The following is a 144,179-nucleotide window of genomic DNA, read 5'->3' as shown; positions in this document are numbered from 1 at the left end:
AACCCCCATACACACCTGGCAGGATCATGATGCACAGTGAAAACCCCATCACACCTGGCAGGATCCTGATACACTGCGAAAACCCCTTACACACCTGGTAGGATCCTGATTCACTGTGAAACCCCCATACACACCTGGCAGGATCCTGATCCACTGTGAAACACCATACACAACTGGCAGGATCCTGATACACTGTGAAAACCCCACACACACCTGGCAGGATTCTGATAGACTGTGAAAACCCCATACACACCTGGCAGGAACCTGATACACTGTGAAACCCCCATACACTCCTTGCAGGATCCTGATCCACTGTGAAACCCCATACACACCTGGCAGGATCCTGGTACACTGTGAAAAACCCATACACACGTGGCAGGATCCTGATACCCTGTGTAACCCCCATATACATCTGGAAGGATCCTGATGCACTGTGAAAACGCCATACAAATCTGGAAGTATCCAGATGCACTGTGAAAACCCCATACAGACGTGGCAGGATCCTGATACTCTGTGAAACCCCATACACATCTGGCAGGATCTTGATGCACTGTGAAATCCCCATACACACGTGACAGGATCCTGATCCACTGTGAAACCCCATAGACACCAGGCAGGATCCTGATGAACTGTGAAACCCACATACACACCTGGCAGGATCCTGATACACTGTGAAAACCCCATGCACACGTGGTAGGATCCTGATAAACTGTGAAAACACCATGCACACCTGGCAGGATCCTGATAAACTGTGAAAACACCATACACACCTCGCAGGTTCCTGATCCACTGTGAAAACCCCATACACACCTGGCAGGATGCTGATGCACAGTGAAAACCCCAAACACACCTGGCAGGATCCTGATAAACTGTGAAAACCCCACATACACCTGGCAGGATACTGATCCACTGTAAAAACCCCATACACACCAGGCAGGATTCTGATAAACTGTGAAACCCCCATACACACCTGGCAGGATCCTGATGCACAGTGAAAACCCCATGCACACCTGGCAGCATCCTGATACACAGTGAAAACCCCATAAAAACCTGGCATTATCCTGATACACTGTGAAACCCCCATACAGACCTGGCAGGATCCTGATACACTGTGAAAACCCCATACACACCTGGCAGGATCCTGATTCACTGTGAAACCCCCATACACACCTGGCAGGATCCTGATACACTGTGAAAACCCCATACACACCTGGCAGGATCCTGATCCACTGTGAAAACTCCCATACACGCCTGTCAGGATCCTGATACACTGTGAAAAGCCCAAACACACCAGGCAGGATTCTGATAAACTGTGAAACCCACAAGCACACCTGGCAGGATCCTGATGCACAGTGAAATCCCCATACGCACCTGGCAGGATACTGATAAACTGTGAAACCCCCATACACACCTGGCAGGATCCTGATACACAGTGAAAACCCCATCACACCTGGCAGGATCCTGATACTCTGTGAAAACGCCTTACAAACCTGGCAGGATCCTGATACACTGTGAAACCCCCATACAGACCTGGCAGGATCCTGATAAACTGTGAAAACCCCAAACACACCTGGCAGGATACTGATAAACTGTGAAACCCCCATACACGCCTGGCAGGATCCTGATGCACAGTGAAAACCCCATCACACCTGGCAGGATCTTGATACTCTGTGAAAACGCCTTACAAACCTGGCAGGATCCTGATTCACTGTGAAACCCCCATACACACCTGGCAGGATCCTGATACACTGCGAAAAACCCATACACACCTGGCAGGATCCTGATCCACTGCGAAACCCCGATACTCACCTGGCAGGACCCTGATACACTGTGAAAAACCCATACACACCTGGCAGGATCCTGATCCACTGTGAAACCCCCATACACACCTGGCAGGATCCTGATACACTGTGAAAACCCCATATACAACTGGCAGGATCCTGATCCACTGTGAAACACCATACACAACTGGCAGGATCCTGATACACTGTGAAAACCCCACACACACCTGGCAGGATTCTGATAGACTGTGAAAACCCCATACACACCTGGCAGGAACCTGATACACTGTGAAACCCCCATACACTCCTTGCAGGATCCTGATCCACTGTGAAACCCCATACACACCTGGCAGGATCCTGGTACACTGTGAAAAACCCATACACACGTGGCAGGATCCTGATACCCTGTGTAACCCCCATATACATCTGGAAGGATCCTGATGCACTGTGAAAACGCCATACAAATCTGGAAGTATCCAGATGCACTGTGAATACCCCATACACACGTGGCAGGATCCTGATACTCTGTGAAACCCCATACACATCTGGCAGGATCTTGATGCACTATGAAATCCCCATACACACGTGACAGGATCCTGATCCACTGTGAAACCCCATACACACCAGGCAGGATCCTGATGAACTGTGAAACCCACATACACACCTGGCAGGATCCTGATACACTGTGAAAACCCCATGCACACGTGGTAGGATCCTGATAAACTGTGAAAACACCATACACACCTGGCAGGATCCTGATAAACTGTGAAAACACCATACACACCTCGCAGGTTCCTGATCCACTGTGAAAACCCCATACACACCTGGCAGGATGCTGATGCACAGTGAAAACCCCAAACACACCTGGCAGGATCCTGATAAACTGTGAAAACCCCACATACACCTGGCAGGATACTGATCCACTGTAAAAACCCCATACACACCAGGCAGGATTCTGATAAACTGTGAAACCCCCATACACACCTGGCAGGATCCTGATGCACAGTGAAAACCCCATGCACACCTGGCAGCTTCCTGATACACAGTGAAAACCCCATAAAAACCTGGCATTATCCTGATACACTGTGAAACCCCCATACAGACCTGGCAGGATCCTGATACACTGTGAAAACCCCATACACACCTGGCAGGATCCTGATTCACTGTGAAACCCCCATACACACCTGGCAGGATCCTGATACACTGTGAAAACCCCATACACACCTGGCAGCATACTGATCCACTGTGAAAACTCCCATACACACCTGTCAGGATCCTGATACACTGTGAAAAGCCCAAACACACCAGGCAGGATTCTGATAAACTGTGAAACCCCCATACACAACTGGCAGGATCCTGATGCACAGTGAAATCCCCATACGCACCTGGCAGGATACTGATAATCTGTGTAACCCCCATACACACCTGGCAGGATCATGATGTACAGTGAAAACCCCATCACACCTGGCAGGATCCTGATACACTGCGAAAACCCCTTACACACCTGGTAGGATCCTGATTCACTGTGAAACCCCCATACACACCTGGCAGGATCCTGATACTCTGCGAAAACGCCTTACAAACCTGGCAGGATCCTGATTCACTGTGAATCCCCCATACACACCTGGCAGGATCCTGATACACTGCGAAAAACCCATACACACATGGCAGGATCCTGATCCACTGTGAAACCCCGATACTCACCTGGCAGGACCCTGATACACTGTGAAAAACCCATACACACCTGGCAGGATCCTGATCCACTGTGAAACCCCCATACACTCCTTGCAGGATCCTGATCCACTGTGAAACCCCATACACACCTGGCAGGATCCTGGTACACTGTGAAAAACCCATACACACCTGGCAGGATCCTGATACACTGTGAAAACCCCATGCACACCTGGCAGGACCCTGATACACTGCGAAAACCCATACACCCCTGGCAGGATCCTGATCCAATGTGAAAACACATACACACCTGGCAGGATCCTTATACACTGTGAAAACCCCATGCACTCCTGGCAGTATCCTGATGCACTGTTAAACCCCATACACACCTGGCAGGATCCTGATGCACAGTGAAAACCCCAAATTCACCTCGCAATATCCTGATGCACAGTGAAAACCCCAAACACACCTGGCAGTATCCTGATACACTGTGAAATCCCCATACACACCTGGCAGGATCCTGATCCACTGTGAAACCCCCATACACACCTGGCAGGATCCTGATCCACTGTGAAACCCCATACACACCTGGCAGGGTCCTGATACACTGTGAAAACCCCATACACAACTGGCAGGATCCTGATCCAATGTGAAACACATACACACCTGGCAGGATCCTTATACAGTGTGAAAAACCCATACACTCCTGGCAGTATCCTGATACACTGTGAAACCCCATACACACCTGGCAGGATCCTGATGCACAGTGAAAACCCCAAATTAACCTGGCAGGATTCTGATGCACAGTGAAAACCCCAAACACACCTGGCAGTATCCTGATACACTGTAAAAACCCGATACACACCTGGCAGGATCCTGATCCACTGTGAAACCCCCATACACACCTGGCAGGATCCTGATCCACTGTGAAACCCCATACACACCTGGCAGGATACTGATACACTGTGAAAACCCCATACACAACTGGCAGGATCCTGATACACTGTGAAAACCCCTTACACACCTGGCAGGACCCTGATATACTGTGAAACCCACATACACACCTGGAAGGATCCTGATACACTGTGAAAACCCCATGCACACGTGGTAGGATCCTGATAAACTGTAAAAACACCATGCACACCTGGCAGGATCCTGATACACTGTGAAAACACCATACACACCTAGCAGGATCCTGATCCACTGTGAAAACCCCATACACACCTGGCAGGATGCTAATGCACAGTGAAAACCCAAAACACACCTGGCAGGATCCTGATAAACTGTGAAAACCCCATATACACCTGGCAGGATACTGATCCACTGTGAAATCCCATACACACCAGGCAGGATTCTGATAAACTGTGAAACCCCCATACACACCTGGCAGGATCCTGATGCACAGTGAAAACCCCATACACACCTGGCAGGATCCTGATACACTGTGAAAACCCCAAACACACCTGGCAGGATCCTGACCCACTGTGAAAACTCCCATACACACGTGTCAGGATCCTGATACACTGTGAAAACCCCATATACACCAGACAGGAATCTGATAAACTGTGAAACCCCCATACATACCTGGCAGGATCCTGATGCACAGTGAAATCCCCATACGCACCTGGCAGGATACTGATACACTGTGAAAAACCCATACACACCTGGCAGGAACCTGATACACTGTGGAAACCCCCATACAGACCTGGCAGGATCGGGATACACTGTGAAAACCCCATACACACCTGGCAGGATCCTGATTCACTGTGAAACCCCCATACACACCTGGCAGGTACCTGATCCCCTGTGAAAACCCCATACCCACCTGGCAGGATCCTGATCCACTGTGAAACCCCCAAACTCACCTGGCAGGACACTGATACACTGTGAAAAACCCATATACACCTGGCAGGATCCTGATCCACTGTGAAACCCCCATACACACCTGGCAGGATCCTGATCCACTGTGAAAACCCCATACACACTTGGCAGGATCCTGAACACTGTGAAACCCCATACACACCTGGCTGGATCCTGATACACTGTGAAACCCCATGCACACCTGGCAGGATTCTGAAAGACAGTGAAATCCCCAGACAAACCTGGCAGGAACCTGATACGCTGTGAAAACCCCATACACTCCTTGCAGGATCCTGCTCCACTGTGAAACCCCATACACACCTGGCAGGATCCTGATACACTGTGAAAACCCCATACACACCTGGCAGGATCCTGATACACTGTGAAAACCCCAAACACACCTGGCAGGATCCTGATCCGCTGTGAAACCCCATAAAAGCCTGGCAGGAACCTGATACACTGTGAAAACCCCATACACACCTGGAAGGATCCTGATCCACTGTGAAACCCCCATACACACCTGGCAGGACACTGATACACTGTGAAAAACCCATATACACCTGGCAGGATCCTGATCCACTGTGAAACCCCCATACACACCTGGCAGGATCCTGATCCACTGTGAAACCCCCATACACATCTGGCAGGATCCTGAACACTGTGAAACCCCATACACACCTGGCAGGTTCCTGATACACTGTGAAAACCCCATACACACCTGGCAGGATTCTGATAGACAGTGAAATCCCCAGACAAACCTGGCAGGAACCTGATACGCTGTGAAAACCCCATACACACCTTGCAGGATCTTGCTCCACTGTGAAACCCCATACACACCTGGCAGGATCCTGATGCACTGTGAAAACCCCATACACACCTGGCAGGATCCTGATACACTGTGAAAATCCCAAACACACCTGGCAGGACCCTGATACACTGTGAAAACCCCATACACTCCTGGCAGGATACTGATAAACTGTGAAAACCCCTTCCACTCCTGGCAGGATACTGATACATTGTGGAAATCCCATACACACCTGGCAGGAGCCTGATACACTGTGAAAACCCCAAACACTCCTTGCAGGATCCTGATCCACTGTGAAACCCCAGAAACCTCTGGCCGGATCCTGGTACACTGTGAAAAACCCATACACACCTGGCAGGATCCTGACACACTGTGAAAAACACATACACACCTGGCAGGACCCTGATACACTGTGAAACCCCCATACACATCAGGCAGGATTCTGATAAACTGTGAAACCCCCATACACACCTGACAGGATCCTGATGCACAGTGAAAACCCCATACACACCTGGCAGGATCCTGATACACTGTGAAAGCCCCATGCACACCTGGCAGGATTCTGATCCACTGTGAAAACACCCAAACACACCAGTCAGGATCCTGATAAACTGTGAAAACCACATACACAACAGGTAGGATTCTGATAAACTGTGAAAACCCCATACACACCTGGCCGGTTCCTGATGCACAGTGAAAACCCCATACACTCCTGGCAGGATCCTGATCCACTGTGAAACCCCAGACACCTCTGGCCGGATCCTGGTGCACTGTGAAAAACCCATACACACCTGGCAGGATCCTGACACACTGTGAAAAACACATACACACCTGGCAGGACCCTGATACACTGTGAAACCCCCATACACACCTGGCAGTATCCTGATACACTGTGAAAGCCCCATGCACACCTGGCAGGATTCTGATCCACTGTGAAAACACCCAAACACACCAGTCAGGATCCTGATAAACAGTGAAAACCACATACACAACAGGTAGGATTCTGATAAACTGTGAAAACCCCATACACACCTGGCCGGTTCCTGATGCACAGTGAAAACCCCATACACACCTGGCAGGATCCTGATACACTGTGAAAACCCCATACACACCTGGCAGGATCCTGATACACTGTGAAACCCCCATACAGACCTGGCAGGATCCTGATGCACTGTGAACACCCCAAACACACGTGGCAGGAACCTGATACACTGTGAAACCCCAAACACATCTGGCAGGATCTTGATGCACTGTGAAAACCCCATACACACGTGACAGGATGCTAATCCACTGTGAAACCCCATACATACGTGGCAGTATCCTGATGCACTGTGAAACCCCCATACACACCAGGCAGGATCCTGATAAACTGTGAAACCCACATACACACCTGGCAGGATCCTGATACACTGTGAAAACCCCATGCACACGTGGTAGGATCCTGATAAACTGTGAAAACACCATACACACCTGGCAGGATCCTGATACACTGTGAAAACCCCATACACTCCTGGCAGGATCCTGATCCACTGTGAAACCCCAGACACCTCTGGCCGGATCCTGGTGCACTGTGAAAAACCCATACACACCTGGCAGGATCCTGACACACTGTGAAAAACACATACACACCTGGCAGGACCCTGATACACTGTGAAACCCCCATACACACCTGGCAGTATCCTGATACACTGTGAAAGCCCCATGCACACCTGGCAGGATTCTGATCCACTGTGAAAACACCCAAACACACCAGTCAGGATCCTGATAAACAGTGAAAACCACATACACAACAGGTAGGATTCTGATAAACTGTGAAAACCCCATACACACCTGGCCGGTTCCTGATGCACAGTGAAAACCCCATACACACCTGGCAGGATCCTGATACACTGTGAAAACCCCATACACACCTGGCAGGATCCTGATACACTGTGAAACCCCCATACAGACCTGGCAGGATCCTGATGCACTGTGAACACCCCAAACACACGTGGCAGGAACCTGATACACTGTGAAACCCCAAACACATCTGGCAGGATCTTGATGCACTGTGAAAACCCCATACACACGTGACAGGATGCTAATCCACTGTGAAACCCCATACATACGTGGCAGTATCCTGATGCACTGTGAAACCCCCATACACACCAGGCAGGATCCTGATAAACTGTGAAACCCACATACACACCTGGCAGGATCCTGATACACTGTGAAAACCCCATGCACACGTGGTAGGATCCTGATAAACTGTGAAAACACCATACACACCTGGCAGGATCCTGATACACTGTGAAAACACCATACACACCTCGCAGGATCCTGATCCACTGTGAAAACCCCATACACACCTGGCAGGATGCTGATGCACAGTGAAAACCCCAAACACACCTGGCAGGATCCTGATAAACTGTGAAAACCCCATATACACCTGGCAGGATACTGATCCACTGTGAAAACCCCATACACATCAGGCAGGATTCTGATAAACTGTGAAACCCCCATACACACCTGACAGGATCCTGATGCACAGTGAAAACCCCATACACACCTGGCAGGATCCTGATACACTGTGAAAACCCCATACACACCTGGCAGGATCCTGACCCACTGTGAAAACTCCCATACACACCTGTCAGGATCCTGATACACTGTGAAAACCCCATACACACCAGGCAGGTTTCTGATAAACTGTGAAACCCCCATACATACCTGGCAGGATCCTGATGCACAGTGAAATCCCCATACGCACCTGGCAGGATACTGATACACTGTGAAAACCCCATACACACCTGGCAGGAACCTGATACACTGTGGAAACCCCCATACAGACCTGGCAGGATCGTGATACACTGTGAAAACTCCCAACACAGCTGGCAGGATCCTGTTTTACTGTGAAACCCCCATACACACATGGCAGGATCCTGATCCCCTGTGAAAACCCCATACACACCTGGCAGGATCCTGATCCGCTGTGTAACCCCCAAACACACCTGGCAGCACTCTGATACACTGTGAAAAACCCATATACACCTGGCAGGATACTGATCCACTGTGAAACCCCCAACCACACCTGGCAGGATCCTGATCCACTGTGAAACCCCCATACACACTTGGCAGGATCCTGAACACTGTGAAACCCCATACACACCTGGCTGGATCCTGATACACTGTGAAAACCCCATGCACACCTGGCAGGATTCTGATAGACAGTGAAATCCCCAGACAAACCTGGCAGGAACCTGATACGCTGTGAAAACCCCATACACTCCTTGCAGGATCCTGCTCCACTGTGAAACCCCATACACACCTGGCAGGATCCTGATACACTGTGAAACCCCATACACACCTGGCAGGATCCTGATACACTGTGAAAACCCCATACACACCTGGCAGGATCCTGATACACTGTGAAAACCCCAAACACACCTGGCAGGACCCTGATACACTGTGAAAACCCCATACACTCCTGGCAGGATACTGGTACACTGTGAACACCCCTTACACTCCTGGCAGGATACTGATACATTGTGAAAATCCCATACACACCTGGCAGGAGCCTGATGCACTGTGAAAACCCCATACACTCCTTGCAGGATCCTGATCCACTGTGAAACCCCATACACACCTGGCAGGAACCTGGTGCACTGTGAAAATCCCATACACACCAGGCAGGATCCTGATTCACTGTGAAAACCCCATACACACCTGGCAGGACCCTGATACACTGTGAAAACCCCATACATACCTGGCCGGTTCCTGATGCACAGTGAAAACCCCATACACATCTGGCAGGATCCTGATACACTGTGAAAACCCCATACACATCTGGCAGGATCCTGATACACTGTGAAAACCCCATACACATCTGGAAGGATCCTGATAAAGTGTGAAAACACCATACACACCTGGCAGGATCCTGATACACTGTGAAAACACCATACACACCTAGCAGGAACCTGATCCACTGTGAAAACCCCATACACACCTGGCAGGATGCTGATGCACAGTGAAAACCCCAAACACACCTGGCAGGATCCTGATAAACTGGGAAAACCCCATATACACCTGGCAGGATACTGATCCACTGTGAAAACCCCATACACACCAGGCAGGATTCTGATAAACTGTGAAACCCCCATACACACCTGGCAGGATCCAGATGCACAGTGAAAACCCCATACACACCTGGCAGGATGCTGATACATTGTGAAAACCCCATACACACCTGGCATTATCCTGATACACTGTGAAACCCCCAGACAGACCTGGCAGGATCCTGATACACTGTGAAAACCACATACACACCTGGCAGGATCCTGATTAACTGTGAAACCCCCATACACACCTGGCAGGATCCTGATACACTGTGAAAACCCCATACACACCTGGCAGGATCCTGACCCACTGTGAAAACTCCCATACACACCTGTCAGGATCCTGATACATTGTGAAAACCCCATACACACCAGGCAGGATTCTGATAATCTGTGAAACCCCCATACACACCTGGCAGGATCCTGATGCACAGTGAAATCCCCATACGCACCTGGCAGGATACTGATACACTGTGAAAACCCCATACACACCTGGCAGGCACCTGATACACTGTGGAAACCCCCATACAGACCTGGCAGGATCGTGATACACTGTGAAAACCCCATACACACCTGGCAGGATCCTGATTCACTGTGAAAACCCCATACACACCTGGCAGGATCCTGATCCCCTGTGAAAACCCCATACACACCTGGCAGGATCCTGATCCACTGTGAAAACCCCATACACACCTGGCAGGACACTGATACACTGTGAAAAACCCATATGCGCCTGGCAGGATCCTGATCCACTGTGAAACCCCCATACACACCTGGCAGGATCCTGATCCACTGTGAAACCCCCATACACACTTGGCAGGATCCTGAACACTGTGAAAACCCCATACACACCTGGCAGGATTCTGATAGACAGTGAAATCCCCAGACAAAGCTGGCAGGAACCTGATACGCTGTGAAAACCCCATACACTCCTTGCAGGATCCTGCTCCACTGTGAAACCCCCATACACACCTGGCAGGATCCTGATCCCCTGTGAAAACCCCATACACACCTGGCAGGATCCTGATCCACTGTGAAACCCCCATACACACCTGGCAGGACACTGATACACTGTGAAAAACCCATATACACCTGGCAGGATCCTGATCCACTGTGAAACCCCCATACACACCTGGCAGGATCCTGATCCACTGTGAAACCCCCATACACACTTGGCAGGATCCTGAACACTGTGAAACCCCATACACACCTGGCAGGATCCTGATACACTGTGAAAACCCCATACACACCTGGCAGGATTCTGGTAGACAGTGAAATCCCCAGACAAACCTGGCAGGAACCTGATACGCTGTGAAAACCCCATACACTCCTTGCAGGATCCTGCTCCACTATGAAACCCCATACACACCTGGCAGGATCCTGATACACTGTGAAAACCCCATACACACCTGGCAGGATCCTGATACACTGTGAAAACCCCAAACACACCTGGCAGGATCCTGATCCGCTGTGAAACCCCATAAAAACCTGACAGGATCCTGATACACTGTGAAAACCCCATACACACCTGGCCTGACCCTGATACACTGTGAAAACCCCATACACACCTGGCAGGAACCTGATACACTGTGAAAACCCCATACACTCCTTGCAGGATCCTGATCCACTGTGAAACCCCATACACACCTGGCAGGATCCTGGTACACTGTGAAAAACCAATACACACCTGGCAGGATCCTGATACACTGTGAAAACCCCATACACACCTGGCAGGACCCTGATACACTGTGAAACCCACATACACACCTTGCAGGATCCTGATACACTGTGAAAGCCCCATACACACCTGGCAGGATCCTGATCCACTGTGAAAACACCCAAACACACCTGTCAGGATCCTGATAAACTGTGAAAAGTACATACACAACAGGTAGGATTCTGATAAACTGTGAAAACCTCATACACACCTGGCCGGATCCTGATGCACAGTTCTTCTTTTCTTTTGGGCCTCCTTATCTCGAGAGACAATGGATACGCGCCTGGAGGTGGTCAGTGGTTTGTGAAGCAGCGCCTGGAGTGGCTATAAAGGCCAATTCTGGAGTGACAGGCTCTTCCACAGGTGCTGCAGAGAAATTTGTTTGTTGGGGCTGTTGCACAGTTGGCTCTCCCCTTGCGCCTCTGTCTTTTTTCCTGCCAACTACTAAGTCTCTTCGACTCGCCACAATTTAGCCCTGTCTTTATGGCTGCCCGCCAGCTCTGGCGAATGCTGGCAACTGACTCCCACGACTTGTGATCAATGTCACACGATTTCATGTCGCGTTTGCAGACGTCTTTATAACGGAGACATGGACGGCCGGTGGGTCTGATACCAGTGGCGAGCTCACTGTACAATGTGTCTTTGGGGATCCTGCCATCTTCCATGCGGCTCACATGGCCAAGCCATCTCAAGCGCCGCTGACTCAGTAGTGTGTATAAGCTGGGGATGTTGGCCGCTTCAAGGACTTCTGTGTTGGAGATATAGTCCTGCCACCTGATGCCAAGTATTCTCCGAAGGCAGCGAAGATGGAATGAATTGAGACGTCGCTCTTGGCTGGCATACGTTGTCCAGGCCTCGCTGCCGTAGAGCAAGGTACTGAGGACACAGTGAAAACCCCAAACACACCTGGCAGGATCCTGATAAACTGGGAAAACCCCATATACACCTGGCAGGATACTGATCCACTGTGAAAACCCCATACACACCAGGCAGGATTCTGATAAACTGTGAAACCCCCATACACACCTGGCAGGATCCAGATGCACAGTGAAAACCCCATACACACCTGGCAGGATGCTGATACATTGTGAAAACCCCATACACACCTGGCATTATCCTGATACACTGTGAAACCCCCAGACAGACCTGGCAGGATCCTGATACACTGTGAAAACCACATACACACCTGGCAGGATCCTGATTAACTGTGAAACCCCCATACACACCTGGCAGGATCCTGATACACTGTGAAAACCCCATACACACCTGGCAGGATCCTGACCCACTGTGAAAACTCCCATACACACCTGTCAGGATCCTGATACATTGTGAAAACCCCATACACACCAGGCAGGATTCTGATAATCTGTGAAACCCCCATACACACCTGGCAGGATCCTGATGCACAGTGAAATCCCCATACGCACCTGGCAGGATACTGATACACTGTGAAAACCCCATACACACCTGGCAGGCACCTGATACACTGTGGAAACCCCCATACAGACCTGGCAGGATCGTGATACACTGTGAAAACCCCATACACACCTGGCAGGATCCTGATTCACTGTGAAAACCCCATACACACCTGGCAGGATCCTGATCCCCTGTGAAAACCCCATACACACCTGGCAGGATCCTGATCCACTGTGAAAACCCCATACACACCTGGCAGGACACTGATACACTGTGAAAAACCCATATGCGCCTGGCAGGATCCTGATCCACTGTGAAACCCCCATACACACCTGGCAGGATCCTGATCCACTGTGAAACCCCCATACACACTTGGCAGGATCCTGAACACTGTGAAAACCCCATACACACCTGGCAGGATTCTGATAGACAGTGAAATCCCCAGACAAAGCTGGCAGGAACCTGATACGCTGTGAAAACCCCATACACTCCTTGCAGGATCCTGCTCCACTGTGAAACCCCCATACACACCTGGCAGGATCCTGATCCCCTGTGAAAACCCCATACACACCTGGCAGGATCCTGATCCACTGTGAAACCCCCATACACACCTGGCAGGACACTGATACACTGTGAAAAACCCATATACACCTGGCAGGATCCTGATCCACTGTGAAACCCCCATACACACCTGGCAGGATCCTGATCCACTGTGAAACCCCCATACACACTTGGCAGGATCCTGAACACTGTGAAACCCCATACACACCTGGCAGGATCCTGATACACTGTGAAAACCCCATACACACCTGGCAGGATTCTGGTAGACAGTGAAATCCCCAGACAAACCTGGCAGGAACCTGATACGCTGTGAAAACCCCATACACTCCTTGCAGGATCCTGCTCCACTATGAAACCCCATACACACCTGGCAGGATCCTGATACACTGTGAAAACCCCATACACACCTGGCAGGATCCTGATACACTGTGAAAACCCCAAACACACCTGGCAGGATCCTGATCCGCTGTGAAACCCCATAAAAACCTGACAGGATCCTGATACACTGTGAAAACCCCATACACACCTGGCTGGACCCTGATACACTGTGAAAACCCCATACACACCTGGCAGGAACCTGATACACTGTGAAAACCCCATACACTCCTTGCAGGATCCTGATCCACTGTGAAACCCCATACACACCTGGCAGGATCCTGGTACACTGTGAAAAACCAATACACACCTGGCAGGATCCTGATACACTGTGAAAACCCCATACACACCTGGCAGGACCCTGATACACTGTGAAACCCACATACACACCTTGCAGGATCCTGATACACTGTGAAAGCCCCATACACACCTGGCAGGATCCTGATCCACTGTGAAAACACCCAAACACACCTGTCAGGATCCTGATAAACTGTGAAAAGTACATACACAACAGGTAGGATTCTGATAAACTGTGAAAACCTCATACACACCTGGCCGGATCCTGATGCACAGTTCTTCTTTTCTTTTGGGCCTCCTTATCTCGAGAGACAATGGATACGCGCCTGGAGGTGGTCAGTGGTTTGTGAAGCAGCGCCTGGAGTGGCTATAAAGGCCAATTCTGGAGTGACAGGCTCTTCCACAGGTGCTGCAGAGAAATTTGTTTGTTGGGGCTGTTGCACAGTTGGCTCTCCCCTTGCGCCTCTGTCTTTTTTCCTGCCAACTACTAAGTCTCTTCGACTCGCCACAATTTAGCCCTGTCTTTATGGCTGCCCGCCAGCTCTGGCGAATGCTGGCAACTGACTCCCACGACTTGTGATCAATGTCACACGATTTCATGTCGCGTTTGCAGACGTCTTTATAACGGAGACATGGACGGCCGGTGGGTCTGATACCAGTGGCGAGCTCACTGTACAATGTGTCTTTGGGGATCCTGCCATCTTCCATGCGGCTCACATGGCCAAGCCATCTCAAGCGCCGCTGACTCAGTAGTGTGTATAAGCTGGGGATGTTGGCCGCTTCAAGGACTTCTGTGTTGGAGATATAGTCCTGCCACCTGATGCCAAGTATTCTCCGAAGGCAGCGAAGATGGAATGAATTGAGACGTCGCTCTTGGCTGGCATACGTTGTCCAGGCCTCGCTGCCGTAGTGCAAGGTACTGAGGACACAGTGAAAACCCCATAAACACCTGGCAGGATCCTGATACACTCTGAAAACCCCATACACACCTGGCAGGATCCAGATACACTGTGAAACCCCCATCCAGACCTGGCAGAATCCTGATAAACTGTGAAAACCCCATACACACCTGGCAGGATCCTGATTCACTGTGAAACCCCCACACACACCTGGCAGGATCCTGATCCACTGTGAAACCCCCATACACACCTGGCAGGATCCTGATCCACTGTGAAACCCCCATACACACCTGGCAGGATCCTGATCCTCTGTGAAACCCCAGACACACCTGGCAGTTTCCTGATGCACTGTGAAACCCCATACACAACTGGAAGGATCCTGATATACATTTAAAACCCCATACACACCTGGCAGGATCATGATACACAGTGAAAACCCCATACAGTCCTGGCAGGATCCTGATCCACTGTGAAACCCCCATAAACACCTGGCAGGATCCTGATCCACTGTGAAACCACATACAAGCCTGGCAGGATCCTGATACACTGTGAAAACACCATACACAACAGGCAGGATCCTGATGCACTGTGATAACCCCATACACACCTGGCAGGATCCTCATCCACTGTGAAACCCCATACACACCTGGCAGGATCCTGATAAACTGTGAAATCCCCATACACACCTGGCAGGATACTGATAAACTGTGAAAAACCCCATACACTCTGGCAGTATCCTGATACATTGTGAAAACCCCATGCACACCTGGCAGGACCCTGATACACTGTGAAAACGCCATACACTCGTTTCAGGATCCTGATCCACTGTGAAACCCCATACACACCTGGCAGGATCCTGCTACACTGTGAAAACCCCATACACACCTGGCAGGATGCTGATACACTGTGAAAACCAGATACACACAAGGTAGGATTCTGATAAACTGTGAAAACCCCATACACACCTGGCAGGATCCTGATGCACAGTGAAAACCCCATACACACCTGGCAGGATACTGATACACTGTGAAAACCCCATACACACCTGGCAGGATCCTGATACGCTGTGAAAAGCCCATACACACTTGGCAGGATCCTGATCCACCTTGAAACCCCATACACAACTGGCAGGATCCTGATACATTCCGAAAACCCCTTACACACCTGGCAGGGCACCGATACACTGTGAAACCCCCATACACACCTGGCAGGATCCTGATACACTGTGAAAACCCCATACACACCTGGCAGGATGCTGATACACTGTGAAAACCCCATACACACCTGGCAGGACCCTGATACACTGTGAAAGCCCCTTACACTCCTGACGGGATCCTGATCCACTGTGAAACCCCAGACACAACTGGCAGGATCTTGATACACTGTGAAAGACCCTTACACACCTGGCTGGATCCTGATGCACTGTGAAAACCCCATACACACCTGGCAGGATCCTGACACACTGTGAAAACCCCTTACAAACCTGGCAGGACCCTGATACACTGTGAAAACCCTATACAAACCTGGCAGGTTCCTGATCCACTGTGAAACCCCATACACATCTGGCAGGATCATGATACACTGTGAAAACCCCTTACAAACCTGGCAGGACCCTGATACACTGTGAAAACCCCATACACACCTGGCAGTACCTTGATACACTGTGTAACCCCCATACACACCTGGCAGTATCCTGATACACTTTGAAAACCCCAAACACACCTGGCAGGATCCTGATCCACTGTGAAAACACCCATACACACCTTTCAGGATCCTGATGCACTGAGAAAACCACATACACAACAGGTAGGATCCTGATACACTGTGAAAACCCCATACACACATGTCAGGATCCTGATACACTGTGAAACCCCCACACACACCTGGCAGGATCCTGATACACTGTGAAAACATCATACACACCTGGCAGGATGCTGATACACTGTGAAAACCCCATACACACCTGGCAGGACCCTGATACACTTTGAAAACCCCTTACACTCCTGGCAGGATCCTGATCCACTGTGAAACCCCATACACAACTGGCAGGAATCTGATACACTGTGAAACACCCATACACACCTGGCTGGAACCTGATACACTGTGAAAACCCCATACACACCTGGCAGGATCCTGATACACTGTGAAAACCCCTTACAAACCTGGCAGGACCCTGATACTCTGTGAAAACCCTATACACACCTGGCAGGATCCTGATTCTCTGTGAAACCATATACACATCTGGCAGGATACTGATGCACTGTGAAGACCCCATACACACCTGGCTCGACCCTGATACACTCTGAAAACCGAATACACCCCTGGCAGGATCCTGATACGCTGTGAAAAGCCCATACACACTTGGCAGGATCCTGATCCACCTTGAAACCCCATACACAACTGGCAGGATCCTGATACATTCCGAAAGCCCCTTACACACCTGGCAGGGCACCGACACACTGTGAAACCCCCATACACACCTGGCAGGATCCTGATACACTGTGAAAACCCCATACACACCTGGCAGGATGCTGATACACTGTGAAAACCCCATACACACCTGGCAGGACCCTGATACACTGTGAAAGCCCCTTACACTCCTGACAGGATCCTGAACCACTGTGAAAACCCCATACACACCTGGCAGGATCCTGATACACTGTGAAAACCCCATACACACCTGGCAGGATCCTGATACACTGTGAAAACCCCATACACACCTGGCAGGATCCTGATACACTGTGAAAGACCCATACACACCTGGCTGGATCCTGATACACTGTGAAAACCCCATACACACCTGGCAGGATCCTGATACACTGTGAAAACCCCTTACAAACCTGGCAGGACCCTGATACACTGTGAAAACCCTATACACACCTGGCAGGTTCCTGATCCACTGTGAAACCCCATACACATCTGGCAGGATCCTGATACACTGTGAAAACCCCTTACAAACCTGGCAGGACCCTGATACACTGTGAAAACCCCATACACACCTGGCAGTACCCTGATACACTGTGAAACCCCCATACACAACTGGCAGTATCCTGATACACTGTGAAAACCCCAAACACACCTGGCAGGATCCAGATCCACTGTGAAAACACCCATACACACCTTTCAGGATCCTGATGCACTGAGAAAACCACATACACAACAGGTAGGATTCTGATAAACTGTGAAAACCCCAAACACACCTGGCAGGATCCTGATGCACAGTGAAAACCCCATACACACCTGGCAGGATCCTGATACACTGTGAAAACCCCTTACAAACCTGGCAGGACCCTGATACACTGTGATAACCCCCATACACACCTGGCAGTATCCTGATACACTGTGAAAACCCCAAACACACCTGGCAGGATCCTGATCCACTGTGAAAACACCCATACACACCTTTCAGGATCCTGATGCATGAGAAAACCACATACACAACAGGTAGGATTCTGATAAACTGTGAAAACCCCATACACACTTGGCAGGATCCTGATGCACAGTGAAAACCCCATACACACCTGGCAGGATCCTGATACACTGTGAAAACCCCATACACACATGTCAGGATCCTGATACACTGTGAAACCCCCATACACACCTGGCAGGCTCCTGATACACTGTGAAAACCCCATACACACCTGGCAGGATGCTGATACACTGTGAAAACCCCCTACACACCTGGCAGGACCCTGATACACTGTGAAAACCCCTTACACTCCTGGCAGGATCCTGATCCACTGTGAAACCCCATACACAACTGGCAGGAACCTGATACACTGTGAAACACCCATACACACCTGGCTGGAACCTGATACACTGTGAAAACCCCATACACACCTGGCAGGATCCTGATACACTGTGAAAACCCCTTGCAAACCTGGCAGGACCCTGATACACTGTGAAAACCCTATACACACCTGGCAGGATCCTGATCCACTGCGAAACCATATACACATCTGGCAGGATACTGATGCACTGTGAAAACCCCATACACACCTGGCACGACCCTGATACACTCTGAAAACCGAATCCATCCCTGGCAGGATCCTGATACGCTTTGAAAAGCCCATACACACTTGGCAGGATCCTGATCCACCTTGAAACCCCATACACAACTGGCAGGATCCTGATACATTCCGAAAACCCCTTACACACCTGGCAGGGCACCGATACACTGTGAAACCCCCATACACACCTGGCAGTATCCTGATACACTGTGAAAACCCCATACACACCTGGCAGGATGCTGATACACTGTGAAAACCCCACACACACCTGGCAGGACCCTGATACACTGTGAAAGCCCCTTACACTCCTGACAGGATCCTGATCCACTGTGAAACACCATACACAACTGGCAGGATCCTGATACACTGTGAAAACCCCATACACACCTGGCAGGATCCTGATACACTGTGAAAACCCCTTACAAACCTGGCAGGACCCTGATACACTGTGAAAACCCTATACACACCAGGCAGGTTCCTGATCCACTGTGAAAACCCATGCACATCTGGCAGGATCCTGATACACTGTGAAATCCCCTTACAAACCTGGCAGGACCCTGATACACTGTGAAAACCCCATACACACCTGGCAGTACCCTGATACACTGTGAAACCCCCAAACACACCTGGCAGTATCCTGATACACTGTGAAAACCCCAAACACACCTGGCAGGATCCAGATCCACTGTGAAAACACCCATACACACCTTTCAGGATCCTGATGCACTGAGAAAACCACATACACAACAGGTAGGATTCTGATAAACTGTGAAAACCCCATACACACCTGGCAGGATCCTGATGCACAGTGAAAACCCCATACACACCTGGCAGGATCCTGATACACTGTGAAAACCCCAAACACACATGGCAGGATCCTGATACACTGTGAAAACCCCATACACAGCTGGCAGGACCCTGATACACTGTGAAAACCCCTTACACTCCTGGCAGGATCCTGATCCACTGTGAAACCCCTTACACAACTGGCAGGAACCTGATACACTGTGAAACGCCCATGAACACCTGGCTGGAACCTGATACACTGTGAAAACCCCATACACACCTGGCAGGATCCTGATACACTGTGAAAACCCCTTACAAACCTGGCAGGACCCTGATACACTGTGAAAACCCCATACACACCTGGCAGGATCCTGATACAATGTGAAAACCCCTTACAAACCTGTCAGGACCCTGATACACTGTGAAAACCCTATACACACCTGGCAGGTTCCTGATCCACTGTGAAACCCTATACACATCTGGCAGTATCCTGATACACTGTGAAAACCCCAAACACACCTGGCAGGATACAGATCCACTGTGAAAACACCCATACACACCTTTCAGGATCCTGATGCACTGAGCAAACCACATACACAACAGGTAGGATTCTGTTAAACTGTGAAAACCCCATACACACCTGGCAGGATCCTGATGCACAGTGAAAACCCCATACACACCTGGCAGGATCCTGATACACTGTGAAATCCCCATACACACATGGCAGGATCCTGATACACTGTGAAACCCCCATACACACCTGGCAGGATCCTGATACACTGTGAAATCCCCATACACACCTGGCAGGATGCTGATACACTGTGAAAACCCCATACACACCTGGCAGGACCCTGATACACTGCGAAAACCCCATATACACCTGGCAGGATCCTGATACACTGTGAAAACCCCTTACAAACCTGGCAGGACCCTGATACACTGTGACAACCCTATACACACCTGGCAGGATCCTGATCCACTGTGAAACCATATACACATCTGGCTGGAACTGATGCACTGTGAAAACCCCATACACACCTGGCACGACCCTGATACACTCTGAAAACCGAATACACCCCTGGCAGGATCCTGATACGCTGTGAAAAGCCCATACACACTTGGCAGGATCCTGATCCACCTTGAAACCCCACACACAACTGGCAGGATCCTGATACATTCCGAAAACCCCTTACACACCAGGTAGGATACTGATAAACTGTGAAAACCCCATACACACCTGGCAGGATCCTGATACGCTGCGAAAACCCCATACACTCCTTGCAGGATCCTGCTCCACTGTGAAACCCCATACACACCTGGCAGGATCCTGATACACTGTGAAAACCCCATACACACCTGGCAGGATCCTGATACACTGTGAAAACCCCAAACACACCTGGCAGGATCCTGATCCGCTGTGAAACCCCATAAAAAACTGGCAGGATCCTGATTCACTGTGTAAACCCCATACACACCTGGCAGGACCCTGATACACTGTGAAAACCCCATACACACCTCTCAGAATTCTGATAGACAGTGAAATCCCCAAACAAACCTGGCAGGAACCTGATCCGCTGTGAAAACCCCATACACTGCTTGCAGGATCCTGCTCCACTGTGAAACCCCATACACACCTGGCAGGATCCTGATACACTGTGAAAACACCATACACACCTGGCAGGAACCTGATACACTGTGAAAACCCCAAACACACCTGGCAGGATCCTGATCCACTGTGAAACCCCCAAAAAAGTGGCAGGATCCTGATACACTGTGAAAACACCATACACACCTGGCAGGACCCTGATACACTGTGAAAACCCCATACACTCCTGGCAGGATACTGATACACTGTGAAAACCCTTTACACTCCTGGCAGGATACTGATACATTGTGAAAATCCCATACACACCTGGCAGGAGCCTGATACACTGTGAAAACCCCATACACTCCTTGCAGGATCCTGATCCACTGTGAAACCCCATACACACCTGGCAGGATCCTGGTACACTGTGAAAAACCAATACACACCTGGCAGGATCCTGATACACTGTGAAAACCCCATACACACCTGGCAGGACCCTGATACACTGTGAAACCCCCATACACACCTGGCAGTATTCTGATACACTGTGAAAGCCCCATAGACACCTGGCAGGATGCTGATACACTGTGAAAACCCCATACACACCTGGCAGGACCCTGATACACTGTGAAACCCCCATACACACCTGGCAGTATTCTGATACACTGTGAAAGCCCCATAGACACCTGGCAGGATTCTGATCCACTGTGAAAACACCCAAACACACCTGTCAGGATTCTGATAAACTGTGAAAACCACATACACAACAGGTAGGATTCTGATAAACTGTGAAAACCCCATACACACCTGGCCGGATCCTGATGCACAGTGAAAACCCCATACACTCCTGGCATGATCCTGATACACTGTGAAACCCCCATCCGGACCTGGCAGGATCCTGATACACTGTGAATCCCCCATACACACCTGGCAGGATCCAGATCCACTGTGAAACCCCAGACACACCTGGCAGGATCCTGAGACACTGGGAAAACCCCAAACACACCTGGCAGTTTCCTGATGCACTGTGAAACCCCATACACACCTGGAAGGATCCTGATATACATTTAAAATCCCATACACACCTGGCAGGATCCTGATACACTGTTATAGCCCCATACACACCTGGCAGGAAAATGATACACTGTGAAAACCCAATACAGTCCTGGCAGGATCCTGATCCACTGTGAAACCCCCATAAACACCTGGCAGGATCCTGATCCACTGTGAAACCACATACAAGCCTGGCAGGATCCTGATGCACTGTGAAAACACCATACACAACTGGCAGGATCCTGATGCACCTTGATAACCCCATACACACCTGGCAGGATCCTCATCAACTGTGAAACCCCATACACACCTGGCAGGATCCTGATAAACTGTGAAATCCCCATACACACCTGGCAGTATCCTGATACACCGTGAAAACCACATACACTCCTTGCAGAATACTTATAAACTGTAATAAAACCCATACACTCCTGGCAGTATCCTGATACATTGTGAGAACCCCATGCACACCTGGCAGGAGCCAGATACACTGTGAAAACGCCATACACTCATTTCAGGATCCTGATCCACTGTGAAACCCCATACACACCTGGCAGGATCCTGCGACACTGTGAAAACCCCATGCACACCTGGCAGGATCCTGATACACTATGAAAACCACATGCACACAAGGTAGGATTCTGATAAACTGTGAAAACCCCATACACACCTGGCAGGATCCTGATGCACAGTGAAAACCCCATACACTCCTGACAGGATCCTGAACCACTGTGAAACCCCATACACAACTGGCAGGGCCCTGATACACTGTGAAAGACCCATACATACCTGGCTGGATCCTGATACACTGTGAAAACCCCATACACACCTGGCAGGATCCTGATACACTGTGAAAACCCCTGACAAACCTGGCAGGACCCTGATTCACTGTGAAAACCTTATACACACCTGGCAGGTTCCTGATCCACTGTGAAACCCCATACACATCTGGCAGGATCCTGATACACTGTGAAAACCCCTTACAAACCTGGCAGGACCCTTATACACTGTGAAAACCCCATACACACCTGGCAGTACCCTGACACACTGTGAAACCCCCATACACACCTGGCAGTACCCTGATGCACTGTGAAAACCCCAAACACACCTGGCAGGATCCTGATCCACTGTGAAAACACCCATACACACCTTTCAGGATCCTGATGCACTGAGAAAACCACATACACAACAGGTAGGATTCTGATAAACTGTGAAAACCCCATACACACCTGGCAGGATCCTGATGCACTGTGAAAACCCCATACACACATGGCAGGATCCTGATACACTGTGAAACCCCCATACACACCTGGCAGGATCCTGATACACTGTGAAAACCCCATACACACATGGCAGGATGCTGATACACTGTGAAAACCCCATACACATCTGGCAGGACCCTTATACAACGTGAAAACCCCTTACAGTCCTGGCAGGATCCTGATACACTGTGAAAACCCCTTACAAACCTGGCAGGACCCTGATACTCTGTGAAAACCCTATACACACCTGGCAGGATCCTGATCCACTGTGAAACCCCATACACAACTGGCAGGAACCTGATACACTGTGAAAACCCCATACACACCTGGCAGGATCCAGATACACTGCGAAAACCCCTTACAAACCTGGCAGGACCCTGAAACTCTGTGAAAACCCTATACACACCTGGCAGGATCCTGATCCACTGTGAAACACCATGCACATCTTGCAGGATACTGATACACTCTGAAAACCGAATACACCCCTGGCAGGACCCTGATACGCTGTGAAAAGCCCATACACACTTGGCAGGATCCTGATCCACCTAGAAACCCCATACACAACTGGCAGGATCCTGATACATTCCGAAAACCCCTTACACACCTGGCAGGGCACCGATACATTGTGAAACCCCCATGCACACCTGGCAGTATCCTGATACACTGTGAAAACACAATACAAACCTGGCAGGATACTGATCCACTACGAAAACACCCATGCAAACCTGTCAGGATCCTGATACACTGTGAAAACCACATACACACCAGGTAGGATACTGATAAACTGTGAAAACCCCATACACACCTGGCAGGATCCTGATGCACAGTGAAAAACCCATACACATCTGGCAGGATCCTGATACACTGTGAAAACCCCAAACACACCTGGAAGGATCCTGATGCACTGTGAAACCACATACACACCTGGCAGGATCCTGATAAGCTGTGAAAACCCCATACACACATGGCAGGATCCTGATACACTGTGAAAACCCCACACACACCTGGCAGGACCATGATGCACTGTGAAAACCCCATACACTCCTGGCAGGATCCTGATCCACTGTGAAACCACATACAAGCCTGGCAGGATCCCGATACACTGTGAAAACCCCATACAGACCTGCCAGGACCCTGATACACTGTGAAAACGCCATACACTCCTGGCAGGATCCTGATACATTGTGAAAACGCCATGCACTCCTGGCAGGATCCTGATCCACTGTGAAACCCCATACACACCTGGCAGGTTCCTGATACACTGTGAAAAACCCATACACACCTGGCAGGTTGCTGATACACTGTGAATACCACATACACACCTGGCAGGGCCCTGATACACTGTGAAAACCCCTGACACTCCTGGCAGGATCCTGATCCACTGTGAAACCCCATACACAACTGGCAGGATCCTGATACACTGTGAAACTCCCATACATACCTGGCTGGATCCTGAAACACTGTGAAAACCCCATACACACCTGACAGGATCCTGATACACTGTGAAAACCCCTTACAAACCGGGCAGGACCCTGATACACTGTGAAAACCCTATACACTCCTGGCAGGATCCTGATCCACTGTGAAACCCCATACACATCTGGCAGGATACTGATGCACTGTTAAAACCCCATGCACACCTGGCAGGACCCTGGTATACTCTGAAAAGCCCATCCACCCCTGGCAGGCTCCTAATACACTGTGAAAAGCCCATACTCACTTGGCAGGATCCTGATCCACCTTGAAACCCCATACACAACTGGCAGGATCCAGATACATTCCAAAAACCCCTTACACACCTGGCAGGGCACTGAGACACTGTGAAAACCCCATATACACCTGGCAGGATCCTGATGCACATGAAAACACCAAATACACCTGGCAGGATCCTGATGCACAGTGAAACCCCAAACACACCTGGCAGGATCCTGATACACTGTGAAAACCCCATGCACACCTGGCAGGCTCCTGATCCACTGTGCAACCCCATACAATCTGGCAGGATCCTGATGCACTGTGAAAACCCCATACACACCTGGCAGGATCCTGATCCACTGTGAAACCCCATACACACCTGGCAGGATTTTGATACTCTGTGAAAACCCCAATCAGACCCAGCAGGATCCTGATACACTGTGAAAACCCCATACACCCCTGGCAGGACCCTGATACACTGTCGAAACCCCATACACTCCTGGCAGGATCCTGATACACTGTGAAACCCCAAACACACCTGGCAGGATCCTGATACACTGTGAAAACCCCAAACACACCTGGCAGGATCCTGATACACTGTGAAACCCCCAAACATACCTGGCAGGATTCTGATTCACTGTGAAACCCCATACACACCTGGCAGGATCCTGATACACTGTGAAAACACCAAACACACCTGGCAGGACCCTGATGCACTGTGAAAACCCCATGCATTCTTGGCAGGATACTGATACACTGTGAAATCCCCTTACAAACCTGGCAGGAACCTGATACACTGTGAAAACCCCATACACACCTGGCAGGATCCTGATCCACTGTGAAACCCCATACACACCTGGCAGGACACTGATACACTCTGAAAACCCCATACACACCTAGCAGGATCCTGATTCACTGTGAAAAGCCCATACACACTTGGCAGGATCCTGATCCACCTTGAAACCCCATACACAATTGGCATGATCCTGAGACACTGCGAAAACCCCTTACAGACCTGGCAGGGCACTGATACACTGTGAATACCCCACATACACCTGGCAGGATCCTGATGCACACTGAAAACCCCAAATACACCTGGCAAGATCCTGATGCACAGTGAAAACCCCAAACACACCTGGCAGGATCCTGATACACTGTGAAAACCCCATGCACACCTGGCAGGATCCTGATACACTGTGAAAACGCCATACACTCCTGGCAGGATCCTGATCCACTGTGAAACGTCATACACACCTGGCAGGTTCCTGATACACTGTGAAAAGCTCATATACACCTGGCAGGATGCTGATACACTGTGAATACCCCATACACACCTGGCAGGTTCCTGATACACTGTGAAAAGCTCATATACACCTGGCAGGATGCTGATACACTGTGAATACCCCATACACACCTGGCAGGACCCTGATACACTGTGAAAACCCCTTACACTCCTGGCAGGATCCTGATCCACTGTGTAACCCCAGACACAACTGGCAGGATCCTGATACACTGTGAAACACCCATACACACCTGGCTGGATCCTGAGACACTGTGAAAACCTCATACACACCTGGCAGGATCCTGATACACTGTGAAAACCCCTTACAAACCTGGCAGGACGCTGATACACTGTGAAAACCCTATACACTCCTGGCAGGATCCTGATCCACTGTGAAACCCCATACACATCTGGCAAGATACTGATGCACTGTTAAAACCCCATACACACCTGGCAGGACCCTGATACACTCTGAAAACCCCATCCACCCCTGGCAGGCTCCTGATACACTGTGAAAAGCCCTTACACACTTGGCAGCATCCTGATCCACCTTGAAACCCCATACACAACTGGCAGGATCCAGATACATTCTGAAAACCACTTACGCACCTGGCAGGGCACTGATACACTGTGAAAACCCCATATACACCTGGCAGGATCCTGATGCACATGAAAACACCAAATACACCTGGCAGGATCCTGATGCACAGTGAAACCCCAAACACACCTGGCAGGATCCTGATCCACTGTGAAACCCCATACAATCTGGCAGGATCCTGATGCACTGTGAAAACCCCATACACACCTGGCAGGATCCGGATCCACTGTGAAACCCCATACACACCTGGCAGGATTTTGATACTCTGTGAAAACCCCAATCACACCCGGCAGGATCCTGATACACTGTGAAAACCCCATACACCCCTGGCAGGACCCTGATACACTGTGAAACCCCATACACACCTGGCAGGATCCTGATACACTGTGAAACCCCATACACACCTGGCAGGATCCTGATACACTGTGAAAACCCCATACACACCTGGCAGGATCCTGATACACTGTGAAACCCCCAAACATACCTGGCAGGATCCTGATCCACTGAGAAACCCCATACACACCTGGCAGGATCCTGATACACTGTGAAAACACCATACACACCTGGCAGGACCCTGATGCACTGTGAAACCCCATACACTTCTGGCAGGATACTGATGCACTGTGAAAACACCATACACACCTGGCAGGACCCTGATACACTCTGAAAACCCATGCACACCTGGCAGGATCCTGATTCACTGTGAAACCCTCATACACACCTGGCAGGATGCTGATCCACTGTGAAAACCCCTCACACACCTGGCAGGGCACTGATACACTGTGAATACCCCACATACACCTGGCAGGATCCTGATGCACACTGAAAGCCCCAAATACACCTGGCAGGATCCTGATGCACAGTGAAAACCCCAAACACACCTGGCAGGATCCTGATGCACACTGAAAACCCCATACACACTTGGCAGTATCCTGATCCACCTTGAAACCCAATACACAACTGGCAGGATCCTGATACACTGCGAAAACCCCTCACACACCTGGCAGGGCACTGATGCACTGTGAATACCCCACATACACCTGGCAGGATCCTGATGCACACTGAAAACCCCAAATACACCTGGCAGGATCCTGATGCACAGTGAAAGCCCCAAACACACCTGGCAGGATCCTGATACAATGTGAAAACCCCATGCACACCCGGCAGGATCCTGATCCACTGTGAAACCCCATACACATCTGGCAGGATCCTGATACACTGTGAAAACCCCTTACACTCCTGGCAGTATCCTGATCCACTGTGAAACCCCAAACACAACTGGCAGCATCCTGATACACTGTGAAACACCCATACACACCTGGCTGGATCCTGATACACTGTGAAAAGCCCATACACACCTGGCAGGATCCTGATTCACTGTGGAAACCCCTTACAAACCTGGCAGGACCCTGATACACTGTGAAAGCCCAATACACACCTGACAGGATCCTGATCCACTGTGAAATCCTATACACATCTGGCAGGATACTGATGCACTGTTAAAACCCCATACACACCTGGCAGGACCCTGATACACTCTGAAAAGCCCATACACAGTTGGCAGGATCCTGATCCACCTTGAAACCCCATACACAACTGGCAGGAACCTGATACATTCCGAAAACCCTTTGCATACCTGGCAGGGCATCGATACGCTTTGAAAACCCCATGCACACCTGGCAGGACTCTGATACACTGTGAAACCCCATACACACCTGGCAGTATCCTGATACACTGTGAAAACCCCAAACACACCTGGCAGGATATTGATCCACTGTCAAAACACCCATACACACCTGTCAGGATCCTGATACACTGTGAAAACCACATCCACACCAGGTAGGATACTGATAAACTGTGAAAACCACATACAGACATGGCAGGATCCTGATGCACAGTGAAAACCCCATACACACCTGGCAGGATCCTGATAAACTGTGAATCCACCATACACACATGGCAGGATCCTGATACATTGTGAAAACCCCATGCACACCTGGCAGGATCCTGATACACTGTGAAACCCACATACACACCTGGCAGGATCCTGATACACTGTGAAAACCCCATACACACCTGGCAGGATCCTGATACACTGTGAAAACCCCATACACACCTGGCATGATGCTGATCCACTGTGAAAACCCCATACACACCTGGCCGGATCCTGATGCACTGTGAAAACCCCATGCACACCTGGCAGGATCCTGATCCACTGTGAAAACCCCATACACACCTGGCAGGATCCTGATACACTGTGAAACCCCCATACACACCTGGCAGGATCCTGATACACTGTGAAAACCCCATACAGACGTGGCAGGATCCTGATCCACTGTGAAACCCCATACACACCAGGCAGGAGCCTGATACACTGTGAAACCCACATCGACACCTGGCAGGATCCTGATGCACTGTGAAAACCCCATACACACGTGGCGGGATCCTGATACACTGTGATACCCCATACACACCTGGCAGGATCCTGATAAACTGTGAAACCCCCATGCACACCTGGCAGTATCCTGATACAGTGTGAAAAACCGATACACAACTGGCAGGTTCCTGATCCTCTGTGAAAACCCCATACACACCTGGCAGGATCCTGATACACTGTGAAAAACCCATACATACCTGGCAGGATCCTGATGCACAGTGAAAACCCCAAACACACCTGGCAGGATTCTGATACACTGTGAAAACCCCATACAAACCTGGCAGCATCCTGATACACTGTGAAAACCCCATTCACACCTGGCAGGATCCTGATGCACCGTGAAAACCCCAAAATCTCCTGGCAGGATCCTGAAAAACTGTGAAACCCCATACACACGTGGCAGGATCCTGATAAACTGTGAAACCCACATACACACCTGGCAGGTTCCTGATACACTGTGAAATCCACATACACACCTGGCAGGTACTTGATACACTGTGAAAACCCCATACACACCTGGCAGGATGCTGATACACTGTGAAAACCCCATACACCCCTGGCAGGGCCCTGATACACTGTGAAAACCCCAAACACACCTGGCAGGACCCTGACACACTGTGAAAACCCCTTACACTCCTGGCAGTATCCTGATCCACTGTGAAAGCCCAAACACAACTGGCAGCATCCTGATACACTGTGAAACACCCATACACAGCTGGCTGGATCCTGATACACTGTGAAAACCCCATACACACCTGGCAGGATCCTGATTCACTGTGAAAACCCCTTACAAACCTGGCAGGACCCTGATACACTGTGAAAGCCCAATACACACCTGGAAGGATCCTGATCCACTGTGAAACCCCATACAAAGCTGGCAGGATACTGATGCACTGTTAAAACCCCTTACACACCTGGCAGGACCCTGATACACTCTGAAAAGCCCATACACACTTGGCATGATCCTGATCCACCTTGAAACCCCATGCACAACTGGCAGGAACCTGATACATTCCGAAAACCCTTTACATACCTGGCAGGGCATCGATACGCTTTGAAAACCCCATGCACACCTGGCAGGACCCTGATACACTGTGAAACCCCCCTACACACCTGGCACTATCCTGATACACTGTGAAAACCCCATACACACCTGGCAGGATATTGATCCACTGTGAAAACACCCATACACACCTGTCAGGATCCTGATACACTGTGAAAACCACATCCACACCAGGTAGGATTCTGATAAACTGTGAAAACCCCATACAGACATGGCAGGATCCTGATGCACAGTGAAAACCCCATACACACCTGGCAGGATCCTGATAAACTGAGAATCCCCCATACACACCTGGCAGGATCCTGATACATTGTGAAAACCCCATGCACACCTGGCAGGATCCTGATACACTGTGAAACCCACATACACACCTGGCAGGATCCTGATACACTGTGAAAACCCCATACACACCTGGCAGGATCCTGATGCACTGTGAAAACCCCATACACACCTGGCAGGATGCTGATCCACTGTGAAAACCCCATACACACCTAGCAGGATCCTGATACACTGTGAAACCCCCATACACACCTGGCAGGATCCTGATACACTGTGAAAACCCCATACAGACGTGGCAGGATCCTGATCCACTGTGAAACCCCATACACACCAGGCAGGAGCCTGATACACTGTGAAACCCACATCGACACCTGGCAGGATCCTGATGCACTGTGAAAACCCCATACACACGTGGCGGGATCCTGATACACTGTGATACCCCATACACACCTGGCAGGATCCTGATAAACTGTGAAACCCCCATGCACACCTGGCAGTATCCTGATACAGTGTGAAAAACCGATACACAACTGGCAGGTTCCTGATCCTCTGTGAAAACCCCATACACACCTGGCAGGATCCTGATACACTGTGAAAAACCCATACACACCTGGCAGGATCCTGATGCACAGTGAAAACCCCAAACACACCGGGCAGGATCCTGATACACTGTGAAAACCCCATACAAACCTGGCAGCATCCTGATACACTGTGAAAACCCCATTCACACCTGGCCGGATCCTGATGCACCGTGAAAACCCCAAAATCTCCTGGCAGGATCCTGAAAAACTGTGAAACCCACATACACACCTGGCAGGTTCCTGATACTCTGTGAAATCCCCATACACACCTGGCAGGTTCCTGATCCACTGTGAAAACCCCATACGCACCTGGCAGGATCCTGATACACTCTGAAAACCACATACACACCTTGCAGGATCCTGATACACTGTGAAACCCCCATGCACACCTGGCAGGATCCTGATACACTGTGAAAACCCCATACAGACGTGGCAGGACACTGATACACTGTGAAAACCGCTTGCACTCCTGGCAGTATCCTGATCCACTGTGAAACCCCAAACACAACTGGCAGCATCCTGATACACTGTGAAACACCCATATTCACCTGGCTGGATCCTGATACACTGTGAAAACCCCATACACACCTGGCAGGATCCTGATTCACTGTGAAAACCCCTTACAAACCTGGCAGGACCCTGATACACTGTGAAAGACCAATACACACCTGACAGGATCCTGATCCACTGTGAAACCCCATACACATCTGGCAGGATACTGATGCACTGTGAAAACCCCATACACCCCTGGCAGGACCCTGATACACTGTGAAAACCCCAAACACACCTGGCAGGACCCTGACACACTGTGAAAACCCCTTACACTCCTGGCAGTATCCTGATCCACTGTGAAAGCCCAAACACAACTGGCAGCATCCTGATACACTGTGAAACACCCATACACAGCTGGCTGGATCCTGATACACTGTGAAAACCCCATACACACCTGGCAGGATCCTGATTCACTGTGAAAACCCCTTACAAACCTGGCAGGACCCTGATACACTGTGAAAGCCCAATACACACCTGGAAGGATCCTGATCCACTGTGAAACCCCATACAAAGCTGGCAGGATACTGATGCACTGTTAAAACCCATTACACACCTGGCAGGACCCTGATACACTCTGAAAAGCCCATACACACTTGGCATGATCCTGATCCACCTTGAAACCCCATGCACAACTGGCAGGAACCTGATACATTCCGAAAACCCTTTACATACCTGGCAGGGCATCGATACGCTTTGAAAACCCCATGCACACCTGGCAGGACCCTGATACACTGTGAAACCCCCCTACACACCTGGCACTATCCTGATACACTGTGAAAACCCCATACACACCTGGCAGGATATTGATCCACTGTGAAAACACCCATACACACCTGTCAGGATCCTGATACACTGTGAAAACCACATCCACACCAGGTAGGATTCTGATAAACTGTGAAAACCCCATACAGACATGGCAGGATCCTGATGCACAGTGAAAACCCCATACACACCTGGCAGGATCCTGATAAACTGAGAATCCCCCATACACACCTGGCAGGATCCTGATACATTGTGAAAACCCCATGCACACCTGGCAGGATCATGATACACTGTGAAACCCACATACACACCTGGCAGGATCCTGATACACTGTGAAAACCCCATACACACCTGGCAGGATCCTGATGCACTGTGAAAACCCCATACACACCTGGCAGGATGCTGATCCACTGTGAAAACCCCATACACACCTAGCAGGATCCTGATACACTGTGAAACCCCCATACACACCTGGCAGGATCCTGATACACTGTGAAAACCCCATACAGACGTGGCAGGATCCTGATCCACTGTGAAACCCCATACACACCAGGCAGGAGCCTGATACACTGTGAAACCCACATCGACACCTGGCAGGATCCTGATGCACTGTGAAAACCCCATACACACGTGGCGGGATCCTGATACACTGTGATACCCCATACACACCTGGCAGGATCCTGATAAACTGTGAAACCCCCATGCACACCTGGCAGTATCCTGATACAGTGTGAAAAACCGATACACAACTGGCAGGTTCCTGATCCTCTGTGAAAACCCCATACACACCTGGCAGGATCCTGATACACTGTGAAAAACCCATACACACCTGGCAGGATCCTGATGCACAGTGAAAAGCCCAAACACACCGGGCAGGATCCTGATACACTGTGAAAACCCCATACAAACCGGGCAGCATCCTGATACACTGTGAAAACCCCATTCACACCTGGCCGGATACTGATGCACCGTGAAAACCCCAAAATCTCCTGGCAGGATCCTGAAAAACTGTGAAACCCACATACACACCTGGCAGGTTCCTGATACTCTGTGAAATCCCCATACACACCTGGCAGGTTCCTGATCCACTGTGAAAACCCCATACACACCTGGCAGGATCCTGATACACTCTGAAAACCACATACACACCTTGCAGGATCCTGATACACTGTGAAACCCCCATGCACACCTGGCAGGATCCTGATACACTGTGAAAACCCCATACAGACGTGGCAGGACACTGATACACTGTGAAAACCGCTTGCACTCCTGGCAGTATCCTGATCCACTGTGAAACCCCAAACACAACTGGCAGCATCCTGATACACTGTGAAACACCCATATACACCTGGCTGGATCCTGATACACTGTGAAAACCCCATACACACCTGGCAGGATCCTGATTCACTGTGAAAACCCCTTACAAACCTGGCAGGACCCTGATACACTGTGAAAGACCAATACACACCTGACAGGATCCTGATCCACTGTGAAACCCCATACACATCTGGCAGGATACTGATGCACTGTTAAAACCCCTTACACACCTGGCAGGACCCTGATACACACTGAAAAGCCCATACACACCTGGCAGGATCCTGATCCAACTTGAAACCCCTTACAAACCTGGCAGGACCCTGATACATTGTGAAACACCCATATACACCTGGCAGGATCCTGATCCACTGTGAAAACCCCATACACACCAGGCAGGATCCTGATAAAATGTGAAACCCGCATACACCCCTGGCAGGATCCTGATGCACTGTGAAAACCCCAAACACACCATCCAGGATCCTGATAAACTGTGAAACCCACATACACACCGAGCAGGATTCTGATAAACTGTGAAAACCCAATACACACCTGGCAGGATCCTGATGCACTGTGAATACCCCAGACAGACCTAGCAGGATCCTGATAAACTGTGAAACCCCATACACACGATGCAGGATCCTGATACACTGTGAAACCCCCATACACATCTGGAAGGATCCTGATGCACTGTGAAAACCCCATACACATCTGGCAGGATCCTGATGCACTGTGAAAACACCATTCACATCTGGCAGGATCCTGATAAACTGTGAAAACCACATACACACCTGGCATGATCCTGATGAAATGTGAAACCCCCAGACACACCAGGCAGGATGATGATAAACTGTGAAACCCCCATACACACGTTACAGGATCCTGATAAACTGCAAAACCCCAAGCACAACTGGCAGGGTCCTGATAAACTGTGAAACCCACTACACACCTGGCAGGATCCTGATAAACTATGAAACCCCCATGCACACCTGGCAGGATCCTGATAAACTGTGAAACCCCCAACAACACCAGGCAGGATCCTGATGAACTGTGAAACCCACGTAAACACCTGGAAGGATCCTGATAAACTGTGAAACACCCATACACACGTGGCAGTATACTGATACACTGTGAAAACCCCATACACACCTGGCGGGATCCTGATACACTGTGAAACCCCCATACACACCTGGTAGGATCCTGATAAACTGTGAAACCCACATACACACCTGGCAGGATCCTGATACACTGTGAAACCCACATACACACCTGGCAGGATCCTGATACACTGTGAAACCCACATACACACCTGGCAGAATCCTGACAGACTGTGAAAACACCATACACACCTGGCAGGATCCTGATACACTGTGAAACCCACATATACACCTGGCAGGATCCTGATGCACTGTGAAAACCCCATCCACACCTGGCAGTCTCCTGATCCACAGTGAAAACCCCATACAAACGGAGAAGGATCCGGATACACTGTGAAAACCCCCGTACACACCTGGAAGGATCCTGATACTCTCTGAAAACCCCCATCCCACCTGGCAGGATCCTGATCCACAGTGAAAACCCCAGACACAACTGGCAGGATCCTGATACACTGTGAAACCCCCTTCACATTTGGCAGGATCCTGATACACTGTGAAACCCCATACACACATGGCAGGATCCTGATCCACTGTGAAACCCCGTTCACATCTGACAGGATCCTGATACACTGTGAAACCCTTGTTCACATTTGGCAGGATCCTGATGCACTGTGAAACCCCATACACAGCTGGAAGGATCCTGATACACTGTGAAACCCCCATGCACAACTGGAAATATCCTGATACACTATGAAAACACCCATACACACCTGGAAGGATCCTGACCCACTGTGAAAACCCCATACACAACTGGCAGGATCCGGATACGCTGTGAAACCCCGTTCACATTTGGCAGGATCCTGACCCACTGTGAAAACCCCATACACAACTGGCAGGATCCGGATACACTGTGAAACCCCGTTCACATTTGGCAGGATCCTGATACACTGTGAAAAGCCCAAACACACCTGGGAGGATCTTGATACACTGTGAAACCCCCATACACACCTGGAAGGATCCTGATACACTGCGAAAACCCCAAACACATCTGGCAGGTTCCTGATACACTGTGAAAACCCATACACACCTGGCAGGATCCTGGTCCACTGTGAAACGCCCATACACACCTGGAACGATCCTGATACACAGTGAAAACACCAAACACATCTGGCAGGATCCTGAAACACTGTGAAACCCCATACACACCTGGCAGATCCTGATACACTGTGAAAAACCCATACACACCTGGCAGGATCCTGTTGCACTGTGAAATCCCCATACACATCTGGCAGGATCCTGATGCACTGTGAAAACCCCAAACACACCTGGCAGGATCCTGATACACTGTGAAAACCCCATTCACACCTGGCAGGAACCTGATGCACTGTGAAAACCCCAAAATCTCCTGGCAGGATCCTGAAAAACTGTGAAACCCCATACACACGTGGCAGGATCCTGATAAACTGTGAAACCCACATACACACCTGGCAGGTTCCTGATACACTGTGAAATCCCCATACACACCTGGCAGGTTCCTGATCCACTGTGAAAACCCCATGCACACCTGGCAGGATCCTGATACACTCTGAAAACCCCAAACACACCTGACAGTATCCTGATACACTGTGAAAACCCCAAACATACCTGGCACGATCCTGATACACTGTGAAAACCCCATACACACCTGGCAGGATCCTGATACACTGTGAAAAACCCACACACACCTGGAAGGATCCTGATGCACAGTGAAAACCCCAAACACACCTGGCAGGATCCTGAACCACTGTGAAACCCGCATACACACCTGGCAGGATCCTGATAAACTGTGAAACCCACATACACACCTGGCAGGATCCTGATCCACTGTGAAAACCCCATACACACCTGGCAGGATCCTGATACACTGTGAAAAACCCACACACACCTGGAAGGATCCTGATGCACTGTGAAAACCCCAAACACACCTGGCAGGATCCTGATGCACTCTGAAAACCCCATTCACACCTGGCAGTCTCCTGATCCACAGTGAAAACCCCATACACACGGAGAAGGATCCGGATACACTGTGAAAACCCCCAACCACACCAGGCAGGAACATGATAAACTGTGAAACCCCCACACACACCTGGCAGGATCCTGATAAACTATGAAACATCTATACACACCTGGCAGGATCCTGATGAACTGTGAAACCCACGTAAACACCTGGCAGTATCCTGATAAACTGTGAAACACCCATACACACCTGGCAGTATACTGATACACTGTGAAAACCCCATACACACCTGGCAGGATCCTGATACACTGTGAAACACCCATACACACCTGGCAGGATCCTGATACACTGTGAAACCCTCATGCACACCTGGCAAGATCCTGATAAACTGTGAAACCCCCAACCACACCAGGCAGGAACCTGATAAACTGTGAATCCCCCACACACACCTGGCAGGATCCTGATAAACTATGAAACCCACATACACACCTGGCAGGATCCTGATACACTGTGAAACCCACATAAACACCTGGCAGGATCCTGATAAACGGTGAAACCCCCATACACACCTGGCAGAATCCTGACACACTGTGAAAACACCATACACACCTGGCAGGATCCTGATAAACTGTGAAACACCCATACACACCTGGCAGTATACTGATACACTGTGAAAACCCCATACACACCTGGCAGGATCCTGATACACTGTGAAACCCCCATACACACCTGGCAGGAACCTGATACACTGTGAAACCCTCATGCACACCTGGCAAGATCCTGATAAACTGTGAAACCCCCAACCACACCAGGCAGGAACCTGATAAACTGTGAAACCCCCACACACACCTGGCAGGATCCTGATAAAATATGAAACCCACATACACACCTGGCAGGATCCTGATACACTGTGAAACCCACATAAACACCTGGCAGGATCCTGATAAACGGTGAAACCCCCATACACACCTGGCAGAATCCTGACACACTGTGAAAACCCCATACACACCTGGCAGGATCCTGATACACTGTGAAAAACCCACACACACCTGGAAGGATCCTGATGCACAGAGAAAACCCCAAACACACCTGGCAGGATCCTGAACCACTGTGAAACCCCATACACACCTGGCAGGATCCTGATAAACTGTGAAACCCACATACACACCTGGCAGGATCCTGATCCACTGTGAAAACCCCATACACACCTGGCAGGATCCTGATAAAATGTGAAACCCGCATACACCCCTGGCAGGATCCTGATGCACTGTGAAAACCCCATACACACCTGGCAGGATCCTGATGCGCTGTGAATACCCCAGACAGACCTGGCATGATCCTGATAAACTGTGAAACCCCACACACACGATGCAGGATCCTGATACACTGTGAAACCCCCATACACATCTGGAAGGATCCTGATGCACTGTGAAAACCCCATACACATCTGGCAGGATCCTGATGCACTGTGAAAACACCATTCACATCTGGCAGGATCCTGATAAATTGTGAAAACCACATACACACCTGGCATGATCCTGATGAACTGTGAAACCCCCAGACACACCAGGCAGGATGATGATAAACTGTGAAACCCCCATACACACGTGGCAGGATCCTGATAAACTGCGAAACCCCCAAGCACAACTGGCAGGATCCTGATAAACTGTGAAACCCACATACACACCTGGCAGGATCCTGATAAACTATGAAACCCCCATGCACACCTGGCAGGATCCTGATAAACTGTGAAACTCCCAACCACACCAGGCAGGACCCTGATAAACTGTGAAACCCCCACACACACCTGGCAGGATCCTGATAAACTATGAAACACCCATACACACCTGGCAGGATCCTGATGAACTGTGAAACCCACGTAAACACCTGGCAGTATCCTGATAAACTGTGAAACACCCATACACACCTGGCAGTATACTGATACACTGTGAAAACCCCATACACACCTGGCAGGATCCTGATACACTGTGAAACCCCCATACACACCTGGCAGGATCCTGATACACTGTGAAACCCTCATGCACACCTGGCAAGATCCTGATAAACTGTGAAACCCCCAACCACACCAGGCAGGAACCTGATAAACTGTGAATCCCCCACACACACCTGGCAGGATACTGATAAACTATGAAACCCACATACACACCTGGCAGGATCCTGATACACTGTGAAACCCACATAAACACCTGGCAGGATCCTGATAAACGGTGAAACCCCCATACACACCTGGCAGAATCCTGACACACTGTGAAAACACCATACACACCTGGCAGGATCCTGATACACTGTGAAACCCCCTTCACATTTGGCAGGATCCTGATCCACAGTGAAAACCCCAGACTCAACTGGCAGGATCCTGATACACTGTGAAACCCCCTTCTCATTTGGCAGGATCCTGATACACTGTGAAACCCCATACACACATGGCAGGATCCTGATCCACTGTGAAACCCCGTTCACATCTGACAGGATCCTGATACACTGTGAAACCCTTGTTCACATTTGGCAGGATCCTGATGCACTGTGAAACCCCCATGCACAACTGGAAATATCCTGATACACTGTGAAAACACCCATACACACCAGGAAGGATCCTGACCCACTGTGAAAACCCCATACACAACTGGCAGGATCCGGATACGCTGTGAAACCCCGTTCACATTTGGCAGGATCCTGACCCACTGTGAAAACCCCAGACACAACTGGCAGGATCCGGATACACTGTGAAACCCCGTTCACATTTGGCAGGATCCTGATACACTGTGAAAAGCCCAAACACACCTGGGAGTATCTTGATACACTGTGAAACCCCCATACACACCTGGAAGGATCCTGATACACTGCGAAAACCCCAAACACATCTGGCAGGTTCCTGATACACTGTGAAAACCCATACACACCTGGCAGGATCCTGGTCCACTGTGAAACGCCCATACACACCTGGAACGATCCTGATACACAGTGAAAACACCAAACACATCTGGCAGGATCCTGAAACACTGTGAAACCCCATACACACCTGGCAGATCCTGATACACTGTGAAAAACCCATACACACCTGGCAGGATCCTGTTGCACTGTGAAATCCCCATACACATCTGGCAGGATCCTGATGCACTGTGAAAACCCCAAACACACCTGGCAGGATCCTGATACACTGTGAAAACCCCATTCACACCTGGCAGGATCCTGATGCACCGTGAAAACCCCAAAATCTCCTCGCAGGATCCTGAAAAACTGTGAAACCCCATACACACATGGCAGGATCCTGATAAACTGTGAAACCCACATACACACCTGGCAGGTTCCTGATACACTGTGAAATCCCCATACACACCTGGCAGGTTCCTGATCCACTGTGAAAACCCCATGCACACCTGGCAGGATCCGGATACACTCTGAAAACCCCAAACACACCTGACAGTATCCTGATACACTGTGAAAACCCCAAACATACCTGGCACGATCCTGATACACTGTGAAAACCCCATACACACCTGGCAGGATCCTGATACACTGTGAAAAACCCACACACACCTGGAAGGATCCTGATGCACAGAGAAAACCCCAAACACACCTGGCAGGATCCTGAACCACTGTGAAACCCCATACACACCTGGCAGGATCCTGATAAACTGTGAAACCCACATACACACCTGGCAGGATCCTGATCCACTGTGAAAACCCCATACACACCTGGCAGGATCCTGATAAAATGTGAAACCCGCATACACCCCTGGCAGGATCCTGATGCACTGTGAAAACCCCATACACACCTGGCAGGATCCTGATGCGCTGTGAATACCCCAGACAGACCTGGCATGATCCTGATAAACTGTGAAACCCCACACACACGATGCAGGATCCTGATACACTGTGAAACCCCCATACACATCTGGAAGGATCCTGATGCACTGTGAAAACCCCATACACATCTGGCAGGATCCTGATGCACTGTGAAAACACCATTCACATCTGGCAGGATCCTGATAAACTGTGAAAACCACATACACACCTGGCATGATCCTGATGAACTGTGAAACCCCCAGACACACCAGGCAGGATGATGATAAACTGTGAAACCCCCATACACACCTGGCAGAATCCTGACACACTGTGAAAACACCATACACACCTGGCAGGATCCTGATACACTGTGAAACCCCCTTCACATTTGGCAGGATCCTGATCCACAGTGAAAACCCCAGACACAACTGGCAGGATCCTGATACACTGTGAAACCCCCTTCACATTTGGCAGGATCCTGATACACTGTGAAACCCCATACACACATGGCAGGATCCTGATCCACTGTGAAACCCCGTTCACATCTGACAGGATCCTGATACACTGTGAAACCCTTGTTTACATTTGGCAGGATCCTGATGCACTGTGAAACCCCATACACAGCTGGAAGGATCCTGATACACTGTGAAACCCCCATGCACAACTGGAAATATCCTGATACACTGTGAAAACACCCATACACACCAGGAAGAATCCTGACCCACTGTGAAAACCCCATACACAACTGGCAGGATCCGGATACGCTGTGAAACCCCGTTCACATTTGGCAGGATCCTGACCCACTGTGAAAACCCCATACACAACTGGCAGGATCCGGATACACTGTGAAACCCCGTTCACATTTGGCAGGATCCTGATACACTGTGAAAAGCCCAAACACACCTGGGAGTATCTTGATACACTGTGAAACCCCCATACACACCTGGAAGGATCCTGATACACTGCGAAAACCCCAAACACATCTGGCAGGTTCCTGATACACTGTGAAAACCCATACACACCTGGCAGGATCCTGGTCCACTGTGAAACGCCCATACACACCTGGAACGATCCTGATACACAGTGAAAACACCAAACACATCTGGCAGGATCCTGAAACACTGTGAAACCCCATACACACCTGGCAGATCCTGATACACTGTGAAAAACCCATACACACCTGGCAGGATCCTGTTGCACTGTGAAATCCCCATACACATCTGGCAGGATCCTGATGCACTGTGAAAACCCCAAACACACCTGGCAGGATCCTGATACACTGTGAAAACCCCATTCACACCTGGCAGGAACCTGATGCACCGTGAAAACCCCAAAATCTCCTGGCAGGATCCTGAAAAACTGTGAAACCCCATACACACGTGGCAGGATCCTGATAAACTGTGAAACCCACATACACACCTGGCAGGTTCCTGATACACTGTGAAATCCCCATACACACCTGGCAGGTTCCTGATCCACTGTGAAAACCCCATGCACACCTGGCAGGATCCGGATACACTCTGAAAACCCCAAACACACCTGACAGTATCCTGATACACTGTGAAAACCCCAAACATACGTGGCACGATCCTGATACACTGTGAAAACCCCATACACACCTGGCAGGATCCTGATACACTGTGAAAAACCCACACACACCTGGAAGTATCCTGATGCACAGAGAAAACCCCAAACACACCTGGCAGGATCCTGAACCACTGTGAAACCCCATACACAACTGGCAGGATCCTGATAAACTGTGAAACCCACATACACACCTGGCAGGATCCTGATCCACTGTGAAAACCCCATACACACCTGGCAGGATCCTGATAAAATGTGAAACCCGCATACACCCCTGGCAGGATCCTGATGCACTGTGAAAACCCCATACACACCTGGCAGGATCCTGATGCGCTGTGAATACCCCAGACAGACCTGGCATGATCCTGATAAACTGTGAAACCCCACACACACGATGCAGGATCCTGATACACTGTGAAACTCCCATACACATCTGGAAGGATCCTGATGCACTGTGAAAACCCCATACACATCTGGCAGGATCCTGATGCACTGTGAAAACACCATTCACATCTGGCAGGATCCTGATAAAATGTGAAAACCACATACACACCTGGCATGATCCTGATGAACTGTGAAACCCCCAGACACACCAGGCAGGATGATGATAAACTGTGAAACCCCCATACACACGTGGCAGGATCCTGATAAACTGCGAAACCCCCAAGCACAACTGGCAGGATCCTGATAAACTGTGAAACCCACATACACACCTGGCAGGATCCTGATAAACTATGAAACCCCCATGCACACCTGGCAGGATCCTGATAAACTGTGAAACCCCCAACCACACCAGGCAGGAACCTGATAAACTGTGAAACCCCCACACACACCTGGCAGGATCCTGATAAACTATGAAACACCCATACACACCTGGCAGGATCCTGATGAACTGTGAAACCCACGTAAACACCTGGCAGTATCCTGATAAACTGTGAAACACCCATACACACCTGGCAGTATACTGATACACTGTGAAAACCCCATACACACCTGGCAGGATCCTGATGCGCTGTGAATACCCCAGACAGACCTGGCATGATCCTGATAAACTGTGAAACCTCACACACACGATGCAGGATCCTGATACACTGTGAAACCCCCATACACATCTGGAAGGATCCTGATGCACTGTGAAAACCCCATACACATCTGGCAGGATCCTGATGCACTGTGAAAACACCATTCACATCTGGCAGGATCCTGATAAACTGTGAAAACCATATACACACCTGGCATGATCCTGATGAACTGTGAAACCCCCAGACACACCAGGCAGGATGATGATAAACTGTGAAACCCCCATACACACGTGGCAGGATCCTGATAAACTGCGAAACCCCCAAGCACAACTGGCAGGATCCTGATAAACTGTGAAACCCACATACACACCTGGCAGGATCCTGATAAACTATGAAACCCCCATGCACACCTGGCAGGATCCTGATAAACTGTGAAACCCCCAACCACACCAGGCAGGAACCTGATAAACTGTGAAACCCCCACACACACCTGGCAGGATCCTGATAAACTATGAAACACCCAGACACACCTGGCAGGATCCTGATGAACTGTGAAACCCACGTAAACACCTGGCAGTATCCTGATAAACTGTGAAACACCCATACACACCTGGCAGTATACTGATACACTGTGAAAACCCCATACACACCTGGCAGGATCCTGATACACTGTGAAACCCCCATACACACCTGGCAGGATACTGATACACTGTGAAACCCTCATGCACACCTGGCAAGATCCTGATAAACTGTGAAACCCCCAACCACACCAGGCAGGAACCTGATAAACTGTGAAACCCCCACACACACCTGGCAGGATCCTGATAAACTATGAAACCCACATACACACCTGGCAGGATCCTGATACACTGTGAAACCCACATAAACACCTGGCAGGATCCTGATAAACGGTGAAACCCCCATACACACCTGGCAGAATCCTGACACACTGTGAAAACACCATACACACCTGGCAGGATCCTGATACACTGTGAAACCCCCTTCACATTTGGCAGGATCCTGATCCACAGTGAAAACCCCAGACACCACTGGCAGGATCCTGATACACTGTGAAACCCCCTTCACATTTGGCAGGATCCTGATACACTGTGAAACCCCATACACACATGGCAGGATCCTGATCCACTGTGAAACCCCGTTCACATCTGACAGGATCCTGATACACTGTGAAACCCTTGTTCACATTTGGCAGGATCCTGATGCACTGTGAAACCCCATACACAGCTGGAAGGATCCTGATACACTGTGAAACCCCCATGCACAACTGGAAATATCCTGATACACTGTGAAAACACCCATACACACCAGGAAGGATCCTGACCCACTGTGAAAACCCCATACACAACTGGCAGGATCCGGATACGCTGTGAAACCCCGTTCACATTTGGCAGGATCCTGACCCACTGTGAAAACCCCATACACAACTGGCAGGATCCGGATACACTGTGAAACCCCGTTCACATTTGGCAGGATCCTGATACACTGTGAAAAGCCCAAACACACCTGGGAGTATCTTGATACACTGTGAAACCCCCATACACACCTGGAAGGATCCTGATACACTGCGAAAACCCCAAACACATCCGGCAGGTTCCTGATACACTGTGAAAACCCATACACACCTGGCAGGATCCTGGTCCACTGTGAAACGCCCATACACACCTGGAACGATCCTGATACACAGTGAAAACACCAAACACATCTGGCAGGATCCTGAAACACTGTGAAACCCCATACACACCTGGCAGATCCTGATACACTGTGAAAAACCCATACACACCTGGCAGGATCCTGTTGCACTGTGAAATCCCCATACACATCTGGCAGGATCCTGATGCACTGTGAAAACCCCAAACACACCTGGCAGGATCCTGATACACTGTGAAAACCCCATTCACACCTGGCAGGATCCTGATGCACCGTGAAAACCCCAAAATCTCCTGGCAGGATCCTGAAAAACTGTGAAACCCCATACACACGTGGCAGGATCCTGATAAACTGTGAAACCCACATACACACCTGGCAGGTTCCTGATACACTGTGAAATCCCCATACACACCTGGCAGGTTCCTGATCCACTGTGAAAACCCCATGCACACCTGGCAGGATCCGGATACACTCTGAAAACCCCAAACACACCTGACAGTATCCTGATACACTGTGAAAACCCCAAACATACCTGGCACGATCCTGATACACTGTGAAAACCCCATACACACCTGGCAGGATCCTGATACACTGTGAAAAACCCACACACACCTGGAAGGATCCTGATGCACAGAGAAAACCCCAAACACACCTGGCAGGATCCTGAACCACTGTGAAACCCCATACACACCTGGCAGGATCCTGATAAACTGTGAAACCCACATACACACCTGGCAGGATCCTGATCCACTGTGAAAACCCCATACACACCTGGCAGGATCCTGATAAAATGTGAAACCCGCATACACCCCTGGCAGGATCCTGATGCACTGTGAAAACCCCATACACACCTGGCAGGATCCTGATGCGCTGTGAATACCCCAGACAGACCTGGCATGATCCTGATAAACTGTGAAACCCAACACACACGATGCAGGATCCTGATACACTGTGAAACCCCCATACACATCTGGAAGGATCCTGATGCACTGTGAAAACCCCATACACATCTGGCAGGATCCTGATGCACTGTGAAAACACCATTCACATCTGGCAGGATCCTGATAAACTGTGAAAACCACATACACACCTGGCATGATCCTGATGAACTGTGAAACCCCCAGACACACCAGGCAGGATGATGATAAACTGTGAAACCCCCATACACACGTGGCAGGATCCTGATAAACTGCGAAACCCCCAAGCACAACTGGCAGGATCCTGATAAACTGTGAAACCCACATACACACCTGGCAGGATCCTGATAAACTATGAAACCCCCATGCACACCTGGCAGGATCCTGATAAACTGTGAAACCCCCAACCACACCAGGCAGGAACCTGATAAACTGTGAAACCCCCACACACACCTGGCAGGATACTAATAAACTATGAAACACCCATACACACCTGGCAGGATCCTGATGAACTGTGAAACCCACGTAAACACCTGGCAGTATCCTGATAAACTGTGAAACACCCATTCACACCTGGCAGTATACTGATACACTGTGAAAACCCCATACACACCTGGCAGGATCCTGATACACTGTGAAACCCCCATACACACCTGGCAGGATCCTGATACACTGTGAAACCCTCATGCACACCTGGCAAGATCCTGATAAACTGTGAAACCCCCAACCACACCAGGCAGGAACCTGATAAACTGTGAAACCCCCACACACACCTGGCAGGATCCTGATAAACTATGAAACCCACATACACACCTGGCAGGATCCTGATATACTGTGAAACCCACATAAACACCTGGCAGGATCCTGATAAACGGTGAAACCCCCATACACACCTGGCAGAATCCTGACACACTGTGAAAACACCATACACATCTGGCAGGATCCTGATACACTGTGAAACCCACATATACACCTGGCAGGATCCTGATGCACTGTGAAAACCTCATACACACCTGGCAGTCTCCTGATCCACAGGGAAAACCCCATACACACCTGGAAGGATTCGGATACACTGTGAAAACCCCCGTACACACCTGGAAGGACCCTGATACATTCTGAAAACCCCCATCCACACCTGGCAGGATCCTGATCCACAGTGAAAACCCCAGACAAAACTGGCAGGATCCTGATACACTGTGAAACCCCCTTCACATTTGGCAGGATCCTGATCCACTGTGAAACCCCGTTCACATCTGACAGGATCCTGATACACTGTGAAACCCTTGTTCACATTTGGCAGGATCCTGATACACTGTGAAACCCCATACACAGCTGGAAGGATCCTGATACACTGTGAATCCCCCATGCACAACTGGAAATATCCTGATACACTGTGAAAACCCCCATACACACCTGGAAGGATCCTGACCCAATGTGAAAACCCCATACACAACTGGCAGGATCCGGATACACTGTGAAACCCCGTTCACATTTAGCAGGATCCTGATATACTGTGAAACCCGATACACACCCAGCAGGATCTTGCTCCACTGTGAAACCCCGTTCACATTTGGCAGGATCCTGACCCACTGTGAAAACCCCATACACAACTGGCAGGATCCGGATACACTGTGAAACCCCGTTCACATTTGGCAGGATCCTGATACACTGTGAAAAGCCCAAACACACCTGGGAGGATCTTGATACACTGTGAAACCCCCATACACACCTGGAAGGATCCTGATACACTGCGAAAACCCCAAACACATCTGGCAGGTTCCTGATACACTGTGAAAACCCATACACACCTGGCAGGATCCTGGTCCACTGTGAAACGCCCATACACACCTGGAACGATCCTGATACACAGTGAAAACACCAAACACATCTGGCAGGATCCTGAAACACTGTGAAACCCCATACACACCTGGCAGATCCTGATACACTGTGAAAAACCCATACACACCTGGCAGGATCCTGTTGCACTGTGAAATCCCTATACACATCTGGCAGGATCCTGATGCACTGTGAAAACCCCAAACACACCTGGCAGGATCCTGATACACTGTGAAAACCCCATTCACAGCTGGCAGGAACCTGATGCACCGTGAAAACCCCAAAATCTCCTGGCAGGATCCTGAAAAACTGTGAAACCCCATACACACGTGGCAGGATCCTGATAAACTGTGAAACCCACATGCACACCTGGCAGGTTCCTGATACACTGTGAAATCCCCATACACACCTGGCAGGTTCCTGATCCACTGTGAAAACCCCATGCACACCTGGCAGGATCCTGATACACTCTGAAAACCCCAAACACACCTGACAGTATCCTGATACACTGTGAAAACCCCAAACATACCTGGCACGATCCTGATACACTGTGAAAACCCCATACACACCTGGCAGGATCCTGATACACAGTGAAAACCCCAAACACACCTGGCAGGATCCTGAACCACTGTGAAACCTCATACACACCTGGCAGGATCCTGATAAACTATGAAACCCACATACACACCTGGCAGGATCCTGATACACTGTGAAACCCACATAAACACCTGGCAGGATCCTGATAAACGGTGAAACCCCCATACACACCTGGCAGAATCCTGACGCACTGTGAAAACACCATACACACCTGGCAGGATCCTGATACACTGTGAAACCCACATATACACCTGGCAGGATGCTGATGCACTGTGAAAACCTCATACACACCTGGCAGTCTCCTGATCCACAGTGAAAACCCCATACACACCTGGAAGGATTCGGATACACTGTGAAAACCCCCGTACACACCTGGAAGGATCCTGATACACTCTGAAAACCCCCATCCACACCTGGCAGGATCCTGATCCACAGTGAAAACCCCAGACACAACTGGCAGGATCCTGATACACTGTGAAACCCCCTTCACATTTGGCAGGATCCTGATCCACTGTGAAACCCCGTTCACATCTGACAGGATCCTGATACACTGTGAAACCCTTGTTCACATTGGGCAGGATCCTGATACACTGTGAAACCCCATACACAGCTGGAAGGATCCTGATACACTGTGAATCCCCCATGCACAACTGGAAATATCCTGATACACTGTGAAAACCCCCATACACACCTGGAAGGATCCTGACCCACTGTGAAAACCCCATACACAACTGGCAGGATCCGGATACGCTGTGAAACCCCGTTCACATTTGGCAGGATCCTGATATACTGTGAAACCCGATACACACCCGGCAGGATCTTGCTCCACTGTGAAACCCCGTTCACATTTGGCAGGATCCTGATACACTGTAAAAAGCCCAAACACACCAGGGAGGATCTTGATACACTGTGAAACCCCCAAACACACCTGGCAGGATCCTGATACACTGTGAAAACCCATACACACCTGGCAGGATCCTGGTCCACTGTGAAACGCCCAAACACACCTGGAACGATCCTGATACACAGTGAAAACACCAAACACATCTGGCAGGATCCTGAAACACTGTGAAACCCCATACAGACCTGGCAGATCCTGATACACTGTGAAAAACCCATACAAACCTGGCAGGATCCTGTTGCACTGTGAAATCCCCATACACATCTGGCAGGATCCTGATGCACTGTGAAAACCCCAAACACACCTGGCAGGATCCTGATACACTGTGAAAACCCCATACAAACCTGGCAGCATCCTGATACACTGTGAAAACCGCATTCACACCTGGCAGGATCCTGATGCACCGTGAAAACCCCAAAATTTCCTGGCATGATCCTGAAAAACTGTGAAACCCCATACACACGTGGCAGGATCCTGATAAACTGTGAAACCCACATACACACCTGGCAGGTTCCTGATACACTGTGAAATCCCCATACACACCTGGCAGGTTCCTGATCCACTGTGAAAACCCCATACACACCTGGCAGGATCCTGATACATTCTGAAAACCCTTTACACACCTGATAGTATCCTGATACACTGTGAAAATCCCAAACATACCTGGCATGATCCTGATACACTGTGAAAACCCCATACACACCTGGCAGGATCCTGAGACACTGTGAAAAACCCACACACACCTGGAAGGATCCTGATGCACAGTGAAAACCCCAAACACACCTGGCAGGATCCTGAACCACTGTGAAACCCCATACACACCTGGCAGGATCCTGATAAACTGTGAAACCCACATACACATCTGGCAGGATCCTGATCCACTGTGAAAACCCATACACACCTGGCAGGATCCTGGTCCACTGTGAAACGCCCATACACACCGGGAACGATCCTGATACACAGTGAAAACATCAAACACATCTGGCAGGATCCTGAAACACTGTGAAACCCCATACACACCTGGAACGATCCTGATAAACTGTGAAACCCACATACACACCTGGCAGGATCCTGATCCACTGTGAAAACCCCATACACACCTGGCAGGATCCTGATAAAATGTGAAACCCGCATACACCCCTGGCAGGATCCTGATGCACTGTGAAAACCCCATACACACCTGGCAGGATCCTGATGCGCTGTGAATACCCCAGACAGACCTGGCATGATCCTGATAAACTGTGAAACCCCACACACACGATGCAGGATCCTGATACACTGTGAAACCCCCATACACATCTGGAAGGATCCTGATGCACTGTGAAAACAGCATACACATCTGGCAGGATCCTGATGCACTGTGAAAACACCATTCACATCTGGCAGGATCCTGATAAACTGTGAAAACCACATACACACCTGGCATGATCCTGATGAACTGTGAAACCCCCAGACACACCAGGCAGGATGATGATAAACTGTGAAACCCCCATACACACGTGGCAGGATCCTGATAAACTGCGAAACCCCCAAGCACAACTGGCAGGATCCTGATGCACTGTGAAACCCACATAAACACCTGGCAGGATACTGATAAACGGTGAAACCCCCATACACACCTGGCAGAATCCTGACACACTGTGAAAACACCATACACACCTGGCAGGATCCTGATACACTGTGAAACCCACATATACACCTGGCAGGATCCTGATGCACTGTGAAAACCTCATACACACCTGGCAGTCTCCTGATCCACAGTGAAAACCCCATACACACCTGGAAGGATTCGGATACACTGTGAAAACCCCCGTACACACCTGGAAGGATCCTGATACACTCTGAAAACCCCCATCCACAACTGGCAGGATCCTGATCCACAGTGAAAACCCCAGACACAACTGGGAGGATCCTGATACACTGTGAAACCCCCTTCACATTTGGCAGGATCCTGATCCACTGTGAAACCCCGTTCACATCTGACAGGATCCTGATACACTGTGAAACCCTTGTTCACATTTGGCAGGATCCTGATACACTGTGAAACCCCATACACAGCTGGAAGGATCCTGATACACTGTGAATCCCCCATGCACAACTGGAAATATCCTGATACACTGTGAAAACCCCCATACACACCTGGAGGGATCCTGACCCACTGTGAAAACCCCATACACAACTGGCAGAATCCGGATACGCTGTGAAACCCCGTTCACATTTGGCAAATTCCTGATATACTGTAAAAAGCCCAAACACACCAGGGAGGATCTTGATACACTGTGAAACCCCCAAACACACCTGGCAGGATCCTGATACACTGTGAAAACCCATACACACCTGGCAGGATCCTGGTCCACTGTGAAACGCCCAAACACACCTGGAACGATCCTGATACACAGTGAAAACACCAAACACATCTGGCAGGATCCTGAAACACTGTGAAACCCCATACAGACCTGGCAGATCCTGATACACTGTGAAAAACCCATACACACCTGGCAGGATCCTGTTGCACTGTGAAATCCCCATACACATCTGGCAGGATCCTGATGCACTGTGAAAACCCCAAACACACCTGGCAGGATCCTGATACACTGTGAAAACCCCATACAAACCTGGCAGCATCCTGATACACTGTGAAAACCGCATTCACACCTGGCAGGATCCTGATGCACCGTGAAAACCCCAAAATTTCCTGGCATGATCCTGAAAAACTGTGAAACCCCATACACACGTGGCAGGATCCTGATAAACTGTGAAACCCACATACACACCTGGCAGGTTCCTGATACACTGTGAAATCCCCATACACACCTGGCAGGTTCCTGATCCACTGTGAAAACCCCATACACACCTGGCAGGATCCTGATACATTCTGAAAACCCTTTACACACCTGACAGTATCCTGATACACTGTGAAAACCCCAAACATACCTGGCATGATCCTGATACACTGTGAAAACCCCATACACACCTGGCAGGATCCTGATACACTGTGAAAAACCCACACACACCTGGAAGGATCCTGATGCACAGTGAAAACCCCAAACACACCTGGCAGGATCCTGAACCACTGTGAAACCCCATACACACCTGGCAGGATCCTGATAAACTGTGAAACCCACATACACATCTGGCAGGATCCTGATCCACTGTGAAAACCCATACACACCTGGCAGGATCCTGGTCCACTGTGAAACGCCCATACACACCGGGAACGATCCTGATACACAGTGAAAACACCAAACACATCTGGCAGGATCCTGAAACACTGTGAAACCCCATACACACCTGGAACGATCCTGTTGCACTGTGAAATCCCCATACACATCTGGCAGGATCCTGATGCACTGTGAACACCCCATTCAGACCTGGCAGGATCCTGATAAACTGTGAAACCCACATACACACCTGGCAGCATCCTGATAAACTGTGAAACCCCCAGACACACCATGCAGGATCCTGATAAACTGTGAAACCCCAATACACACCTGGCAGCATCCTGATAAACTATGAAACCCCCATCCACACCTGGAGGATCCTGATACACTGTGAAACCCACATACACACCTGGCAGGATCCTGATGCACAGTAAAATCCCCATACACACCTGGCAGGATCCTGATAAATTGTGAAAACCCCATACACACCTGGCAGGATCCTGACACACAGTGAAACCCACATACACACCTGGCAGGATCCTGATACACTGTGAAAACCCCATAGACATCTGGCAGGATCCAGATGCACTGTGAAAACCCCATACAAACCTGCCAGGATGCTGATCCACTGTGAAAACCCCATGCACACCTGGCAGGATCCTGATACACTGTGAAAACCCCATACACACCTGGCAGGATCCTGATCCACTGTGAAAACCCCATACACACCTGGCAGGATCCTGATACACTGTGAAACCCCCATACACACCTGGCAGGATCCTGATACACTGTGAAAACCCCATACACACCTGGCAGGATCCTGATGCACCGTGAAAACCCCAAAAACTCCTGGCAGGATCCTGAAAAACTGTGAAACCCCATACACACGTGGCGGGATGCTGATAAACTGTGAAACCCACATACACACCTGGCAGGTTCCTGATACACTGTGAAAACCCCAGACACACCTGGCAGGATCCTGATACACTGTGAAAACCCCATACACACCTGGCTGAATCCTGATCCACTGCGAAAACCCCATACACACCTGGCAGGTTCCTGATCCACTGTGAAAACCCCATACACGTCTGGCAGGATCCTGATACACTCGGAAAACCCCATACACACCTGACAGTATCCTGATACACTGTGAAAACCCCAAACATACCTGGCACGATCCTGATACACTGTGAAAACCCCATGCACACCTGGCAGGATCCTGATACACTGTGAAAATCCCACACACACCTGGAAGGATCCTGATGCACAGGGAAAACCCCAAACACACCTGGCAGGATCCTGAACCACTGTGAAACCCCATACACACCTGGCAGGATCCTGATAAACTGTGAAACCCACATGCACACCTGGCAGGATACTGATCCACTGGGAAAACCCCATACACACCAGGCAGGATCCTGATAAAATGTGAAACCCGCATACACACCTGGCAGGATCCTGATGCACTGTGAAAACCCCATACACACCATCCAGGATCCTGATAAACTGTGAAACCCACATACACACCTGGCAGGATTCTGATAAACTGTGAAAACCCCATACACACCTGGCAGGATCCGGATGCACTGTGAATACCCCAGACACACCTGGCAGGATCCTGATAAACTGTGAAACCCCATACACACGATGCAGGATCCTGATACACTGTGAAACCCCCAGACACATCTGGAAGGAACCTGATGCACTGTGAAAACCCCATACACATCTGGCAGGATTCTGATGCACTGTGAAAACACCATTCACATCTGGCAGGATCCTGATACACTGTGAAACCCCCATATACATCTGGAAGGATCCTGATGCACTGTGAAAATCCCATACACATCTGGCAGGATCCTGATGCACTGTGAAAACCCCAAAACATCTGGCTGGATCCTGATCAACTGTGAAACCCCCAGACACACCAGGCAGGGTCCTGATAAACTGTGAAACCCCCATACACACCTGGTAGGATCCTGATAAACTGTGAAACACACATACACACCTGGCAGGATCCTGATACACTGTGAAACACACATACACACTTGACAGGATGCTGATAAACTGTGAAACCCCCATACACATCTGGCAGGATCCTGATACACTGTGAAAACCAAATACACACTTGGCAGTATCCTGATTCACTGTGAAATCCCATGCACACCTGGCAGGATCCTGATAAACTGTGAAACCCCATGCACACGTGGCAGGTTCCTGATACACTGTGAAAACCCCATACACACCTGGCAGGATGCTGAAACACTTTGAAAACCCCATACACACCTGGTAGGATCCTGATAAACAGTGAACCCCCATACACACCTGGCAGGATCCTGATAATCTGTGAAACCCCCATACACACCTGGCAGAATCCTTATACACTGTGAAAACACCATACACACGTGGCATGATCCTGATCCACTGTGAAACCGACAGACACACCGGGCAGGAGCCTGATAAACTGTGAAACCCACATACACACCTGGCAGGATCCTGATACACTGTGAAAACTCCATGCACACCTGGCAGGATCCTGATAAACTGTGAAACCCCATGCACACGTGGCAGGTTCCTGATACACTGTGAAAGCCCCATACACACCTGGCAAAATGCTGAAACACTTTGAAAACCCCATACACACCTGGTAGGATCCTGATAAACAGTGAACCCCCATACACACCTGGCAGGATCCTGATAATCTGTGAAACCCCCATACTCACCTGGCAGAATCCTGATACACTGTGAAAACACCATACACACGTGGCATGATCCTGATCCACTGTGAAAACCCCATACACACCTGGCAGGTCCCTGATCCACTGTGAAAATCCCATACACACCTGGCAGGATACTGATACACTGTGAAATCCCATACAAACCTGGCAGGATCCTGATCCACTGTGAAACCCCCATACACACCTGGCAGGATCCTGATACAGTGTGAAAACCCCATGCACACGTGGCAGGATCCTGATCCACTGTGAAGCCCCACACACACCAGGCAGGATACTGATAAACTGTGAAACCCACATACACACCTGGCAGGAGCCTGATACAGTGTGAAAACCCCATACACACCAGGCAGGATCCTGATAAACTGTGAAACCCACATACACAGCTGGCAGGATCCTGATGCACTGTGAAAACCCCCCACACACATGGCAGGATCCTGATAAACTGTGATACCCCATACACACCTGGCAGGATCCTGAAGCACTGTGAAACCCCCATGCACACCTGGCAGGATCCTGAAGCAGTGTGAATTTCCCACACACCTGGCAGGTTCCTGATCCAGTGTGAAAACCCCATACACACCTGGCAGGATCCTGATATACTGTGAAAAACCCATACACACCTGGCAGGAACCTGATGCACAGTGAAAACCCCAAACACATCTGGCAGGATCCTGAGACACTGTGAAAAGCCAGTACACACCGGGCAGAATCCTGATACACTGTGAAAACCCCATACACACCTGGCAGGATCCTGATGCACATTGAAAACCCCAAACACACCAGGCAGGAACCTGACCCACTGTGAAACCCCATACACACCTGGCAGGTTCCTGATAAACAGTGAAACCCACATACACACCTGGCAGGTTCCTGATACACTGTGAAATCCCCATACACACCTGGCAGATTCCTGATCGACCGTAAAAACCCCATACTCACCTGGCAGGATCCTGATACACTTTGAAAACCCCAGACACACCTGGCAGGATCCTGATACACTGTGAAAATCCCACACACACCTGGCAGAATCCTGATAAACTGTGAAACCCCATACACACGTGGCAGGATCCTGATAAACTGTGAAACCCCCATACATACCTGGCAGGATCCTGAACCAACGTGAAACCCCATACACACCTGGCAGGATCCTGATAATCTGTGAAACCCACATCCCCACCTGGCAGGATACTGATCCACTGTGAAACCCCATGCACACCAGGCAGGATCCTGATCAACTGTGAAACCCACATACACACCTGGCAGGATCCTGATACACTGTGAAAACCCCATACACACCTGGCAGGATCCTGATACACTGTGAAAACCCCATACACATCTGGAAGGATCCTGATGCACTGTGAAAATCCCATACACATCTGGCAGGATCCTGTTGCACGGTAAAAACCCCATTCACATCTGGCAGGATCCTGATAAACTGTGAAACCCCCAGACACACCAGGCAGGATCCTGATAAACTGTGAAAGCCACATACACACCTGACAGGATCCTGATTAACTGTGAAACCCCCAAACACACCAGGCAGGATCCTGATAAACTGTGAAACCCACATACACACCTGGCAATATCCTGATACACTGTGAAACCCACATATACACCTGCCAGGATCATCATAAACTGTGAAAAACCCATACACACTTGGCAGGATCCTGATAAACTGTGAAACCCCATACACACGTGGCAGGATCCTGATACACTGTGAAAACCCCATACACACCTGGCAGGATCCTGATAAACTGTGAAAACCCCAAACACACCAGGCAGGATCCTGATAAACTGTGAAACCCACATACACACCTGGCAATATCCTGATACACTGTGAAACCCACATACACACCTGCCAGGATCCTCATAAACTGTGAAAAACCCATACACACCTGGCAGGATCCTGATAAACTGTGAAACCCCATACTCACCTGGCAGGATCCTGATACACTTTGAAAACCCCAGACACACCTGGCAGGATCCTGATACACTGTGAAAATCCCACACACACCTGGCAGAATCCTGATAAACTGTGAAACCCCATACACACGTGGCAGGATCCTGATAAACTGTGAAACCCCCATACATACCTGGCAGGATCCTGAACCAACGTGAAACCCCATACACACCTGGCAGGATCCTGATAATCTGTGAAACCCACATCCCCACCTGGCAGGATACTGATCCACTGTGAAACCCCATGCACACCAGGCAGGATCCTGATCAACTGTGAAACCCACATACACACCTGGCAGGATCCTGATACACTGTGAAAACCCCATACACACCTGGCAGGATCCTGATACACTGTGAAAACCCCATACACATCTGGAAGGATCCTGATGCACTGTGAAAATCCCATACACATCTGGCAGGATCCTGTTGCACGGTAAAAACCCCATTCACATCTGGCAGGATCCTGATAAACTGTGAAACCCCCAGACACACCAGGCAGGATCCTGATAAACTGTGAAAGCCACATACACACCTGACAGGATCCTGATTAACTGTGAAACCCCCAAACACACCAGGCAGGATCCTGATAAACTGTGAAACCCACATACACACCTGGCAATATCCTGATACACTGTGAAACCCACATATACACCTGCCAGGATCATCATAAACTGTGAAAAACCCATACACACTTGGCAGGATCCTGATAAACTGTGAAACCCCATACACACGTGGCAGGATCCTGATACACTGTGAAAACCCCATACACACCTGGCAGGATCCTGATAAACTGTGAAAACCCCAAACACACCAGGCAGGATCCTGATAAACTGTGAAACCCACATACACACCTGGCAATATCCTGATACACTGTGAAACCCACATACACACCTGCCAGGATCCTCATAAACTGTGAAAAACCCATACACACCTGGCAGGATCCTGATAAACTGTGAAACCCCATACACACGTGGCAGGATCCTGATACACTGTGAAAACCCCATACACACCTGGCAGGATCCTGATGCACATTGAAAACCCCAAACACACCAGGCAGGAACCTGAACCACTGTGAAACCCCATACACACCTGGCAGGTTCCTGATAAACAGTGAAACCCACATACACACCTGGCAGGTTCCTGATACACTGTGAAATCCCCATACACACCTGGCAGATTCCTGATCGACCGTAAAAACCCCATACTCACCTGGCAGGATCCTGATACACTCTGAAAACCCCAGACACACCTGGCAGGATCCTTATACACTGTGAAAATCCCACACACACCTGGCAGAATCCTGATAAACTGAGAAACCCCATACACACGTGGCAGGATCCTGATAAACTGTGAAACCCCCATACATACCTGGCAGGATCCTGAACCAACGTGAAACCCCATACACACCTGGTAGGATCCTGATAATCTGTGAAACCCACATCCCCACCTGGCAGGATACTGATCCACTGTGAAACCCCATGCACACCAGGCAGGATCCTGATCAACTGTGAAACCCACATACACACCTGGCAGGATCCTGACACACTGTGAAAACCCCATACACACCTGGCAGGATCCTGATACACTGTGAAAACCCCATACACATCTGGAAGGATCCTGATGCACTGTGAAAATCCCATACACATCTGGCAGGATCCTGTTGCACGGTAAAAACCCCATTCACATCTGGCAGGATCCTGATAAACTGTGAAACCCCCAGACACACCAGACAGGATCCTGATAAACTGTGAAAGCCACATACACACCTGACAGGATCCTGATTAACTGTGAAACCCCCAAACACACCAGGCAGGATCCTGATAAACTGTGAAACCCACATACACACCTGGCAATATCCTGATACACTGTGAAACCCACATACACACCTGCCAGGATCCTCATAAACTGTGAAAAACCCATACACACCTGGCAGGATCCTGATAAACTGTGAAACCCCATACACACGTGGCAGGATCCTGATACACTGTGAAAACCCCATACACACCTGGCAGGATCCTGATAAACTGTGAAAACCCCAAACACACCAGGCAGGATCCTGATAAACTGTGAAACCCACATACACACCTGGCAATATCCTGATACACTGTGAAACCCACATACACACCTGCCAGGATCCTCATAAACTGTGAAACACCCATACACACCTGGCAGGATCCTGATAAACTGTGAAACCCCATACACACGTGGCAGGATCCTGATACACTGTGAAAACCCCATACACACCTGGCAGGATCCTGATAAACTGTGAAAACCCCAAACACACCTGGCAGGAGCCTGCAACACTGTGAAACCCACATACACACCTGGCAATATCCTGATACACTGTGAAACCCACATACACACCTGCCAGGATCCTGATAAACTGTGAAAAACCCATACACACCTGGCAGGATCCTGATAAACTGTGAAACCCCATACACACGTGGCAGGATCCTGATACACTGTGAAAACCCCATACACACCTGGCAGGATCCTGATACACTGTGAAACCCCATGCACACGATGCAGTATCTAGATACACTGTGAAACCCCCATATACATCTGGAAGGATCCTGATGCACTGTGAAAATCCCATACACATCTGGAAGGATCCTGATGCACTGTGAAAACCCCATTCACATCTGGCAGGATCCTGATCAACTGTGAAACCCCCAGACACACCAGGCAGGGTCCTGATATACTGTCAAACCCCCATACACACCTGGCAGGATGCTTATAAACTGTGAAACCCCCATGCACACTTGGCAGGATCCTGATAAACTGTGAAACACACATCCACACTTGACAGGATCCTGATAAACTGTGAAACCCCCATACACATCTGGCAGTATCCTGATCCACTGTGAAATCCCATACACACCAGGCATGATCCTGTTAAACTGTGAAACCGACAGAAACACGGGGCAGGAGCCTGATACACTGTGAAACCCACATACACACCTGGCAGGATCCTGATACACTGTGAAAACTCCATGCACACCTGGCAGGATCCTGATAAACTGTGAAACCCACAGACACACCTGTCAGGATCCTGATAAACTGTGAAACCCCATGCACACGTGGCAGGTTCCTGTTACCCTGTGAAAACCCCATACACACCTGGCAGGATGCTGAACCACTTTGAAAACCCCATACACACCTGGTAGGATCCTGATACACAGTCAACCCCCATACACACCTGGCAGGATCCTGATAATCTGTGAAACCCCCATACACACCTGGCAGGATGCTGATCCACTGTGAAAACCCCATACACACCTGAAAGGAGCCTGATACACTGTGAAAACCCCATACACAACTGGCAGGATCCTGATGCACAGTGAAAACCCCAAACATACCTGGCAGGATCCTGATACACGGTGAAAACCCCATACACACCTGGCAGGATCCAGATACACTGTGAAAAACCCATACACTCCTAGCAGGATCCTGATGCACAGTGAAACCCCAAACACACCTGGCAGGATCCTGAACCACTGTGAAACCCCATACACACGTGGCAGGATCCTGATAAACTGTGAAACCCACATACACACCTGGCAGGATCCTGATACACTGTGAAAACCCCATACACACCTGGCAGGTTCCTGATCCACTGTGAAAAACCCATGCACATCTGGCAGGATCCTGATACACTGTGAAAACCCCATACACACCTGGCAGGATCCTGATACACTGTGAACAACCCAAACACACCTGGCAGGATCCTGATACACTGTGAAAACTCCATACACACCTGGCAGGATCCTGATACACTGTGAAATCCCCGTACACACCTGGCAGGATCCTGATGCACAGTGAATACCCCAAACACACCTGGCAGGATCCTGAACCATTGTGAAACCCCATACACATGTGGCAGGACCCTGTTAAACTGTGAAACCACCAAACACACCTGGCAGGATCCTGATAAACTGTGAAACACACATAGACACCTGGCAGGATCCTGATCCACGGTGAAACCCCAAACACGCCAGGCAGGATCCTGATAAACTGTGAAACCCACATACACACCTGGCAGGATCCTGATGCAATGTGAAATCCCCATACACACCAGGCAGGATCCTGATAAACTGTGAAACCCACATACAAACCTGGCAGTATCCTGATTCACAGTGAAAACCCCATACACACCTGGCAGGATCCTGATACACTGCGAAAACCCCATACACACCTGGCAGGATCCTGATGAACTGTGAAAACCCCATACACACGATGCAGGATCCTGATACACTGTGAAACACGCATACACATCTGGAAGGATCCTGATGCACAGTGAAAACCCCATACATATCTGGCAAGGATCCGGATGCCCTGTGAAAACCCCATTCACATCTGGCAGTTCCCTGATAAACTGTGAAACCCACATACACACCTGGCAGGATCCTGATGAACTGTGAAACACCCAGACACACCAGGCAGAAACCTGATGAACTGTGAAACCCCCAGACACACCTGGCAGGATCCTGATAAACTGTGAAACCCCCATACACACCTGGCAATATCCTGATACACTGTGAAACCCACATACACACCTGCCAGGATCCTGATAAACTGTGAAAAACCCATACACACCTGGCAGGATCCTGATAAACTGTGAAACCCCATACACACGTGGCAGGATCCTGATACACTGTGAAAACCCCAGACACACCTGGCAGGATCCTGATAAACTGTGAAACCACATGCACACGATGCAGGATCTAGATACACTGTGAAACCCCCATATACATCTGGAAGGATCCTGATGCACTGTGAAAATCCCATACACATCTGGAAGGATCCTGATGCACTGTGAAAACCCCATTCACATCTGGCAGGATCCTGATGAACTGTGAAACACCCAGACACACCAGGCAGAAACCTGATGAACTGTGAAACACCCATACACACCTGGCAGGATCCTGATAAACTGTGAAACCCCCATGCACACTTGGCAGGACCTGATAAACTGTGAAACCCCCATACACACCTGGCAGGATCCAGATGCACTGTGAAAACCCCATACACACGTGGCAGGATACTGATCTACTGTGAAACCCCATACACACCAGGCAGGATTCTGATAAACTGTGAAACCCACATACACACCTGGCAGGAACCTGATACACTGTGAAACCCACATACACAACTGGCAGGATCCAGACACACTGTGAAAACCCCAGACACACCAGGCAGGATCCTGATAAACTGTGAAACCCACATACACACCTGACAGGATCCTGATAAACTGTGAAACCCCATGCACACGTGGCAGGATCCTGATACACAGTGAAACCCCCAGACACATCTGGAAGGATCCTGATGCACTGTGAAAACGCCATTCACATCTGGCAGGATCCTGATAAACTGTGAAACACCCAGACACACCAGGCAGGATCCCGATAAACTGTGAAACCCCCATACACATCTGGCAGGAAACTGATAAACAGTGAAAACAACATACACACCTGGCATGATCCTGATAAACTGTGAAAACCCCATAAACACCTGGCAGGTTCCTGATAAACTGTGTAAACCCCAGACACACCTGGCAGGATCCTGATAAGCTGTGAAACCCACATACACACCTGGCAGGATCCTGATAAACTGTGAAACCCCCAAACACACCTGGCATGATCCTGATAAAATGTGAAACACACATACACACCTGACAGGATACTGATACACTGTGAAAACCCCATACACACCTGACAGTATCCTGATGGACAGTGAGAACCCCATACACACCTGGCAGGATCCTGATAAACAGTGAAAACCCCACACACACCTGGCAGGATCCTGTTGCACAGTGAAACCCCCAAACACACCTGGCAGGATCCTGATACACTGTGAAACCCCCATACACACCTGGCAGGATCCTGATAAACTGTGAAACCCACATACACACCTGGCAGGATCCTGATGCACTGTGAAATCCCCATACACACCAGGCAGGATCCTGATAAACTGTGAAACCCACATACAAACCTGACAGTATCCTGATTCACAGTGAAAACCCCATACACACCTGGCAGGATCCTGATACACTGCGAAAACCCCATACACACCTGGCAGGATCCTGATGAACTGTGAAAACCCCATACACACGATGCAGGATCCTGATACACTGTGAAACACGCATACACATCTGGAAGGATCCTGATGCACTGTGAAAACCCCATACATATCTGGCAAGGATCCGGATGCCCTGTGAAAACCCCATTCACATCTGGCAGTTCCCTGATAAACTGTGAAACCCACATACACACCTGGCAGGATCCTGATGAACTGTGAAACACCCAGACACACCAGGCAGAAACCTGATGAACTGTGAAACCCCCAGACACACCAGGCAGGATCCTGATAAACTGTGAAAGCCACATACAGACCTGACAGGAGCCTGATTAACTGTGAAACCCCCAAACACACCTGGCAGGATCCTGATAAACTGTGAAACCCCCATACACACCTGGCAATATCCTGATACACTGTGAAACCCACATAAACACCTGCCAGGATCCTGATAAACTGTGAAAAACCCATACACACCTGGCAGGATCCTGATAAACTGTGAAACCCCATACACACGTGGCAGGATCCTGATACACTGTGAAAACCCCAGACACACCTGGCAGGATCCTGATAAACTGTGAAACCCCATGCACACGATGCAGGATCTAGATACACTGTGAAACCCCCATATACATCTGGAAGGATCCTGATGCACTGTGAAAATCCCATACACATCTGGAAGGATCCTGATGCACTGTGAAAACCCCATTCACATCTGGCAGGATCCTGATGAACTGTGAAACACCCAGACACACCAGGCAGAAACCTGATGAACTGTGAAACACCCATACACACCTGGCAGGATCCTGATAAACTGTGAAACCCCCATGCACACTTGGCAGGACCTGATAAACTGTGAAACCCCCATACACACCTGGCAGGATCCAGATACACTGTGAAAACCCTATACACACGTGGCAGGATACTGATCTACTGTGAAACCCCATACACACCAGGCAGGAATCTGATAAACTGTGAAACCCACATACACACCTGGCAGGAACCTGATACACTGTGAAACCCACATACACAACTGGCAGGATCCAGACACACTGTGAAAACCCCAGACACACCAGGCAGGATCCTGATAAACTGTGAAACCCACATACACACCTGACAGGATACTGATACACTGTGAAAACCCCATACACACCTGACAGTATCCTGATGGACAGTGAGAACCCCATACACACCTGGCAGGATCCTGATAAACAGTGAAAACCCCACACACACCTGGCAGGATCCTGTTGCACAGTGAAACCCCCAAACACACCTGGCAGGATCCTGATACACTGTGAAAACCCCATACACACCTGGCAGTATCCTGATGCACTGTGAAAACCCCATACACACCTGGCAGGATCCTGATACACTGTGAAAACCCCACACACACCTGGCAGGATCCTGATCCACTGTAAAAACCCCATACACACCTGGCAGGATCCTGATCCACTGTGAAAACCCCATCCACACTTGGCAGGATCCTGATAAACTGTGAAAACCCCATACACACCTGGCAGGATCCTGATACACTGTGAAAACACCATGCACAACTGGAAGGATCCTGATCCACTGTATATTCCCCATACGCACCTGGCAGGATGCTGCTAAACTGTGAAACCCCCATGCACACCTGGCAGGAGCCTGATGCACTGTGAAATCCCCATACACACCTGTCATGTTCCTGATGTACAGTGAAACCCCATTCACATCTGGCAGGATCCTGATACACAGTGAAACCCCATTCACTTCTGGCAGGATCCTGATACACAGTGAAACCCCCATACACACCTGGCAGGATCCTGATCCACTGTGAAAACTCCATACACGCCTGGCAGGACCTTGATAAACTGTGAACACCCCATACACACCTGGCAGGATCCTGATACACTGTGAAATCCCTGACACACCTGGCAGGATCCTGATCCTCTATGAAAACCCCAATCACACCTGGCAGGATACCGATCCACTGAGAAAACTCCATACACATCTGGCAGGATCCTGATCCACTGTGAAAACCCCTTACACACCTGGCAGGATCCTGATCCACTGTGAAACCCCATTCACATCTGGCAGGGTCCTGATAAACTGTGAAACCCACATACACACCTGGCAGGGTCCTGATACACTGTGAAAACCCCATACACACCGAGCAAGATCCTGATGCACAGTGAAACCCCAAACACACCTGGCAGGATCCTGAACAACTGTGAAAACCCATACACACGTGGCAGGATCTTGATAAACTGTGAAACACACATGCACACCTGGCAGGATCCTGATACATTGTGAAAACCCCAGACACACCTGGCAGGATCCTGATACACTGTGAAAACACCATACACACCTGGCAGGATCCTGATACACTGTGAAACCCCATACACACCTGGCAGGATCCTGATACACAGTGAAACCCCCATACACACCTGGCAGGATCTCTGATCCACTGTGAAAACTCCATACACGCCTGGCAGGACCTTGATAAACTGTGAAACACACATGCACACCTGGCAGGATCCTGATACACTGTGAAAACCCCATACACACCGAGCAGGATCCTGATGCACAGTGAAAACCCAAGCTCACCTGGCAGGACCCTGAACCTCTGTGAAAACCCATAAACACGTGGCAGGATCTTGATAAACTGTGAAACACACATGCACACCTGGCAGGATCCTGATACACTGTGAAATCCCCATACACACCTGGCAGGTTCCTGATCCACTTTGAAAACCCATACACATCTGGCAGGATCCTGGTACACTGTGAAAACCCCATACACACCGGGCAGGATCCTGATACACTGTGAACAACCCCGTACACACCTGGCAGGATCCTGATACACTGTGAATACCCCATACACACCTGGCAGGATGCTGATACGCTGTGAAAACCCCGAACACACCTGGCAGGATCCTGATGCACAGTGAATACCCCAAACACACCTGGCAGGATCCAGAATCACTGTGAAACCCCATACACATGTGGCAGGATCCTGATAAACTGTGAAACCCCCAAACACACCTGGCAGGATCCTGATAAACTGTGAAATCCACATAGACACCTGGCAGGATCCTGATCCACTGCGAAACCCCATACACACCAGGCAGGATCCTGATAAACTGTGAGACCCACATACACACCTGGCAGGATCCTGATGCACTGTGAAAATCCCATACACACCAGGCAGGATCCTGATAAACTGTGAAACCCACATACACACCTGGCAGGATCTTGATACACTGTGAAAACACGATACACATCTGGCAGGATCCTGATGCACTGTGAAAACCCCATCCACACGATGCAGGATCCTGATACACTGTGAAACCCCCATACACATCTGGAAGGATCCTGATGCATGGTGAAAACCCCATACACATCTGGCAGGATCCTGATGCACTGTGAAAACCCCATTCACATCTGGCAGGTTCCTGATGAACAGTGAAACCCCCATACAAACCTGGCAGGTTCCTGATAAACTGTGAAACCCACATACACACCTGGCAGGATCCTGATAAACAGTGAAACCCCCATACACACCTGGCAGGATCCTGATACACTGTGAAAACCCCATACACACGTGGCAGGATCCTGATCCACTGTGAAACCCCATACTCACCAGGCAGTTTCCTGATAAACTGTTAAATCCACATACACACCTGGCAGGAGCCTGATACACTGTGAAACCCACAAACACACCTGGCAGGATCCTGACACACTGTGAAAACCCCAGACACATCTGGAAGGATCCTGATGCACTGTGAAAAACCCATGCACATCTGGCAGGATCCTGATGCACTGTGAAAACCCCATTCACATCTGGCAGGATCCTGATAAGCTGTGAAACCCACATACACACCTGGCAGGATCCTGATAAACTGTGAAACCCCCAGACACAGCAGGCAGGATCCCGATAAACTGTGAAACCCCCATACACACCTGGCAGGATCCTGACAAACTGTGAAACCCCATACACACCTGGCAGGAAACTGATGAACTGTGAAACCAACATACACACCTGGCAGGATGCTGATAAACTGTGAAACCCCCATACACACCTGGCAGGATCCTGATAATCTGTGAAAACCCCAGACACACCTGGCAGGAACCTGATAAACTGTGAAACCCACATACACACCTGGCAGGATCCTGATACACTGTCGAACCCCCATACACACCTGGCATGATCCTGATAAACTGTTAAACCCGCATACTAACCTGGCGGGATCCTGATACACTGTGAAAACCCGATACACACCTGGCAGGGTCCTGATGAACAATGAAAACCCCATACACACCTGGCAGGATCCTGATACACTGTGAAAACCCCACACACACCTGGTAGGATCCTGATGCGCAGTGAAACCACAAACACACCTGGCAGGATCCTGAACCACTGTGAAAACCCATACACACGTGGCAGGATCTTGATAAACTGTGAAACACACATGCACACCTGGCAGGATCCTGATACACTGTGAAATCCCCACACACACCTGGCAGGTTCCTGATCCACTGTGACAACCCCATACACATCTGGCAGGATCCTGATACACTGTAAAAACCCCATACACACCTGGCAGGATCCTGATACACTGTGGAAACACCATACACACCTGGCAGGATCTTGATCCACTGCATATTCCACATACGCACCTGGCAGAATGCGAAAAAACTGTGAAACCACCATACACACCTGGCAGGATCCTGATATACTGTGAAAACCCATACACACCTGGCAGGATGCTGATCCACTGTGAAAACCCCATACACACCTGAAAGGAGCCTGATACACTGTGAAAACCCCATACACAACTGGCAGGATCCTGATGCACAGTGAAAACCCCAAACATACCTGGCAGGATCCTGATACACGGTGCAAACGCCTTACACACCTGGCAGGATCCAGATACACTGTGAAAACCCCATGCACTCCTAGCAGGATCCTGATGCACAGTGAAACCCCAAACACACCTGGCAGGATCCTGAACCACTGTGGAACCCCATACACACGTGGCAGGATACTGATAAACTGTGAAACACACATACACACCTGGCAGGATCCTGATACACTGTGAAAACCCCATACACACCTGGCAGGTTCCTGATCCACTGTGAAAAACCCATACACATCTGGCAGGATCCTGATACACTGTGAAAACCCCATACACACCTGGCAGGATCCTGATACACTGTGAACAACCCAAACACACCTGGCAGGATCCTGATACACTGTGAAATCCCCGTACACACCTGGCAGGATCCTGATGCACAGTGAATACCCCAAACACACCTGGCAGGATCCTGAACCATTGTGAAACCCCATACACATGTGGCAGGATCCTGTTAAACTGTGAAACCACCAAACACACCTGGCAGGATCCTGATAAACTGTGAAACACACATAGACACCTGGCAGGATCCTGATCCACTGTGAAACCCCATACACGCCAGGCAGGATCCTGATAAACTGTGAAACCCACATACACACCTGGCAGGATCCTGATGCACAGTGAAATCCCCATACACACCAGGCAGGATCCTGATAAACTGTGAAACCCACATACAAACCTGGCAGTATCCTGATTCACTGTGAAAACCCCATACGCACCTGGCAGGATGCTGCTAAACTGTGAAACCCCCATGCACACCTGGCAGGAGCCTGATGCACTGTGAAATCCCCGTACACACCTGGCATGTTCCTGATGTACAGTGAAATCCCATTCACATCTGGCAGGATCCTGATACACAGTGAAACCCCATTCACTTCTGGCAGGATCCTGATACACAGTGAAACCCCCATGCACACCTGGCAGGATCCTCATCCACTGTGAAAACTCCATACACGCCTGGCAGGACCTTGATAAACTGTGAACACCCCATACTCACCTGGCAGGATCCTGATACACTGTGAAATCCCTGACACACCTGGCAGGATCCTGATCCTCTATGAAAACCCCAAACACACCTGGCAGGATACCGATCCACTGAGAAAACTCCATACACATCTGGCAGGATCCTGATCCACTGTGAAAACCCCTTACACACCTGGCAGGATCCTGATCCACTGTGAAACCCCATTCACATCTGGCAGGGTCCTGATAAACTGTGAAAAATACATACACAACTGGCAGGATCCTGATACACTGTGAAAACCCCATACACACCGAGCAAGATCCTGATGCACAGTGAAACCCCAAACACACCTGGCAGGATCCTGAACAACTGTGAAAACCCATACACACGTGGCAGGATCTTGATAAACTGTGAAACACACATGCACACCTGGCAGGATCCTGATACACTGTGAAAACCCCATACACATCTGGCAGGATCCTGATAGGCTGCGAAAACCCCATACACACCTGGCAGGATCATGATACATTGTGAAAACACCATACACACCTGGCAGGATCCTGATGCACTGTGAAACCCCATACACACCTGGCAGGATCCTGATACACAGTGAAACCCCCATAGACACCTGGCAGGATCTCTGATCCACTGTGAAAACTCCATACACGCCTGGCAGGACCTTGATAAACTGTGAAACACACATGCACACCTGGCAGGATCCTGATACACTGTGAAAACCCCATACACACCGAGCAGGATCCTGATGCACAGTGAAAACCCAAGCTCACCTGGCAGGACCCTGAACCTCTGTGAAAACCCATAAACACGTGGCAGGATCTTGATAAACTGTGAAACACACATGCACACCTGGCATGTTCCTGATGTACAGTGAAACCCCATTCACATCTGGCAGGATCCTGATACACAGTGAAACCCCATTCACTTCTGGCAGGATCCTGATACACAGTGAAACCCCCATACACACCTGGCAGGATCCTGATCCACTGTGAAAACTCCATACACGCCTGGCAGGACCTTGATAAACTGTGAACACCCCATACACACCTGGCAGGATCTTGATACACTGTGAAATCCCTGACACACCTGGCAGGATCCTGATCCTCTATGAAAACCACAAACACACCTGGCAGGATACCGATCCACTGAGAAAACTCCATACACATCTGGCAGGATCCTGATCCACTGTGAAAACCCCTTACACACCTGGCAGGATCCTGATCCACTGTGAAACCCCATTCACATCTGGCAGGGTCCTGATAAACTGTGAAACCCACATACACACCTGGCAGGATCCTGATACACTGTGAAAACCCCATACACACCGAGCAAGATCCTGATGCACAGTGAAACCCCAAACACACCTGGCAGGATCCTGAACCACTGTGAAAACCCATACACACGTGGCAGGATCTTGATAAACTGTGAAACACACATGCACACCTGGCAGGATCCTGATACACTGTGAAAACCCCATACACATCTGGCAGGATCCTGATACGCTGCGAAAACCCCATACACACCTGGCAGGATCCTGATACACTGTGAAAACACCATACACACCTGGCAGGATCCTGATACACTGTGAAACCCCATACACACCTGGCAGGATCCTGATACACAGTGAAACCCCCATACACACCTGGCAGGATCTCTGATCCACTGTGAAAACTCCAGACACGCCTGGCAGGACCTTGATAAACTGTGAAACACACATGCACACCTGGCAGGATCCTGATACACTGTGAAAACCCCATACACACCGAGCAGGATCCTGATGCACAGTGAAAACCCAAGCTCACCTGGCAGGACCCTGAACCTCTGTGAAAACCCATAAACACGTGGCAGGATCTTGATAAACTGTGAAACACACATGCACACCTGGCAGGATCCTGATACACTGTGAAATCCCCATACACACCTGGCAGGTTCCTGATCCACTTTGAAAACCCATGCACAGCTGGCAGGATCCTGGTACACTGTGAAAACCCCATACACACCTGGCAGGATGCTGATACGCTGTGATAACCCCGAACACACCTGGCAGGATCCTGATGCACAGTGAATACCCCAAACACACCTGGCAGGATCCAGAATCACTGTGAAACCCCATACACATGTGGCAGGATCCTGATAAACTGTGAAACCCCCAAACACACCTGGCAGGATCCTGATAAACTGTGAAATCCACATAGACACCTGGCAGGATCCTGATCCACTGCGAAACCCCATACACACCAGGCAGGATCCTGATAAACTGTGAGACCCACATACACACCTGGCAGGATCCTGATGCACTGTGAAAATCCCATACACACCAGGCAGGATCCTGATAAACTGTGAAACCCACATACACACCTGGCAGGATCTTGATACACTGTGAAAACACGATACACATCTGGCAGGATCCTGATGCACTGTGAAAACCCCATACACAGGAAGCAGGATCCTGATACACTGTGAAACCCCCATACACATCTGGAAGGATCCTGATGCATGGTGAAAACCCCATACACATCTGGCAGGTTCCTGATGCACTGTGAAAACCCCATTCACATCTGGCAGGTTCCTGATGAACAGTGAAACCCCCATACAAACCTGGCAGGTTCCTGATAAACTGTGAAACCCACATACACACCTGGCAGGATCCTGATAAACAGTGAAACCCCCATACACACCTGGCAGGATCCTGATACACTGTGGAAAAACCCATACACACGTGGCAGGATCCTGATCCACTGTGAAACCCCATACTCACCAGGCAGTTTCCTGATAAACTGTTAAATCCACATACACACCTGGCAGGAGCCTGATACACTGTGAAACCCACATACACACCTGGCAGGATCCTGACACACTGTGAAAACCCCAGACACATCTGGAAGGATCCTGATGCACTGTGAAAAACCCATGCACATCTGGCAGGATCCTGATGCACTGTGAAAACCCCATTCACATCTGGCAGGATCCTGATAAACTGTGAAACCCACATACACACCTGGCAGGATTCTGATAAACTGTGAAACCCCCAGACACAGCAGGCAGGATCCCGATAAACTGTGAAACCCCCATACACACCTGGCAGGATCCTGACAAATTGTGAAACCCCCATACACACCTGGCAGGAAACTGATAAACTGTGAAACCAACATACACACCTGGCAGGATACTGATAAACTGTGAAACCAACATATGCACCTGGCAGGATCCAGATAATCTGTGAAAACCCCAGACACACCTGGCAGGATCCTGATAAACTGTGAAACCCACATACACACCTGGCAGGATCCTGATACACTGTCAAACCCCCATACACACCTGGCATGATCCTGATAAACTGTTAAACCCGCATACACACCTGGCGGGATTCTGATACACTGTGAAAACCCGATACACACCTGGCAGGGTCCTGATGCACAGTGAAAACCCCATACACACCTGGCAGGATCCTGATACACTGTGAAAACCCCACACACACCTGGTAGGATCCTGATGCGCAGTGAAACCCCAAACACACCTGGCAGGATCCTGAACCACTGTGAAAACCCATACACAAGTGGCAGGATCTTGATAAACTGTGAAACACACATGCACACCTGGCAGGATCCTGATGCACTGTGAAATCCCCACACACATCTGGAAGGATCCTGATGCACTGTGAAAGACCCATGCACATCTGGCAGGATCCTGATGCACTGTGAAAACCCCATTCACATCTGGCAGGATCCTGATAAACTGTGAAACCCACATAGACACCTGGCAGGATCCTGATAAACTGTGAAACCCCCAGACACAGCAGGCAGGATCCCGATAAACTGTGAAACCCCCATACACACCTGGCAGGATCCTGACAAACTGTGAAACCCCCATACACACCTGGCAGGAAACTGATAAACTGTGAAACCAACATACACACCTGGCAGGATGCTGATAAACTGTGAAACCAACATATGCACCTGGCAGGATCCAGATAATCTGTGAAAAACCCAGACACACCTGGCAGGATCCTGATAAACTGTGAAACCCACATAAACACCTGGCAGGATCCTGATACACTGTCAAACCCCCATACACACCTGGCATGATCCTGATAAACTGTTAAACCCGCATACACACCTGGCGGGATCCTGATACACTGTGAAAACCCGATACACACCTGGCAGGGTCCTGATGCACAGTGAAAACCCCATACACACCTGGCAGGATCCTGATACACTGTGAAAACCCCACACACACCTGGTAGGATCCTGAAGCGCAGTGAAACCCCAAACACACCTGGCAGGATCCTGAACCACTGTGAAAACCCATACACAAGTGGCAGGATCTTGATAAACTGTGAAACACACATGCACACCTGGCAGGATCCTGATGCACTGTGAAATCCCCACACACACCTGGCAGGTACCTGATCCACTGTGAAAACCCCATACACATCTGGCAGGATTCTGATACACTGTGAAAACCCCATACACACCTGGCAGGATCCTGATACACTGTGGAAACACCATACACACCTGGCAGGATCCTGATCCACTGCATATTCCCCATACGCACCTGGCAGGATGCGAAAAAACTGTGAAACCACCATACACACCTGGCAGGATCCTGATATACTGTGAAAACCCATACACACCTGGCAGGATGCTGATCCACTGTGAAAACCCCATACACACCTGAAAGGAGCCTGATACACTGTGAAAACCCCATACACAACTGGCAGGATCCAGATACACTGTGAAAACCCCATACACTCCTAGCAGGATCCTGATGCACAGTGAAACCCCAAACACACCTGGCAGGATCCTGAACCACTGTGAAACCCCATACACACGTGGCAGGATCCTGATAAACTGTGAAACCCACATACACACCTGGCAGGATCCTGATACACTGTGAAAACCCCATACACACCTGGCAGGTTCCTGATCCACTGTGAAAAACCCATACACATCTGGCAGGATCCTGATACACTGTGAAAACCCCATACACACCTGGCAGGATCCTGATACACTGTGAACAACCCAAACACACCTGGCAGGATCCTGATACACTGTGAAAACGCCATACACACCTGGCAGGATCCTGATACACTGTGAAATCCCCGTACACACCTGGCAGGATCCTGATGCACACTGAATACCCCAAACACACCTGGCAGGATCCTGAACCATTGTGAAACCCCATACACATGTGGCAGGATCCTGTTAAACCGTGAAACCACCAAACACACCTGGCAGGATCCTGATAAACTGTGAAACACACATAGACACCTGGCAGGATCCTGATACACTGTGAAACCCCATACACGCCATGCAGGATCCTGACAAACTGTGAAACCCACATACACACCTGGCAGGATCCTGATGCACTGTGAAATCCCCATACACACCAGGCAGGATCCTGATAAACTGTGAAACCCACATACAAACCTGGTAGTATCCTGATTCACTGTGAAAACCCCATACACACCTGGCAGGATCCTGATACACTCTGAAAACCCCATACACACCTGGCAGGATCCTGATGCACTGTGAAAACCCCATACACACGATGCAGGATCCTGATACACTGTGAAACACGCATACACATCTGGAAGGATCCTGATGCACTGTGAAAACCCCATACATATCTGGCAAGGATCCGGATGCCCTGTGAAAACCCCATTCACATCTGGCAGTTCCCTGATAAACTGTGAAACACACATACACACCTGGCAGGATCCTGATGAACTGTGAAACACCCAGACACACCAGGCAGAAACCTGATGAACTGTGAAACTCCCATACACACCTGGCAGGATCCTGATAAACTGTGAAACCCACATACACACCTGGCAGGACCTGATAAACTGTGAAACCCCCATACACACCTCGCAGGATCCTGATACACTGTGAAAACCCCATACACACGTGGCAGGATACTGATCCACTGTGAAACCCCATACACACCAGGCAGGATTCTGATAAACTGTGAAACCCACATACACACCTGGCAGGAGCCTGATACACTGTGAAACCCACATACACAACTGGCAGGATCCAGACACACTGTGAAAACCCCAGACACACCAGGCAGGATCCTGATAAACTGTGAAACCCACATACACACCTGACAGGGTCCTGATAAACTGTGAAACCCCATGGACACGTGGCAGGATCCTGATACACAGTGAAACCCCCAGACACATCTGGAAGGATCCTGATGCACTGTGAAAAACCCATACACATCTGGCAGGATCCTGATGCACTGTGAAAACGCCATTCACATCTGGCAGGATCCTGATAAACTGTGAAACCCCCAGACACACCTGGGAGGATCCTGACAAACTGTGAAACCAACATACACACCTGGCATGATCCTGATAAACTGTGAAAACCCCATAAACACCTGGCAGGTTCCTGATAAACTGTGAAAACCCCGGACACATCTGGCAGGATCCTGATAAACTGTGAAACCCACATACACACCTGGCAGGATCCTGATGCACTGTGAAACCCCCAAACACACCTGGCATGATCCTGATAAAATGTGAAACACACATACACACCTGGCAGGATACTGATACACTGTGAAAATCCCATACACACCTGACAGCATCCTGATGGACAGTGAGAACCCCATATACAACTGGCAGGATCCTGATACACTGTGAAAACCCCATACACACCTGGCAGGATCCTGATACACTGTGAAAACCCCACACACACCTGTCAGGATCCTGATCCACTGTAAAAACCCCATACACACCTGGCAGGATCCTGATCCACTGTGAAAACCCCATCCACACTTGGCAGGATCCTGATAAACTGTGAAAACCCCATACACACCTGGCAGGATCCTGATACACTGTGAAAACACCATGCACAACTGGCAGGATCCTGATCCACTGTATATTCCCCATACGCACCTGGCAGGATGCTGCTAAACTGTGAAACCCCCATGCACACCTGGCAGGAGCCTGATGCACTGTGAAATCCCCGTACACACCTGGCATGTTCCTGATGTACAGTGAAACCCCATTCACATCTGGCAGGATCCTGATACACAGTGAAACCCCATTCACTTCTGGCAGGATCCTGATACACAGTGAAACCCCCATACACACCTGGCAGGATCCTGATCCACTGTGAAAACTCCATACACGCCTGGCAGGACCTTGATAAACTGTGAACACCCCATACACACCTGGCAGGATCCTGATACACTGTGAAATCCCTGACACACCTGGCAGGATCCTGATCCTCTATGAAAACCCCAAACACACCTGGCAGGATACCGATCCACTGAGAAAACTCCATACACATCTGGCAGGATCCTGATCCACTGTGAAAACCCCTTAAACACCTGGCAGGATCCTGATCCACGTGAAACCCCATTCACATCTGGCAGGGTCCTGATAAACTGTGAAACCCACATACACACCTGGCAGGATCCTGATACACTGTGAAAACCCCATACACACCGAGCAGGATCCTGATGCACAGTGAAACCCCAAACACACCTGGCAGGATCCTGAAGAACTGTGAAAACCCATACACACGTGGCAGGATCTTGATAAACTGTGAAACACGCATGCACACCTGGCAGGATCCTGATACACTGTGAAATCCCCATACACACCTGGCAGGTTCCTGATCCACTGTGAAAACCCCATACACATCTGGCAGGATCCTGATACGCTGCGAAAACCCCATACACACCTGGCAGGATCCTGATACACTGTGAAAACACCATACACACCTGGCAGGATCCTGATACACTGTGAAACCCCATACACACCTGTCAGGATCCTGATACACATTGAAACCCCATACACACCTGGCAGAATCCCGATCCAATGTGAAAACTCCATACACGCCTGGATGGACCTTGATAAACTGTGAAACACACATGCACACCTGGCAGGATCCTGATACACTGTGAAATCCCCATACACACCTGACAGGTTCCTGATCCACTTTGAAAACCCATACACATCTGGCAGGATCCTGGTACACTGTGAAAACCCCATACACACCGGGCAGGATCCTAATACACTGTGAACAACCCCGTACACACCTGGCAGGATCCTGATACACTGTGAAAACCCCATACACACCTGGCAGGATGCTGATACGCTGTGAAAACCCCGAACACACCTGGCAGGAGCCTGATGCACAGTGAATACCCCAAACACACCTGGCAGGATCCTGAATCACTGTGAAACCCCATACACATGTGGCAGCATCCTGATAAACTGTGAATCCCCCAAACACACCTGGCAGGATCCTGATAAACTGTGAAATCCACATAGACACCTGGCAGGATCCTGATCCACTGCGAAACCCCATACACACCAGGCAGGATCCTGATAAACTGTGAGACCCACATACACAACTGGCAGGATACTGATGCACTGTGAAAACCCCATACACACCTGGCAGGATCCTGATAAACTGTGAAACCCACATACACACCTGGCAGGATCTTGATACACTGTGAAAACACGATACACATCTGGCAGGATCCTGATGCACTGTGAAAACCCCATACACACGATGCAGGATCCTGATACACTGTGAAACCCCCATACACATCTGGAAGGATCCTGATGCATGGTGAAAACCCCATACACATCTGGCAGGATCCTGATGCACTGTGAAAACCCTATTCACATCTGGCAGTTTCCTGATGAACAGTGAAACCCCCATACACACCTGGCAGGTTCCTGATAAACTGTGAAACCCACAGACACACCTGGCAGGATCCTGATAAACAGTGAAACCCCCATACACACCTGGCAGGATCCTGATACACTGTGAAAACCCCATACACACGTGGCAGGATCCTGATCCACTGTGAAACCCCATACTCACCAGGCAGTTTCCTGATAAACTGTTAAATCCACATACACACCTGGCAGGAGCCTGATACACTGTGAAACCCACATACACACCTGGCAGGATCCTGACACACTGTGAAAACCCCAGACACATCTGGAAGGATCCTGATGCACTGTGAAAAACCCATGCACATCTGGCAGGATCCTGATGCACTGTGAAAACCCCATTCACATCTGGCAGGATCCTGATAAACTGTGAAACCCACATACACACCTGGCAGGATCCTGATAAACTGTGAAACCCCCAGACACAGCAGGCAGGATCCCGATAAACTGTGAAAACCCCATACACACCTGGCAGGATCCTGACAAACTGTGAAACCCCCATACACACCTGGCAGGAAACTGATAAACTGTGAAACCAACATACACACCTGGTCGGATGCTGATAAACTGTGAAAACCCCAGACACACCTGGCAGGATGCTGATAATCTGTGAAACCCCCAGACACACCTGGCAGGATCCTGATAAACTGTGAAACCCGCATACACACCTGGCAGGATCCTGATAAACTGTTAAACCCGCATACACACCTGGCGGGATCCTGATACACTGTGAAAACCCGATACACACCTGGCAGGGTCCTGATGCACAGTGAAAACCCCATACACACCTGGCAGGATCCTGATACACTGTGAAAACCCCACACACACCTGGTAGGATCCTGATGCGCAGTGAAACCCCAAACACACCTGGCAGGATCCTGAACCACTGTGAAAACCCATACACACGTGGCAGGATCTTGATAAACTGTGAAACACACATGAACACCTGGCAGGATCCTGATACACTGTGAAATACCCACACACACCTGACAGGTTCCTGATCCACTGTGAAAACCCCATACATATCTGGCAGGATCCTGATACACTGTGAAAACCCCATACACACCTGGCAGGATCCTGATACACTGTGGAAACACCATGCTCATCTGGCAGGATCCTGATCCACTGCATATTCCCCATACGCACCTGGCAGGATGCGAAAAAACTGTGAAACCAGCATACACACCTGGCAGGATCCTGATATACTGTGAAAACCCATACACACCTGGCAGGATCCTGATATACTGTTAAACCCCCATGCACATCTGGCAGGATCCTGATACACAGTGAAACGCCATTCACATCTGGCAGGATCCTGAGACACTGTGAAACCCCATACACACCTGGCAGGATCCTGATACACTGTGAAACCCCATACACACCTGGCAGGATCCTGATACACAGTGAAACCCCCATACACACCTGGCAGTATCCTGATCCACTGTGAAAAGTCCATACACGCCTGGCAGGACCTTGATAAACTGAGAACACCCCATACACACCTGGCAGGATCCTGATACACAGTGAAACCCCCATACACACCTGGCAGTATCCTGATCCACTGTGAAAACTCCATACACGCCTGGCAGGATCTTGATAAACTGTGAAGCACACATGCACACCTGGCAGCATCCTGATACACTGTGAAATCCCCATACACACCTGGCAGGTTCCTGATCCACTTTGAAAACCCATACACATCTGGTAGGATCCTGATACACAGTGAATACCCCATACACACCTGGCAGGATGCTGATACACTGTGAAAACCCCATACACACCTGGCAGGATCCTGATGCACAGTGAATACCCCAAACACACCTGGCAGGATCCTGAACCACTGTGAAACCCCATACACATGTGGCAGGATCCTGATAAACTGTGAAACCCCCAAACACACCTGGCAGGATCCTGACAAGCTGTGAAATCCACATGCACACGTGGCAGGATCCTGATCCACTGCGAAACCCCATACACACCAGGCAGGATCCTGATAAACTGTGAGACCCACATACACACCTGGCAGGATCCTGATGCACTGTGAAAATCCCATACACACCGGGCAGGACCCTGATAAACTGTGAAACCCACATACACACCTGGCAGGATCTTGAAACACTGTGAATACACGATACACATCTGGCAGGATCCTGATGCACAGTGAAAACCCCATACACACGATGTAGGATCCTGATGCACTGTGAAACCCCCATACACATCTGGAAGGATCCTGATGCACTGTGAAAACCCCATACACATCTGGCAGGATCCTGATGCACTGTGAAACCCCCATTCACATCTGGCAGTTTCCTGATGAACAGTGAAACCCCCATACACACCTGGCAGGATCCTGATAAACTGTGAAACCCGCATACACACCTGGCAGGATCCTGATAAACTGTGAAACCCCCATACACACCTGGCAGGATCCTGATCCACTGTGAAAACCCCATACACACGTGGCAGGATCCTGATCCACTGTGAAACCCCATACTCACCAGGCAGTTTCCTGATAAACTGTTAAATCCACATACACACCTGGCAGGAGCCTGAAACACTGTGAAACCCACATACACACCTGGCAGGATCCTGACACACTGCGAAAACCCCAGACCCATCTGGAAGGATCCTGATGCACTGTGAAAAACCCATACACATCTGGCAGGATCCTGATGCACTGTGAAAACCCCATTCACATCTGGCAGGATCCTGATAAACTGTGAAACCCACATACACACCTGGCAGGATCCTGATAAACTGTGAAACCCCCAGACACGGCAGGCAGGATCCCGATAAACTGTGAAACCAACATACACACCTGGGAGGATGCTGATAAACTGTGAAACCCCCATACACACCTGGCAGGATCCTGATAAACGGTGAAAAACCCAGACACACCTGGCAGGATCCTGATAAACTGTGAAACCCACATACACACCTGGCAGGATCCTGATACACTGACAAACCCCCAGACACACCTGGCATGATCCTGATAAACTGTGAAACCCGCATACACACCTGGCGGGATCTTGATACACTGTGAAAACCCGATACACACCTGGCAGGATCCTGATGCACAGTGAAAACCCCAGACACACCTGGCAGGATCCTGATACACTGTGAAAACCCCACACACACCTGGCAGGATCCTGATGCACAGTGAAACCCCAAACACACCAGGCAGGATCCTGAACCACTGTGAAAACCCATACACACGTGGCAGGATCTTGATAAACTGTGAAAACACCATACACACCTGGCAGGATCCTGATCCACTGTATATTCCCCATACGCACCTGGCAGAATGCTAATAAACTGTGAAACACCCTTACACACCTGGCAGGAAACTGATAAACTGTGAAAAACCCATACACACGTGGCAGGATCCTGATCCACTGTGAAACCCCATACTCACCAGGCAGTTTCCTGATAAACTGTTAAATCCACATACACACCTGGCAGGAGCCTGAAACACTGTGAAACCCACATACACACCTGGCAGGATCCTGACACACTGCGAAAATCCCAGATACATCTGGAAGGATCCTGATGCACTGTGAAAAACCCATACACATCTGGCAGGATCCTGATGCACTGTGAAAACCCCATTCACATCTGGCAGGATCCTGATAAACTGTGAAACCCACATACACACCTGGCAGGATCCTGATAAACTGTGAAACCCCAGACACTGCAGGCAGGATCCCGATAAACTGTGAAACCCCCATACACACCTGGCAGGATCCTGACAAACTGTGAAACCCACATACACACCTGGCAGGATCCTGATACACTGTCAAACCCCCAGACACACCTGGCATGATCCTGATAAACTGTGAAACCCGCATACACACCTGGCGGGATCTTGATACACTGTGAAAACCCGATACACACCTGGCAGGATCCTGATGCACAGTGAAAACCCCATACACACCTGGCAGGATCCTGATACACTGTGAAAACCCCACACACACCTGGCAGGATCCTGATGCACAGTGAAACCCCAAACACACCTGGCAGGATCCTGAACCACTGTGAAAACCCATACACACGTGGCAGGATCTTGATAAACTGTGAAAACACCATACACACCTGGCAGGATCCTGATCCACTGTATATTCCCCATACGCACCTGGCAGAATGCTAATAAACTGTGAAACACCCTTACACACCTGGCAGGAAACTGATAAACTGTAAAAACCCCATACACACGTGGCAGGATCCTGATGCACTGTGAAACCCCATACTCACCAGGCAGTTTCCTGATAAACTGTTAAATCCACATACACACCTGGCAGGAGCCTGAAACACTGTGAAACCCACATACACACCTGGCAGGATCCTGACAAACTGTGAAACCCGCATACACGCCTGGCGGGATCCTGATACACTGTGAAAACCCGATACACACCTGGCAGGATCCTGATGCACAGTGAAAAACCTATACACACCTGGCAGGATCCTGATACTCTGTGAAAACCCCACACACACCTGGCAGGATCCTGATGCACAGTGAAACCCCAAACACACCTGGCAGGATCCTGAACCACTGTGAAAACCCATACACACGTGGCAGGATCTTGATAAACTGTGAAACACACATGCACACCTGGCAGGATCCTGATACACAGTGAAATCCTCATACACACCTGGCAGGTTCCTGATCCACTGTGAAAACCCCATACACATCTGGCAGGATCCTGATACACTGTGAAAACCCCATACACACCTGGCAGGATCCTGATACACTGTGAAAACACCATACACACCTGGCAGGATCCTGATCCACTGTATATTCCCCATACGCACCTGGCAGGATGCTAATAAACTGTGAAACACCCAAACACACCTGGCAGGAAACTGATAAACTGTGAAACCAACATACTCACCTGGCAGGATCCTGATAAACTGTGAAAACCCCATACCCATCTGGCAGGATCCTGATAAACTGTGAAAACCCCAGACACACCTGGCAGGATCTTGATAAACTGTGAAACCCACATACACACCTGGCAGGATCCTGATGCACTGTGAAAACCCCATACTCACCTGGCATGATCCTGATAAACTGTGAAACCCACATACACACCTGGCATGATCCTGATGCACAGTGAAAAACCCATACACGCCTGGCAGGATCCTGATACACAGTGAAAACCACACACACACCTGGCAGGATCCTGATGCACAGTGAAAACCCAAAACACACCTGGCAGGGTCCTGATACACTGTGAAATCCCCACACACACCTGGCAGTATACTGATGCACTGTGAAAACCACATACACACCTGGCAGGATCCTGATACACTGTGCAAACCCCACACACACCTGGCAGGATCCCGATCCACTGTGAAAACCCTATACACACCTGGCAGGATCCTGATCCACTCTGAAAATCCCAGACACACTTGGCAGGATCCTGATACACTGTGAAAACCCCATACACACCTGGCAGCATCCTGATACACTGTGAAAACACCAGAAACACCTGGCAGGATCCTGATCCACTGTATATACCCCATACGCACCTGGCAGGATGCTGATAAACTGTGAAACCCCCATACACACCTGGCAGGATCCTGATATACTGTGAAATCCCAAACACCTGGCAGGATCCTGATAAACTGTGAAACCCGCATACACACCTGGCGGGATCTTGATACAATGTGAAAACCCGATACACACCTGGCAGGATCCTGATGCACAGTGAAAACCCCATACACACCTGGCAGGATCCTGATACACTGTGAAAACCCCACACACACCTGGCAGGATCCTGATGCACAGTGAAACCCCAAACACACCTGGCAGGATCCTGAACCACTGTGAAAACCCATACACACGTGGCAGGATCTTGATAAACTGTGAAAACACCATACACACCTGGCAGGATCCTGATCCACTGTATATTCCCCATACGCACCTGGCAGAATGCTAATAAACTGTGAAACACCCTTACACACCTGGCAGGAAACTGATAAACTGTGAAAACCCCATACACACGTGGCAGGATCCTGATCCACTGTGAAACCCCATACTCACCAGGCAGTTTCCTGATAAACTGTTAAATCCACATACACACCTGGCAGGAGCCTGAAACACTGTGAAACCCACATACACACCTGGCAGGATCCTGACAAACTGCGAAAATCCCAGACACATCTAGAAGGATCCTGATGCACTGTGAAAAACACATACACATCTGGCAGGATCCTGATGCACAGTGAAACGCCATTCACATCTGGCAGGATCCTGATACACAGTGAAACCCCATTCACATCTGGCAGGATCCTGATACACTGTGAAACCCCATACAGACCTGGCAGGATCCTGATACACTGTGAAAACCCATGCACACCTGGCAGGATCCTGATACACAGTGAAACCCCCATACACACCTGTCAGGACCCTGATCCACTGTGAAACCTCCATACACGCCTGGCAGGACCTTGATAAACTGTGCACACGCCATACACGCCTGGCAGGATCCGGATGCACTGAGAAATCCCTGACACACCTGGCAGGATCCTGATCCACTGTGAAAACCCCATACACACCTGGCAGGATCCTGATCCACTGTGAAAACTCCATACACATCTGGCAGGGTCCTGATCCACTGTGAAAACCACGTACACACCTGGCAGGATCCTGATCCACTGTGCAACCCCATTCACATCTGGCAGGATCCTGATAAACTGTGAAACCCACATACACACCTGGCAGGATCCTGATACACTGTGAATACCCCATACACACCTGGCAGGATCCTGATGCACAGTGAAACCCCAAACACACCTGGCAGGATCCTACACCACTGTGAAACCCCATATACACATGGCAGGATCCTGATAAACTGTGAAACCCACATACACACCTGGCAGGATCCTGATACACTGTGAAATCCCCATACACACCTGGCAGGTTCCTGATCCACTGTGAAAACCCCATACACATCTGGCAGGATCCTGATACACTGTGAACCCCCATACACACCTGGCAGGATACTGATACACTGTGAACAACCCCGTGCACACCTGGCAGGATCCTGATACACTGAGAAAACCCCATACACACCTGGCAGGATGCTGATAGACTGTGAAACCCCCATACACACCTGGTATGAACCTGATAAACTGTGAAAACCCCATACGCACCTGGCAGGATCCTGATAAACTGTGAAAACCCCAGACACACCTGGCAGGATCCTGATAAACTGTGAAACCCACATACACACCTGGCAGGATCCTGATAAACTGTGAAACCCCCATACACACCTGGCAGGATCCTGATAAACTGTGAAAACCCCAGACACACCTGGCAGGATCCTGATAAACTGTGAAACCCACATACACACCTGGCAGGATCCTGATACACTGTGAAACCCCCATACACACCTGGCATGATCCTGATAAACTGTGAAACCCACATACACACCTGGCAGGATCCTGATGCACAGTGAATACCCCATACACACCTGGCAGGATCCTAATGCACAGTGAAAACCCCACACACACCTGGCAGGATCCTGATGCACAGTGAAAACCCCAAACACACCTGGCAGGCTCCTGATACACTGTGAAAACCCCACACACACCCGGCAGTATCCTGATGCACTGTGAAAACCCCAGACACACCTGGCAGGATCCTGATACACTGTGAAAACCCCATACACACCTGGCAGGAACCTGATCCACTGTGAAAACCCCATACACACTTGGCAGGATTCTGATACACTGTGAAAACCCCATACACACCTGGCAGGATCCGGATACACTGTGAAAACCCCATACGCACCTGGCAGGATGCTGATAAACTGTGAAACACCCAGACACACCTGGCAGGAACCTGATAAACTGTGAAACACCCTTACACACCTGGCAGGATCCTGATATACTGTGAAAACCCCAACACATCTGGCAGGATCCTGATCCACTGTGAAAACCCCATACACACCTGGCAGGATCCTGATCCACTGTGAAAATCCCAGACACACTTGGCAGGATCCTGATACACAGTGAAAACCCCAGACACACCTGGCAGCATACTGATACACAGTGAAAACACCAGAAACACCTGGCAGGAACCTGATCCACTGTATATACCCCATACGCCCCTGGCAGGATCCTGATGCACAGTGAAACCCCAAACACACCTTGCAGGATCCTACACCACTGTGAAACCCCATACACACGTGGCAGGATCCTGATAAACTGTGAAACCCACATACACACCTGGCAGGATCCTGCTCCACTGTGAAATCCCCATACACACCTGGCAGGTTCCTGATCCACTGTGAAAACCCCATACACATCTGGCAGGATACTGATACACTGTGAAACCCCATACACACCTGGCAGGATACTGATACACTGTGAACAACCCCGTACACAACTGGCAGGATCCTGATAAACTGTGAAACCCACATACACACCTGGCAGGATTCTGATAGACTGTGAAACCCCCATACACACCTGGCATGAACCTGATAAACTGTGAAAACCCCACACACACCTGGCAGGATCCTGATAAAATGTGAAAAGCCCAGACACACCTGGCAGGGTCCTGATAAACTGTGAAACCCACATACACACCTGTCAGGATCCTGATACACTGTGAAACCCCCATATACACCTGGCATGATCCTGATAAACTGTGAAACCCACAGACACACCTGGCAGGATCCTGATACACTGTGAAGACCCCATACACACCTGGCAGGATCCTGATGCACAGTGAAAACCCCATACACACCTGGCAGGATCCTGATACACAGTGAAAACCCCACACACACCTGGCAGGATCCTGATGCACAGTGAAAACCCCAAACACACCTGGCAGGATCCTGATATACTGTGAAAACCCCATACACACCCGGCAGTATCCTGATGCACTGTGAAAACCCCAGACACACCTGGAAGGATCCTGATACACTGTGAAAACCCCATACACACCTGGCAGGATCCTTATCCACTGTGAAAACCCCAAACACACCTGGCAGGATCCTGATAAACTGTGAAACCCCCATAAACACCTGCCAGGATTCTGATATACTGTGAAATCCCATACACACCTGGCAGGTCCTGATATACTGTGAAACACCCATACACACATGTCAGGAGCCTGATGCACAGTGAAATCCCCGTACACACCTGGCAGGTTCCTGATGCACAGTGAAACGCCATTCACATCTGGCAGGATCCTCATACACAGTGAAACCCCATTCACATCTGGCAGGATCCTGATACACTGTGAAACCCCATACAGACCTGGCAGGATCCTGATACACTGTGAAAACCCATGCACACCTGGCAGGATCCTGATACACAGAGAAACCCCCATGCACACCTGGCAGGTTCCTGATCCACTGTGAAACCTCCATGCACGCCTGGCAGGACCTTGATAAACTGTGCACACGCCATACACACCTGGCAGGATCCTGACACACTGAGAAATTCCTGACACACCTGGCAGGATCCTGATCCACTGTGAAAACCACATATACACCTGGCAGTATCCTGATACACTGTGAAAACCCCATACACACCTAGCAGGATCCTGATGCACAGTGAAACCCCAAACACACCTGGCAGGATCCTCCACCACTGTGAAACCCCATACACACGTGGCAGGTTCCTGATCCACTGTGAAAACCCCATACACATTGGGCAGGTCCTGATACACTGTGAAACCTCCATACACGCCTGGCAGCACCTTGAAAAACTGTGCACACGCCATACACACCTGGCAGGATCCTGATACACTGTGAAAACCACATACACACCTAGAAGGATCCTGATGCACAGTGAAACCCCAAACACACCTGGCAGGATCCTACACCACTGTGAAACCCCATACACACGTGGCAGGATCCTGATAAACTGTGAAACCCACATACACACGTGGCAGGATCCTGATAAACTGTGAAACCCACATACACACCTGGCAGGTTCCTGATCCACTGTGAAAACCCCATACACATCTGGCAGGATCCTGATACACTGTGAAACCCCATTCACATCTGGCAGGATCCTGATACACAATGAAACCCCATTCACATCTGGCAGGATCCTGATACACTGTGAAACCCCATTCACATCTGGCAGGATCCTGATACACAATGAAACCCCATTCACATCTGGAAGGATCCTGATACACTGTGAAATCCCTGACACACCTGGAAGGATCCTGATCCACTGTGAAAACCCCGTACACACCTGGCAGGATTCTGATCCACTGTGAAAACTCCATACACATCTGGCAGGATCCTGATCCACTGTGAAAACGCCGTACACACCTGGCAGGAACCTGATCCACTGTGAAACCCCATTCACATCTGGCAGGATCCTGATAAACTGTGAAACCCACATACACACCTGGCAGGATCCTGATACACTGTGAAAACCCCGTACACACCTAGCAGGATCCTGAATCACAGTGAAACCACAAACACACCTGGCAGTATCCTGAACCACTGTGAAAACCCATACACACGTGGCAGGGTCCTGATAAACTGTGAAACCCACATACACACCTGGCAGGATCCTGATACACTGTGAAATCCCCACACACACCTGGCAGTTTCCTGATCCACTGAGAAAACCCCATACACATCTGGCAGGATCCTGATTCACTGTGAAGACCCCATACACACATGGCAGGATCCTGATACACTGTGAACAACCCCGTACACACCTGGAAGGATCCTGATACACTGTGAAAACCCCATACACACCTGGCTGGATGATGATACACTGTGAAAACCCCGAACACACCTGGCAGGATCCTGATGCACAGTGAATACCCCAAACACACCTGGCAGGATCCTGAACCACTGTGAAACCCCAGACACATGTGGCAGGATCCTGATAAACTGTGAAACCCCCAATCACACCTGGCATGATCCTGATAATCTGTGAAACCCACATAGACACCTGGCAGGATCCTGATCCACTGTGAAACCCCATACACACCAGGGAGGATCGTGATAAACTGTGAAAACCCCATACACACCAGGCAGGTTCCTGATAAACTGTGAAACCCACATACACACCTGGCAGGATCCTGACACACTGTGAAAGCCCCATGCACACCTGGCAGGATCCAGATACACTGTGAAAACCCCATACACACCTGGCAGGATCCTGATGCACTGTGAAAACCCCAAACACACGATGCAGGGTCCTGAAACACAGTGAAACCCCCATACACATCTGGAAGAATCCTGATGCACTGTAAAAACCTCATACACATCTGGCAGGATCCTGATGCACTGTGAAAAGCCCATTCACATCTGGCAGTTTCCTGATTAACTGTGAAACCCACAGACACACATGGCAGGATCCTGATGAACTGTGAAACCCCCAGACACACCAGGCAGGATCCTGATAAACTGTGAAACCCCCATACACACCTGGCAGGATCCTGATGAACTGTGAAACACCCTTACTCACCTGGCAGGATCCTGATAAACTGTGAAACCCCCATACACACCTGGCAGGATCCTGATACACAGTGAAACCCCCATATACACCTGGCAGGATCCTGATCCACTGTGAAACCTCCATACACGCCTGGCAGGACCTTGATAAACTGTGCACACCCCATACACACCTGGCTGGATCCTGATACACTGGGAAATCCCTGACACACCTGGCAGGATCCTGATCTACTGTGAAACCTCCATACACGCCTGGCAGGACCTTGATAAACTGTGCACACCCCATACACACCTGGCAGGATCCTGATACACTGAGAAATCCCTGACACAACTGGCAGGATCCTGATCCACTGTGAAAACTCCATACACATCTGGCAGGATCCTGATCCACTGTGAAACCCCATTCACATCTGGCAGGATCCTGATAAACTGTGAAACCCACATACACACCTGGTAGGATCCTGATACACTGTGAAAACCCCATACACACCTAGCAGGATCCTGATGCACAGTGAAACCCCAAACACACCTGGCAGGATCTTGAACCACTGTGAAACCCCATACACACGTGGCAGGATCCTGATAAACTGTGAAACCCCCAGACACAGCTGGCAGGATCCTGAGACACAGTGAAACCCCCATACACACCTGGCAGGATCCTGATCCACTGTGAAAACCCCATACACACCTGGCAGGATCCTGATCCACTGTGAAACCCCATACACACCAAGCAGGATCCTGATGATCTGTGATCCCACATACACACCTGGCAGGATCCTGATCCACTGTGAAAACCCCATACACACCTGGCAGGATCCTGATCCACTGTGAAACCCCATACACACCTGGCAGGATCCTGATAAACTGTGAAACCCACATACACACCTGGTAGGATCCTGATATACTGTGAAAACCCCATACACACGATGCAGAATCCTGATACACTGTGAAACACCCATACACATCTGGAAGCAAACGGATGGACTGTGAAAAACCCCATACACATCTGACAGAATCCTGATGCACTTTGAAAACCCTATTCACATCTGGCAGGATCCTGATAAACTGTGAAACCCACATACACACCTGGCAGGATCCTGATAAACTGTGAAACCCACATACACACCTGGCAGGAGCCTGATGCACTGTGAAATCCCCGTGCACACCTGGCAGGTTCCTGATGCACAGTGCAACCCCATTCACATCTGGCAGGATCCTGATAATCTGTGAAACCCACATAGACACCTGGCAGGATCCTGATACACTGTGAAAACCCCATGCACACCTGGCAGGATCCAGATACACTGTGAAAACCCCATACACACCTGGCAGGATCCTGATGCACTGTGAAAACCCCATACACACGATGCAGGGTCCTGAAACACAGTGAAACCCCCATACACATCTGGAAGAATCCTGATGCACTGTGAAAACCCCATACACATCTGGTAGGATCCTGATGCACTGTGAAAAGCCCATTCACATCTGGCAGTTTCCTGATTAACTGTGAAACCCACAGACACACATGGCAGGATCCTGATGAACTGTGAAACCCCCAGACACACCAGGCAGGATCCTGATAAACTGTGACACCCCCATACACACCTGGCAGGATCCTGATGAACTGTGAAACACCCTTACACACCTGGCAGGATCCTGATAAACTGTGAAACCCCCATACACACCTGGCAGGATCCTGATACACTGTGAAACCCCCATACACACCTGGCAGGATCCTGATCCACTGTGAAACCTCCATACACGCCTGGCAGGACCTTGATAAACTGTGCACACCCCATACACACCTGGCAGGATCCTGATACACTGAGAAATCCCTGACACACCTGGCAGGATCCTGATCCACTGTGAAACCTCCATACACGCCTGGCAGGATCTTGATAAACTGTGCACACCCCATACACACCTGGCAGGATCCTGATACACTGAGAAATCCCTGACACACCTGGCAGGATCCTGATCCACTGTGAAAACTCCATACACATCTGGCAGGATCCTGATCCACTGTGAAAACCCCGTACACACCTGGCAGGATCCTGATCCACTGTGAAACCCCATTCCCATCTGGCAGGATCCTGATAAACTGTGAAACCCACATACACACCTGGTAGGATCCTGATACACTGTGAAAACCCCATACACACCTAGCAGGATCCTGATGCACAGTGAAACCCCAAACACACCTGGCAGGATCTTGAACCACTGTGAAACCCCATACACTCGTGGCAGGATCCTGATAAACTGTGAAACCCCCATACACAGCTGGCAGGATCCTGAGACACAGTGAAACCCCCATACACACCTGGCAGGATCCTGATCCACAGTGAAAACCCCATACACACCTGGCAGGATCCTGATCCACTGTGAAACCCCATACACACCAAGCAGGATCCTGATGATCTGTGAAACCCACATACACACCTGGCAGGATCCTGATACACTGTGAAATCCCCATACACACCAGGCAGAATGCTGATAATCTGTGAAACCCACAAACACACGTGGCAGGATCCTGATGCACAGTGAAAACCCCATACACACCTAGCAGGATCCTGATATACTGTGAAAACCCCATACACACCTGGCAGGATCCTGATAAACTGTGAAACCCCATACACACGATGCAGGATCCTGATACACTGTGAAACACCGAGACACATCTGGAAGCAAACGGATGGACTGTGAAAACCCCATACACATCTGACAGAATCCTGATGCACTTTGAAAACCCCATTCACATCTGGCAGGATCCTGATAAACTGTGAAACCCACATACACACCTGGCAGGATCCTGATAAACTGTGAAACCCACATACACACCTGGCAGGAGCCTGATGCACTGTGAAATCCCCGTGCACACCTGGCAGGTTCCTGAAGCACAGTGAAACCCCATTCACATCTGGCAGGATCCTGATGTACAGTGAAACCCCATTCACATCTGGCAGGATCCTGAAACACTGTGACACCCCATACACACCTGGCAGGATCCTGATACCCTGTGAAACCCCATACATACCTGGCAGGATCCTGATACACAGTGAAACCCCCATGCACACCTGGCAGGATCCTGATCCACTGTGAAAACTCCATACACGCCTGGCAGGACCTTGATAAACTGTGAACACCCCACACACACCTGGCAGGATCCTGATACACTGTGAAATCCGTGACACACCTGGCAGGATCCTGATACACTGTGAAAACCCCATACACACCTGGCAGGATCCTGATCCACTGTGAAACCCCGTTCACATCTGGCAGGATCCTGATAAACTGTGAAACCCACATACACACCTGGCAGGATCCTGATCCACTGTGAAACCCCATACACACCAAGCAGGATCCTGATAAAGTGTGAAACCCCCATACACACCTGGCAGGATGCTGACAATCTGTGAAAACCCCAGACAAACCTGGCAGGATCCTGATAAACTGTGAAACCCACATACACACCTGGCAGGATCCTGATACACTGTCAAAACCCCATAAGCACCTGGCAGGAACCAGATAAACTGTGAAACCCCATACACACGATGCAGGATCCTGATACACTGTGAAATACCATACACATCTGGAAGGATCCTGATGCACTGTGAAAACCCCATACACCCCTGGCAGGATCCTGATACACTGTGAAAACCCCATACACACCTGGCAGGATCCTCATACACTGTGAAAACCCCACACACACCTGGCAGGATCCTAATCCACTGTGAAAACCCCATACACACCTGGCAGGATCCTGATCCACTGTGAAAACCCCATACACGCTTGGCAGGTTCCTGATACACTGTGAAAACCTCATACACACCTGGCAGGATCCTGATACACTGTGAAAACACCATACACACCTGGCAGGATCCTGATCCACTGTAGAGAGCCCATACACACCTGGCAGGATGCTGATAAACTGTGAAACCCCCTTACACACCTGGCGGGATCCTGATGCACTGTGAAACCCCCATACACACCTGGCAGGATCCTGATACACTGCGAAAACCCATACACACCTGGCAGGATCCTGATACACTGTGAAAACCCCATACACACCTGGCAGGATCCTCATACACTGTGAAAACCCCACACACACCTGGCAGGATCCTGATCCACTGTGAAAACCCCATACACACCTGGCAGGATCCTGATCCACTGTGAAAACCCCATACACACCTGGCAGGATCCTGATCCACTGTGAAACCCCGTTCACATCTGGCAGGGTCCTGATAAAATGTGAAACCCACATACACACCTGGCATGATCCTGATCCACTGTGAAACCCCATACACACCAAGCAGGATCCTGATAAACTGTGAAACCCACATACACACCTGGCAGGATCCTGATACACTGTGAAATCCCCATACACACCAGGCAGGATGCTGATAATATGTGAAACACACATAAACACCTGGCATGATCCTGATACACTGTGAAAACCCCATACACACCTGGCAGGATCCTGATATGCTGTGAAAACCCCATACACACCTGGCAGGATCCTGATAAACTGTGAAACCCCATACACACGATGCAGGATCCTGATACACTGTGAAACACCCATACACATCTGGCAGCAAACTGATGCACTGTGAAAACCCCATTCACATCTGGCAGGATCCTGATAAACTGTGAAACCCACATACACACCTGGCAGGATCCTGATAAACTGTGAAACCCCCATACACAACTGGCAGGATGCTGACAATCTGTGAAAACCCCAGACAAACCTTGCAGGATCCTGATAAACTGTGAAACACACATACACACCTGGCAGGATCCTAATACACTGTGAAAACCCCATACACACCTGGCAGGATACTGATACACTGTGAAAACCCTATAAACACCTGGCAGGAACCAGATAAACTGTGAAACCCCAGACACACGATGCAGGATCCTGATACACTGTGAAACACCATACACATCTGGAAGGATCCTGATGCACTGTGAAATCCCCATACACACCTGGCAGGATCCTGATACACTGTGAAAACCCCATACACACCTGGCAGGATCCTCATACACTGTGAAAACCCCACACACACCTGGCAGGAGCCTGATCCACTGTGAAAACCCCATACACACCTGGCAGGATACTGATCCACTGAGAAAACCCCATACACACTTGGCACGTCACTGATACACTGTGAAAACCCCATACACAACTGGCAGGATCCTGATACACTGTAAAAACACCATACATACCTGGCAGGATCCTGTTCCACTGTTTCTACCCCATATGCACCTGGCAGGATGCTGAGAAACTGCGAAACCCCCTTACACACCTGGCAGGATCCTGATGCACTGTGAAACCCCCATGCACACCAGGCAGGATCCTGACATACTGCGAAATCCCATCCACACCTGGCAGGATCCTGATACACTGTGAAACCCCCAAACACACCTGGCAGGAGCCTGATGCACTGTGAAATCCCCGTACACACCTGGCAGGTTCCTGATGCACAGTGAAACCCCATTCACATCTGGCAGGATCCTGATAAACAGTGAAACCCCATTCACATCTGGCAGGATCCTGATAAACTGTGAAACTCACATACACACCTGGCAGGAACCTGATAAATTGTGAAACCCCCATACACAACTGGCAGGATCCTGATAAGCTGTGAAAACCCCAGACACACCTGGCAGGAACCTGATGAAATGTGAACCCCACATACACACCTGGCAGGATCCTGATGCACTGTGAAAACCCCATACACACCTGGCAGGATCCTGATACGCTATGAAAACCCCATACACACCTGGCAGGAGCCTGATAAACTGTGAAACACCCATACACATCTGGAAGGATCCGGATGCACTGTGAAAACCCCATACACATCTGGCAGGATCCTGAAGCACTGTGAAAACCTCATTCACATCTGGCAGGATCCTGATCTGCAGTGAAACTGCATTCACATCTGGCAGGACCCTGATACACTGTGAAAACCCCATACACACCTGGCAGGATCCTGATACACTGTGAAAATCCCTCACACTCCTGACAGGATCCTGATGCACTGTGAAAACCGAAAACAAACTTGGCACGATCCTGATACACTGTGAAAACCCCATACACACCTGGCAAAATCCTGATACACTGTGAAAACACCATACACACCTGACAGGATCCTGATATACTGTGAAAACCCATACACACCTGGCAGGATCCTGATATACTGTGAAACCCCCATACACACCTGGCAGGTTCCTGATGCACAGTGTAACCCCATTCACATCTGGCAGGATCCTGATATACAGTGAAACCCCATTCACATCTGACTGGATCCTGATACACTGTGAAACCCCATACAGACCTGGCAGGAACATGATACACTGTGAAACCCCATACACACCTGGCAGGATCCTGGTACACTGTTGAACCCCCATACACAACTGGCAGGATTCTGATCCACTGTTAAATCTCCATACGTGCCTGGCAGGACCTTGATAAACTGTGAACACCCCAAACACACCTGGCAGGATCCTGATACACTGTGAAATCCCTGACGCTCCTGGCAGAATCCTGATCCACTGTGAAAATCCCATACACACCTGGCAGGATCCTGATACACTGTGAAAACTTCATACACATCTGGCAGGATCCTGATCCACTGTGAAAACCCCGTACACACCTGGCAGGATCCTGATTCTCCGTGAAACCCCATTCACATCTGGCAGGGTCCTGATAAACTGTGAAAACCACATGCACACCTGGCAGGAACCTGATCCACTGTGAAACCCCATACACACCAGGCAGGATCCTGATAAACTGTGAAACCCACATACACACCTGGCAGGATCCTGATACACTGTGAAATCCCCATACACACCAGGCAGGATGCTGATAATCTGTGAAACCCACATACACACCTGGCAGGATCCTGATACACTTCGAAAACCGCATACACACTTGGCAGGATCCTGATACACTGTGAAAACCCCACACACACCTGGCAGGATCCTGATAAACTGTGAAACCCCATACACACCTGGCAGGATCCTGATAAACTGTGAAAACCCCAGACACACCTGGCAGGATCCCGTTGAACTGTGAAACCCACATGCACACCTGGCAGGATCCTGATACACTGTGAAATCCCCATACACACCAGGCAGGATGCTGATAATCTGTGAAACCCACATACACACCTGGCAGGATCCTGATACACTTCGAAAACCGCATACACACTTGGCAGGATCCTGATACACTGTGAAGACCCCACACACACCTGGCAGGATCCTGATAAACTGTGAAACCCCATACACACCTGGCAGGATCCTGATAAACTGTGAAAACCCCAGACACACCTGGCAGGATCCCGTTGAACTGTGAAACCCACATGCACACCTGGCAGGTTCCCGATACACTGTGAAAACCCCATACACACCTGGCAGTATCCTGATACACTGTGAAAACCCCATACACACCTGGCAGGAACCTGATAAACTGTGAAACCCCATACACAGATGCAGGACCCTGATACACTGTTAAACACCCATACACATCTGGAAGGATCCTGATGCACTGTGAAAACCCCAAACACATCTGGCAGGATCCTGATGCACTGTGAAAAACACATTCACATCTGGCAGTATCCTGATCCACTGGGAAATCTCCATACACTTCTGGCAGCATCCTGAAACGCAGTGAAAACCCCGTACTCTCCTGGCAGGATCCTGATCCACTGTGAAACACCATTCACATCTGGCATGATCCTGATACGCAGTGAAACCCCATTCACATCTGGCAGGATCCTGATACACTGTGAAACCCCATACACACCTTTCAGGATCCTGATCCACTGTGAAAACCTCATACACACCTGGAAGAATCCGGATACACTGTGAAACCGCATACACACCTGGCAGGATCCTGATCCACTGTGAAACTCCCTTCACATTTGGCAGGATCCTGATACACTATGAAACCCCATACACACCTTTCAGGATCCTGATCCACTGTGAAACCCCGTTCACATTTGGCAGGATCCTGATACACTGTGAAACCCCCTACACACTTGGCAGGATCCTGATCCACTGTGAAAACCCTTTCACATTTGGCAGGATTCTGATCCACTGTGAAACCCTCATACACACCTGGAAGGATCCGGATACACTGTGAAACCCAAAACACATCTGGCAGGATCCTGATACACTGTGAAACCCCATACACACCTGGCAGATCCTGATACACTGTGAAAGCCCCATACACAACTTGTAGGATCCTGATACACTGTGAAAACCCAAAACACATCTGGCAGGATCCTGATACACTGTGAAACCCCATACACACCTGGCAGATCCTGATACACTGTGAAAAACCCATACACACCTGTCAGGATCCTGATACACTGTGAACCGCTCATACACACCTGGCAGGATCGTGATACACTGTGTAACCCCCATCCACATCTGGAAGGATCCTGATGCACTGTGAAAACCCCATGCACATCTGGCAGGATCCTGATGCACTGTAAAAACCCCATTCACATCTGGCAGGATCCTGATAAACTGTGAAACCCACATACTCACCTGGCAGGATCCTGATAATCTGTGAAATCCCTGACACACCAGGCAGGATCCTGATCCACTGTGAAATCCCCATACACACCTGGCAAGATCCTGATCCACTGTGAAATCTCCATACACATCTGGCAATATCCTGATAAACTGTGAAACCCACATGCACACCTGGCAGGATCCTGATTCACTGTGAAAACCCGGACACACCTGGCAGGATCCTGATACACTGTGAAAACCCCATACACACCTGGCAGGATCTTGATACACTGTGAAAATCCCATGCACACCTCGCAGGATCCTGATAAACTGTGAAACCCCATCCAAACGATGCAGGATCTGATGCACTGTGAAACACCCATACACATCTGGAAGGATCCTGATGGACTGTGAAAACCCCATACACATCTGGCAGGATCCTGATGCACTGTGAAAACCCCATACACACCTGGCAGGATCCGGATAAACTGTGAAAACCCCAGACACACCGGGCAGGACACTGATAAACTGTGAAACACAAATACACACCTGGCAGGATCCTGATACACTGTGAAAACCCCATTGATACCTGGCAGGATCCTGATGCACAGTGAAAACCCCATACACACCTGGCAGGATCCTGATCCACTGTGAAAACTCCAAACACATCTGGCAGCATCCTGATCCATTGTGAAAACCCCGTACACACCTGGCAGGATCCTGATCCACTTTGAAACCCCATTCACATCCGGCAGGATCCTGATAAACTGTGAAAACCACACAAACACGGGCAGGATCCTGTTGCACTGTGAAACCCCATACACACCGGGCAGGATCCTGATAAACAGTGAAACACACATACACCCCTGGCAGGATCCTGATACACTGTGAAATCCCCATACACACCAGGCAGGATGCTGATAATCTGTGAAAACCTCATACACACCTGGCAGGATCCTGATAAACTGTGAAAACCCATACACACGATGCAGCATCCTGATACACTGTGAAACACCCGTACACATCTGGAAGGATCCTGATGCACTGTGAAAACCCCATACACATCTGGCAGGATCCTGATGCACTGTGAAATCCTCATTCACATCTGGCAGGATCCTGATCCACTGTGAAATCTCCATACACATCTGGCAGGATCCTGATACACTGTGAAAACCCCGTGCACAAATGGCAGGATCCTGATCCACTGTGAAACACCATTCACATCTGGCAGGATCCTGATACGCAGTGAAACACCATTCACATCTGGCCGAATCCTGATCCACTGTGAAACCCCATACACACCTGGCAGGATCCTGATCCACTGTGAAAACCCCGTACACACCTGGCAGGTTCCTGATGCACAGTCAAACCCCATTCACATCTGGCAGTATCCTGATACACGGTGAAACCCCATTCACATCTGGCAGGATCCTGATAAACTGTGAAACCCACATACACACCTGGCAGGATCCTGATAAACTGTGAAACCCCCATACACAGCTGTCAGGATCCTGATAAACTGTTAAAACCCCAGACACTCCAGGCAGGATCCTGATAAACTGTGAAACCCACATACACACCTGGCAGGATCCTGATACACTGTGAAAACCCCATACACACCTGGCAGGAACCTGATAAACTGTGAAACCCCATACACACGATGCAGGATCCTGATACACTGTGAAACACCCATACACATCTGGAAGGATCCTGATGCCCTTTGAAAACCCCATACACATCTGGCAGGATCCTGATGCACTGTGAAAACCTCATTCACATCTGGCAGTATCCTGATCCACTGTGAAATCTCCATACACATCTGGAAGGATCCTGATACACTGTGAAAACCCCGTATACACCTGGCAGGATCCTGATCCACTGTGAAACACCATTCACATCTGGCAGGATCCTGATACGCAGTGAAACCCCATTCACATCTGGCAGAATCCTGATACACTGTGAAAACCCCAGACACACCTGGCAGGATCCTGATACACTGTGAAAACCCCATACGCACCTGGCAGGATCCTGATCCACTGTGAAAACCCCATGCACACCTGACAGTTTATTGATCCACTGTGAAAACCCCATACGCACCTGGCATGATTCTGATAAACTGTGAAACCCGCAAACACACCTGGCAGGAGCCTGATGCACTGTGAAATCCCTGTTCACACCTGGCAGGTTCCTGATGCACAGTGAAACCCCATTCACACCTGGCAGGATCCTGATCCACTGTGAGATCTCCATGCACGCCTGGCAGGACCTTGATAAACTGTGAACACCCCATACACACCTGGCAGGATCCTGATACGCTGAGAAATCCATGACACACCTGGCAGGATCCTGATCCACTTTGAAACCCCATTCACATCTGGCAGGATCCTAATAAACTGTGAAACCCACATAAACACCTGGCAGGATCCTGATCCACTGTGAAACCCCATACACACCGGGCAGGATCCTGATAAACTGTGAAACCCACATACACCCCTGGCAGGATCTTGATACACTGTGAAATCCCCATACACACCAGGCAGGATCCTGATAAACTGTGAAACCCCATACACACGATGCAGCATCCTGATACACTGTGAAACACCCGTGCACATCTGGAAGGATCCTGATCCACTGTGAAATCTCCATACACATCTGGCAGGATCCTGATACACTGTGAAAACCCCGTACACACCTGGCAGGATCCTGATCCACTGTGAAACACCATTCACATCTGGCGGGATCCTGATACGCAGTGAAACACCATTCACATCTAGCAGGATCCTGATACACTGTAAAAACTCCATACACACCTGGCAGGATCCTAATACACTGTGAAAACCCCACACACACCTGGCAGGATCTTGATCCACTGTGAAACCCCATACACACCTGGCAGGATCCTGATCCACTGTGAAAACCCATACACACTTGGCAGGATCCCGATACACTGTGAAAACCCCATCTGCACCTGGCAGGATCCTGATACACTGTGAAAACACCATACACACCTGGCAGGATCCTGATCCACTGTATATACCCCATACGCACCTGGCAGGATGTTGATATACTGTGAAACCCCCATATACACCTGGCGGGATCCTGATAAACTGTGAAACCCCCATACATGCCTGGCAGGATCCTGATATACTGTGAAAACCCATACACACCTGGCAGGATCCTGATATACTGTGAAACCCCCATACACACCTGGCAGGAGCCTGATGCACTGTGAAATCCTCGTACACACCTGGCAGGTTCCTGATGCACAGTCAAACCCCATTCACATCTGGCAGGATCCTGATACACAGTGAAACCCCATTCACATCTGGCAGGATCCTGATAAACTGTGAAACCCACATACACAGCTGTCAGGATCCTGATAAACTGTGAAAACCCCAGACACTCCTGGCAGGATCCTGATAATCTGTGAAACACACATACACACCTGGCAGGATCCTGATACACTGTGAAAACCCCATACACACCTGGCAGGAACCTGATAAACTGTGAAACACCCATACACATCTGGAAGGATCCTGATGCCCTGTGAAAACTCCATACACATCTGGCAGGATCCTGATGCACTGTGAAAACCTCATTCACATCTGGCAGTATCCTGATCCACTGTGACATCTCCATACACATCTGGAAGGATCCTGATACACTGTAAAAACCCCGTACACATCTGGCAGGATCCTGATCCACTGTGAAACACCATTCACATCTGGCAGGATCCTGATACGCATTGAAACCCCATTCACATCTGGCAGGATCCTGATACACTGTGAAAACCCCAGACACATCTGGCAGGATCCTGATACACTGTGAAACACCATTCACATCTGGCAGGATCCTGATACGCATTGAAACCCCATTCACATCTGGCAGGATCCTGATACACTGTGAAAACCCCATTCACATCTGGCAGGATCCTGATACACTGTGAAAACCCCATACGCACCTGGCAGGATCCTGATCCACTGTGAAAAACCCATGCACACCTGTCAGGTTACTGATCCACTGTGAAAACCCCATACACACTATGCAGGTTGCTGATAAACTGTGAAACCCCCATACACACCTGGCGGGATCCTGATACACTGTGAAACCCGCAAACACACCTGGCAGGATCCTGATATGCAGTGGAAACCCATACACACCTGGCAGGTTCCTGATGTACTGTGTAACCCCCATACACACCTGGCAGGAGCCTGATGCAATGTGAAATCCCCGTACACACCTGGCAGGTTCCCGATGCACAGTGAAACCCCATTCACATCTGGCAGGATCCTGATACACCATGAAACCCCATTCACATCTGGCTGGATCCTGATACACTGTGAAACCCCATACACACCTGGCAGGATCCTGATACACTGTGATACCCCATACACACCATGCAGGATCCTGATACACTGTGAAACCCCCATACACACCTGGCAGGATCCTGATCCACTGTGAAAACTCCATACACGCCTGGCAGGACTTTGATAAACTGTGAACACCCCATACACACCTGGCAGGATCCTGATACACTGTGAAATCCCTGACACTCCTGGCAGGATCCTGATCCACTGCGAAAACGCCATACACACCTGGCAGGATCCTGATCCACTGTGAAAACTCCATACACATCTGGTAGGATCCTGATCCACTGTGAAAAGCCCGTACACACCTGGCAGGATCCTGATCCACTGTGAAACCCCATTCACATCTGGCAGGATACTAATAATCTGTGAAACCCACAGACACTCCTGGCAGGATCCTGATCCACTGTGAAAAGCCCGTACACACCTGGCAGGATCCTGATCCACTGTGAAACCCCATACACACCAGGCAGGATGCTGATAATATGTGAAACTCACATACACACCTGGCAGGATACTGATAATCTGTGAAACCCACAGACACTCCTGGCAGGATCCTGATCCACTGTGAAAAGCCCGTACACACCTGGCAGGATCCTGATCCACTGTGAAACCCCATACACACCAGGCAGGATGCTGATAATCTGTGAAACTCACATACACACCTGGCAGGATCCTGATGCACTGTGAAACTCACATACACACCTGGCAGGATCCTGATAAACTGTGAAACCCCATACACACGATGCAGTATCCTGATACACTGAGAAACACCCACACACATCTTGAAGGAACTTGATGGACTGCGAAAACCCCATACACATCTGGCAGGATCCTGATGCACTGTGAAAACCCCATTCACATCTGGCCGGATCCTGATAAACTGCGAAACCCACATACGCACCTGGCAGAATCCTGATAAACTGTGAAACCCCCAAACACACATGGCAGGTTCCTGATAAACTGTGAAAACCCCAGACACACCTGGCAGGATCCTGATAAACTGTGAAACCCACATACACACCTGGCAGGATCCTGATACACTGTGAAAACCCCATACACACCTGGCAGGATCCTGATACACTGTGAAAACCCCATACACACCTGGCAGGAACCTGATAAACTATGAAAACCCATACACACGATGCAGGATCCTGATACACTGTTAAACACCCATACACATCTGGAAGGATCCAGATGCACTGAGAAAACCACATTCACATCTGGCAGCGTCCTGATCCACGGTGAAATCTCCATACACTTCTTGCAGGATCCTGATACGCAGTGAAACCCCATTCACATCTGGCAGGATCCTGATACACTGTGAAACCCCATTCACATCTGGCAGGATCCTGATACACAGTGAAACCCCATTCACATCTGGCTGGATCCTGATACACTGTGAAACCCCATTCACATCTGGCAGGATCCTGATACACAGTGAAACCCCATTCACATCTGGCAGGATCCTGATACACTGTGAAAACCCCATACACACCTGGCAGGAACCTGATAAACTATGAAAACCCATACACACGATGCAGGATCCTGATACACTGTTAAACACCCATACACATCTGGAAGGATTTAGATGCACTGTGAAAACCACATTCACATCTGGCAGCGTCCTGATCCACGGTGAAATCTCCATACACTTCTTGCAGGATCCTGATACGCAGTGAAACCCCATTCACATCTGGCAGGATCCTGATACACTGCGAAACCCCATTCACATCTGGCAGGATCCTGATACACAGTGAAACCCCATTCACATCTGGCTGGATCCTGATACACTGTGAAACCCCATTCACATCTGGCTGGATCCTGATACACTGTGAAACCCCATTCACATCTGGCTGGATCCTGATACACTGTGAAACCCCATACACACGGGATCGCTGCATTCTCAGCACTGAGTGAGTGCTGCACTGTCAGAGTGTCAGTACTGATGCAGTGCTGCATTGTTGTTGTTTCAGTATTGCGGGTGAGCTGCACTGTCAGTGGATCGGTACTGAGGAAGTGCTGCATTGTTGTCGAGTCAGAACTGAGGGAGCGCTGCACTTTCTGATCGTCAGTTCTGAAAAGCGTTCCTGAGTCACTACTGAGGGAGCGCTGCACTCTCAGATTCTCAGTATTGAGGGATGCTGTTCTGTCAGATGGTAGGTACTGAGGGACTGCTGCATTGTGGTTGTTTCAGTATTGCGGGTGAGCTGTACTGTCAGAGGATCAGTGTTGAGGGAGTGCTGCATGATCAGAGTATCAGTACTGGGCGAATGCTGCACTGCCAGAGGATCAGTACTGAGGGAGTGCTTAATTGTTGTCGAGTCAGCACTGAAGGAGCGCTGCACTTTCAGATGGTCAGTTCTGAACAAGCGCTGCATTGTTGCTGAGTCAGTACTGAGGGAGCGCTGCACTCGCAGATTGTCAGTATTGGGGGATGCTGTTCTGTCAGATGGTAGGTACTGAGGGACTGCTGCATTGTTGTTGAGTCAATAGTGAGAGAGCGCTGCACTGTCAGAGTGTCAGTACTGATGGAATGCTGCACTGCCAGAGGATCAGTACTGAGGGAGTGCCATACTCTCGCAGTGTCAGAACTGAGGGAGTGCCATACTTTCGGAGGGTCAGAACTGAGGGAGTTCTGCACGGTTAGAGGGTGAGTACTAGGGGAGTGCTGCACTGTCAGAAAGGTGGTACTGAAGGAGTGCTGGACTGTCGGATGGTCAGTATTGAGCAAATGCCATGCTGTCGGAGGGTCTGTCCTGAGGGAGTGCCTTACCATCAGAAGGTCAGTACTGAGGTCTTGCCGCACTGTCAGAAAGTTGGTGATGAGGGAGTGCCGCACAGTTGGAGCATCAGTACTGACGGAGTGCTATACTGTTGGAGGCTCATTACTGAGTGAGGGCCATACTGTCAGAGAGTCAGTACTGAGGGAGTGCCATACAGTCGGAGGTTCGGGACTGAGGGACAGCCGCACTGTTGGAGGATTAGTATTGAAGCTGTGCCGCACTGTCAGAGGGTCTGCACTTAGGAAGTGCCGCACTGTCGGAGGCTCATTACTGAGGGAGTGCCATACTGTCGGAGAGTCAGTAATGAGGGAATGACATACTGTCGGAGGGTCAGGACTGAAGAATTGCTGCACTGTCAGATGCTCAGTCCTGAGGAAGTGCCATGCATTCGGAGGGTCAGTAATGAGGCAGTGCTGCACTGTTAGAGGTTGACTACTGAGGGAGTGTTGCACTGTCAGATAGGTGGTACTGAGGGAGTGCTGGACTGTAGGATGGTCAGTACAGAGGAAATGCCATGCTGTCGGAGGGTCAGTCCTGAATGAGTGCCATATCGTCAGAAGGTCAGTAATAAGGTAGTGCCGCACTGTCAGAAAGTTGGTGATGAGGGTGTGACGCACTTTCGGAACATCGGTACTGAGGAAGTGCCATACTGTCGGAGGGTCAGTACTGAGGGAGTGCCATACCGTCGGTTGGTCAGCACTGAGGGGGCGCTGCATTGTTGTTGAGTCAGTACAGAGGGAGCGCTGCACTGTACGAGGGTCTGCACTGAGGGAGTGCTGCACTACCAGAGGATCTGTATTGAGGGAGTGCTCATCTGTTCGAGGATCAGTACTGATGGAGTGCTTCACTTTTGAAGGTTCACTACTGAAGGCGTGCTGCAATGTCGGATGGTCAGTACTGAGGGAGTGCCAGACTGTCGGGGGGTAAGTACTGCGGGAGTACCATACTGTCGGAGGGTCAGTACTGAGGGGCAATGCATTGTTGTTGAGTCAGAACTGAGGGAATGCTGCACTGTCAGACAGTTGGTGATGAGGGAGTGCCTCACTTCAGGAAGATCAGTACTGAGGGACTAACATGCTGTCGGCGGGTCAGTACTGAGGGAGTGCTGCACTGTCAGATGGTCAGAACTGAGGGACTGCTGCACAGTCAGAGGGTCAGAACTGAGGGTGTGCTGCACCATCAGAGTGTCAGTACTGAGGGAGTGCTGCATTGTTGTTGACTCAGTACTGAGGGAATGCTGCACTCTCAGAGTGTCAGTACTGAGGTACTGCTGCACAATCAGAGTGTCAGTACTGAGGGAGTGCTGCATTGTTGTTGAGTCAGTACTGAGGGAGTCCTGCACTCTCAGATGGTCAGTTCTGAAGGAGAGTTGCATTGTTATTGTGTCAGTACTGAGGGAGCGCTGCAATGTCAGAGGGTCAGTTCTGAGGGAGTGCCGCACTGTCGGAGGCTCTGTTCTGAGGGCGTGCCGTACTGTCGAAGGGTCAGTAATGAGAGAGTGCCATACTGTCGGAATCTCAGTACTGAGGGAGAGCCGCACTGTCGGAGGCTCAGTAGTGAGGGGCTGCCATATTGCAACAGTATCAGTACTGAAGGAGAGTAATACTGTCGGGGTTTCTGTACTGAGGGAGTGCCGCACTGTTGGTGGGTCAGTAATGATGGAGAGCCATACTTTCGGAAGGTGAGTACTGAGAGAGTGTCATACTTTCGGAGGGTCAGTACTGAGGGATTGTCATACTGTCGGAGGGTCAGTACTGACGTAGTGCCATACTGTTGAAGGATCAGTACTGAGGGGTGCTGGAACGTCGTGTGGTAAATACTGAGGGTGTGCCATGCTGTCGGTGGGTCAGTACTGAGGGATTGTCATACTGAAGAGGGTTTGCACTAAGCGGGTGCTGCGCTGTCAGAGGGTCAGTCCTGAGGGAGTGCTATCTGGTCAGAAGTTCAGTACTGTGGGAGTGCTGCACTTTTGGAGCGTTCGTACTGATGTAGGGCTGCACTGTCAGATGGTCAGTACTGAGGGAGTGCTGCATTGTTGTTGAGTCAGTACTGAGGGAATGCTGCACTTACAGTGTGTCGGTAATGAGGCAGTGCTTCACTGTCAGAAGGTCAGTACTGAGGGAGTGCTGTACTGTCAATCAGTCAATACTGAGGGAGAGCAATACTGTCGGAGGGTCACTACTGAGACAGTCGCGCTCTGTCGGAGGATCAGAACAGAGGGAGTGCCGTACTGTCGGAGGGTCAGTACTGAGGGAGTGCCATACTGACAGATGGTCAGAACTGAGGGAGTGCTGCACTGTCGAATGGCCAGTACAGAGGAAGTCCCATACTGTCGGAGGTTCAATACTGAGTGAGTGCCGCACTGTTGGAGACTTAACACTGAGGGACTGACGCACTGGCGGAGTGTCTGAACTGAAGGAGTGCCATACTGTTGGACGAACAGTAATGAGAGAGTGCTGCACTGTCGGATTGTCCATACTGAGGGAGTGCATCGCTGTCGGAGGGTCAGTACTGATGGAGTGCCGCCCAGTTGGAGTCTCAGTACTGAAGGAGTGCTGCATTATCGGATGGTCAGTACTGAGTGAATGCCGCACTGTTGGAGGGTCAGTACTGAGGGAGTGCCACATTGTCGGAGTGTCACTACTGAGGGAGTATTGCACTGTCTGAGGGTCAGAACTGAGGGACTGCTGCACAGTCAGAGGGTCAGAACTGAGGGTGTGCTGCACCATCAGAGTGTCAGTACTGAGGGAGTGCTGCATTGTTGTTGACTCAGTACTGAGGGAATGCTGCACTCTCAGAGTGTCAGTACTGAGGTACTGCTGCACAATCAGAGTGTCAGTACTGAGGGAGTGCTGCATTGTTGTTGAGTCAGTACTGAGGGAGTCCTGCACTCTCAGATGGTCAGTTCTGAAGGAGAGTTGCATTGTTATTGTGTCAGTACTGAGGGAGCGCTGCAATGTCAGAGGGTCAGTTCTGAGGGAGTGCCGCACTGTCGGAGGCTCTGTTCTGAGGGCGTGCCGTACTGTCGAAGGGTCAGTAATGAGAGAGTGCCATACTGTCGGAAGGTCAGTACTGAGGGAGAGCCGCACTGTCGGAGGCTCAGTAGTGAGGGGCTGCCATATTGCAACAGTATCAGTACTGAAGGAGAGTAATACTGTCGGGGTTTCTGTACTGAGGGAGTGCCGCACTGTTGGTGGGTCAGTAATGATGGAGAGCCATACTTTCGGAAGGTGAGTACTGAGAGAGTGTCATACTTTCGGAGGGTCAGTACTGAGGGATTGTCATACTGTCGGAGGGTCAGTACTGACGTAGTGCCATACTGTTGAAGGATCAGTACTGAGGGGTGCTGGAACGTCGTGTGGTAAATACTGAGGGTGTGCCATGCTGTCGGTGGGTCAGTACTGAGGGATTGTCATACTGAAGAGGGTTTGCACTAAGCGGGTGCTGCGCTGTCAGAGGGTCAGTCCTGAGGGAGTGCTATCTGGTCAGAAGTTCAGTACTGTGGGAGTGCTGCACTTTTGGAGCGTTCGTACTGATGTAGGGCTGCACTGTCAGATGGTCAGTACTGAGGGAGTGCTGCATTGTTGTTGAGTCAGTACTGAGGGAATGCTGCACTTACAGTGTGTCGGTAATGAGGCAGTGCTTCACTGTCAGAAGGTCAGTACTGAGGGAGTGCTGTACTGTCAATCAGTCAATACTGAGGGAGAGCAATACTGTCGGAGGGTCACTACTGAGACAGTCGCGCTCTGTCGGAGGATCAGAACAGAGGGAGTGCCGTACTGTCGGAGGGTCAGTACTGAGGGAGTGCCATACTGACAGATGGTCAGAACTGAGGGAGTGCTGCACTGTCGAATGGCCAGTACAGAGGAAGTCCCATACTGTCGGAGGTTCAATACTGAGTGAGTGCCGCACTGTTGGAGACTTAACACTGAGGGACTGACGCACTGGCGGAGTGTCTGAACTGAAGGAGTGCCATACTGTTGGACGAACAGTAATGAGAGAGTGCTGCACTGTCGGATTGTCCATACTGAGGGAGTGCCGCACTATCGGAGGGTCATACTGAGGGAGTGCATCGCTGTCGGAGGGTCAGTACTGATGGAGTGCCGCCCAGTTGGAGTCTCAGTACTGAAGGAGTGCTGCATTATCGGATGGTCAGTACTGAGTGAATGCCGCACTGTCGGAGTGTCACTACTGAGGGAGTATTGCACTGTCTGAGGGTCAGAACTGAGGGAGTACTGCAATGTCGGAGCATCAGTACTGAGGGAGTGCTGCATTGTCAGAGGGTCAGTACTGAAGGAGTGCCGCAATGTCGGATGTTCAGTAATGAGAGAGCAGCACTGCCGGAGGTTCAGTACTGACGGAGTGCCATACTGTCAGAAGGACAGTACTGACGTAGTGCCATGCTGTCAGAGGGTCAGTAATGAGAGTGTGCCATACTGCCGGAAGGTACTGAGTGAGTGCCACACTGTCGGAGGGTCAGTACAGTGGTAGTGCCATACTGTTGAAAGATAAGTACTGAGGGAGTTCTAAACTGTCGGATGCTAAATACTGAGGGAGTGCCATGCTGTCGGGAGCTCCATACTGAGGGATTGCCATACTGAAGAGGGTCAGTACTGAGGGAGTGCCGCCCGTTTGGAGCGTTAATACTGATGGAGGGCTGCACTGTCAGGTGGTCAGTACTGAGAGAGCGCTGCATCGATGTTGAGTCAATACTGAGGGAATGCTTCTCTTTCAGTGTGTCAGTACTGAGGGAGAGCTTCACGGTCAGAGGGTCAGAACTGAGGGAGTGCTGCACTGTCAGCGTGTCAGAACTGAAGAAGTGCCGCACTATCGGAGGGTCATACTGAGGGTGTGCATCACTGTCGGTGGGTCAGTACTGAGGGAGTGCCATACTGTCGGAAGGTCACTACTGAGGAAGTGCCGTCCTGTTGGAGTGTCAGTACTGAGGGAGTGCCGCACTGTCGGATGGTCAGTACTGGGTGAGTGCCGGCCTGTTGGAGGGACAGTACTGAGGGAGTGCCATAGTGTCGGAGGGTCAGTACTGAGGGATTGCCGCACTGTCGGAGGGTCAGAACTGAGGGAGTACTGCACTGTCGGAGCATCAGGACTGAGGGAGTGCTGCGTTGTCAGAGGGTCAGTACTGAAGGAGTGCCGCAGTGTTGGATGTTTAGTAATGAGGTAGAGCCGCACTGCTGGAGGGTCAGTACTGATGGAGTGCCATACTGTCAGACGGTCAGTAATGAGAGTGTGCCATACTGCCGGAAGGTACTGAGTGAGTGCCACACTGTCGGAGGGTCAGTACTGTGGTAGTGCCATACTGTTGAAGGATCAGTGCTGAGGGAATTCTAAACTGTCGGATGCAAATACTGAGGGAGTGCCTTGCTATCGGTGGCTCCATACTGAGGGATTGCCATATTGAAGAGGGTCAGTCCTGAGCGAGTGCTGCACTGTTGGAATTTCAGCACTGAGGGAGTGCTGCCCGTGTGGAGCGTTAATACTGATGGAGGGCTGCACTGTCAGGACTGAGGGAGTGCTGCACAGTCGGATGGTCAGAACTGAGGGAGTGCTGCACTGTCGGAGTATCATTACTGAGGGAGTGCTGCACTGTCAGGAAGTTGGTGCTGAGGAATTGCCACACTGTCCGAGTACCTGTTCTGAGGGAATGCCATACTGTCGGAGGGTCAGTACCGAGGGAGTGCCGCAATGTCGGAGGTTCAGGACTGAGTGAGTGCCATAATGTCGGAGGATCGGTACTGAGGGATTTTTTTTTCGAATATTACAGCGCAATACAGGCCCTTCGGCCCTCGATGTTGCGCCAACCTGTGAAACCATCTGACCTACACTATTCGTTTTTCATCCATATGTCTATCCAATGACCACTTAAATGCCCTTAAAGTTGGCGAGTCTACTACTGTTGCAGGCAGGGAGTTCCACGCCCCTACTACTCTCTGAGTAAAGAAACTACGTCTGACATCTGTCCGATATCTATCACCCCTCAACTTAAAGCTATGTCCCCTCGTGTTTGCCATCACCATCCGAGGAAAAAGACTCTCACTATCCACCCTATCTAACACTCTGATTATCTTATATGTCTCTATTAAGTCACCTCTCCTCCTCCTTCTCTCCAACGAAAACAACCTCAAGTCCCTCAGCCTTTCCTCGTAAGACCTTCCCTCCAAACCAGGCAATATCCTAGTAAATCTCCTCTGCACCCTTTCCATAGCTTCCACATCCTTCCTATAATGCGGTGACGAGAACTGCACGCAATGCTCCAGGTGCGGTCTCACCAGAGTTTTGGACAGCTGCAGCATGACCTCGTGGCTCCGAAACTCGATCCCCCGACTAATAAAAGCTAACACACCATATGCCTTCTTAACAGCCCTATTAACCTGGGTAGCAACCTTCAGGGATTTATGTACCTGAACACCAATATCTCTCTGATCATCTGCACTACCAAGAATCTTCCCATTAGCCCAGTACTCTGCATTCCTGTTACTCCTTCCAAAGTGAATCACCTCGCACATTTCCGCATTAAATTCCATTTGCCATCTCTCAGCCCAGCTCTGCAGCCTATCTATGTCCCTCTGTACCCTTCAACTAGTTTCGGCACTATCCACAACTCCACCGACCTTCGTGTCATCCGCAAATTAACTAACCCACCCTTCTACACCCTCTTCCAGGTCATTTATAAAAATGACAAACAGCAGTGGCCCCAAAACAGATCCTTGCGGTACACCACTAGTAACTAAACTCCAGGATGAACATTTGCCATCAACCACCACCCTCTGACTTCTTTCAGCTAGCCAATGTCTGATCCAAAGCTCTGAATCACCTTCAACCCCATACTTCCGTATTTTCTGCAATAGCCTACCGTGGGGAACCTTATCAAACGCCTTACTGTAATCCATATACACCACATCCACTGCTTTACCCTCATCCACCTGTTTGGTCACCTTCTCGAAAAACTCAATAAGGTTTGTGAGGCACGACCTCCCCTTCACAAAACCGTGCTGACTATCGCTAATGAACTAATTCTTTTCAAGATGATTATAAATCCTGTCTCTTATAACCTTTTCCAACATTTTACCCACAACCGAATGTAAGGCTCACAGGTCTATAATTACCAGGGCTGTCTCTACTCCCCTTCTTGAACAAGGGGACAACATTTGCTATCCTCTTGTCTTCTGGCACTATTCCTGTCGACAATGACGACGTAAAGATCAAGGACAAAGGCTCTGCAATCTCCTCCCCGGTTTCCCAGAGAATCCTAGGATAAATCCCATCTGGCCCAGGGGACTTATCTATTTTCACACTTTCTAAAATTGATAACACCTCCTCCTTGTGAACCTCAATCCCATCTAGCCTCGTAGCCTGAATCTCAGTATTCTCCTCGACAGCATTTTCTTTCTCTACTGTAAATACTGACGCAAAATATTCATTTAACACTTCCCCTTCCTCCTCTGATTCCACACACAACTTCCCACTCCTATCCTTGATTGGCCCTAATCTAACTCTAGTCATTCTTTTATTCCTGAAATACTTATAGAAAGCCTTAGGGTTTTCCCTAATCCTATCCGCCAATGACATCTCGTGTCCTCTCCTTGCTCTTCTTAGCTCTCCCTTTAGATCCTTCCTGGCTAGCTTGTAACTCTCAAGCGCCCTAACTGAGCCTTCACGTCTCATCCTGACATAAGCCTTCTGCTTCCTTTTGACAAGCGCTTCAACCACGGCTCCCTCGCTCGACAACGTCCTCCCTGCCTCACAGGTACATACTTATCAAGGACACGCAGTAGCTGCTCCTTGAATAAGCTCCACATTTCGATTGTTCCCATCCCCTGCAGTTTCCTTCCCTATCCGACGCATCCTAAATCTTGCCTAATCGCATCATAATTTCCTTTCCCCCAGCTATAATTTTTGCCCTGCGGTATATACCTGTCCCTGCCCATCGCTAAGGTAAACCTAACCGAATTGTGATCACTATCACCAAAGTGCTCACCCACACCTAAATCTAACACCTGGCCGGGTTCATTACCCAGTACCAAATCCAATGTGGCATCGCCCCTGGTTGGCCTGTCTACATTCTGTGTCAGAAAACCCTCCTGCACACACTGGACAAAAACTGACCCATCTCAAGTACTCGAACTATAGTATTTCCAGTCGATATTTGGAAAGTTAAAGTCCCCCATAACAACTACCCTGTTACTCTCACGCCTGTCGAGAATCATCTTCGCTATCCTTTCCTCAACATCTCTGGAACTATTTGGAGGTCTGCAAAAGACTCCCAACAGTGTGACCTCACCTCTCCTGTTTCTAACCTCGGCCCATATCACCTCCGAAGACGAGTCCTCAAACGTCCTTTCTGTCGCGGTAATAATCTCCTTGATTAACAATGCCACACACCCAGCCCCACCCCCCCCCCCCCCCCGGCCCCTCTTTTACCATCTTCTCTGTTCTGACTGAAACATCTAAATCCCGGAACCTGCAACATCCATTCCTTCCCCTGCTCTACCCATGTCTCCGATATGGCCACGACATCGAGATCCCAGGTACCAACCCATGCTGCAAGTTCACCCACCTTATTCCGGATGCTCCTGGCATTGGCATAGACACACTTTAAACCAGGTTCTTGCTTGCCAGTGCCCTTTTGCGTCCTTGTAACCTTATCCCTGACCTCACTACTCTCAACATCCTGTACACTGGCACTACATTTTAGGTTCCCATTCCCCTGCTGAATTAGTTTAAACCCCCCCAAAGAGCACTAGCAAATCTCCCCCCCCCCAGGATATTGGTACCCCTCTGGTTCAGGTGAAGACCATCCTGTTTGTAGAGGTCCCACCTCCCCCAGAAAGAGTCCCAATTATCCAGGAAACCAAAACCCTCCTTCCTGCACCATCCCTGCAGCCACGTGTTCAACTTCTCTCTCTCCCTATTCCTCGCTTCGCTATCACGTGGCACGGGCAACAACCCAGAGATAACAACTCTGTTTGTTCTCGCTCTAAGCTTCCACCCGAACTCCCTGAATTTCTGTCTTAAATCCCCATCTCTCTTCCTACCTATGTCGTTGGTGCCTATATGGACCAAAACCTGGGGCTGCTCCCCCTCCCCCTTAAGGGTCCCAAAAACACGACCCGAGACATCACGAACCCTGGCACCTGGGAGGCAACATACCAACCGTGAGTCTCTCTCGTTCCCACAGAACCTCCTATCTGTTCCCCTAACTATGGAGTCCCCAATGACTAATGCTCTGCTCCTCTTCCCCCTTCCCTTCTGAGCAACAGGGACAGACTCTGTGCCAGAGACCTGTACCCCATTGCTTACCCCTGGTAAGTCGGCCGCCGCAACAGTATCCAAAACGGTATACCTGTTGTTGAGGGAAACGGCCACAGGGGATCCCTGCACTGTCTGCTGGTTCCCTCTCCTTCCCCTGACGGTAACCCATCTACCTACTTCTTTTACCTGAGGTGTGACTACCTCCCCATAACTCCTCTCAATAACCCCTCCGCCTCCCGAATGATCCGAAGTTCATCCAGCTCCAGCTCCAGTTCCCGAACGCGGTTCTCGAGGTTTAGGAGTTGTGTGCAGTTCCCGCAGATGCAGTCAGCAGGGACACTCTTGGCGACCCTTACCTCCCACATTCTGCAGGAGGAACATACAACTGCCTTAACTTCCATTTCCTCTGTTCTAAATTCCCAACAGATCTAGTGAAAACCCCCCAAAAAAGTCAAAACTTGTTAGGTTAGCAATCCAACGGACAGAACTTCTTAAATAAAAAGCTTACCTTATCTACACAACAGAGTACTTTTTTTTTGGTTAGAGGAGGAGGGTGGGTGGGAGACACCACACGTGCAGTGACTCGGGTACAGGTACCACCCAAATAAATAGTTTTTACTTACCCAGCAGTCCCCTGGTCCTCCAAAAACAAAAGGGAATTAACTTTTAAAATTCCACTGAAATTGACTTCCCAGCTGAAAACCCGCTCTCGCACCTCCGCTACTGTCAAGCTGCAGTCACCAAAACTAAAAGAAAGAGATTTTAAACCACCCAAATATATAGTTTTTTACTTACCCAGCAGTCCCCTGGTCCTCCGAAAACAAAAGGGAATTAACTTTTAAAATTCCACTGAAATTGACTTCCCAGCTGAAAACCCGCTCTCGCACCTCCGCTACTGTCAAGCTGCAGTCACCAAAACTAAAAGAAAGAGATTTTAAACCACCCAAATATATAGTTTTTACTTACCCAGCAGTCCCCTGGTCCTCCGAAAACAAAAGGGAATTAACTTTTAAACTTCCACTGAAATTGACTTCCCAGCTGTCAGCTCGCTCTCGCACCTCCGCTACAGTCAAGCTGCAGTCACCAAAACTAAAAGGATGCTGCTCCTTCAGAGGGTCAGTACTGAGGGAATGCCTCATTGTTGTTGAGTCAGTACCGAGGGAGCGCTGCCCTCTCAAAGTGTCTGCACTGAGGGAGTGCTACACTGTCAGAGGTTCAGTACTGAGGGAGTGCCGCACGGTCAGATGGTCAGTACTGAGGGAGTGCCATACTGTCGGATTGTCAGTTCTGAGGGACGGCCGCACTGTCGGAGTGTCAGTACTGAGGGAGTGCTGCACTGTCAGAAAGTTGGTGATGAGGGAGTGCCGCACTGTGAGAGGATCAGCACTGAGGTAGCGCTGCACTGTCAGATGGTTAGTACTGAGGGAGCTCCTCATTGTTGTTGAGTCAGTACTGAGGGAGAGCCGCACCGTCGGACGGTTAGTACTGAAGGAGTCCCATACGGTCGGAAGGTCAGTAATCAGAGAGTGCCATTCTGTCGGAGTGTCAGTACTGAGGTAGAGCCGCACTGCCGGAGGGTCAGTACTGAGGGAGTGCCATACTGTCAGAGCGTTAGTACTTAGGGAATACCATACTGTCGAATTGTCCATATTGAGGGAGCGCCGCATTATCGGAGCTTCATACTGAGGGAGTACATCACTGTCGGAGGGTCAGTACTGATGGAGTGCCGCACTGTCGGAGGGTCACTACTGACGGAGTGCCGCACTGTCGGAGCGTCATTACTGAGGGAGTGCCGCACTGTTGGAGGGTCAGTATTGATTGAGTGACATAATGTCGGAATTTCAGTACTGAGGGAGTGCCATGCATTCGGAGAGTCAGTACTGAGGGAGTGCTGCACTGTCAGAAAGTTGGTGATGAGGGCGTGATGCACAGTCATGTGGATCAACACTGAGGGAGTGCTGCCCTTTTGGAGCGTTTGTCCTGACTGAGTGCTGCCTTGTCAGAGGGTCAGTACTGAAGGAGTGCCGCAGTGTCGGATGTTCAGTACTGATGTAGAGCCGCACTACCGGAGGGTCAGTACTGACGGAGGGTCAGTAATGACAGAGTGCCAAACTGCCGGAAGGTATTGTGTGAGTGCCGCACTGTCGGAGGGTCAGTACAGAGATAGTGCCAAACTGTTGAAGGATCAGTACTGATGGAGTGCTGCAGTGTCGGATGGTAAATACTGAGGGACTGCCATGCTGTCGGTGGCTCCGTACTGAGGGATTGCCAAACTGAAGAAGGTCAGTGCAGTGCTACACTGTTAGAAGTTCAGTACTGAGGGAGTGCTGCCTGTTTGGAGCGTTAATACTGATGGAGGGCTCCACTGTCAGATTGTCAGTACTGAGGGAGAGCTGCATTGATGTTGAGTCAGTACTGAGGGAATGCTGCACTTGCAGTGTTTCAGTACTGAGGGAGCGCATCACTGTCAGAGGGTCAGTACTGAGAGAGTGCTGAATTGTTGTTCAGTCAGTACTGAGGGAGTGCTGCACTGTCAGAGGGTCAGTATTGAGGTAGTGCAAAACTGTCGGAGGGCCATTACTGAGGCAGTGCCGCTCTTTCGGAGGATCAGTACTGATGGAGTGCCGGACTGTCGGAGGGTCAGTACTGAGGGAGTGCCATACTGGCAGAGGGTCAGTACTGAGGGAGTGCCGCACTGTCGGATGGCCAGTACAAAGGGAGTGCTATAGTGTCGGACGGTCAGTACTGAGGGAGTGCCGCCATGTCGGAGGGTCAGGACTGAGTGAGTGCTATAGTGTCGGAGGGTCAGTACTGAGGGAGTGCCGCCATGTCGGACGGTCAGAACTGAGGGAATGCTGCACTGTCAGGAAATTGGTGCTGAGGGCGTGCCACACTGTCGGAGGATCTGTACTGAAGGACTGCTGCACATTTGGTGCGTCAGTACCGAGGGTTTGCTGCACTGTCATATGGTCAGTACTGAGGGAGTGCTGCATTGTTGTTCAGTCAGTACTGAGGAAGAGCTGCACTGTCTGATTATCAGGAATGAGAGAATGCTGCATTCTCAGAATGTCAGTACTGAGGGAGTGCTGCAATGTTGGAAGGTCAGTACTGAGTGTGTGCCATACTGTCGGATGGTCATTACTGAGGGAGTGCCAAGCTGTCGGAGGGTCAGAACTGAGTGAGTGAAGCGCTGTCGGAGGTTCAATACTGAAGGAGTGCCATAATGTCGGAGGGTCAGTAGTGAGGGAGTGCCGCACTGTCGGTGGCTGAGTAATGAGGGAGTGCCATACTTTCGGAGGGTCATTACTGAGGCAATGCCATACTGTCGGAGGGTAAGTACTGAGGGAGTGCCGCTCCGTCGGAAGATAAGTACTGAGAGAGTGCTGTACTGTCGGAGGATCAGTACTGAGGGAGTGCCGTACTGTCGGAGGGTAAGTACTGAGTTAGTGCCATAGTGGCAGAAGGTTAGGACTAAGGGACAGCAGCACGTTCGGATGGCCGGTACAGAGTGACTCCCAAAATGTCGGAAGGTCTGTGGTGAGGGAGTGCCAAAATATTGGAGTGTAGGTAATGAGAGACTGCCATACTGTCGGAGTGTCAGTACTGAGGGTGTACCGCACTGTCGGAGGGTCATTACTGATGGAGTGCCATACTGTCAGAGGGCCAGTACTGTGGGAGTGCTGAACTGTCAGAAAGTTGGTGATGAGGGAGTGACGCACAGTCAGAGGTTCCGCACTGAGGAAATGCTGCAACTTTGGAGCGTTACTACTGATGGAGGGCTGCACTGTCAGATGTTCAGTACTGAGGGAGCGCCTCATTTTTGTTCAGTCAGTACCAAAGGAGCGTTGCCCTCTCAGAGTGCCAGCACTGAGGGAGTGCTGCACTGTCAGAGGTTCAGTACTGAGGCAGTGCCCCAATGACGGAGATTCAGTACTGAGGGAGTGCCGCAGTGTAGGAGGTTCAGTGCTGAGAGATTGCCATACTGTAACAGTATTAGTACTGAGGGTGTGTCATACTGTCGGGCGGTCAGTACTGAGGGAGTGCCGCACTGTTGGAGCATCAGTAATGAGGGAGAGCCATACTGTCGCAGGGTCAGTATTGAGGGATTGCCATACTGTCGGAGTGTCAGTAATGAGGGTGTGCCGCACTGTCGGAGGGTCAGTACCGAGTGAGTGCCATACTGTCGGAGTCAGTAATGAGGGAATGACATACTTTCGGAGGGTCAGTCCTGAGGGACTGCTGCACTGTTAGAGGTTGAGTACTGAGGGAGTGTTGCACTGTCAGAAAGGTGGTACAGAGGGAGTGCTGGACTGTCGGATGGTCAGTACAGAGGAAATGCCATGCTGTCGGAGGGTTAGTCCTGAGGGAGTGCCTTACCTTCAGAAGGTCAGTACTAGGTCGTGCCGCACTGTCAGAAAGTTGGTGATGAGGGAGTGCCGCACTTTCGGAACTTTCGTACTGAGGAAGTGCCATACTGTCGGAGGGTCAGTACTGAGGGAGTGCCATACCGTCGGTTGGTCAGTACTAAGGGAGCGCTGCATTGTTGTTGAGTCAGTACAGAGGGAGCGCTGCACTGTCCGAGGGTCTGTACTGAGGGAGTGCTGCACTACCAGAGGATCTGTACTGAGGGAGTGCTCATCTGTTAGAGGATCAGTACTGATGGAGTGCTTCACTTTTGAAGGTTCACTCTTGAAGGCGTGATGCAGTGTCTGATAGTCAGTACTGAGGGAGTGCCAGACTGTCGGGGGGTCAGTACTGCGGGAGTACCATACTGTCGGAGGTCAGTACTGAGGGGGCAATGCATTGTTGTTGAGTCAGTACTGAGGGAGCGCTGCACTGTCAGATGGTCAGAACTGAGGGGGTGCTGCGTTGTTGTTTTGCCAGTACTGAGAAAATGCTGCACTCTCAGATTGTTAGTACTGAGGGAATTAGATTATATTAGATTAGAGTTACAGCACTGAAACAGGCCTTTCGGCACCAAGTCGGTGCGGACCAACAACCACCCATTTATACTAATCCTACTCTAATTCCATATTTCAACAGGCACCTACCTATACTAGGGGCAATTGCTAATGGCCAATTTACCTATCAACCTGCAAGACTTTGGCATGTGGGAGGAAACTGGAGCACCCGGAGGAAACCCACGCAGACACAGGGAGATTTTTCATCCTCCACACGGGTAGTGCACAGAATTGAACCCTGGTCGCAGGAGATATGAGGCTGCGGTGCTAACCACTGCGCCACTGTGCCGCCCTGTGGTGCACTGTCAGACGTCCATTAGTGAGGGAGTGCTCCGCGGTCAGAGGGTCAGTACTGAGGGAGCTCTGCACTCCCAGAGTGTCAGTACTGAGGGAGTGCTGCACTGTCAGATATTCAGTACAGAGGGAGTGCTGCACTGTTCTTGAGTCAGTACTGAGGGAATGCTGCACCCTCAGAGTGTCTGTATTGTGTAGTGCTGCACTCACAGAGAGTCAGTACTGAGGGAGTGCTGCACTGTCAGTGGTTCACTTCTGAAGGAGCACTGCATTGTTGTTGAGCCATTACTGAGCGAGCGCTTCACTCTCAGAGTGTCAGTATTGAGGTATGCGGCACTCAGAGGATCAGTACTGAGGGAGCGCTGCATTGATGTTGAGTCAGTACAGAGGGAGCGCTGCACTGTCCGAGGGTCTGTACTGAGGGAGTGCTGCACTACCAGAGGATAAGTACTGTGGGAGTGCTCATCTGTCAGATGATCAGTACTGATGGAGTGTTTCACTTTTGAAAGGTCACTACTGAAGGCTGCAATGTCGGATGGTCAGTGCTGAGGGAGCGCTGCACTGTCGGAGGGTCTGTACTGAGGGAGTACCATACTGTCGCAGGGTCAGTACTGAGGGAGTACCATACTGTCGCAGGGTCAAGACTGAGGGAGCGCCGCACGTTCAGAGGATCAGTACTGAGGGACTGCCATCCTGTCGGATGGACATTTCGGCGGGAGGTCTATACTGTCGGAGGGTCAGTACTGAGGGGGCAATGCATTGTTGTTGAGTCAGTACAGAAGGAATGCGGCACTGTCAGACAGTGGGTAATGAGGGAGTGCCTCACTTTAGGGCGATCAGTAATGAGGGACTGCCATACTGTCGGCGGGTCAGCACTGAGGGAGTGCTGCACTCTCCAAGGGTCAGTACAGAGGGTGCGCCATACTGTCAGAGGGTCAGTACTGAGGGAGCACTGTACTGTCGGAATGTCAGTACTGAGGGAGTGCCATACTGTCGGGGGGTCAGTACTGATGGAGTGCTGCACTGTCAGATGCTCAGAAATGAGGGAGTGCCATAACGTCGGAGTGTCAGTACTGAGGGAAAACCATACTGGTGGAGGGTCAGTACAGAGGTAGAGCTGCACTGTCAGATAATCAGTACTGAAGGTGTGCCATCCTGTCGGAGGGTCAGTCCTGAGGGAGTACTGAATTTCTGGCGCACCAGTACTGAGGGACTGCTGCACTGTCAGATGATCAGTACTGAGAGAATGCTGCATTGTTGTTGAGTCAGGACTGAGGGAGTACTGCACTCTCAAAGTTTCAGTACTGAGGGAGTGCTGCACCCTCAGAGAGTTTGTACTGTGTGAGTGCTGCACTGTCAGAGCGTCAATACTGAGGGAGTGCTGCACTGACAGTGGGTCAGTTCTGAAGGAGCACTGCATTGTTGTTGAGTCATTACTGAGGGAGCGCTTCGCTCTCAGAGTGTAAGTATTGAGGTACGTTGCACTGTCTGAGGGTCAATGCTGAGGGAGCGCTGCAATGTTGTGGTATCAGTACAGAGGACGAGCTGCACTGTCAGAGTGTCAGTACTGAGGGAATGCTACACAGTCAGAGCGTCAGTGCTGAGACAGTGCCGCACAGTCGGAAGTTCTGGACAGAGGGAGTGTCATACTGTTGGAGTGTCAGTACTGAGGAAGTGCCATACTGTCGGAGGGTCAGCTCTGTGGGAGTGCTGCACTGTCAGAGGGTCAATACTGAGGAAGTGCTGGACTGTCGGAGGGCTGGATCTGAGGGAGTGCTGCATTTTTGGATCGTCAGTACTGAGGGAGTTCTGAACTTTCAGAAGGTCAGTACTGAGGGAGAGCTGCATTGTTGTTGAGTCTGCACTGAGGGAATGCAGCACTGTCAAAGCGTCGGTAATGAGGGAGTGTTGCATTGTTGTTGAGTCAGTACTGAGGGAGCGCTGCATTCTCAGCACTGAGTGAGTGCTGCACAGTCACAGGGTCAGAAATGAGGGAGTGCTGCAATGTCGTAGGATCAGTACTGAGTGAGAGCTGCACTGTTTGAGGGTCAGAACTGAGGGAGTGTCGCACTGTCAGAGGGACAGTACTGAAGGAGTGCCATGCTGGCGGAGGCTCGATACTGAAGGAATGCCATACTGTTGGAGGGTCAGTGCTGAGTGAGTACCATACTGGTGGAGTGTCAGTGCAGAGGTAGAGCTGCACTGTCGGAGGATCAGTACTGAGGGAGTGCTGCCCTGTCGGAGGGTCAGTACTGAGGGAGAGCTCCACTGTCGGACGATCGATACTGAGGGAGGGCTGTGCTGTCGGAGGGTCAGTACTGAGGGTATGCCTTACTGTCGGAGGGTAAGTACAGAGGGAGTGCTTCACTTTTGGTGCGCTCGTACTGAGGGACTGCTGCACTGTCAGATGGTCAGTACAGAGTGAGTGCTGCATTGTTGTTGAGTCAGTACTGAGGGAGTGCAGCACTGTCATAGGGTCAGTTCTGAAGGAGCACTGCATTGTAGTTGAGTCATTACTGAGGGAGCGCTTCTCTTTCAGAGTGTCAGTATTGTGGTATGCTGCACTGTCAAAGGGTCGGTTTGGAGGGAGCACTGCATTGTTGTTGAGTTCGTACAGAGGGAGCGCTGCATTGTCAGAGGGTCAATACTGAGGGGCTGCTGCACTCTCAGAGTGTCAGCACTGAGGGAATGCTGCACTGCCAGAGGATCAGTACTGAGGGAGTGCTCCACTTTTGAAGGGTCACTACTGAGGGCGTGCTGCAATGTCGGATGGTCAGTACTGAGGGAGTGTCAAACTGTCAGAACGGTGGTGGTGAGGGAGTGCCACAGTTTCGGAGGATCAGGACAGAGGAACTGCCATACTGGCGGAGGGTACGTACGGCAGGAGGGCCATACTGTCGGAGGGTCAGTCCTGAGAGAGTGCTGCATTGTTGTTGTGTCAGTACTGAGAGAGTGCCGCACTGTTGGAGGGTCAGTACTGAGGGAGTGCCATCATGTCGGACCGTCACTCCTGAGGGTGTGCCATACTGTCGGAGGGTCAGTACTGAGGGAGTGCTGCACTTTTGGAGCGCCAGTACTGAGGGACTGCTGCACTGTCAGATGGTCAGTCCTGAGAGATTGCTGCATTGTTCTTGTGTCAGTACTGAGAGAGTGCCGCACTGTTGGAGGGTCAGTACTGAGGGAGTGCCATCATGTCGGACCGTCACTCCTGAGGGAGTGCCGCAATGTCGGAGGGTCAGTACTGAGCGAGTGCTGCACTGTTAAATGTTCAGTACTGAGGGAGTGCTGCACTCTCAGTTGGTCAGTACTGAGGGAGAGCCATACTGTTGGAAGTTCTGCATTGAGGGAGTGCCACACTGTCGGACGGTCTGCACTGATGGAGTGCCATACTGTAGGACGGTCAGTACTGAGGAAGTGCTGCACAGTCGGAGGGTCTGTACTCCGGGAGTGCCACATTGTTGTTAATTCTGTCCTGAGATAATGCTGCACCCTCAGATTGTCACGACTGAGAGAGTGCTGCACTGTCGGAGGATCATTAGTGAGTGACTGCTGCACTGTTAGAGGGTCAGTACTGATTGAGTGTTGCACTGTCGGAGAGTCAGTACGAAGGGAGTGCCGCACTGTCGGAGGGTCAGTACTGAGGGAGTGCCATACTGTCGGAGGCTCAGTACTGAGGGAGTGCTGCACTGTCAGATGGTCAGTTCTGAAGGAGCGTTGTCTTGTTGCTGAGTCAGTACCGAGGGCGCGCTGCACTCTCGTAGTGCCAGTATTGAGGGATGCGGCTCTGTCAGAGTGTAAGTGCTGAAGGACTGCAGCATTGTTTCTGAGTCAGTACTGATGGAGCGCTGCACTGTCAGAGGGTCAATACTGAAGGAGTGCTGCACTACCAGAGTGTCAGTACTGAGGGAATGCTGCCCTGCCAGAGCATCAGTACTGTGGGAGCGCCGCACTGTCAGAGGACCAGTACTGAGGGACTGCTGCACTGTTGAATGGTAACTACTGAGGGAGTGCTGTTGTGTCGGAGGGTCAGTACTGAGAGAGTGCCATACTGTCAGAGGGTCGGTACTGAGGGGTGCAATGCTGTCGGAGTCACAGTACTGGGGAGTGCTGCACTGTTGGGGGTTTAGTACAGAGGGAGTGCCTGAATGTCGGAGGGTCAGTACAGAGGTAGTACCATACTGTCGCAGGGTCCGTACTGAGGGAGTGCCGTGCTGTTGGAGGGTCAGTTCTGACTGAATGTCATACTGTGGAGGCTCAGTACTGAGGAGCCGCTGCATTGTTGTTGAGTCGGTACTGAGGGATTGCGGCATTCTCAGAGTCCAAGGGTTAGTCCCGAGGGAGTTCCATATTGTCAGAGTGTCAGTACTGAGATGGGCTGCACTCTCAGAGTGTCAGTACTGATGGAATGCTGCACTGCCAGAGGATCAGTACTGAGGGAGTGCCATACTCTTGGAGTGTTAGAACTGAGGGAGTGCAATACTGTCGGAGGGTCAGTACTGAGGGAGTGCCGCAATGTCGGAATGTCAGTACTGAGTGAGTGCCATACTGTCGTAGGGTAGGTACTGAGAGACAGCCGCACTGTTGGAGGATCAGTACTGAGGCTGTGCTGCACTTCCAGAGGCTCTGTTCTCAGGGAGTGCAAAACTGTCGGAGGGTCAGTAAAGAGGGAATGCCATACTGTCGGAGGGTCAGGACTGAGGAATTGCTGCACTGTCAGATTCTCAGTGTTGAGGGAGTGCCATAAGTTCAGAGGGTCAGTGCTGAGTAGCCGCTGCATTGTTATTGAGTCAGTACTGAGGGATTGCGGCATTCTCAGAGTCCAAGGGTCAGTACCGAGGGAGGTCAATACTGTCACAGGGTCATAACTGAGGGAGTGCCATGCTGTCGGAGGGTCAGCTCTGCGGGAGTGCTGCACTGTCAGAGAGTCAATACTAAGGAAGTGCTGGACTGTCGGAGGGCTGGATCTGAGGGAGTGCTGCATTTTTGGATCGTCAGTACTGAGGGAGTTCTGAACTTTCAGAAGGTCAGTACTGAGGGAGAGCTGCATTGTTGTTGAGTCTGCACTGAGGGAATGCAGCACTGTCAAAGCGTCCGTAATGAGGGAGTGCTGCATTGTTGTTGAGTCAGTACTGAGGGAGCGCTGCATTCTCAGCACTGAGTGAGTGCTGCACTGTCACAGGGTCAGAAATGAGGGAGTGCTGCAGCCTCAGAATGTCAGTGCTGAGTGAGTGCTGCACTGTCAGTGTGTCAGTACTGAGGGAGTGCTGCATTGTTGTCGAGTCAGAACTGAGGGAGCGCTGCACCTTCTGTTGGTCAGTTCTGAAAAAGCGCTGCAGTGTTCCTGAGTCACTACTGAGGGAGCGCTGCACTCTCAGATTGTCAGTATTGAGGCATGCTTCTCTGTCAGATGGCAGGTACTGAGGGACTGCTGAATTGTTGTTGAGTCAGGACTGAGGGTGTGATGCACTGTCACAGGATCAGTATTGAGGGAGTGCTTAATTGTTGTCGAGTCAGCACTGAAGGAGCGCTGCACTTTCAGATGGTCAGTTCTGAAAAAGTGCTGCATTGTTGCTGAGTCAGTACTGAGGGAGCGCTGCACTCTCAGATTGTCAGTATTGAAGGATGCTGTTCTGTCAGATGGTAGGTACTGAGGGACTTCTGCATTGTTGTTGAGTCAATAATGAGGGAGCGCTGCAATGTTAGAGGGTCAGTACTGTGATGGGCTGCACTCTCAGAGTGTCAGTACTGATGGAATGCTGCACTGCCAGAGGATCAGTACTGACGGAGTGCCATACTCTCGGCGTTTCAGAACTGAGGGAGTGCAATACTGTCGGAGGGTCAGTACTGAGGGAGTGCCGCACTGTCGGAGGGTAGGTACTGAGGGACAGCCGCACTGTTGGAGGATCAGTACTGAGGCTGTGCCGCACTTACAGAGGCTCTGCACTCAGGGAGTGCCAAACTGTCGGAGGGTCTGGAAAGAGGGAATGCCATGCTGTCGGAGGCTCAGTACTGAGGGAGTGCCACACTGTTTGATGGTCAGCACTGAGGGAGTGCCGTACATGTGGAGGGTCTGTACTGAGAAAGTGCTGCCGTTTTAGAAAAAAAAACAAAGAACAAAGAAAATTACAGCACAGGAACAGGCCCTTCGACCCTCCAAGCCTGCGCCGATCCATATCCTCTACCCAAACATGTCGCCTATTTTCTGAGCATCTGTATCTCTTTGCTTCCTGCCCATTCATGTCTCTGTCTAGATACATCTTAAAAGACGCTATCGTGTTCGCATCTACCACCTCTGCTGGCAAAGCGTTCCATGTACCCACCACCCTCTGTGTAAAGAACTTACCACGCATATCCCCCCTAAACTTTACCCCTTTCACTTTGAACTCGTGACCCCGTGTATTTGAATCCCCCACTCTGGGAAAAGTCTTCTTGCTATCCACCCTGTCTATACCTCATGATTTTGTACACCTCAATCAGGTCCCCCCGCAACCTCCGCCTTTCTAATGAAAATAATCCAAATCTACTCAACCTCTCTTCACAGCGAGCGCCCTCCATACCAGGCAACATCCTGGTGAACCTCCTCTGCACCCTCTCTAAAGCATCCACATCCTTTTGGTAATGTGGCGACCAGAACTGCACGCAGTATTCCAAATGTGGCCGAACCAAAGTCCTATACAACTGGAACATGACCTGCCAAATCTTGTACTCAATATCCCGTTCGATGAAGGAAAGCATGCCGGATGCCTTCTTGACCACTCTATTGACCTACGTTGCCACCTTCAGGGAACAGTGGACCTGAACACCCAAATCTCTCTGTGCATCAATTTTCCCCAGGACTTTTCCATTTACTGTACAGTTCACTCTTGAATTGGATCTTCCAAAATGCATCACCTCGCATTTACCCTGATTGAACTCAATCTGCCATTTCTCTGCCCAACTCTCCAATCTATCTATATTCTGCTGTATTCTCTGACAGTCCCCTTCACTATCTGCTACATCACCAATCATAGTGTCGTCTGCAAACTTGCTGATCAAACCACCTATACTTTCCTCCAAATCATTTATGTATATCAAAAACAACAGTGGTCCCAGCACAGATCCCTGTGGAACACCACTGGTCACATGTCTCCATTTTGAGAAACTCCCTTCCACTGCTACTCTCTGTCTCCTGTTGCCCAGCCAGTTCTTTATCCATCTAGCCAGGACACCCTGGATCCCATGCGACTTCACTTTCTCCATCAGCCTACCATGGGGACCCTTATCAAACGCCTTACTGAAGTCCATGTATATGGCATCGACAGCCCTTCCCTCATCAATCAACATTGTCACTTCCTCAAAGAATTCTATTAAGTTAGTAAGACATGACCTTCCCAGCACAAAACCATGTTGCCTATCACTGATAAGCCCATTTTCTTCCAAATGGGAATAGATCCTATTCCTCAGTATCTTCTCCAGCAACTTCCCTACCACTGACGTCAGGCTAACCGTACATAATTACCTGGATTATCCATGCTACCCTTCTTAAACAAGGGGACAACATTAACAATTCTCCTGTCCTCCGGGACCTCACCCGTGTTTAAGGATGCTGCAAAGATATCTGTTAAGGCCCCAGCTATTTCCTCTCTCGTTCTCTCAGTAATCTGGGATAGATCCCATCCGGACCTGGGGACTTGTCCACCTTAATTCCTTTTAGAATACCCAAAACTTGCTCCCTCCTTATGCCGACTTGACCTAGAGTAATCAAACATCTGTCCCGAACCTCAACATCCGTCATGTCCCTCTCCTCGATGAATACCGATGCAAAGTACTCGTTTAGAATCTCACCCATTTTCTCTGACTCCACGCATAACTTTCCTTCTTTGTCCTTGAGTGGGCCAATCCTTTCTCTAGTTACCTTCTTGCTCCTTACATATGAATAAAAGGCTTTGGGGTTTTCCTTAACCCTGTTTGCTCAAGATATTTCATGACCACTTTTAGCCCTCTTAATTCCTCGTTTCAGATTGGTCCAACATTCCCGATATACTTCCACAGCTTCGTCTTTCTTTAGCCACCTAGACCTTATGTATGTTTCCTTTTCCCTCTTAGCTAGTCTCACAATTTCACCTGTCATCCATGGTTCCCTAATCTTGCCATTTCTATCCCTCATTTACACAGGAACATGTCTCTCCTGCACGCTGATCAACCTCTCTTTGAAAGCCTCCCACATATCAAATGTGGATTTACCTTCAAACAGCTGCTCCCGATCTGCATTCCCCAGCTCCTGCCGAATTTTGGTATAGTTGGCCTTGCACCAATTTAGCACTCTTCCTTTAGGACCACACTTGTCTTTGTCCATGAGTATTCTAAAACTTACGAAATTGTGATCACTATTCCCAAAGTAGTCCCCTACTGAAACTTCAACCACCTGGCCGGGCTCATTCCCCAACACCAGGTCCAGTATGGCCCCTTCCCGAGTTGGACTATTTACATACTGCTCTAGAAAACTCTCCTGGATGCTCCTTACAAATTCTGCTCCATCTAGACCTCTAACACTCAGTGAATCCCAGTCAATGTTGGGAAAATTAAAATCTCCTATCACCACCACCCTGTTGCTCCTACATCTTTCCATAATCTGTTTACATATTTGCACCTCTATCTCACGCTCGCTGTTGGGAGGCCTGTAGTACAGCCCCAACATTGTTCCCGCACTCTTCCTATTTCTGGGTTCTGCCCATATTGCCTCACAGCTCGGATCCTCCACAGTGCCTTCCTGCAGCACTGCTGTGATATCCTCTTTGACCAGTAATGCAACTCCTCCATCCCTTTTACCTCCCTCTCTATCTCGCCTGAAGCATCGATATCCTGGAATATTTAGTTGCCAATCATGCCCTTCCCTTAACCAAGTCTCAGTAATAGCAATAACATCATACTCCCAGGTAGTAATCCAAGCCCTAACTTCATCTGCCTTACCTACTACACTTCTTGCATTAAAACAAATGCGCCTCAGACCACCAGTCCCTTTGCTTTCATCATCTGCTCCCTGCCTACTCTTGACCTTAGTCACACTGACTTCACTATCTAGTTCCTTACAGGCTTTAGTTACTACCTCCTTACTGTCCACTGACCTCCTCATTTGGTTCTCAACCCCCTGCCACATTAGTTTAAAACCTCCCCAACAGCGTTAGCAAAAGCATCCCCACGGACATTGGTTCCAGTCCGGCCCAGGTGTAGACCGTCCAATTTGTAATAGTCCCACCTCCCACTGAACAGGTCCCAATGTCCCAAAAATCTGAACCCCTCCCTCCTGCACCATCTCTCAAGCCACGCATTCATCCTGACTATTCTTTCATTTCCACTCTGACTATCACGTGGCACTGGTAGCAATCCTGAGATTACTACCTCTGAGGTCCTACTTTTTAACTTGGCTCCTGACTCCCAAAATGCTGCTTGCAGGACCTCATCCCGTTTTTTACCTATATCATTGGCGCCTATGTGCACAACAACAACTGGCTGTTCACCCTCCCCCTTCAGAATGTTCTGCAGCCGATCTGAGACATCCCTGACCCGTGCACCTGGGAGGAACATCCCATTCGGGAGTGGCGTTTTCGACCACAGAACCGCCTATCTACTCCCCTTACAATCGAATCCCCTATGACGATAGCCCTTCCACACTTTTTGCCGCCCTTCTGAACAGCAGAGCCAGCCACGGTGCCATGAACCTGGCTACTGCTGCTTCCCCTGGTGAGCCATCTCCCTCAACAATATCCAAAACGGTATACCTGTTGTGGAGGGAGATGACCACAGGGGACGCCTGCGCTGCCTTCCTGCTCTTTCTCTGCCTTTTGGTCACCCATTCCCTTTCTCCCACAGCAATCCTAATCTGCGGTGTGACCAATTCGCTAAACATGCTATCCACGACCTCCTCACCATCGCGGATGCTCCAAAGTGAGTCCATCCGCAGCTCCAGAGCCGTCATGCGGTCTAACAAGAGCTGCAGCTGGACACACTTCCTGCACGTGAAGGAGTCAGGGACATCAGCCGTGTCCCTGAGCTCCCACATTGAGCAAGAGGAGCAGAACACGGGTCTGAGATCTCCTGCCATTTTTAATCTTAAACTTAACTTCGTCTGAAACTTAGAAAAACTTAAAACAGAACGAAAAGTTTTTACCAATCGCACGATAAAACAAAAGTAGAAAAGGCCTTACCTTATCTACACACCACGGAGTCCTTTTTTTTTGGTTTGAGGAGGAGGGCGGGTGGGAGACACTAGCCGCGCAGTTTCTCGGGTTCAGAAAAGGCCCAAATATATAGGGTTTTACTTACCCAGAAGCCCCTTGGTCCGCCGAAAACAAAATGGAATTAAGTTTAAGCTGAAACTGATCTTCCCAGCTGCTCACTCGCTCGCACACTCTGCTACCGAATAAGCTGCTGCAATGAAAGGTAAGTCATTTAAAACGGCCCAAATATACAGGGTTTTACTTAACAAGCAACCTCTTGGTCCGTCGCAAACAAAAGGGAATTAAGTTTAAGCTGAAACTGACCTTCCCAGCTGCTCACTCGCTTGTACTCTCTGCTCCCGAATAAGCTGAAGCAATGAAAGGTAAGTCATTTAAAACGGCCCAAATATACAGGGTTTTACTTAACAAGCAACCTCTTGGTCCGCCGCAAACAAAAGGGAATTAAGTTTAAGCTGAAACTGACCTTACCAGCTGCTCACTCGCTCACACTCTCTGTTCCCGAATAAGCTGCTGCTATTTTGGAGGGTCAGTACTGAGGGAGTGTTGAACTGTTTGAAAGTCGGTACTAAGGGAGTGCTGCACTACCGGAGGGTCGGTACTGAGGGACAGCCGCACTGTTGGAGGATCAGTACTGAGGCTGTGCCGCACTGACAGAGGCTCTGTACTGAGGCAGTGCCATGCAGTTGGAGGATCATTACTGAGGCAGTGCCTCACTGTCGGAGGTTCAGTGCAGTGGAAGGACAAAACTGTCGGAGGATCAGTACTGAGAGAGTGCCAAAATGCAGAAGGGTAAAAACTGAGGGAGTTGCGCACTGTCGGAGAGTCAGTACTGCAGGAGCCACAGAGTCAGAGGCACCGTACTGAGGGAGTGCTTCACTCTTGGTGCGTTAGTACGAAGGGAGTGCCACACTGTTAGAAGGACAGTCCAGAGAGAGTGCTGTAGTCAGGGGGTCAGTGCTGAGAGAGTGCCACACTGTTAGAAAGTCAGTACTGATGGAGTGCTGCACTGTCATGAAGTTGGAGAAGAGGGAGTGCCGCACTGTCGGCGGGTCAGTACTGTGGAGCCATACTGTTGGAGGGTCAGTACTGAGGGAGTGCTGCACTGTCAGAAAGTTGGTAATGAGGGAGTGCTGCACTGCCGGAGGATCAGTACTGAGGGAATGCCATACTGTCGGAGGGTCAGAACTGAGGGAGTGCTGCGCTTTTGGCGGGTCTTTACTGAAGGAGTGCCGCACTATCAGAAGGTCAGAACTGAAGGAGTGACGCACTGTCGGAGGGTCAGTACTGAGTGACTGCTACAATGTCGGAGGGTCAGTACTGAGGGAGTGCAATACTGTCGGAGGCGCAGTACTGAGGGAGTGCTGCACTCTTGGAGAGTTAGTAAGGGAGTGCCACACTGTTAGAGTACAGAGAGAGTGCTGCACTGTCAGGGGGTCAGTTCAGAGAGGGAGTGCTGCACTCTCAGATGGTCAGTTCTGAAGGAGCGATGCATTGTTGTTGAGTCAGTGCTGAGGGAGTGCTGCGCTGTCAGAGGAACAGTAAAGAGGGAGTGCTGCACTGTCAGAAACTTGGCGATGAGGGATTGCCTACCGTCGGAGGAATAGTACTGAGGGGGCGCTGCATTGTTGTTGAGTCAGTCATGAAGGTGCGCTGCACTCTCAGAGTGTCAGCATGGACGAATGCTGCACTGTCAGATGGTCAGCACTGAGGGAGTGCCACACTGGCGGAGGGCCAGTACTGAGGGAGTGCCGTACTGTTGGAGAGTCCGTAGTGAGGGAGAGCTGCACTGTTGGTTGGTCAGTACATGGGGAGTGCCATGCTGTTGGAGTGTCAGTATTGAGGGAGTGCGAGACTGATGGAGGCTCCGTAAAATTGGTTGGCCATGCCGGTGGAGGGTCAGTACTGAGGGACTGCTGTCCAGTGAAGGAACAGTACTGAGGGAGTGCCATACTTTCGGAGAGTCTGTACTGAGGGTGTGCCATACTGTCGGAAGAAAAGTTAGAGGAAGTGCCACAATGATGAAAGGTCAGCACTGAGGGAGTGCTGCACAGTCGGAGGTTCAGTACTGAGGGAGTGCCATACTGTCAGAGAGTCAGTTACTGTGGTAGTGCCATACTGATGGAGGGTCATTACTGAGGCAGTATCACACTAGTGGACTGTAAGCACTGAGGGAGTGCCATTCTGCTGTAGTGTCATTACTGAGGGAGTGCTGCACTTTTGGAGGGTCAGTACTGAGGGAGCGCTGCACTGTCAGAAACTTGGTGATGCGGGATTGCCTTCCGTCAGAGGATCAGTACTGAGATGGCGCTGCATTGTTGTGGAGTCAGTACTGAGGGAGCGCTGCACTCAGTATTGATGGATGCTGCACCGTCAGACGGTCAGCACTGAGGGAGTGCCATACCATCGGAGGGTCAGCACTGAGGGAGTGCCATACTGTTGGAGGGTCAGTACTATTGGTTGGCCATACAGGTGGAGGGTCAACACTGAGGGACTGCTGGACAGTGGCAGGAACAGTACTGAGGGTGTGCCGCACTGTCGTAGGTTCAGGTCTGAGGCAGTGCTGCACTGTCGGAGGATACGTATTGTGGGAGTGCTGCGTATTTGGAGAGTCAGTACTGAGGGAGTGCTACCCTGTTCGAGTGTCAGTAGTGAGGGTGTGCCGCACTGTCGGAGGGTTAGTACTGAGGGGCTGACAATCTGTCGGAGGGTCAGTACTGAGGGAGTGCCATACTGTCGGATGGCCAGTACTGAGGTGGTGCTGTATTGTCGGAGGGTCCGTTCTGAGGCAGTGCGATATTTGGGTGGTCAGTACTGAGGGAGAGCTGCACTGTTGAAGGGTCAGTACTGAGGGTGTTCCATGCTGTTGGAGGGTCAATACTGAGGGAGTGCCATACTGGTGGAGGGTCAGTACTGAGGGATTGCTGCAAAGTCGGAGGATCATTACTGAGGGAGTGCTGCACTGTTAGATGTTCAGTGCTGAGGGAATATCATACTATTGGCGGGTCAGTACTGAGGGTGTGCCATATTTGTGGAGGGTCAGTACTGAGAGTGTGCTGCACTGTCAGAGGATCCGTACTGAGGGAGTGCTGCACTTTCTGAGGATCAGTAGTGAGGGAGAGCTGCACTGTCAGAAAGTTGGTGATGAGGGAGAGCTGCACTGCTGGAGAATCAGTAGTGAGGGAATGCTGCACTCTCAGAGTGCCAGTACTATGTGAATGCTGCGGTGTCAGCTGGTCAGTACTGAGGGAATGCTGCACTCTCAGAATGTCAGTACTGACGGAATGCTGCATTGTTGTTGAGTCAATACTGAGGGAACGCTGCACTCTCAGAGTGTCAGTTCTGTGGGAGCGCTGCACTGCAAGATGGTAAGTACTGAGGGAACGGCTAATTGTTGTTGAGTCAGTACTGAGGGACAGCTGCAATCTCAGAGGGTCTGTACTGAGTGAGTGCTGCACTGTCGGATGGTCAGATCTGAAGGATCGCTGCATTATTGTTGAGCCAAAACTGAGGGAGAGCTGCACTCTCACAGTTTCAGTACTGAGAGGTTCGAATTAGAATTAGAACCTTACAGCGCAGTACAGGCCCTTCGGCACTCGATGTTGTGCCGACCTGTGAAACCATCTGACCTACACTATACCATTTTCATCCATATGTCTATCCAATGACCACTTAAATGCCCTTAAAGTTGTCGAATCTACTCATGCTGCAGGCAGGGCGTTCCACGCCCTTACTACTCTCTGAGTAAAGAAACTACCTCTCACATCTGTCCTATATCTATCACCCCTCAACTTGAAGCTATGTCCCCTCGTGTTTTCCATCACCATCCGAGGAAAAAGACGCTCACTGTCCACCCTATCTAACCCTCTGATTATCTTATATGTCTCTATTAAGTCACCTCTCCTCCTCCTTCTCTCCAACGAAAACAACCTCAAGTCCCTCAGCCTTTCCTCGTTAGACCTTCCCTCCAAACCAGGCAACATCCTAGTAAATCTCCTCTGCACCCTTTCCATAGCTTCCACATCCTTCCTATAATGCAGTGACCAGAACTGCACGCAATACTCCAGGTGCGGTCTCACCATAGATTTGTGCAGCTGCAGGATGACCTCGTGGCTCCGAAACTCGATCCCCTTACGAATAAAAGCAAACAAACCATATGCCTTCTTCACAGCCCTATTAACCTAGGTAGCAACCTTCTGGGATTTATGTACCTGGACACCACGATCTCTCTGTTCATCTACACTACCGAGAATCTTCCCATTAGCCCAGTACTCTGCATTCCTGTTACTCCTTCCAAAGTCAATCACCTCGCACTTTTCCGCATTACACTCCATTTGCTATCTCTCAGCCCAGCTCTGCAGCCTATCTATGTCCCTCTGTACCCGACAACATCCTTCGACACTATCCACAACTCCACCGACATTAGTGTCACCTGCAAATTAACTAACCCACCCTTCTACACCCTCTTCCAGGTCATTTATAAAAATCACAAACAGCAGTGGCCCCAAAACAGATCCTTGCGGTACACCACTAGTAACTAAACTCCAGGATGAACATTTGCCATCAACCACCACCCTCTGTCTTCTTTCAGCTCGCCAATTTCTGATCCAAAGCTCTAAATCACCTTCAACCCCATACTTCCGTATTTTCTGCAATAGCCGACCGTGGGGAACCTTATCAAACGCCTTACTGAAATCCATATACACCACATCCACTGCTTTACCCTCATCCACCTGTTTGGTCACCTTCTCGAAAAACTCAATAAGGTTTGGGAGGCACGACCTACCATTCACAAAACCGTGCTGACTATCGCTAATGAAATTATTCTTTTCAAGATGATTATAAATCCTGTCTCTTATAACCTTTTCCAACATTTTACCCACAACCGAAGTAAGGCTCACAAGTCTATAATTACCAGGACTGTCTCCACTCCTCTTCTTGAACAAGGGGACAACATTTGCTATCCTCCAGTCTTCCGGCACTTTTCCTGTCGACAATGACGTCATAAAACTCAAGGACAAAGGCTCTGCAATCTCCTCCCCAGTTTCCCAGAGAATCCTAGGATAAATCCCATCTGGCCCAGGGGACTTATCTACTTTCACACTTTCCAAAATTGCTAACACCTCCTCCTTGTGAACCTCAATCCCATCTAGCCTAGTAGCCTGAATCTCAGTATTCTCCTCAACAACATTTTCTTTCTCTACTGTAAATACTGACGCAAAATATTCATTTAACACTTCCCCTATCTCCTCTGATTCCACACACAACTTCCCACTACTGTCCTTGATTGGCTCTAATCTAACTCCAGTCCTTCTTTTATTCCTGATATACCTGCAGAAAGCTTTCGGGTTTTCCCTGATCCTATCCGCCAATGACTTCTCGTGTCCTCCCCTTGCTCTTCTTATCTCTCCCCTTAGATCCTTCCTGGCAAGTTTGTAGCTCCAAAGCGGCCGAACTGAGCCTTCACGTCTCATCCCAACATCAGCCTTCTTCTTCCTCTTGACAAGCGCTTCAACTTCCTTAGTAAACCACGGCTCCCTCGCTCTACAACTTCCTCCCTGCCTCACAGGTACATACTTATCGAGGACACGCAGTAGCTGCTCCTTGAATAACCTCCACATTTCGATTGTTCCCATCCCCTGCAGTTTCATTCCCCATCCTACGCATCCTAAATCTTGCCTGATCGCATCATAATTTCCTTTCCCACAGCTATAATTCTTGCCCTGCGGTATCCCTGCCCATCGCTAAGGTAAACCTAACCGAATTGTGATCATGATCACCAAAGTGCTCACCTACATCTAAATCTAACACCTGGCCGGGTTCATTTCCCAGTACCAAATCCAATGTGGCATCGCCCCTGGATGGCCTGTCTACATACTGTGTCAGAAAACCCTCCTGCACACACTGGACAAAAACTGACCCATCTAAAGTACTCGAACTATAGTATTTCCAGTCAATATTTGGAAAGTTAAAGTCCCCCATAACAACTACCCTGTTACTCTCGCCCCTGTCGAGAATCATCATCGCTATCCTTTCCTCTCCATCTTCTGGAACAGTTTGGAGGTCTATAAAAGACTCCCAACAGGGTAACCTCACCTCTCCTGTTTCTAACCTCGGCCCATACTACCTCAGTAGACGAGTCCTCAAACGTCCTTTCTGTCGCTGTAATACTCTCGTTGATTAACAATGCCACACCTCCCCCTCTTTTACCATCTTCTCTGTTCTTACTGAAACATCTAAATCCCGGAACCTGCAACATCCATTCCTGCCCCTGCTCTACCCATGTCTCCGAAATAGCCACAACATCGAGATCCAAGGTACCAACCCATGCTGCAAGCTCACCCACCTTATTCCGGATGCTCCTGGTGTTGAAGCAGACACACTTTAAACCAGGTTCTTGCTTGCCAGTGCCCACTTGCGTCCTTTTAAGCATATCCCTGCCCTCACTACTCTCAACATCCTGTACACTGGCACTACAATTTCGGTTCCCATTCCCCTGCTGAATTAGTTTAAACCCCCCCCCCCCCCCCCCCACCGAAGAGCACTCGCAAATCTCCCCCCCAGGATATTGGTACCCCTCTGGTTCAGGTGAAGACCATCCTGTTTGTAGAGGTCCCACCTACCCCAGAAAAAGCCCCAATTATCCAGGAAACCAAAACCCTCCCTCCTGCAGCATCCCTGCAGCCACGTGTTCAACTTCTCTCTCTCCCTCGCTCTCGCTTCGCTATCACGTGGCACGGGTAACAACCCAGAGATAACAACTCTGTTTGTTCTCGCTCTAAGCTTCCACCCTAACTCCCTGAATTTCTGTCTTAAATCCCCTTCTCTCTTACTACCTATGTCGTTGGTGCCTATGTGGACCAGGACTTGGGGCTGCTCCCCCTCCCCCTTAAGGATCCCAAAAACACGATCCGAGACATCACGAACCCTGGCACCTGGGAGGCAACATACCAACCGTGAGTCTCTCTCGTTCCCACAGAACCTCCTATCTGTTCCCCTAACTATGGAGTCCCCAATGACTAATGCTCTGCTCCTCTTCCCCCTTCCCTTCTGAGCAACAGGGACAGACTCTGTGCCAGATATCTGTACCCCATTGCTTACCCCTGGTAAGTCGTCCCCCGCAACAGTATCCAAAACGGTATACCTGTTGTTGAGGGAAACGGCCACAGACGATCCCTGCACTGCCTGCTGGTTCCCTCTCCTTCCGCTGACGGTAACCCATCTACCTACTTCTTTTACCTGAGGTGAGACTACCTCCCCATAACTCCTCTCAATAGCCTCCTCCATCTCCCGAATGATCCGAAGTTCATCCAGCTCCAGCTCCAGTTGCCAAACGCGGTTCTCGAGGAGCTGGAGTTGGGTGCACTTCCCGCAGATGCAGTCAGCAGGGACTCTTGTCGACACTTACCTCCCACATTCTGCAGGAGGAACATACAACTGCCTTAACCTCCATTCCCACTATTCTAAATTCCCAACATATCTACTGAAAAACCAAAAAAAAAAAAGGCAAAACTTGTTAGGTTAGCAATCCAACGGACAGAACTTCTTAAATAAAACGCTTACCTTATCAACACATTGGTTGATATTACCTTGGTTAGAGGAGGAGGGTGGGTGGGAGACACGACACATGTAGTGTCTCGGGTACAGCCACAACCCAAATATATAGTTTTTACTTACCCCGCAGTACCCTGGTCTTCCGAAAACAAAAGTCAATTAACTTTTAAACTTACACTGAAATTGACTTCGCAGCGGTCAGCCCGCTCCCGCACCTCCGTTACTATCAAAGCTGCAGTCATCGAAACTAAAAGAAAGCATTTTTAAATCACCCAAATATATAGTTTTTACTTACCCAGCAGTCCCCTGGTCCTCCGAAAACAAAAGGGAATTCACTTTTAAACTTCCACTGAAATTGACTTCGCAGCTGTAAGCCCGCTCCCGCACCTCCGTTGCTATCAAAGCTGCAGTCACCGAAAACCTAATTGATGGTTCGTATTGAGGGAGTGCTATACTGTCAGAGGGTCAGTACTGAGGGAGTGACATACTGTCGGATGGTCAGTACTGGTGGAGTGCCAGACTGATGGAGGGTCAGTACTGAGCGAGCGCTGCCCTGTCTGAAGATCAGTACTGAGGGAATGCAGCACTCTGAGACGGTCAGTACTGAGGGAGTGCTGCACTGTTGTTGAGTCAGTAATGAGGGAGTGCTGCACTGTCAGAAGGTCAGTACAGAGGGATTGTTGCATTATTGTTGATTTAGTACTGAGGGAGCGCTGCCTTAGTTGGAGGGGTTGACTTAGTTTGAGCTTCTGCCTTAGTTTGAGCTGCTGCCTAAGTCTGAGGGGTTGCCTTAGTCTGAGAGGTTGTCTCAGTTTGAGGGGTTGCCTTAGTTTGATCTTCTGCCTTAGTTTGAGGGGTTCCCTTAGTTTGAGGGTTGCCTTAGTTTGAGCTGCTGCCTTATTTTGAGAGTCTGCCTCAGTTTGAGGGGTTGCCTTAGTTTGAGAGGTTGCCTTAGTTGAGAGTCTGCCTTAGTTTGATGGGTTGCCTTAGTTTGAGGGAAGGCCTTAGTTTGAGGGAAGGCCTTAGTTTGAGGGATGGCCTTAGTTTGAGGGATTGCCTTAGTTTGAGTGATTGCCTTAGTTTGAGGGATTGCCTTAGATTGAGGGATTGCCTTAGTTTGAGAGTTGCCTTCGTTTGAAGGGTTGCCTTAATTTGAGGTGCTGCATTAGTTTGAGCCCGTGCCTTAGTTTGAGGGCCGGCATTATTTTAATGGGTTGCCTTAGTTTGAGGGGTTGCCTTAGTTTGGTGGTCCCCTTCGTTTGAGGGTTGTCTTAGTTTGAGGGCCTGCCTTAGTTTGAGGCACTGCCTTTGATTGAGGGTTGCCTTACTATGAGGGATTGCCTTAGATTGAGGGATTGCCTTAGATTGAGGGATTGCCTCAGATTGAGGGGATACCTTATTTTGAGGGGATACCTTATTTTGAGGGGATGCCTTATTTTGAGGGGATGCCATATTTTGAGGGTTGCCTTCGTTTGGGGACTTGCCTTAGTTTGGGGGGTTGCCTTAGTTTTGGGGGGTTGCCTTAGTTTGGGGGGTTGCCTTTGTTTGGGGGGTTGCCTTAGTTTGGGGGATGCCTTAGTTTGAGGTGTTGCCTTATTTTGAGGTGTTGCCTTATTTTGAGGTGTTGCCTTAGTTTGAGGTGTTGCATTAGTTTGAGGGTCTGCCTTAGTTTGAGGGGTTGCCTTAGTTTGAGGGTCTGCATTAGTTTGAGGGGATGCCTTAGTTTGAGGGGTTGCCTGAGATCGAGGGGTGGCCTTAGATCGAGGGGTTGACTTAGTTTGAGCTGCTGCCTTAGTTTGAGGGGTTGCCTTTGTTTGAGATGCTGCCTTAGTGTGAGAGGTTGCCTTAATTTGAGGGTCTGCATTAGTTTGAGGGGTTGCCTCAGTTTGAGCTGCTGCCTTAGTTTGAGGGTTTGCCTCAGATTGAGTGCTGCCTTAGTTTAAGCTTCTGCCTTATTTTGAGGGGTTGCCTTAGTTGGAGAGTCTGCCTTTGTTTGAGGGGTTGCCTCAGTTTGAGCGATTGCCTTCGTTTGAGTGGGTGCCTTAGTTTGAGACTCTGCCTCAGTTTGAGGCAACCCTCCCAAAACTAAGGCAACCCTCCCAAAACTAAGACAACCCCCCCAAAACTAAGGCAACCCCCCCAAAATGAAGGCAACCCCCCAAACTAAGGCAACCCTCAAACGAAGGCAACCCCTTAAACTGAGGCAACCCTCAAACTAAGGCAACGCTCAAACTAAGCAACCACTCAAACTAATGCAATCCTCAAACTAATGCAACCCCACAAACTAAGGCAGGCTCAAAAACGAAGTCAACACTCAAACGAAGGCAACCCCTCAAACTAAGGTAACCCTCAAACTCAGGCAGTGCCTCAAACTAATGCAACACCTCAAGCTAAGGCAGGCCCTCAAACTAACGCAACCATCAAACTCAGGCAACCATCAAACTAAGGCACCCCCTTAAACTAAGGCAACCCTCAAACTAAGGCAACTCCTTAAACTGAGACAGGCCCTCAAACTGAGGCAACCCCTCAAACGAAGGCAACCCCTCAAACTAAGGCATCCACTCAAATTAAGGCAGTCCCTCAAACTCAGGCAACTCCTTAAACTAAGGCAGGCCCACAAACTAAGGCAGCCCCTCAAACTAAGGCAACCCCACAAACTAAGGCAGCCCCTCAAACTAATGCAAACCTCAAACTAAGGCAACACCTCAAACTTATGCAACACCTCAAACTAAGGCAGTCCCTCATACTAAGGCAACACTCAAACAAAGGCAGTGCCTCAACTAAGGCAGTGCCTCAAACTAAGGCAGTGCCTCAAACTAAGGCAACGCCTCAAACTGAGGCAACACCTCAAACTAATGCAACACCTCAAACTAATGCAACACCTCAAACTAAGGCAACACCTCAAAATAAGGCAACACCTCAAAATAAGGCAACACCTCAAACTAAGGGATCCCCCAAACTAAGGCAACGCCCCAAACAAAGGCAACCCCCCCCAAACTAAGGCAACCCCCCAAACTAAGGCAACCGTCCAAAACTAAGGCAAACCCCCAAACTAAGGCAGGCCCCCAAACGAAGGCAACCCTCAAAATATGGCATCCCCTCAAAATAAGGCATCCCCTCAAAATAAGGTATCCCCTCAAAATAAGGTATCCCCTCAATCTAAGGCAATCCCTCAGTCTCAGGCAAACCCTCATACTAAGGCAACCCTCAATCTAAGGCAGTGCCTCAAACGAAGGCAGCACCTCAAACTAAGGCTACACCTCAAACTAAGGCAACCCTCAAATTACGGCAACACTCACACGAAGGCAACACTCAAACTAGTGCAACCCTCAAACTAGGGCAACCATCAAACTAGGGCAACCCTCAAACTAGGGCAACCCTCAAACTAAGGCGGCCCCTCAAACTAAGGCAACCCTCAAACTAAGGCAGCCCCTCAAACTAATGCACTCCCTCAAACTAATGCACTCCCTCAAACTCAGGAAGCACCTCAAACTAAGGCAGCCCCTCAAACTAAGGCACTCCCTCAAACTAAGGCACTCCCTCAAACTCAGGCAGCCCCTCAAACTAAGGCAACGCCTCAACATAAGGCAACACCTCAAAATAAGGCAACACCTCAAACTAAGGCATCCCCCAAACTAAGGCAACCCCCAAACAAAGGCAACCCCCCCCAAACTAAGGCAACCCCCCAAACTAAGGCAACCCCCTCAAAGCTAAGGCAACCCCCCAAACTAAGGCAGGCCCCCAAACGAAGGCAACCCTCAAAATATGCATCCCCTCAAAATAAGGCATCCCCTCAAAATAAGGTATCCCCTCAAAATAAGGTATCCCCTCAATCTAAGGCAATCCCTCAGTCTCAGGCAATCCCTCATACTAAGGCAACCCTCAATCTAAGGCAGTGCCTCAAACTGAGGCAGCACCTCAAACTAAAGCTACACCTCAAACTAAGGCAACCCTCAAATTAGGGCAACACTCACACGAAGGCAACCCTCAAACTGGGACAACCCTCAAACTAGGGCAACCATCAAACTAGGGCAACCCTCAAACTAAGGCGGCCCCTCAAACTAAGGCAGCCCCTCAAACTGAGGCAGCCCCTCAAACTAATGCACTCCCTCAAACTAATGCACTCCCTCAAACTCAGGATGCACCTCAAACTAAGGCAGCCCCTCAAACTAAGGCACTCCCTCAAACTCAGGCACTCCCTCAAACTAAGGCACTCCCTCAAACTCAGGCAGCCCCTCAAACTAAGGCAACGCCTCAGACTAATGCAACGCCTCAAACTAATGCAACGCCTCAAACTAAGGCCACTCTCAAACTACGGCAACGCTCAAACTCAGGCAACCACTCAAACTAATGCAATCCTCAAACTAATGCAGCCCCGCAAACGAAGGCAGGCTCACAAACTAAGTCAACACTCAAACGAAGGCAACCCCTCAAACTAAGGTAACCCTCAAAGTCAGGCAGTGCCTCAAACTAATGCAACATCTCAAGCTAAGGCAGGCCCTCAAACTAATGTAACCATCAAACTCAGGCAACCATCAAACTAAGGCACCCCCTCAAACTGAGGCAACCCTCAAACTAAGGCAACTCCTTAAACTGAGGCAGGCCCTCAAACTGAGGCAACCCCTCAAACTAAAGCAACCCCTGAAACTAAGGCATCCTCTCAAATTAAGGCAGCCCCTCAAACTCAGGCAACTCCTTAAACTAAGGCAGGCCCACAATCTTAGGCAACCCTCAAACTAAGGCAGCCCCTCAAACTAAGGCAGCCCCTCAAAATAAGGTATCCCCTCAATCTAAGGCAATCCCTCAGTCTCAGGCAATCCCTCATACTCAGGCTATCCCTCTTACTAAGGCAATCCCTCATATTAAGGTAACCCTCAATCTAAGGCAGTGCCTCAAACTAAGGCAGCACCTCAAACAAAGGCTACACCTCAAACTAAGGCAACCCTCAAATTAGGGCCACCCTCACACGAAGGCAACCCTCAAACTAGGGCAACCCTCAAACTATGGTAACCATCAAACTAGGGCCACCCTCAAACTAGGGCAACCCTCAAACTAAGGCAGCCCCTCAAACTAAGGCAGCCCCTCAAACTAATGCACTCCCTCAAACTAATGCACTCCCTCAAACTCAGGAAGCACCTCAAACTAAGGTAGCCCCTCAAACTAAGGCACTCCCTCAAACTAAGGCACTCCCTCAAACTAAGGCACTCCCTCAAACTCAGGCAGCCCCTCAAACTAAGGCAATGCCTCAAACTAATGCAAAGCCTCAAACTAATGCAACGCCTCAAACTAATGCAACGCCTCAAACTAATGCAACGCCTCAAACTAAGGCCACACTCAAACTAAGGCAACAGTCAAACTAAGGCAACGCTCAAACTAAGGCAACCACTCAAACTAATGCAATCCTCAAACTAATGCAAGCCCACAAACTAAGGCAGGCTCACAAACTAAGTCAACACTCAAACGAAGGCAACCCCTCAAACTAAGGTAACCCTCAAACTCAGGCAGTGCCTCAAACCAATTCAACACCTCAAGCTAAGGCAGGCCCTCAAACTAAGGCAACTCCTTAAACTGAGGCAGGCCCTCAAACTGAGGCAACCCCTCAAACTAAGGCAACCCCTCAAACTAAGGTATCCACTCAAATTAAGGCAGCCCCTCAAACTCAGGCAACTCCTTAAACTAAGGCAGGCCCACAAACTTAGGCAACCCTCAAACTAAGGCAGCCCCTCAAACTAAGGCAGCCCCTCAAACTAAGGCAAACCTCAAACTAAGTCAAACCTCAAACTGATGCAACACCTCAAACTAAGGCAGCCCCTCAAACGAAGGCAGCCCCTCAAACGGAGGCAGCCCCTCAAACTGAGGCAGCCCCTCAAAGTAATGCAGCCCCTCAAAGTAATGCAGCCCCTCAGACGAATGCAGCCCCTCAGACCAATGCAGCCCCTCAGACGAATGCAGCCCCTCAGACTTAGGCTGCCCCTCAGACGAATGCAGCCCCTCAGACGAATGCATCCCCTCAGAAGAATGCAGCCCCTCAGACGAATGCAGCACCTCAAACTAAGGCTTCCTCACAAACTAAGCCATTCTGTCAAACAAAGGCAACCCCT

Source organism: Heterodontus francisci, unplaced genomic scaffold (genome assembly GCF_036365525.1).
Source record: "Heterodontus francisci isolate sHetFra1 unplaced genomic scaffold, sHetFra1.hap1 HAP1_SCAFFOLD_84, whole genome shotgun sequence".
NCBI classification, from domain to species: domain Eukaryota; kingdom Metazoa; phylum Chordata; class Chondrichthyes; order Heterodontiformes; family Heterodontidae; genus Heterodontus; species Heterodontus francisci.
This window is presented reverse-complemented; position numbering follows the sequence as displayed.